This window comes from Perognathus longimembris, chromosome 5, assembly GCF_023159225.1.
Source record: "Perognathus longimembris pacificus isolate PPM17 chromosome 5, ASM2315922v1, whole genome shotgun sequence".
NCBI classification, from domain to species: Eukaryota; Metazoa; Chordata; class Mammalia; order Rodentia; family Heteromyidae; genus Perognathus; species Perognathus longimembris.
Window position 1 is genome coordinate 84,132,902 of NC_063165.1, and position 144,179 is coordinate 84,277,080.

Sequence of the window (144,179 nt, forward strand, 5' to 3'; positions counted from 1 at the left end):
GCTCGCAGCACACCGACAGGAGTCGCCGCTGCCTTCCAGTGGGGCCCGCTGTGTCACAACGGTTCCCATCTTCCGCTATGCATCTGTGACAAATACACCACAGCCGTTTCAACAGAGCGAAAAAGGTATTACAGTTTTTAAGCAATGGCTTAGAACAAAGAAATGCTGGCTCTCCCTCCCCACCTTGCCCCCGTGCTTGAGCAGCGAAATGGGACCTCCTGGGCTTTGGGGACGCTTTCAAAGAAGTTGGAAAGGAAGGGAGAGGAAGACATTGCTTTGATGGCATCGATTTCCACCAAAGCATCCATCCACACACCTTGGTTCATGGTCAAAGGGAAACGATGGGGTCTTGATTCTGTGTCCTTGCCACTTTACACCGAGAGCCCATCAGGAATGCAAGGGACACACATAGAAAGTTACAGGATTAAGGAAACGTCCCTTCACTTCTTCCTACGAGTCAAGGGTTTCTCCGCTCAGAGTCACATTATGTGGACACAGAAACCTCGATTCCACCGAAACAATGTACAGCTCTGTAACTGGAGAAACCAGAAACTAAGAATAGCAAGAAGCAACTTGAAACCCTCTAGGAACCTCTGGAGTCCTCGGAAAGGCTTTCCTCAGACTGGGATGTAACGCTACACCAGCGACAAGGCCTCCGATTCTAGGAATTCTAAGGAGCGCTGGGCATTTAAGGATAAAACACAACTTGTGATAAACCCCGAGTCAAGATTTCAACTCGAAACCTCCCGGGGCCAGGCAGAGAAGCAAGCAAAGGCAAAGAGGAGGGTTTGTCTTGTCCATGTACATAATTACTTTTATTTCCCCAGGGAAGCAAGCATATGTTCTCTTTCTTTCTTTCTTTCCTTCTTTCTTTCTTCTGTTGTGGGGCTTGAACCCTGGGCCTGGGCACTATCCCTGAGCCCTTCTGCTCAAGGCTAGCACTCTACCAGTGAGCCACAGCACCACTTCCAGTTTTCTGGTGGTTAGTTGGAGATAAGAGTCTCATGGACTTTCCTGCCCCTGCCGGCATTGAACTGCCATCCTCAGATCTCAGCCTCCTGAGTAGCTAGGATTGTAGGCGTGAGCCGCCAGTGCCAGGCTATTTTTCTTTTCTTGAAGTGTGCATGGTTGCATGGTGCATGTTTGCATGGTGCATGTTTGCATGGTGTGGCGCATTTAACCCAGGGTGACTGACACACGAACTGTACAGGAGTACCGAGAAGCAAGAGTGCCCGCGATGCCTGGCTGTGCACTGCTGGTGGTGTTGGCACCCTGGGGCTCAGTCTCAGGGCCCAGGCTTCACACCCAGACACTGGGGGGGGCTCCTTTTCGTGTGCCAGGAGGGCCCCCCTTTGCAGAAGCCTCGTGCGGGGTTTCCAGTCTTCCGCTGGCTGACTACAGGGCATCGTGATTTCCAGAGGGTGAAATTCCAGGGGACAACTTGGCTTATCAGAAAACAGGGAGGCCATCTGTCCAGACTGAGCAGGTGCGGTGCCTGGAGAGACATTCCTGCGCAGCCCAGCCTCTCCTCCCTGGTGACTTGTGCCACTGGGGTCTGGACATGATGCGTTCCAGACGCTGGAGCGGAGGAAAGAAAACAACGGGCGTGATTCCCGCAGCTCTGGAGCTCAGGGGCCGTGCGAAAGTCTTCTGAAGAGCAGGAAGGCAATCGCTCAGTTACTGTGTGGAAATGCAAGCTTGTTGCTCTTCCTTTCTCGGTGCGTTAGGTTCTTGTCTTTCCTGCCTCTCGACAAGTCCTTGCTTGGCAGAGGGGGAGGGTGGTTGGGGCCGGGCTGCGCTGGTGAAGGACTCAGCAGTGCAAACTGCCCCGGTGTTTGGCCTGGGAGCTCGGTGGCTGGGCAGGGTTGGCCCTCCACACTCTCCCGCTCTGGATCAAAGGGAGTCTCCAAAGCCAAGGAACTCCGAGGAACGTTCTAGCACCACCAGAAGCTGTTACAGGCCACACCCTCGCTTCCCATGTGGGACTGGCTTTCTGCAAAGCCACCTGTGGGATCAAGAGGGGCGAGGCTGGCCCGAGCCTCTCACCAGCAGGGCACACACTGGAGCCACCAGAGCCGGAGTCGTCCTCGCCGTGTGGGCGCCGGTCCAGGTGGCCAGGCTGGGGCTCCGATCTGTGTCCACGCGACGAACATCAGCCACACGCGCGGCAGGCCCGTGGCTCCCCCGTAGGCCACGAGGCCACGGCGTCTGCTCCCAGTCTCTCTCTCTCGCTCTGCCCCAGCACTTCTTGCTCATCTCAATCAGCCTCCTGAGTAGCTCGGGTTACAGACATGGTAAAAATAATGCCTTAATCATGAGAATTAGAAATTATTAAGAGTTATATTTTAAAGTGACAAGTGATTTCTCTACATCTCCAGTCGGGGGCCAAGATCTGTCATGCACAGCAAGTGTCCGTGCTGGCCAGCTCTGTGTCCGGGTTTGGAGGTGCTGGCAGCGGGGGTAGTGCAGTTTCTGGGTTCGGAGAGCACCCCGCTTCTCACCGTTCACTCACGAACTCGCAGGCTCCTTGCGCCCGGCCGCAATGCGGTAGAGGCCGGCGGCGTGTCCCGAAGCGCACGCGCGGGAAGGCTGACGCCAGAGCGCAGCGGCGCACGCGCGGGAAAGGCCTCACGCCAGAGCGCACCTGCGCACGCGCGGGAAAGGCCTCACGCCAGAGCGCAGCGGCGCACGCGCGGGAAAGGCCTGACGCCAGAGCGCAGCGGCGCACGCGCGGGAAAGGCCTCACGCCAGAGCGCAGCGGCGCACGCGCGGGAAAGGCCTCACGCCAGAGCGCACCTGCGCACGCGCGGGAAAGGCCTCACGCCAGAGCGCACCGGCGCACGCGCGGGAAAGGCCTCACGCCAGAGCGCAGCGGCGCACGCGCGGGAAAGGCCTCACGCCAGAGCGCAGCGGCGCGCGGCGCGGGGCGAGGGCCGGGAGGCACCGGGCGGCACCGGGCGGCTTTCAGGGAAGTCCCGCTCTCTCCGCTGTCCTCTCTCGGGTCGCACGCGGGCCTTGCACACTCGCGTGCAGCTGGCCTCCTCTCTCCCGGGAGGGACCGCCGCCCGGGCCCGAGGGAGGTCGCCGTCCTGCCTTTGGAAAGCCCCGAGCGCACCGGGGCGTCGGGCTGCCGTGGTCCTCACCGCGCCCCCCGGGGGAGTGGGGGGACCGGCCATCGCGCAGGACACCGCAGGCAGGGCGGCGCGGCCGCGCGTGGGTCGTGTGCGGAACCCCACAGCGAGCCCACGAGGCCCGGGCCGGAGGGTGGAGGCGCACGGCGCCCCACGCTCCGCGGGCCCCCATGGGCACCGCCCCCGCTGGAAGTGGGCACGCGGGGACGCCGGGTCTCCTCCCTCGGGGCCCTCCCCACCCCCCCCAAGTGTGCGCATGGGTGTTGCACACACAGCGCTTCCTCTGCAAAGTGTTTCTCCCGTTCACGCCCTCCTTCAGCGTCCCCCCCTCCGCGTTCACAGCACCGCACTCTCTAAGGGAGACGACATGGCCAACCTGGGGGGGGGGAGAGGGAGGGAGGGAGGGGGGAGATCACTGGAGAGTGGGGGGAGGGGAGCGGGTCCGCCATGCTCCCGAAGGCCCCACAGGCCCCTCTCCTACCTCCCTCCGCTTCCGTCCCCTCCCACACTCCCGTGGGCGCGTGGAGCCCTTCTCACTCGAGTGGCTCTGTGTCTGCTTCGCGTGGTGACAGCGGTGGCATGGGCAGGGTCGTGGCGTGGTGACAGCGGTGGCGTGGGCACGGTCGTGGCGTGGACACAGTCGTGGCGTGGGCACGGTCGTGGCATGGGCATGGTCGTGGCGTGACAGCGGTGGCGTGGACACAGTCGTGGCGTTGGCACAGTCTTGACGTGGACACGGTCGTGGCGTGGTGACAGCGGTGGCATGGGCAGGGTCGTGGCATGGTGACAGCGGTGGCGTGGGCACGGTCGTGGCGTGGGCACGGTCGTGGCGTGGTGACAGCGGTGGCGTGGACACGGTCGTGGCGTGGACACAGTCGTGGCGTGGGCACGGTCGTGGCATGGGCATGGTCGTGGCGTGGTGACAGCGGTGGCGTGGACACAGTCGTGGCGTTGGCACAGTCTTGACGTGGACACGGTCGTGGCGTGGTGACAGCGGTGGCGTGGGCACGGTCGTGGCGTGGACACGGTCGTGGCGTGGGCAGGGTCGTGGCGTGGTGACAGCGGTGGCGTGGGCACGGTTGTGGCGTGGGCAGGGTCGTGGCGTGGGAACGGTCGTGGCGTGGACACGGTCGTGGCGTGGACACGGTCGTGGCGTGGGCACGGTCGTGGCGTGGGCAGGGTCGTGGCATGGTGACTGGTGGCATGGACACGGTCGTGGCGTGGGCACGGTCGTGGCGTGGGCACGGTCGTGGCGTGGGCACGGTCGTGGCATGGGCAGGGTCGTGGCATGGTGACTGGTGGCATGGACACGGTCGTGGCGTGGGCACGGTCGCTGCGTGTCATGTGCGCCGCAGAGGGAAAGCCGGACCTGCTGCACCTGTTCAAAGCCACGGGGGACACAGGACCTGGACGGGGCCTCAGGGGGGGGGGAAGTGGTGCTGGGCCAGAGACGGCAAAGCGGGGTGAGCCAGACCACCCCCCCCCCAGCACAGTCCTGAGGGCCCCCCAGTGTGAGTGAGCTCCCGGGGTGCACAGGAGAGAACGGACGCAGCCAGCCACCGCTGCTTTAATCCGGAATAGACGGGCAGGGTCTCCAGATCCGCCCTCCCGCCCATAGGGAACCGGGAGCAGGGCGGTGAATGCGGCCTAGCAGAGGGCAGCCAGGCCCCCGGAGGGGGGTTCGCACCCCACCCCTGCCTCTCCTCCTCACCCACAGTCACAAGCACCAGGATCTACAGCTTCGCGCTGCACCCTGAACGCCCTCGCCATCTCCCTTCCCTTCTGGAACAACGCAGCCCCGGCCTCGTGGGGCTCTGCGCCTTGGCTGCCTTGGTGGAACTTTCCTTCCTGGCTCAACTTTCCCCCTGGCTCCTACATTCAAGCAGGCTCAGAAATCCCCCCCGACAGCCGCCCAGCAATCCCCCCGGCGCTCCGTCTTGCTGGCTTGGTTCTTCCCCTGACTTGGGAGACTTTCTCAGAAGAGAAGACGCAGCCGCTTCCCTCCTGACACTGCCGGCCAGGCCTCTGACGGGGCGGGCAGAGGAGGACGAGCACAGACCTCCCGTGGTGTCTTGGTCCCCTCGCTTACTGGACAGGTTCTATTTAGTATACCAGACACAATTAGTCCCCATTGTCCACAACGAATGCAATCGTACAAGATCTTGATGAACCATACACACTGGACTAAGGGAGCATTAAGGTGGGAACTAGAGCTGATTGTTATGGTAGGTGTATAAAGAACCAGCTGCTAATGCTACAGAGAGCATCTGAGGGCTATTTTCCTCTCTAGAAGACAGAATTACATAGAATAGCTTTCTAGTGTGTTGGAAGGAGTAAAGTTATTTAAAGATGTTAGGTGGTCTTTGTACATCACGCTTATTATTTAGTTCTTTATTTACATTTTTTGTGCTGGTCCTTGGCTTAAATCAAGGCCTGGGTGCTGTCTCTGAGCTTTTTTGCTCAAGGCTAGTGCTCTACCACTCGAGCCACAGCCAAACGTTCAGATTTTTGATGGTTTATTGGAGAGAAGAGTCCACATACTTTCTTGCACAGGCTAGCTTTGAACCACATCTTCAAGTCTCAGCCTTCAGAGTAGCTAGGATTACTGGCATTAGCCACCAGCGGCCGGCTTATATGACCTTATAATAACAATGAAAAACATTTTAACAAAGATTTTAGATCGTAGGGATTGTTAGATGGAATTATTATTGTCATTACTTTAGTTTCTGTAGTGCTGGGGATCAAACCCATAGCCTCATACACACTACGTAGTCTCTTTACTTCTAGGCTAGCATTACTTCATTTCCATTCTCCATATCTTTCTCATTATATTAATAACTTATATTTAATTTCAGTCAAGAAAGTGAGGTTTTGAAACCAAAATAATTGTAGGATTTACATGTACAATAAGAACATTGTTTTTTCTAAATAAAAATGTTGAAGCTAGGAGCTATGTTTGATTTTTATAACAGATGCATATTAGAGATATGCAAAAATATACACAGGTTTGTAGTAATAAAGAAAATATTCAATGAACACAGCAGTGCCCAAGTAGAGTCACTGAAAATCTTCTTTCTCTTCCTCTTCCTTCATCTTCTTCCTATTATATTCAATTATAATATACTCAACATATAATTATACTCAATTATAATTCACTTTTTATCATTCCTTCTAGACAGATTAAAAGTAAAACTTTGCCCTCAATGCTCTCTTTATGGCTAGGTACCTTAGGACTAAAATTCATTTCACTTGTCTTTGTCTATTTGTTGGCTAATTCCATGCTGCCTTTGTTAACATTGCTCTGTAGTTTAATTTGAAATCTAGTATTGTGATACTTCCACCATTGCTTTCTTTCCCCCTCAAGATTACGTTGGCTAATCGAGGTCTTTTATGACTCCATATGAATTAATGAGGGTTGATATCTATGTCTGTGAAGGACATTGAAATTTGCTGACCTTAGGATTCTAGTGACATAGTTTTGCAATAGATATTTATATTGCTTTTGGTAGTATGGTTGTTTTCATATCGATTCTAACAATGCGTGAGAGCTCTTTCCATTTTCAATTTCCTTCTTCTGTGTTTTCATTTTTAAAATTCCTTTATTTCCTTAAGTTTCTTCCCAGGGTGTTTTGGCTTGCTTGCTTATTTGTTTGTTGGGTTTTTAAAAAAATCTATTGTTAAGGAAATTGTTCTCCTGATTTCTTCTGAGCACTATTCACAATGGCCAAGTATGGAAACAGCTTAGATGCCCTAAAACAGATGGCTGGATTGAGAAAACGCGGTGCCGGCACAGCACTGAATATCACTCAGCCATCGTGAATGGAACTGGAGATGCTCACATCAAGGAAGGTCAAGTAGGTTCAGAGGACAAAGGTCAAATGTGTGTGGTGCTAGAACTCAAGGATGCACTGATACATAAGCACACAGAACCAGCTATGTAACATATTGGCGGGGGTGGGATGCCGGTGTGGAGAGAAAGAATGGTAAACAATATGGAAATACAGTGTCCCTGTGAACAATACCAGAATACAGTGCACCCGTGAGCAACACTGAACTACAGTGCACCTGTCCACAGTGCCAGAGTACACCCGCACCTGTGAGCACTGCTGGAATACAGAGCACCAGTGAGTAAAGGTGGCAAAATGAGCTCACCGAGAGCTGTTGAATAATTGGATAAAGGCGACGGCAAGATGAGCGTACATGAGGATTCATTCTGACTAAACTATGGTATGTGCATGTGTGAAATGCCACCCTGAAAACCCCTTGAGCAACTAGTACACACACACGCACACGCACACACGCACACCCAATAGTGTGTGTACACCCAATAGATTTTGTCCAAGGTGTGAGACCTAGCTGAGGCAAGCGGGCAGATGGAGGAGCAGGAGGTAATTGCAGTCCAAACGTTTTGCACACAGGTGTGGAAATGCAGCAGGAAGCTCGCTGAGGCCGGCTCAGGGTGAAGGGCGAGTCTGGACAAATACATACATACACGGTATGTATTTGTGGACATGTGGAAATGAAACTTCAGTATACAACTAGTTGATGAAAATCAGTGTGTAAATAAAATCCAATTTCAACCATGAAACTTCACAATACATTGGTTACCATCATGTTGAGGAGCCTACTGAAAAGATATAACCATAAAAGAAAGACTCTGTGTGTGTGTGTGTGTGTGTGTGTGTGTGTGTGTGTGAATGGCTCAAATCTGGAGAACAAAACATTATTTCTCACTTCCTGACAACCTCCATGCTTAGGTAAGGCATCCAAAATGAAATCCACATTGTGTTCTAGGAGGAAAGTTATTTGTTGTGTGTGCATCTGTCCACTTTCATTATTCTAGCATTGCAAAAGTGCATCTCTTTCTCCTTTGGTTTCTGTAAAGGAAGATTGGAAATCCTGAAGGCATGGCACACAGTGAAAAAGTATCCCGTTACAGCCTCGCTATCTTTTCGTAACAATGGCCGGGTGTGGATAAGAAGTTACTTATAAGCAGGTGTATTGGGGGCCTGAACACACCCAAAATGAAGGAAGTAGGATTTTCCTGGCGTGTATATGGCAATGGCTGTCACCACTCTTCCTGTCACTCACCGCTATTTCTAGCCAGCCTGTCACTCCTTCCCCTGAGCAAGGCTGCAATCAGATCACATTGTTCTAGCTTTAGCCAGTTAAACGCCCTCTGCACTGAACTGGGAAAAGCCATTGCGTGGAGGTTATAGAGGAAAACAGCACACACACATATAATCTCCTAAATACGGTTTTTCTAACCCTTGTCAAGGCAGGGTGGGACATGGCTGTATTTGAAATCAAGGTTACAAAATTCAAGAAGAGGGGGCAGGGGCCAGGAGCAGCAAATGGCCAGCACTGATGATGAAAACCAGCACAGGGACCCCCAAACAGCACAGAGACCCCAAAATAAGCACAGGGACCCCCTGAGATTCTGGGCTTGCCATCCCATCTCCCAAAGCAACCGCAGAGACACCAGCTCCCAAATCTCGTGTGGATTCTGTCAACTCAGCCAAGCTACTCTGAGACGCTCTCCTCAACTTTCTCTTCTTGCCCTTTCTATCTTGACCTCCATTTTCTCCCCATTAAAGTTCCAAACTGTTGGTCATTCTGTGTGCTCAAAATCTTGCTTGCTCTATTGAACAATCCATGGGGCTGATTAAGCTGCTTTGAGAGTGTGTTATGTGGTAGGAAAGCATTATAAAACTCGGGTCTCCTGGAGCTTTTTCCAGGCTAATACACAATAAAGAAATGTATTGTGTGCAAAAGGAAAATTGGATTACAAAGAAAAACCATGCATAAGAAACTTCAGTGGTGAGAGGAGAGTTCTGACTTCACCCTGCACATTTGAGAAAAGCCCCTCTGAGAAGATTCCAGCTGGGCAAGGAACTGGGCAGTTGTTTGGAGGAGATTGGGTTGCTTCTGAGGAAACACTTGGAGCAGGAGAACACCCAGTGTGACTGCAGACAGTGGCAACCAGGAAGGAGAGAGGAAGAGCAGGGGCGACAGGTGATGAGCCAAGGGAAACATGTGGACCTGGGCTGGGCTGACAGGAGGTTTGCAGAACCTGGGCTGGGATGGCAGGAGGGTTTGCAGAGCTTGCCTGAGCTGGCAGGAGGGTTTGCAGAGCCTGGGCTGGGCTGGCAGGAGGGTTTGCAGAGCTTGCCTGAGCTGGCAGGAGGGTTTGCAGAGCCTGGGCTGGGCTGGCAGGAGGGTTTGCAGAGCTTGCCTGAGCTGGCAGGGGGGTTTGCAGAGCCTGGGCTGGGCTGGCAGGAGGGTTTGCAGAGCTTGCCTGAGCTGGCAGGAGGGTTTGCAGAGCCTGGGCTGGGCTGGCAGGAGGGTTTGCAGAGCTTGCCTGAGCTGGCAGGAGAGTTCACGGAGCCTGGCTGCACTGGCATGCGGTTTGCAAAGCCTGGACTGTGCTGGAAGGAGAGTTTGTCAAGCCTGGGCTGAGGTGCCAGGGGATTTGCAGAGCCTGGGCTGAGCTGGAAGGAGGGTTTGCAGAGCCTGGATTCACTGGCAGGAGGGTTTGCAGAGCCTGGATTCACTGGCAGGAGGGTTTGCAGAGCTGGGCTGAGCAGCCAGGGGCTTTGCAGGGCCTGTGCTGCACTGGCAGGAGGGTTCACAGAGCCTGGGCTGGGCTGGCAGGAGGTTTGCAGAACTTGGGCTGTGCTTTCAGGGGGGTTTGCGGAGCATGGGCTGGGCTGGCAGGAGGGTTTGCAGGGTCTGGGCTGTGCTGGCAGGGAGGTTTGCGGAGCATGGGCTGGGCTGGCAGGAGGTTTGCAGGTCCTGGGCTGGGCTGGCAGGAGGGTTTGCATAGCATGGGCTGGGCTGGCAGGAGGTTTGCAGGTCCTGGGCTGGGCTGGCAGGAGGGTTTGCATAGCATGGGCTGGGCTGGCAGGAGGTTTGCAGGTCCTGGGCTGGGCTGGCAGGAGGTTTGCAGAACTTGGGCTGTGCTTTCAGGTGGGTTTGCAGAGCCTGGGCTGGGCTGTCAGGAGGGTTTGCAGAGCCTGGGCTGTGCTGGCAGGGGGTTTTGCTGATCATAGGCTGGGCTGGCAGGAGGTTTGCAGGTCCTGGGCTGGGCTGGCAGGAGGGTTTGCAAAGCCTGGGTTGGGCTGGCAGGGGGGTTTTCAGAGCCTGGGCTGGGCTGCCATGGGGGTTTCCAGAGACATCTCACTTTGTAATAGGGAGAGTGAGAAGAAAAGCCTTTGAGCGTCTTCTTCCCCCAGAGGCTGAAGTCAGCCTTGGTTCCGGCCGTCGCTGTTCACTGAGCGACACAGAGGACAGTCTGAGGAGCGGCAGGTGTGACTCTATATCCTTACCTGGCAGTCCGGGCTGGGCCCATGGCCTTTGTACATCGCTGACATTACAATGTCTTTCTCAATAAGATATTAGTAAAATAATTACATAACTTTATAGGACTGGTATATGGTTTCACATCCTATGACCCATAGCTGACCATCCAGCTATCTATCCAACATAGTTAAGTTACAGGTACGTTTTTTTTAAATCAAAATAAACAGGATTGTTCAATCTTTTCTGTAAAAATCAACTTAAAACTATCAATAAGCATAGTGAAGCCTAAATGTTATTACCAGCTATTTTTTAGCCAATTTCCTGAAACAGTCTTTTTGCTTCATTGATGGCTATGAAAGATATTGTTAAGATTATAACACAAAGACTTGGGTAAATGGAAAAACAAAAATTATGGAAGCAATGTTTTCAAACAAAATGAAGAGAATTCTAAACTCTTCCTCAAGATGTCAAAGAAGTGTCTCTCTGAGGTAGCAATGTTGGCAATGTACTTCTGTTGTGCCTTTACACTGAAAGCATTTGTACATATGTTAAATTGACTCAAGCGGCAATAAGGGAATTAAACTATTCATTGCTCCTAAGAACAAATACACAAGTAATTGAACTCATGAATCAGTTTCTTCAACCGCTTCCCAGAATGAGATTTTACAAAAGAATGAATTTAGGATGGAAACGTAGCCGCATTTACAGTGCTCAGCTCATTCAGCGCGAATCCGCCGCTGTGCGCTGCGAACGTTACCGCTGAAGCTGGGGCATGGAACGGGGCATCGTGGTGATGACAAGAACGCACTGGCCTCCAGGAGATTTGAAGGCAAACCCTTCCTTTCTGCTTAAAAACCCTGTGGTCCCAGCTGAGCTCTGGACCAGGCCTGTAATCCTAGCTTCTTAGGAAGTGGAGAGCAGGGATCCCCTTTGAGGTCAGGCTGGCATTGAAGTCATGAGACTCTATCTGAACCACTGAGGGAGCGAGGGCATGTGTGCCTGCCATTCCAGCCACGGGGAAGGCATGGTGGCAGGGCTCTGTGTCCTGTGCCCTGTGCAGTGACACAAGCAAGGGCAGATCATGCCTGGAATAGTGATGAGTCATAGCAGATGCTCAAGACATATTTACTGAATACATGACTAAGTAACTTAGCCAACGAATGGATGGGTGGATAAATGCATGGATGGCTGGATGGATAGACGGATGGATGGATGGATGGGTGGATGGACTGATGGATGGATGCACGGAGGAGTGGATGGACAGAAAGTTGGATAAACTGATGGATGGGTGGATGGATGGACTGATGTATGGATGGTTGCAAGAATGAATGGATGGACTGATGGATGGATCGGTGGATGTGTGTGTGTGTGGATGGATGGATGGATGGACTGATGGATGGATGAATGGATGGATAGATGAATGGGTTGGTGGATGGATGGGTGGGTGGACGGATGGATGAATGGATGGGTGAGCAGATGAGTGGATGGATGGATGCATGGTTGCATGAATAGAGGGGTGAAAAATCAGTAAGACTAAGACTGTATAATGCCAGGAATGGCAGCACATGCCTCTAGTTCCAGAACTCAGGAGAGTGAGGTATCTTGCAAATATCTTTGTACTTTATGACTTGTCTTTGTACTTAATATCTTTTAAAGCACAAACAATTCTAGTTTTAATGGCGTTCACCCTATTCCTTCATATGGCCTCTGCTACGACTTTGCCTATGAAATGATAGGGAGATGTTCTCCTTTGTTCTGTTGTGGGAGTTTCAGGTTTAGCTTGTGTATTTCAGTTCTGTGACTCGCTCTGAGTACATTTTTATCTGTGAGGTCATTGCAGTTCATTTTGAAAGTTTTGATTAGGAGCTGGGGACATGGACTAGTTTAAGAAGTGCTTGCCTCCTATACATGAAGCCCTGGGTTCAATTCCCCAGCACCACATATACAGAAAATGGCCAGAAGTGGCGCTGTGGCTCAAGTGCTAGCCTTGAGCAAAAAGCCAGGGACAGTGCTCAGGCCCTGAGTCCAAGCCCCAGGACTGGCAAAAAGAAAAAAAGAAAGAAAGAAAGAAAGAAAGTTTCGATTATCCATTGCCATAGTGCCTCCGTTGAAAAGCTCACTATAGTACCAGCAGTCGAAAAGTCTGCCTTTCACACTTACATGGTTTTACTACCTTTCTCAAAGAACCACGAGTGGTTACTCTGGAGCTTTGAATTCTGTCTTCTTCATCTACATCTCTGTTCTTACAAAAGTGCCACCCTGTGTCTATTAAGGCAGCTTCATCACAGAAATTGGGTCCTGAAATTCCTTCCACTTTGTCCTTCCTTTTTCGACATTGCTCTGCCAGTCTAGATTTGCATGTATCTTAGCTATGTATCTCTCTATGACCACAATACATGACAGACCAACCAAAGGGAGGGATTTGGGGGAGCGGTGCATGGTTTCGGAGGTACTTTGTGCCCAGACTATCACACCCCAGCCTGGCCCTCAAAGCTCAGGCCCACCCAGAATGCAAAATGCCTTTGGTCCAGGTCTAGGCAATCCCCATTTTCCAGACGTTTGCAACACCAATGCTAAGCCTGTTCTGAGACTCAAAGTAATTCTTAGCTGTGAGCCTCTGTGAAGTCAGAAAGAAAACCATAGCCTTTCATCATGCAGGGACCAGAGTGGGCACTCCCACCACAGGGGGCGCAGACAGGAGGGACCCCACGAGGCAGGGCCCAGCATGGCAGACAAGAATGGTGCCCTGCAGCTCCATGCCCAGAATCTAAGGAACTTTTTTTTTTTTTTTTGGCCAGTCCTGGGGCTTGGACTTAGGGCTGAGCACTGTCCCTGGCTTCTTTTTGCTCAAGGCTAGCACTCTGCCACTTGAGCCACAGCGCCCCTTCTGGCCATTTTCTGTATATGTGGTGCTGGGGAATTGAACCCAGGGCCTCATGTATACGAGGCAAGCACTCTACCACTAGGCCTCATTCCCAGTCCCTAAGGAACTTCGGAATAGCCCAGAAGCCACCGTCTCTGTTGACACGTTCGTTTCTTAGATCATTTTTCACTAGCAAAATTTAACTGTACAGAAGAGTTCCGTTGTGGTACTGATAGTGTGCACACGCAATGTGCGTTGACCCAGTTCACTACTGCTTCACACTGCGCGTGCATCCTTCTGGCTGAACCATTGCTGTGCTTCTTGCTCGTGACTCTCTGCCACCCTGACTCTTGGCAGCAACCAGAACCCCTGGTGTGCCAGGATCTGGCTGGGTTATGATTGCCTTCGTTAGCGCGACCCCCCTCCACTAGCCTCGCCTAGCGTCGCAACACAGGGAGAACACGAAGGCAAAGTCTTTGCCAGACGGCAACACGGATGGCCTGCGTGCGGCTCCCCGCGGAGTCCTCGCCAGCCTCCCGAGCTCTGCCAGAGTCACCCACGGTGCTGAGCTGGAAGCCCGCGCCCCCAACGGCCCCCCCAAACCCGTGACTAAGACGCAGGGTCAGGCCGACGTCACCACCACCAGCCCGCGTCTCTGCTGCCAATTTCCTGTGAAATGTTTTCATTACTGTGGCAAAATGCCAGCGAGAGCAACTAACAGGACCGAGGGCGCTGGCGGCTGCCCAGGACTCTGCTCAGGACGACACGGAAGCCCACCAGAGTTCTGACCAATAGGAACCCTGTGGCTTAATTTGAGGAAAATGAGCAACTTAGTATCAGCACCTGGCTGTGAGGTCGCCTCCTGTTTTAACTTTAGCTTCTTAGAGAAAGCCTCATCACCAGCAGTGTGCCCTCTCGTGATGCGTGTGAGGACACCCACGGTTAGCGGGAATCAGTGCTGGCTCGTGACAATGATCCTCCTGCGCCATGACCATGACCAGGCGCTCCATCCTTCCCGCCACCAGGGGGAGACACTACACCAACCGGCAAAGATCCATGAGCCTGGAAGAACTGCCCAGGCGGGTGTACACCTGTCTTATCTCCCACGCAAACCCACGGGGCGGGAGAAAGTGGCGCTGGGCTGTTCCGGAATACGGGAGAAGGCGGCCCCGGTGAGCGCGGCCCCAGCAGATCGCCTGCAGCAGACAGTGAGCGGGCACGGATGAAGAATAGCACGGACGATTCACAGTAGCAGCAGAGCATGGAAAAGTGCAATAGAACGGTGCATGCGGTTCACGCGCCTCTCTCTCCGTGGGTAACCGGAGGAGAAGCCATCGCGAGATGCTGCCCGAGGCTGGGGCAGACGCCCCGCGCTTCGCACACACACACGCCGCCGATGCACACTCGCCTCCCGTCTCCCAGCTTCCTTGGTGAACTATTTAATTAACAAAGGACGTGACAGGTGATCGGCCCACCAGGGGCTCAATTACTAGCCGGGCACGGGCGGCTCGCGCCTGTCATCATCCTAGCTACTCAGGAGGCTGAGCTCTGAAGATCGCGGTTCAAAGCCAGCCCAGGCAGAAAAGTCTGTGAGACTCTTATCTACAATTAAGGACAAAAAAAAAAAAATGCCGGAAGAGAAGCTGTGACCCAAGTGGTAGAGCAAAAAAACTTGGGGATAGCACCCAGGCCTTTAGTTCAAGCCCCAATACTGCCATCCATAGCCCTCCCCACAAAAAGAAGGAATGACTCCAGACTATTCTCTCCAAGAAAACTCCTGGAATGGCATTATTACAGGAAGGAGTAACTTCTTGCCAAAACTGAAGTTAAAGGGATTGCGTTGTTATGACAAATACAGGATGAATGACGATGATAATAAAGATACCCATACGTACATCTATGTGTGTGTCCTGTGTGTGTGTGTGTATAACAGACTTCATTTTCAAAAATAAAGAGGATCGTAGGTTAAAATACTTACATTACGATAGTCTATTTAGCTATTTTCTTCAATCTTAAATTCTTCTGGGACATAATTCTCTCTGGCATTATTCTTCATTGAGAGAGAACCTCTCAAGATGTTTGAGTGAAACTTTTGCTTGCTTTATTTGTGTATGCTCCGTCAGGTTTAACTGAGAAATCATGAGAGGCTGGGGTACAAAACAGAGGCATAAATTCAATAGTATTTGTAAAAGAAGATGCAGCCAGTTAGAATAACATGGATAATTCACTGTAGCAGCACAGCATATAAAAATTCCAGGAGTAAGTGCAGTGGAACAGCACATGACTGTCTTCAAAGGCCAAGGGCTCTGCATGAATGTGGGTAGACTCAAGAAGGAAGGTTAGTGCTGCATTGGGTTAATTGCCCTCGGATTTACATAGTCTACACATCTTACTCTCATCAGGATGTTCCCTGGCATGAATCTCCCAAACTAGATCTACAATAGAAATATTTAAAATATGGAAGACATTTCCATTAAGAAACAATAGGGTGAGGCTGCTCTTCCGGGGAGCTGAGGAGTTTAACAATGATCTTCCATGATCACCCCTCCTCCACCACCCCCTTCTCCTCTCGCTCCTCCCCCTCCCCCTCTTCCCCCTCCTTCCCCTCTTCCTCTCCCTCCCTCCTCCCCTTCTCCTCCCCTCCCCCTCTTCCTCCTCCCCCCTCCTCTAGGCCAGCCGCTGCAGGAGTGAGGCTGTTAAGCACCAGCAGCAGAAGTGTCCCCATCGCTGCCTCCAGTGCTCAGACCCTGGGCCCCACCGGCCCCTCAGCTCCCTTGCCCACCACTCAGGGCAGAGCGATCTGGGCCTGAAGAGCCCGTGGCCCTTGCCGGGACCAGAGGTGGCCGCTGGTCTCGCGGCACCAAGGATGCACAGGCCTCGCGAGCGCTTTCCTTGGCTTACCCTGTGTGTAGGGAAGATTTCCGCCAGCTTTTAAAAGTTGAGAGTTCACTAGAAAAAGAAGACGCAAATACACACATAACCCATCCTGCAGCTTCCATGGTGAGAAGGCCTGGCCTCCCTGGGCTCTGAACCCCACAGGGCTCTGTGCCTCCCCTGTGGCTCTGGCTCCACAGGGCTCCACATCTACCCCCCCCCCAGGCTCTGGCCTCCCCCGGGCTCTGGAAGGGGCGCTGCTGGGCCCTCTGTGGTGGTGGGGAGGGGGGCCGCCTTCCAGAAGCCTGGCTGGTCACAAAGGGAGGACAAGCGAGGCATAACCCCTGGCTTGAAGGGAGCTAGATCTCTCTGCCGGTCTGTCTGTCTGTCTGTCTCTCTACCTACCTATCCATCATCTACCTATCTGCCTGGCTGTCACCTATCTTTTCTTCCCAATCGAAACGGTCGGATGTGATTCTAGGTCTGCCGTGGCTGCAATGCCGGAGCTGAGCAATTCTGCATTCAGCTCCAGGTTCTCGTCAACTGAGGAAGAAGGCTCCGGTTCCCGCGTGGACCAGCAACCGGCTCAGCAGGCCAAACAAGCCACGCCGCTGTGCAGTCCTGCCGGTGGCAAGCCCGAGTTCTGGACGCTTCTGCCAGATCAGAACCTGGGCTGGAACACTTGGGCCCGGTGGGAGCTCCGGTCCACCAGGGCTGCAGGGGCAAAGGAAGGACATCACATCACGGCCCATCCGTCCACTTTCAGCCAGGCCCAGGGAAGGGGGGGCCCCGATCCCTGACCTGGGGTGCTAACGCTTAGAGATGCGGAGGCCGAGAGCCCTGAGTGAGTATCCTGAGCCCCTGAAACACAGCCTCTGCCCCGTGAAGCCAGCCAGGGAGCCAGGAGGAGCCTGCTGGTGTCCACGCGCAAGGAGTCCATGCGGAGGGCAGGCCGTCCCTCCCGCTCTCCCTGGGGGTGGTGTTTGGGGCCGGATCCCGGGACCCTGGCAGGGGAGGCAGCTTCCACGCCCTGCGTGATGGCAGCAGCCCCCACTCCAGGGTTTGCTCCCAGTGATTCTGCCGGAGTCCCTGGAGAATCCCACTAAGGACAATCAACACTAGATACCACGCCTCCCCGTGGCTATCCCGAGCGGGGGTTCCAATCCCCCCTGTGGAGGGGACACCTGCGCCCCCCGAGCCCCGCTTCAGCCGTGCCGGGCCCCGCAGCGCCCCTCTGCCCGGAGCAGCCTCAGATGGCTCGCAGGGGGCGGGCTCAACACGCCCGCTTCTCCTCCGTTCTTCAGCCCCCTCCCTCACTCCCACGCCCCCCGAAGGGCCTCAGGACGTGTCCCCCCCCCCGGGGCCACCCCCGCCGACCCACAGCGTCGCACGCTTCTCCTCGGGACGCGACGGACACGGCGGCGGCGGTCGGGTGTTTGAGGCCGGACGTCTCAACGTCGCTCAGGCTGGAACAGAACGCACGGTCCTCCTGGGTCAGCCTCCCAAGAGCCAGGGTTAGCCGAGGCGTTTGCCACCACACCCAGATACGCACACGCACACACACACACACACACACACACACACTCCCGGGACAGAAACTAACACTGTGAGAAAGCAACACCTGAGGAAAGCCGTCCCACGCCGTCAGGACCCACTCTCCCTCGGGAATGTCCAAGCTAAGCTCGTTCTGCACCGACTGAGAACAAGCCGGGAGCCACAGGATTAAGGAGCAGCTAAATCAATCAACCAAGCGCTCACCAATAAGCCGCCACCGTCCCACGCCCGCTTCCCCTGGGTGCTGACACTGGGGCCGAGGCAGTGGCCAGCATGCAGATGCCGCGTTTTTAATGTAAACATCGGTGCAGGTGGGTAAGGGTGACCTAATGAAGCGACGAAGGCCTTTACGCCCAGCTCAGGTTCTGGCTGGGGCTGAAGGAGGGGGCAGCCTCCCCGTCCAGGTCGGTTTGAGGAGCTCTGTGTAGAGGGGGGGGTTGGTCCTCTGGACACAGCGGTTTGTCTGTCCTGGACACGCTGCCTCCCATCTCGCTTTCCTCCGCCGCCGGGCCGGCGTCCTGGTACACAATGATGGTGAACTCCATGAAGAAGGTGTGGGAGAGACAGCCCGGGCAGAGGCCAGGCCCGTATCCGAGCAGGGTGCTGTCAGAGGAACTTGGTCAATGACCTTTCTGTGACAGTGATCACTCACTATGCAGTTGGATACTTTCTATAATCTAGCCCTGTACTGGCTGGTGAGGGACCTGCTAACCACCTGTGCCTACTTCAACGAACTACAATTGGATAAAACCCAAAGTCCAGTTTCTTAGTGTTAAGTGGTGTGTCAGCGGCTCACGGGCCAGGGAGGCTGGGGTGGGGTGGGGGGGCTGACATAGGGAGGCCAGAGACAGGGCCCATTTCTAACCGCTCAGAAAATGGTATTCGGTGGTGTCCGTGTAGAGAATGGAAAGAGCGCACCTTCCGTGTCCATTTTATACAAGATTTTATTCCCATGGCACTTTGCATTTTGAGTGTCCCTTCTGCAAGTCCCTATTGCCTTTCAATCATTTTAAACTAAGAAGTGACCCGTGCGCTCTTGTGTTCAGTGGCAACACGAGGTGAGGGGAGTTAACACTCAGTAACGTCGCGTGCTACCACAGAACTTGATTCTCATTTAACCGAGGGGTCCGCAGAGCGTGCATCCCGCCACCTGGGAACCGGGTTGCCGGCAACTCGTGCGGCCGTGTCGCGATGTGGGAGACAGGTGAAGGGCTCTGGGGACTGGACACCAGGCAAATGCTGCCTTCCAGTGCTTCCTCTGCTGGGTGACGTGGGAAGCCCTCCCCAGCACCGCTCCTCTCCTGTGTGGAGGGGTCACAGCCCTGTCCCCCCCCTCTCCCCAGAGGACAGCACACAGCTTTGTGTTCCCAGCCGCTTGCCTGGGAGCCGTCGGGCGGGGATTGCCGTCCCGCACACGCTGGGCCAGCCAGCCACACGGACCCGGGGCTCCAGGAGGGGCGGCGGCAGCGAGACCCGGGGCTCCAGGAGGGGCGGTGGCAGCGAGACCCGGGCTTCGTTCTTCACAACACAAAGCCAGAGGCGTGGGGGTGGCTTGGGAATGAAGGAAACGGAGAACCGGAATGGTGGGAACGCCGCAAAGGAAGTTGCTGAGCCCCGGTGAGCTGAAGATGCGGAGCCCAGCTCCTCCCCACGGAGGGAAGGGCCGGCCGCACCTTCGCCAGGCAGTACACCATGCTCGGTGCACCTGCCACCTGCCGTTTACCAAAAGGCCACAAAACAGACCCACTGAGGCGCACGCAGGCCAAGCCCTGCTGGTCCAGAGGGATGAGAGCGCAGTCTTCGCTGAGGTCCCAGCCTGGCCCAGGCCTCGCCCCCGGCCATCGCCTCCACTCCAAGCCCATCCTCCCGCTGGCTGTGCACCAGCTGCGGCCAGCTCGCGTGTCCGCGGGCACACTAGGTGCACTAGCTCTCCTCGGAGAAGTGGGTCCCTGTGCCTCACGCTGCCCAGCAACTGTGTGCACTGGGGAGACACGGCCGGCGCGCTGTGACAGTCACCCCCGAACGTGGCTGCCACAGCCACGGAGCACGGACAGCAAACGCGAAAGAACCGGGCCACGCGCCACGCGTCTCGCGGCCACGTCTTCTCCTCCCCCTTCCAATGGGAGGCCGGTGGAAGGCGGGGAGGAGGCGGGGCGGGGGTGGGGGGGGCTGGAAGGAAAGCTCCCCCCCCACTCACGGATCATGCCCTTTTCGCGTGGCCCCCTCCCAGTCCATCCCACGCACGGCACGGACGCCCCACGAAGGGCAGCGCGGCCGGGCCCGGCACAGCACCTGCTTAGTCTCGGTCACACGCGGGAGGCTCACTATGCACCACTGCGTGCTTGCCATCGAGGGGTGCTCTGGCCCCGGACGAGGACTCCCCGCACCCCCGGGTCACTAGAGAACCCCAGCGATGGCGACCAGCAGCCCCCGGGCCCAGCCCGTCCACCATGAGCCTTCCAAGCAAACCCGACGAGAACACCACGAGCCTCTGCGGCTGCGCCGTGAAGCCGGGCTCCCCGTTGCATAATCTGAACGCCCGGCCTGGGGGGCAGCGGGTGAAGGATACATTGTCTAGCAGCAGCCAGAGGCCGCGCGGATCTGCCCCGCAGCTGCACCGCCACGCGGGCAGAGCAGCTGTAATTGGGCTCGCTGCGGGTTCCACCCGTCCAGTCCGCTCATAGCAACCTCTTTTTTTGACAGGCCAGGAAAGACGCAGGGGGCGAGTGTCTCTTCAGTAGCTGTCTGTCTCAATACTAAAACAAACAAACACCGCCACTAGAGAAAGGACTGCAGGCGGAATCTACAGGCCATTTGAATGCCGGGTGAAATGGAGCCAAGTCCCTTCCTTCATTACCTACCAGACATCCACAACTCCTCACTCCAGCAGGGGACCAGGGCACGGGTGTCAGCCATAGCCACCATCCTTAGAAAGCCAGGGTTACTGCGCTATAAAAACCATGCAAACAGTATCCACTGTCGTAAGCACATCCCAGTGATTTGTGTCAAGGCCTCCATCCCATTGGTTTACTTTACCTGTCTCTGTGGTAATACCCAAATGCCTCAATGACTTTAAATTCGTTAATATTTGTCCTTTAATCTGTTGGAGCAAGCTCTCTGGTTTGAAAGTGGCTTGAATATGCTGGACCCTTTGCTCCCTAGCTGAAATTTCAAAATCAGCTTTGGAAAACCTTTCAGCTACGAAAAACCTTACGTAATAGATTTTTGGTCTAGAAAGCCCTCACTTATTCCTAGAATAGCTGCTTAAGATGACTGGACGCTACGAGATGGAAATACTTACAGGAGTGAGTAGTGACTGAACACTGAAGAGGGGATCTGATAATGCATTTCTGTCGGCTGGTATTTATCCTTACCAAATGTTCTGCTTTACCATAAAGGAAAACCAATGTGTGCACATACCTTTCCAAGAAAGTTGGTGGTGAAGCAAAAGAATGAGAAGAAAATACAGCTTAAAAATAAAGCTTGGTGATGGAAGCGTTATATCTTAGTTGCCTTGCTCCGGAGCAAAGAAAATTTGGAAGTATTTACAGATTGGAGAATAAAAACAATCAATAAGGATCAGCGTAAAGATAGATGAAGAAGATGACCAAGACAAAAAGAACCCTGTGAATACACGGTGGAATAAAACCATAGTTTCCTGTCTCCTTGTCTGTCGTCTGTCTGTCTGTCTGTCTCTCAGGCACACCCGGGCACGCTCTTTCCTCAATGTGTGTATCACCCTCCAATCATGTTCATGTTCAAAAATCTAACGACAAAAATCTCTGATTTCTGGAGGAAGATGATGTTGCTGAGGATTTTTATCTATTCATGTCTGTGTGTATGTATATCTACGTATCTTTATATCTATATGAGACCCGGACAGCTGACACGAGGACTGAAGGAAAGCCTCCTCAGTGGGCAGAATGTGCGGCTGTCAGACTTCATTTGCGTCTAACAAAAACAAAGGTCAGGCAATCACAAATCCCGAGCTCGTGGCTTGGGCCATGCAGACTTGGCGATCTCTCGTTCCCTGGGTCCAGCATACTCCTGCACGCCGAATAGAGGAAGGGCCTGCTGGGACATCCACAGCAGACCGGCCCACACATTCACCCCTCCACTCAACAACGAGGGCAATGCGCCCAGCTCCTGCCCCACCGTAGTTCAGAGCCAGGCGAGCGACGTGACAAGGCAACTCGGCGTATTTTCAGAGCAGGTCTCTGGCACAGGGGACCGAGGTTGGGGGAGATGATACCGCTTGCCTTACAGGCTCACCGTCTCCTGGCGGGGGGCGGGGGGGGGGGGGCGGGCAAGCCAGAGTCGTAACAGTTGGCTCTGAAGAACATGTTTCCCTTTGATGACATTTTCTTACTTTAATTGCAAACGGTGCTATACCTTCAGAAACAATTCAAACTACTGCGTCTCCCAACACTCCAGGGTTGGGAGAAGTTAGCACATCATGACATTTGCTGCATATATTTTTGTAGAAGAGAAACTGTATATTTTACATTCAAGGATAACTCAAACTTCATTCTTTCCTCTTCTTTGAGAGTTTGGGTTTGTATATTTTATATGCACAGTAGTAATGGTGTCTTTTGTGTTGGAATTTACACAAATGGTACATCACCAAGCTGTAAACTTCCTTTTTGGTTTCATATAGTTATCAAACATCTTTATGATATGTTTTATTATGCTTTTTCTCTAACCAATAAATCATGTTACCATTCATTTTAAATTTCCAAATGTCTCTGGGTTTGTTATTGATTTTTAATTTTGTTACTATTTACTTCTAACTTTTGAGTCGGTCTTGGTGGCTGTTGGGTGTGTCTGTTTTGCAAAAGAGTTCATGTGTTTGAGGATAATATTTTCTCAAATTCTTCCCTAACTCCTCCATGCATGGTAACTGTCAAGCTAACACAAATGCTATGGCCCAAATCCGCTATACTGAAACTAAATTTTCAAGCAGCTAATTTTTTCATTTATGTCAAGTAGAGTTGTAAATCTCCATGAGTTCATGTCATTTTTAGACGTTCTTGCTCCGTGCGTGTTACATATATGTTGCTAGGATTTTATAACATCAAAATTCTAGTATTTTCCTTGTACCGTGACACTCTCTTACCCAGAGGAGTGGATTTAGCTCACATCTATGTTGCTTGATGACTATGTCTCTGTAACACTGTTTCTACTACGCCACTTATAAATAAGGTCTTCTTGCTGAATTTTACAGTTTCAAGCAAAATGAAAAGTCCTCTTCTGCTGTATGGTTCTGTCCTGTTTTTGCTTATTGTGGCACTTAATAGTAGATAGCATATTATTGTATGTATTAATAGTACTCTTTTTTGTTTACATGTCAGGTAGAATCTTGTGGTCTTATCTAGGGCTGGCCTTGGACTATGAAATGTGAGGCTCTGAGACTAGGGCAGTGGGAAATACAGAAGACAGAAAGACCATGAGAGATGGAGGCCGAGTTAGCCAGAGGCCCGCTGGGACGAGGAAGCAAGATCTTGCCTCATAAATACAACAGCAAAATAAACCAAATTTATTTCTCAGTCACAGTTCATGGGTAATCTTTCTCCTTATTGTGATGGTCACGTTGTGTATGTTATACAAACGCTACAACATTTAATTACATTACAATTTGTCTCATTGCATGTTATGTATAATAAAATACATTAGATTATATTAATCCAATTAATCTAATGCGCCTACTAAACTTCACCACTGCCCACAACCCCATGAGCAGTGGCGTGTGTAGTCGGCTGCCTTGAAGACGGATTATAGAACTGGAGAAAGAAGGGCTGACATACACCCCGTAGGGCTGGGGGTGGGCTGCTCTACTGAGCAGACCCTGAACGGCTCTGCCCTGCACCGCCAGGCCGCGTCTGCCTGTCATTGGTATCCGCGTCTGCCTGTCGTTGGTATCGCATCTGCCTGTCGTTGGTATCCGCGTCTGCCTGTCCTTAGTATCGCGTCTGCCTGTTGTTGGTATCTGTGTCTGCCTGTCGTTGGTATCCGCGTCTGCCTGTCCTTAGTATTGCGTCTGCCTGTCATTGGTATCCGCGTCTGCCTGTCCTTAGTATTGCGTCTGCCTGTTGTTGGTATCCACGTCTGCCTGTTGTTGGTATCTGTGTCTGCCTGTCCTTAGTATCACATCTGCCTGTTGTTGGTTTCCGCGTCTGCCTGTCATTGGTATCCACGTCTGCCTGTCTTTAGTATCGCGTCTGCCTGTCGTTGGTATCCGCGTCTGCCTGTCGTTGGTATCCGCGTCTGCCTGTCGTTGGTATGTGCAATCTTCCCACGGCACCTGCTCGCCTAACTTCAGCACCGTCATAACATGTCTGCAATCAGACTGTCACGGCTGGTTTTAGTTCTACCTTGTCCAAGAGAAAACGGCAACCCATGAACTATTTAAATGCATGAATAAAAGTGATGGCAAAGACACTACCAAATATTTGCTTTTTCTTTCCAGCAAAGCCAAGTGTGCTTCTCTTTTTTAATAGGTTTTTGCGATGTAGCTGGAAAGTGGAGCTAACATCACGAAAAGCCACGTTGCTGTGTGCCATGGTTTGACAGAAACAGTGCTGTGGAAATGGTTACAGTCAGAAAGGCCACCGCTGGAGACGGTCCTGGCCGCTATCACTGTAGCCGTGGCATTAGTGGCAGGATCAATCCGCTTGCATGCTGGCCGTAACCGGGTTGAGTCACTCTGTCCTTGCACACACCTGGCACCTTTCGAGACCATGCCCACACACTGTAGCAGACAGAGGCTCACAGTCTCCTACAATGTGCTTTTCTTCCATTAGGTGGCACTAGTTGTCTCTCTGGGACTTAGTTAAGACTTCTTTATTGTCAAAGTGAAGTACAGAGAGGTTACAGTTTCATATGTAAGGCAGTGAGTCCATTTCTTATCCAACTTGTTACCTCCTCCCTCATTTTCCTCCACCTCCTGCCTCCCCATTTCCCTCTCGCCCCCCACCCCCACCACCTTGAATTGTACTGTTGGCTTACATCAATTGGTTTTATAAGTATTGCTATTGTAATGATTTGTCTTTTTATCCTTTGTCTCTCGATTTTGGTATTCCCTTTCCCTTCCCTAGTTCCAATACATGTATATACAGTACCCAGGGTACTAAGGTCAGTTACAGTGATAGCAGGGGTAAAACCACAGGAAGGGAATAGGAGAGGGGAATAAAAGGTACTGTTTCCCATGGCATGTTGAAAATAACTACAACAATGATACACCACTCGTTTCCATAACTTGGAGTTCATTTCGCTTAGCATCATCTTCTGTGTTCATAAGGGCACAGACATTGGGCTGTTGTGATCTTCTGCTAGGACTATCCTAGATATGTACTAATTATTCCCTATGAGGGAAACCATAGAGTCCATGTTTCTTTGGATCCAGCTCACTTCACTTAGTATGATTTTTCCCAAGAGCATCTGCATGGCAAAGGACATAGCTTGCAAGATAAATAGAAAGCCCACAGATTGGGAGAAGATCTTTACCAGACATACAATGGACAAAGGCCTCATATCTAAAATATATGTAGAACTCAAAAAATTAAATTCCTCCAAAACAAATTCTCAAAGAACCAATGTCCCCCTCAACAAATGGGCTAAAGACGTAAAAAGAGACTGCTCTGAAGAGGAAATGAGAAAGGCCAAGAGACATATGAAAAAGTACCCTACATCACTGGCCATAAAAGAAATGCAAATCAAAACTACACTGAGATTCCACTTCACCCTAGTAAGAATGTCCATTGTCAGGAAAACTAACACTAACAAATGTTGGAGGGGATGTGGCCAAAAGGGAACCCTACTTCACTGTTGGTGGGAAGGGAAACTGGTTCAGCCACTCTGGCAAGCGGTATGGAGATTCCTCAGAAGGCTGAACATACAGCTCCCCTATGACCCAGCAGCCCCACTTTGGGGCATCTACCCAAAAGATTACAAGCAAGACCACACCAAAGCCACCAGCACAACCATGTTCATCGCAGCACAATTTGTCATTGCTAAAATATGGAACCAACCCTAGAATTTTGATGTTATCAAGAAAATGTGGTACATATACACAATGGAATTCGATGTCTCTATTAGAAAGAATGACACTGCCCCATTCGTAAGGAAATAGAAGGACTTGAGACTTCTTTTTGCATTGTAGGAAGGAAGGTAATGCAGTTCACTTCAGAACGACTCCTGTTTCCCTGACAGCCCACAACAAGAGAGACGCAAATAGTTTAACCACTGCTTTCAGATCCCTCAAACACTGTACAATATCAGGGTCCTCCTTCACTTAATGCAAACTGGGAACATTTAAATAAAACTTGAGTGCACACAAATGTTAACTTTCCGGCTGGGAAAGCTCTTTGGAGCTCAGCCTTCCAGGTTTCCTGCTCTCCTGGCCTCTCTGGTGCTGGGCTCCTTGTTCATGTACATCTTGGTTTCTGCCTTCGTTGGTCATTGCCCAGGACCTCGTGGTCACCCACAGAACACAGTGCTCTGGCATCCGGGGGGCCTCCTCCAGCCGAGAGTAAACACTGCACACACTGCCCAAGTTTAGGACTCAAGGTTGCCGCTCTGTGGGGGTTAACGCTGGTGGTGAGAGAACTCCAAGGGCCCTGGTTGTGTTCCATGCAAGGGGACGGCTGCCGGAGCTGATCCACGTGATGACCTATCTCCATAGCGCAGGCTGCTCTTTATCTGAAGTGAGCATTTCTGTCCCAGCCTCCTGTACACGCTTGAGCTTTGATTCTGGGAGGCAGAGGTCACGTCTGTCCTGTCCACCCTCATGCTCTGAAGTCGCATGCGGGGCTGGGCTGCATGGGGGGGGGCCAGCGTGGGCTGGCTGGGGGCCCCATTTCAAGGACAGGAACCACACTGTGTACTTCATTGGAGATTCCAGCTGCAGGTCAAGATCCATGCCAGCCCCACCTTCAAGATCTCCAGTGAATGCCCCCCCCCAGGGGCCACCCTGGGGCTGAGACCTGCGGAGCCTTGCTCCTCAACATGGCGACTGTCACGGGACGGGCAGCCATCCACGGTGGAGACTGTGGTGGGATTTACAGCTTGGCAACGGAGGGAGACGCTGCTACCTGTGTCCTCACTTCTGCTTGTGTTTGGAGCTGGCAGGAGATTGGGTGGCTGGTCCTTACTTCCCCCGCCCCCCCCCCACTGCAGTGCTTGTTTCTGTCCCTCTGCTCCTGTCTCAGACAGTGGCTCGGAGCTCCCGTCCACCCAAAGCCCCTGGCCAGCGCTGCCCTCTCCCGTGTGGCCCACCGTGGGTCCGCCTGTCCCCCAAGTTGCTCCCTTGAATCTCCCCGGCTCCAACACGTCTCCTTCACTCGAGGCTCTGGGTCCTTAGGAACTTGGAGAGCCAGCGATCGGCTAAGGCTCATTGTTCAACCACGCCAATGGAGTCTGTGATGGAAGAGGACTCCTCCCTCTCTCTCTCTCTCTCTCTCCCCCCCCCCAGAGTATTGCCAGCTATGTATTCAATTTAACACGTTTTAAGGTAGATAATCCATGCATATGGCTCCAAAGAAGGAGCATTGGTCTGTACGGGTTAGATAGGAGAAGGAGTGTTGTCCGCTCCTGTGGCCAGACTGCTCTTTCTTCAACACGAACGTTTTTCAGATTCTGCCGATCTTTCCAAGGTAATTCATATTCAAGAACATGCAGATGTAGATTTTTCACTTGTTCTTATTTTGCTCAAATAGGTATGATATATATCCACTTTTACTAAGTAATTCTTGGCAATGTTTTTTTTTTTAAAAAAAAAACTTTGTAGTCTAGCACTGTAAAAAAAAAACCCTCACAATTTATTTAACTGTTCCCCTTTGTGAATTTTCAGTTGATCCTAACCATTGGCTGTTATTCAAAATTGTTACAGAGAATACTGCTGGTGTTGTAGGGGTTAGCATATGGACAGATACATTTTTTAATATATCTTTGGGCTGTATTTCAAAATGTAGAATTATTGGGCCAAAGACCAAATTCATTTACAATTTCATAAATATTGCTGAATTCCCCTCTGCGGGATCTCTCCTCATTTATTCCTGTCCCAAAGCAAGCACGGTGGCGGCCAGCCTCCTTCCGGAAGGCATGGTTGCTGAACCTCTTCTCCAGTGGGCCTCCCTCCTCCGTCTACCTCCAGAAGCCGAGCTGGAGATTTCCTCACCACTGTCAGACCAGAAAGACAAAACCCGAGGTGAAAACAAACTCAGTGCTGGTAGATTTGGCTCAGGGCAAATGCTGCCGACGGTCATTCATTCCCCTCAAACGACTCCGGCTGGTTCACTGGAACCAGGGATGTGCTATTTCTCTTCTGCTTCATTTTGTGTCTTTCTACCTAAGGTAGGTTGCCATCTTTTATTGCTGTTTTGTTTTGCTTTCTCCCCCTGAAGAGTGGACAGTCCACATGGCTGTTCTGTTCAGACCTCTAAGCTCTGAGATAATCATCCCTCCTTTTCTGATGCGGACTTAGAGCTTCGTAATGAAGCCAAATACTGTTTCTGAACGATAGTTTCCATTATTTACCATCTACCGCGGTTAACTTGCACAAGTGTTCCCCCGGAAAAGACAACTCCAGTCTGTGCATCAGACACAGCTTGTGATGTTTGTAAACTCATTCTTCCTGGGCATTAACTTTAAGCTAACTTGAAAGTTGTGTTTGTGCCTTTCCTTTAGCAAAAGGTAGGTGACCTGTGAGTTAACGCTATTGTTTCCTGCACAGGGTAACTACATTAGCTCAGCGGTGAGACAGTGGGACCCTGCTTGGCTGTTTCCCATGACTGAGGTACTATACTCGAAGTCTCAATTTACAAGGACAAGGAGCCTGAAGGATTATGCAGCAGAATGGCTGCTCTCACTTTCCGTAGCTTCCTTACAAAAAGATTCAGCGGGAATTCCTTGCTTCTCCATATAGGTCCACAATTTTTTTTAAAACCTATGATGTAGATACCGAATCTCAGATCGGAGTTCCTGTGGACGCATCGCTGTTTTCCGGCTCCTCCCGTGGGTTCCAGGCAGCGCTCCAGGACAGCCTTCATGCCGTGCCAGCTCTCGGGAGGAAGGAATGAAGTCAGGTGGGGCCGGGGCCTCGGCTGTGTTTCCTGGGAGGGGAGGCAATCCGTTCTGAGCCAGACTTCACAGGGAGAAACTGCCTTGCAGAATAACCACGCTTGCCCCTGAACTTAGCTTATGATCTGCTTTGCTGAAATTCTAAGGGGCTTCTGTTGTTTTGTTGGTTTTTTTTTTTTTGCCATCTTACAGTTCTGGCTATATTTTGTTTTGTTGTTGTTGTTGTTGTTTTTAATGGTAGGATAGAAGTGGAAGACCCTTTGTTTTTATTTGATTTGTGTTTTCTAAGCCCACAGGAATGAGTTCCTGGCGGCTATTTGCACCGGGCCACCAGCCCACTCGGTCCTGGCGTCCCAGTACCCCTGTAACCCACGCTGCAGGTTACAGAGTCATCCAGAACACGGGCAAAGCCCAGAGGCGGGCGGCAGATATGTCCAGCTCACAGTCCTCCACAACCTAGCAGGACGTGACTTCAGAGCTCACCTCGGCGGGCCTCCTCCCGACGGCTTCTTCAGGGCACGGCCGCTAATGGCAATCAAATCTGAGGCATTCTTTAGGAAGTTTCCCCTGTGCACCATTCGCTACTGACCTGCGAGAATTCCAAAGCAGCAAAGAAACAGCAGTGAATACCCAAGGATTTACTTCACAGGTTTTGCCGTGTTCGTTGATAAAAATGCGTTTGAGAAACGCCAGGTTTCCACAAGTTCTTTTTAAAAGTAGCGGAACAGTTTTCTAGTTCCTACCAGGCACCAGGGAAAGCCTGGCAGGTGGGCGGGGGGCCGGGCGGGGGCTCTAGAGAGAGCCACGGGCAGAAGGCCAGCTCCACTCTCACCCCCAGGCTCGGTGCTAAGCACTGGACGGTCGTTTACTCCGACTCCGCACTACTTTCCACTCCTGTCTCACCAGGAGATCACAGGAGATCCATCGGAAACCTGGAACCGCGTTGGGTCTCCGTGCACGGCTAAGAAACACGTGGTGGAGCCAGAGACACAGAAACGCCTCCTCCGTGAGGCCCCCCTCCCCCTCCCCTGTCACCCCGCACCGCGCCCAGTCCTGCCCCAGCTCGGTCATCCGGCCTCATGCCACCTGGCCCGGGGCCCTGAGCTCTAACCCAGGGCCTCCTTCCTTGCCAAGGACCCGAGCTAGCAGCGCAGCGCGGTTCCGTGACTAAGAAGAGGCAGCGAGGGACGAGCAGGGGCTTCGAGAGTGGTACTCGGCCTTCTGTGACAGACACGGGGCTGAGAAGAGAGGCAGGAAAGGCACTGGACGGGGGGGGGGGGGGGCGGGGCACACGTGCAGGTAGTGAGCGTGATCACTCTCTGTGCCAAGTGTGTAAGCACAGGGCCGCTGGGCTCCCCGCTGGAGACCGCTAGGCTGCTTTCTGTGCTTCCGCGGATAGGCCGCTGAAAATCAGTTCAGTGTAGTTTTGTTCTATCAACAAGGGGAAGAAATGGAAGATGAAATTCTCAGGGAACCCACAAAAGCCAGCACAGGTGAGGGGAGCAGTTCGGGGCCACGGGAAGCAGGCCATTTGCACACCAAGGCGATGGTCAGCAACCAATTCCGGAGTGCGTGTTCCGCGGGACGTGTTGTGCCTAGTCGTACTTTCCTTCCCACATTTCCAAGAAGCTTCCACTCTACAGTAGCGTGTAATATATGATGAAGGTTAAGAAGAACGTACGCAACTCAAACGCGTGAAGAATTTAAAAGGGAGAACATTCTTCGTGCTTTAGAAAGTCAGCTGGTTTATAAGAATTGAAGCAAGCATAAACGGGGCCCATCGAAAGGTCCTTTATTTGTGTTTGAAAACGGGTAGCGAACTGCTCAGGAAGTTGGGGGAAGAACGGTGTAATCTCCATCCGAGAAATGTCAGCTTCTTGAAATGATAAAAAGCAGCATGTTCAGAAAGGGAGCATTTAATTGGCAGGCAAGAATCTGAACAAAAGCTTTGCGAGGTTGAGGCTGGTGCCTTTGTGAAGTTCTGAATTTATAAAAGTAATGAGCTTATTGTGTTGTTCAGAGGTGTTTTTGCAATGGGCATGTTGCTTCTTTCTTTTCTTTTCTGTTTTGTTTTTTTAAGTGTAATTATTGTTAAGATTTCCTTTAGGTGGAATGATCAATATTTGGTTTGATGTAAAATTAAACTGTAAAACAGAATTCAAAGCAAATGTACATCGTATTCTTTAAAAGACTAATTCCACCCTGGAGAAATCTACATTAGGTAAAAAAAAAAATTATAATGGATGTCATAGTTATCTAAAAATTCAGGAAAGAATAGACGGAAACAATGATTTCAAATAGGATGTGGCTTGCTGGAACGCTCTTCTTAGTATTCTTGGCTGGTTGTGCTAAACAATATAAATAGTATAAAATGTAGTTGTGGTGTTTCCATTCCGTGTTTTAACTTTCGGCGTTGGGTCTGATCATTTAGCTTTGCGGGGTGGTGGGGTTAGGGTTTGGCTCCGTGACTAACAGCTTCTGAGGCAGAGATTGGATTGTTGGGGCTCTCTAGGGTTATTAAGGATTATTCTCTCAAGAACACCTCTAGGCTGTGAAGAAAAGGAATTACAGGGACAGAGAGAGAGAGAGAGAGAGAGGCGGAGCGGGATTCACATGTGAAAGAGTTCTCCAACTGAGGTGGGGGGGTCCTGACCTCCCCCAGTGCCGCCTCCCCCTCCCCCTCTCCCCCCCCCCCCCCCCCCGCTCACACTGGACACGAATACACCCTGGAGAGGGACTCCCTGGGTAGCATCCTCCAAAGGGCACCCTTGCGACCTTTTAATTCGCGTCCACATTTGAGTAGACAGCCCATCCCAACGTGCTCACAGTCTGCCCTTGTGACGACTTTCATAAACGAGGCCAAAGGCAGGTTTCTCTCGGAGCATGCGTTAGGCATACTTGATTAGAACTATGGCAGTGGACAGAAATCATCTCCTGGAAGTGGCTTACGGAACGATGCCACCACATTCCCGATAAGCAGTGTGGACTTCAGACAGGCTCATGAATCACTAGAAGACGGGCTCATCCGTGGGATGTGACTCTAACTTCACGGTAAATTGTACTTGATTGAACATAGCAGCCAATGAGGAGAAAAAGAACTAATGATCGGCAGGTAGGAAAAAAAAACCAAAGATTAAAATCTTAAACCTCTTGGCTTCATTAATTCCTAGAAATTGGGCAGCTGAAAGCGCTCGTATTTCTCAGGCCAGCCTGAAGCAGTCCTTTCTGAGAAAATGAGAAGGTGTTCGCTCTCCCTTTCCTGCTAACAGAGGCTGGGGGCTCTGGCACTCCAAGCCTGTCCTTCTGCAGCGAGGTGACAAAGTCTGGGCCACAAGATGCACGTTCAAGTTTCCTGGAAACGTTCTGGGGGAAGGCGTTTACCGGGCACTGGGAGAGCTCCTCTGGCTTCTCCTCCACTCCTGCCTGGAACTCGGAAAAGCTTCTGCGCATGCGGAGGAGGCGCCTTAGCCGGCTGGTCTTCGAAGCGGCCGGTGGTTTCAGATGCCCTCATCTCAACCGCAGGGAAGAAAAGAAGGATGCCCTAGCGCGAACACTTCTCCATTTCCTGCGACTCGAGCCGGGGAAACGCCGAAGACCCGGATTCTGTCCCTCCCAGCTCTTGTCGTCAATGGTTTACGAGCGATAGCCCCTTATCATACATATAATCTAGATGACTATAAGTGAATAATATGTATATTCGTGACACCCATTGCATGTCTGCTTTCATTTACTTGCTTTCATATTTGCTTCAACAGCTAAAGACCTTTTCTACATTCCAGATTATAATTTGCGCGTGACTAATGTTGGCCCTGCCTGCATCTGTGTTCTGTGCCTGTTAAGTTCTTGCTAATTTTTTTAATAAGACGCGTGACCAAGAATACAGTCATAGAAACAACAACAAAAAATAAGTTGTGGCATTGATTTCCCAATGCCCCAATGTCAAAACAATTGGCTTTTAATATAAAAGCTAAGCTCCCTAAATTGACAATTAAAACTTCACTCTAGTTTGAACTGCCAGCGTGGGCAAGTGTTTTATTTATAGTGTAATGGAATTTTATAAGTGTACTTGGGAATACTTTGGTGAAATGAAAATGCTAAATTATTTGACTGCCTTTGACGCTGTCAGTTTCATTACTCACCCTAAAAGAGAGCTTTTCATCCTGGCCACTGGCAGCTCATGCCTGGAATCCCAGATACTCAGGAACTTAGATCTGAGGATCATGGGTTTGAAGACAGCTCAAGCAGACACATGCAAGACAAGACTTCCTTCCGGTTAAACAGCAAAAAGCTGGAAGCGGAGCTGTGGCTCAAGTTCAAGCTCCAATATGGGTACACATACACAAAAGAAAACGAAAGGAGGGGAGGGCGAGGGAGGGGAGGGCAGGGAAAGGAGTTTCTGAATTAGTTACCTCTCTCTTGTCCTCGTCCTTAGCTCTGAAGGACAGCAGTTGCCATCAGCTCCAGGCAGGGTGCCTCATTTCCCCCTGACTTCTGGTTGCAAAGAAGAGGGAGAAGTATTTTTGTTTGATTGTTTTCTTTGCTGCTTCATGGCATAAGGTAGTATTTTTTTTTTTCTTTTTGCCAGTCCTGGGGACTGGACTCAGGGCCTGAGCACTGTCTTTGGCTTCTTCCCGCTCAAGGCTAGCACTCTGCCACTTGAGCCACAGCACCCCTTCTGGCCATTTTCTGTATATGTGGTGCTGGGGAATCGAACCCAGGGCCTCATGTATATGAGGCAGGCACTCTTGCCACTAGACTATATCCCCAGCCCCATAAGGTAGTATTTTTAATCCGTAAATATGAAACTGAAAATAGAACAAGCATGCTACAAAAGGATGCTAGATTTAATAAGATAAATCATACATTTTCCATATAAAATAAAAGTGACTATCAGAGCTAATATTCATAACTTGTTAATTCATTTGTGACAGGACTCCTCCCTAACACCTGACGCTCCGTGCACATCTTCCTTACTTTGCTGACCTCGTCAGTCAGCAGAGAAAATATGGCTCAGTAGCTGTCTTTTAAATTGGGCTGAGAAAAATTACTCTGGGCCACAATAGGCAACTGCTGTTTCTCTCTCTCTCTCTCTCTCTCTCTCTCTCTCTCTCTCTCTCTCTCTCTCTCTCTCTCTCTCTCGCTCGCTCTCTCTCTCTCTCTGGCAAAAGTGCGACTTGCTACCAAAATCCTGAGTCGGAATTGGAAATTGCAGTTGAGGGATATCTGAAATACGAAGAAAGGAGAAAACTGACAGAAAATCAAGGGAAGAAAAATGAGGCTTTCTAGAAGATGAGAGAACACTGCAAGATTCACCTGGAGACGAATGTGCCTATTGACCGTTTGGACATCGAAACTGAAAATAGGATGTCCAAAACCACAGAGAAAATGGATAAAAGTCACTCCGCTCCCTGACACGCAGCATCGCTTCTGGGACCAGCGGGCAGGAGCGCCGAGCTCCGCCCCCCGCCCTGGAAGAATGGCAGCTCTCTCCTGGCTGGGCGCCTGTGGGTCACGCCTGTCCTCAAGCTGCTCAAGAGCATCGAAGCGCCAAGCCAGCGGGGCAGGAAAGTCCAGGAGACTCTGACCACCAAAATATTACCAAAAAACCAGCTGGAGCTGGGGCTCAAGTAGGAGAATTCTTGCCTTGAGCCAAAAGCAGCTCAGGGACAGTGCGTAGTTCCAGAGTTCAAGCTCAGGACTGGAAAAAAAGAAAGACGTGGGCCTGGATCCTCAGAAAATAGATAATAGACAGATGATTGATAGGTGATAGAACACAGGAGATACAGATAGATGATGGATAAGAGATAATAATTGATAGGTGCAGATAGATAGATAGATAGATAGATAGATAGATAGATAGATGACAGATAGATAGATAGATAGATAGATAGATAGATAGATAGATAGACAGATAGATGATAAGATGATGGATTCAATGGTCTCGCATGACCTGGAGGGCAAGCAGCTTGCAAACCACAGAAGCAGCAGGGGGTCCGTCGGAGTCCAGGCGCGGCTGGACCAGGGAGGCCAGCAGGAACCCCTGGGTCTGGGGGACAAGGCCAGGTGGGTGCCGGTGGAGAGGCCTGGGGTTTGAGGCTGGGCAGGAGGGTCCAGTGTCCGGGGAGAGACGAGTGGGCTGTGCTCCGCCTTTTGTGTTCTGCCCGGGTCCAGCTGGGCGCCCACGGTGGGGACGGCGCTGTGTCCTCCGAGACCCCGCAGACGCCCCTGCAGTTGCTCCTCCTCCCCTCGGGGGGGGGGGGGCGCCTCGGTCCCCAGCCCCGCGCTCGTCCACGGAGAGTCCTCGGAGTCACAGCGCCTCTGTCCTGCTACAAAAGAGAGTCGAGAAGATTCCACACTGGACGGGACTAAGTGAGAGCCCCGGGCGGGCAGCACTCTGCCCGGGGCTGCTCCCCGGCCGGTTCCCGGTGGAGACTCGCGGTTAGTGTGTCTCCGGATGGGCTCGTGCCCCCCAAATCTCCGCGCCTTGACTGTGTCCATGGTGTAAGTTCCTGCAGTAGGCTTGCCTGACGGATGGAAGGAGAGGAGGCGGCCTCGCAAATGGCTAAGGAGATTGGGCCGTGACTCCCTGAGAAGGGCCCCGGGCCGGCCCACCGGGCTCTGCCTTCCCGGGCTCCCCCAGCGCTGCCTGTCCTGCACCCCATCCGGTGGCTGCAGATGCGAGCTGGCGTCTGTGTGGACGCGCCACGCGCCCCGCCCCCCAGCCCCGCGGCTGCCACGCGTGACACGGCTGCAAACGCACGGGCAGCCAGCTGGCTCTAGAGCTTGCGCACTCGGCGATGGCTGATGTGTCTCCCGGGGGGGGGGGGGGGACAGTGAAACTCTCGAAGTGAAGGACAAGCCCGAGGCAGGTGCCACTTGCGGAAACCTATCAGCCTAGCTGTGCAGGAGGCTGAGATCTGGGGGTCGCAGTTCAAAGCCAGCCACGGCAGGCAAGTCCCTGAGACCCCTCCTCTCCACTGAATCCCAGCACAAGCTGAACGCGGGACGGTGGCTCAAAGCAGTACAGCTCTAGTCTGGAGCCAGGGACAGCACCCAAGCCCAGAGTTCAAGCCCCAGGACTGGCAAAAAGAAAAGAAAAGAAAAAAGAGGAATAGTGAACATTTTTCCTTGTGGACCCGGAGGAAGAATCAGCGCAGGTGGTAACGTGGAGGTTAAGAAAGGCTCCACGGGCAGAAGAGAAGGCGGAAACCATGTCTGCTCATAAAGAAACATCCCGGCCACGACGAGCTTGACAAGACACTTCTCCACACCCGACACGGGTCAAAGCTGGCTCTGCTCCGCTGGGCTCCCAGGCCAGGCTGCGTCCGGGAAGGATGCTTCCACCTCTACATCAACCCAACACTGACCCCTGCTGGGCAGACTCGCTGCGCACACTCCCTACACCCATTCCCCCCCCACACAATGCACAGATGCACACACAGACACACAACACACAACACCCCAACACACACACAGACACAGTCGGGTATACCAACGCCCCCCTCCCCACAAAACTCTAGACACAGAATGACAAGAAACTACCTAAAATTGATCTCAGACCTTCAAAGAGAGAAAACGTGAAGCTAAGCAATCGTGGGCATTTGTTTGAGTATCTGGAGATACACAAGCCATCGATTTATGCATTTGAATAGTCGAGTCTTTTGCAGCATGACCCACACAGGTGCATTTGATATTTTCAAAGGGAAATATAATGCAGACATCTGCATATGAGTGATTCAATAAAATTTTGCCTCATGGTTCATAAATAATACAGTGCTCTCCAGAATGTACAAAAGTTCAAGTCATTTGAGCTTTAATTTTCATGGCAATATGAAAGTGCTTTTTTTTTTTAACAAATGATTTGGTGCTATAGTTTCCATTATTTGACCTTTTTGTTTGTTTGCCAGGCCCAGGATTTGAACTCTGGGCCTGAGCACTGATGCTTGGATTTTTGTGATCAAGGCTAACGTTTTACCACTTGAGCCACTGATCCACTTCAGGCTTTTTCATAGTTTTGTTGGAAATAAAAATTTCATAAGCTGGGCACCAGTGGCTCAGGCCTGTAATCCTAGCTACTCAGGAGACTGAGATCTGAGGATTGCGGTTCAAAGCCAGCCTGGACAGGAAAGTCTATGAGACTCTTACCTACAATTAACTACCAGAAAACCAGAAATGGCACTGCAGCTCGAAGTGTTGGAGTGCTAGCCTTGAGGAAAAGAATTCAAGGATAACTACCAGGCTTTGAGTTCAAGCCCCACAACCAATTAAAAAAATAAAAAGGATTAACACAGACTTTCTGGTTCCAGCTAGCTTCAAACCATGATCCTCAGATTTCAGCCCCCTTAGCAGTTAGGATTACAGGTGTGAGTCACTGGTATCTGGCTATTTGGCCCATTTTCTAAGTTTCTTTTATGTTATCTGAGTGGTAATATTAATTAGGTTTTTCGAGAACTGTCAAAATGATGAATATTCTCAATTTGTTCTTAAGCAAAATTTTAGAATAACTGGATGAATAATATTTTCTACACTTACTTTTCACTTCCTAAAAGCTTTCAGTCAATAAAAACATCCCAAGACTGAAGGACATTAACGCAAGTCAGAGGACTTAAAAAGGCCCACAGAATGTCAAGAGTGAAGTTAAAGAGGGGGATGATAACTGAAGGTCTGAAGACGACACAGGGACAGAAGGCAGAGCGACAAACTCCCCAGGACCCTTGCAGACACCGTGATGCTTACAGAACATCGCCTGCAAACTGAAAGATGGAGCAAATGACAAAGCTTGGCATTTGTATTCCACAACCAGGCTTTGCTGTACTGTCTGTGTCTGTGACAGTGTGACATGAATGAACAGCTCATAAATGCTACAGAAGGAAGAACCAGAAAGGACGAAGGGCGGAAGAGAAGGAAGAAAATAAAGTATAAGAAGAGTTCAGGGCATTTTTGTACAACGGCTCTGGAGCCGAAGTCTCATTGGTCATAGAACACGGGGATGACTCGCGGGCAATGGGAACACTGCTTGGGGGGATGGGTTTGCTTCACAGTCCCTACTTCAAATGATATCAAAGGAAGTAATTTCTCTCTGTACCGTTGCACAAGACTTCTTTGCAGGGTGTGTGTGTGTGTGTGTGTGTTTGTGTGTGTGTGTGTAAGGCCTAAAGTAGTGAGGAAAGCTTGGCGTCTAGAGGGAAGGAAGGAACCCAAACTAACGAGAAAAAGATGCATGCCATAGAAAGCACTCGGGCTGCGGGTGCGTACTCTGCCCAGGTCATCAGCTCCCGCTGTAGATCTTCTGCTCTGTTTCCAGTAAGGGCTTGTGATTCTGCTATGCTCTGTGGTTGATGCTAAATTAACACAGGCTTGAGATTCACTTCCTGGGGAAAGAACCCAGTACATAAACACAAAACAGCTCCGAAGAGAGTGGGGCAAGGTCCTCGTTCACGTGGCAGTCAACTCGCAAGTTCAGACCTGGAAGTACTGGCAAGAATTTGGAAAGACTGGAAAGGTAGGTATCTTCTCTGTTGGCTAGATTCTTTACAGGACATTGTTCATAAAGGGTTAAACACGCGCCAAAACATTCCTCCTTATCTACTGCTCATCCCAGACAATGAATTAACCACCTTTTTAATGAGAATTTTAATTCAAGTAATTCCCGATGACTCTTGGTGGGTGGGGTTGGGCGTGGGGTGTGAGGAAACACAGCTTCATTTCTCCACGCGGTTTCAGAAGGAATGGAAGGCGCATCTCCATTCTCCCCAGCCGCACTGACCTTCTGCCCGGGGTCCTCACTCACGTAAACCAGCAAGCAGTGCCCATGAGCGCAAACCTGCGAGCCAGAGAAGGGACACGGCGAGAAGAGCACCGGCTTCGGGGCGAGTTCACACGGCCAAACGGGCAACGCAAAGTGGGTTCTGCAGAGACTCAAACTGTATCCTGAGGACACTGGGGGACAAGAGGCCTTTGTCACTATCAAGAAGGCCTTGTCACCATCGAGAGAGCCTTGTCACCACATGGAGGGCCTTGTCACCAAACAGAGGGCCTTGTCATCATATGGAGGGCTGAGTCACTATAGAGAGATCCTTGTCACCATAGAGAGAGCCTTGTCACTACAGAGTGGACAGGGTGGCTATCAGAAGAGGCAGTGTCCATCAGAAGGGACAGGGTGTCCATCAGAAAGGAAAGGGTGTCCATCAGAAAAGACGGTGTCCATCAGAAAAGACAGTGTCCGTCAGAAGAGACAGGCGTCACAAGGGACAGGGTGTCTGTCCGTCAGAAGGGACAGGGTGGCACAGGGCCACACTGAATTCATTTCCGTGCTTTTCTGACAGAGAGAGCAAAGCAAGTGCTTCGATACTTGCATCCCTGAATTTCACGTCTTGTGCCCATTGCACGACGCCTGCACAAAGAATGTTTAATATTCACGATGTTTGTGTCCTAGGATTTCAAGTTTCCAAGTTCTAGAACCGTATTAACCGTTGCTGGTCCCCTGAGCCTGGACCAGCCACACAGTATCTGGGCTCTCTACACGGCCGACGTGGCTGCCTCAAGACTCTTGTTTAGTCAGTGTATTACCAACAGGAAAATAACGAAGCCACAACTAGCTGTGGGGCAAAGCTATCGCGGAAACGAGTCAGGCTGCCCGCTCACTGACCTTCCAGGCCTTTCCGCAGCCGGGGCGTGCCCAGTGCGGAGTGGTTCTGGGAAGCCTGACTTACACCAGCAGCTGCTGCGTGCCGGGCTCCTCTGGGCCTTGCAGGAGGGACTGGCGAGCGGTGAAGTCCAGAGGGAGCACCTCACCCATGGTCCTCCAGGGGCCTGCCGCCACCGTCAATACAAGTTCACTCCGATATTGAGCCAGGGTGTGACTTTTGTGTTTTAAATAGAAGACACCCAAAATACGATCGCTGATTGCTGATCTCAGAAAGGTTGTGCCTCTCTGCTTTAGTTTGCTGCAGCACAGCCATCCTATTTGGGTGAGTGGTACCTAAAATAGTTAACATCTGTTCATAACGGAGACAACCACAAAATTCAACCAGTCACGGAAATGTAGCCATTCTAAATTCCACCAATTAATAATGCATATCCATGCAGCATCGAGATGTAAAATAAAGCAGGACATGATAAATTATACAGGTCTCTATGCATTCGGGCACAGCGAGACCAGAGGAGAGTGCTCTTCGGAGAGGGGCACAGAGGAGCAAGGCCTGTGTGCACCCGATCACACGAAATAATATTTACTGGAATGAACTCCAGGAAACAGAAATACGAGGTTTTAAAACTTGTCTTCATGTTTTCTTTTTGTTCTGTTTGTTCATCTATCTGTCTTTGGGAGGGGAATGGGAGGCCCAGAAATGGAAGGACACGGGGTGAACAAATGCAGTGGTAGTCACTGGACGCTATGTTGAAAATGAACTATACAACGTACATTATGGGATGGGGGGGGAGGGAAACTGGGACAGCAAGGGAAGGGTGACATTGTCCCCAAAGAAATGTACTCATTTCCTGATTCATAGAACTGTAATCCTTATCACCTTTGCATTAACAATAAAAAAGCAAAAACCAAAACCCAGACCCATTTTCTAAAATGAGTTTTAGAGGGGGGAAAAAAATCAGCTTTCAAAGGAGACTTCGCAGCCTTTGGCCAGGTATCGAATGCTAACGCCATGGTACGGTTCTAAATGATCCAACACAGGAATTTCTTCATATTGGACCTTTGGAATTCACTGGTCATTTGTCAAGGGCTACATCCGTGGGTTCCTGAAATGAAGAGTCCATACAGAAACCAGTCTTTCTGATGTTAAAAGCTCCAATGTACTGTTAATACAGTCTCCCTCCCACGCCTCAGGAGCTACGTCCTGGCTTAGCGTAGCTCGCGCATCATTTCTGATCTTTCTGAATCGAGAGTCCCCACCTGTAGGTTCTAAATGGATCTATTTTCCAGCACGAGTTGGGACGAGAAAGGCAAGTCGCATTCCTCTGAATAGAGACACAGTGGTCTAGAATTGGTAACAGAATGTTTTTCCCCTTGCATCACTTGAATTGCAAGCACAGTGTCAGAAGAGGGTAAGTTTTTTCAGGACAATGATGTGGGAGAAGGAAGGCAAGACAGACACGTCAAGGCGTTCACACTGATTTGGGAGTGCATGAGGCGTGCGAAACAACTATTCAATCCCAGACACACAAATACTTAAGAAAGAGAAGTTTTATTAGGGCAATTTCACTTTATTTTTCCATACAGCAAAGTCAACTACTGCAGTAATAATAAAATAAGCATAAAGCAAATTGCAGCCCAAGACAAAATACATAATTTTAAGCAACTACAAGCAGAAAGTAAGTTGTGATTACATAATATAAAACCAAGCATGTTTCTCCTTTCAGCAGAGGGGGGGCGGCACAGCAGACCTAGGCCGGCCAGTGGCACCCCGCCACCGAGCGCAGGAAGCCCGACACCGGCTCCTTGAACCCGCGTCCGGCGTCCGGACAACCGGGGGAACTCAACTGTGTTGGATTTTTGTTTTCACCTGCTGAAAGAACGGGATCCTACAGCAATTAAAAACAACCACATAACAACTATAGATACAGTGTGCTGTTTGGTTTGCCTGCTTATGGTTCTAATTTTTTTTTGAAAGTCAATACTTGTTTTGAACATTTCTCTTTGTGTGAACAATACTACACCAGTGAAACTGGCAGAAACTGATTTGAATATTATACGACCATAGTATAGTTCTTTCCCTCACTTTTGTCGTCGTTGTTGAAGTTTTAAACATGCAGTAGTTTTGAACAATGTAAGGACTATTTGATCCATGATTTGATCTCAGTGTTCAAAGCGCCTGCCGTTTGCGGTAATGACCTTCCAGGCAGGTTTGGCCCAAAGGAGCTTTTGACAGTCATGAGATCTTAGGAGGATGGCGCCATCTTTCCGGCTGAAAAAATCCTGGCAAACTACAAGCTGTCCACAAAAAAAGCAAAGCGACATGTTTGAAGGGGTAGAGTGCTAACTCTGTGCCTCTTTCGCAAGCAATTTTGCTCAGTCTGTCATTTTATTAGCCTTAACAAAACTCCTTGTAATTATAGACGTTTTTATTCAAAATAAGATCTTACTATTATACAGGTTTCTCTCTTTTGACTATATACAGAAGTGCAAAAAGTCAACCTTCTCTCTAGACTCTCCGACATGCCGAAGTGCAGCATAATTTACCCTCAAGAGTTTGCACACACGCTCTATTTCTCATTACGTAAACTTTGAGTATTTGGATTATCAACAGAAAGTCCCTTGTTCTATTTATTGATTATGCAGCTTATTTATAACAAGGCCTGATATTCAGGGATTTCAAAAATATGAAACAATATTTTAACATTTGAAATGGATACAGTAGAAAATAAATTTTCTTCTAATATCTAGGCTCTAGATCTTCTTATAATAACTAATTACAAACAAAATAAATCATCAAAATATTACTCAATTGTCTGCCAGGATTGCTGCAGCAGCAACAACTTAATGTCTTACTTAGCAATGATTATATATTTATAAGATATCCATATAAAAGATCTTTGTTCTTTTAATGAAAACTAGACAAGAACTAACAATGACTGACATTCTTATACTGTAATATTAAATCAGTAAAATATAAATCATTTAGTTAATAATATGAATGTTCATAGGACACTACATGTAATTCAAAACTAAGTATGTTATGAAGAAAACCTACTTTTTTTGTATTTTGAAAAATTCATCAGTAAAAGCTAATAAAACAATAGTCTATAAACTGAAATGGTATTCCATTGTTAATAGAAAAGAAAATCTAATAAATGTAGGAAATGAAAAACTACCTTTTAACAAGAAATAATAAGCAACATTCTGTAATGAACTAAACTACACTAACATATGAAGTCACCGTAACTCTCTCAACATGACTGAAATTACATTGGTATGGGTTCCAACCCGTAATGTCATAATCTAAGGCTTTAATAGATGCACAGTGCAATCAGTAAAATCAACACACCAGTCTTATATTAGAAAGCATTTCTCTCAAGCATAAAAACTTGCAGTAAACCTGGAAGTATGGAAGGTTCTACAACCAAACCCTCTCTTCTCCCACTCCTCACAAGAGTTACCAGTGACCTGGCCCCGTGCCAGTGCCCCTCCGAGCTGCTGGGCAGAGCAAAAATATCCTCTACAAGCTTCCACATCCAACCCACTAAAAAAGGAATTCCTTTGGACAATCCATTCTTAAAAACTGAATGCACATCTATTTTTTTTAATTTTGTAAAAGGCTTTCTAAGGCTATATGCAGTTAATCTGAACAAATCAAAACAAAAAAAATCACATATAAAATTCACCCATGTACTTATTAACCCACCCAGTTACTAGGTTAATTAAACATTTCTCATTTTCATATTTTGGTTTATCATGCATCTGATGACAGTGCTGTTCTTGTCTTTCTTTAGAGTCACTATTTTAAATGTGACTGTGAGGAAGCACGTGAGCAAACATAAAACCATTTTTGCAAAGCGTTTAGAGTCTTTCTGACTTGACAGAGGCTATAAATATAGAAGCAAAATAATTTCATCATTTTTTGTTACTGTGTCTCAGAAATGGCATATCCCTTTTGAATAACATGTTATATAGTATAGTATGCATAAATATTACACTAGAGTGCATTAAAGTAATTATATATTTTATATATTTATATATCTTATATATATCTTCAGTATGTGAGTTTATTTGTATTGAGAGTTTGTGTTGTGCTGTCTATTGTTACTGTAAAGTTAGTTTCGCCATTTCTGAGACAGCTTTGGTTTCAAAAAGAAAAAGTATGGTGCCCTTTGATTGATGAGAACTAGCAAGAAAGCAACAAAATGTGGCTCTGGAAATAATAACACTGAAGAAATAATACTCTAGCTCGATGTACAGTCTATGGCACTTCATGGAAATCCTTGACAACATGGTACTTAAAGCCAGGTGTGCTTTACAACAGACACAGTCGTGGTTTCGCTTGGCACATTCATCTGTCAGCTCCCTCCCACGATCCAGTACAGTAAAAATATTACTCTTAAACAAAAAGGACTGTGCATGCACTCTCTCATCTATAATGGCAATTTTAAATACAAGGTGCACCTTTGTTATTTGTAAACCTTGAAAGAAATAAACTTATTTTTTTTTTAAATTATACCTTGGTCTACAGACGTACCAATACATAATAATAGAGTCATGGTTACACCATAGTCTGTCTTTTCAAAATGGTATGGATACATAGGAAACTAAATAGGTATGCACATCTGTATGCATAACTCTGTGCTAGAAAAGAATGAATGTTGTTCTTTAGGACAGGAGTATCACCTCAGCACAAATATCGATTCAATGTACAGAGTGTACAGCGACAGTGTGCAGTGGCGCCGCGTGGTCTCTTCTTCCGGTTAACATGCACTAGTGATGTCGTGGGCTGAGGGTTTTGATGTTGCTCGAGGGTATATACAGTATGGCTAATGACCCCATCCGCTCTTCTAACCAAGCACACTGCCCTTCCTCTTCAGTGTGATCTGCAAGGGGAAAAAAGAAGCCAGGGTCCATGTTACAGCGGGCTGGCCTTCGTGGGCTGACAGACCCCCTCCACACCCCTGGTTCCGGCAGCGTCCACATGTACGTGAACACACTTAGCCTTGGGAAAACACAGAAACCAAGCCGGAGTGTGCCACACTCAATAGCATTGGAGAATGCTCTGAAGTTTCCCATTAATCAGCCAGACGTGTAAAATACAGTTGCAGCATCAAGGATATAATGCACCGTGGGGCACTTCTTGTTTAAACACCATCATTATGACATAACAAAATAGAAATGCAGCTTACGTCTGTAAATTTTAATCGCTTTGGAGGATGATTTGGTCTGCAGGCCTGTAAGTCTACTGGGATAAGTTCTGGTAAAAGTTCTGTAGTGTTTGGCTCACCTGGTGTGTGCTTAAAATAAAATGACGCCCTAAGTGATTAGTTTTAAATAATTCAAAGTCTGCAGGTTTTTCTTCCCTCTGAAGGCAAGAAAAATTAAATGATGACTTACGGCTGAGTGCCACTGGCTCACGCCTGTGTGTGCGTGTGAACTAAGGAATAATTCCCAATGAATTAAGTTTTAATTCAATATATCTGAGAGTTAAGACTTTTCAATTTTCACATCAAACCTATTCCCATCTCGGAATCTACATATTCAAATTGTGCTTTAGGAGACAACTTTTGAGAAGGAAAGAAATCGCCATTTGCCGACTTTAAAAACAGCTTCTATGTGGCAACTTTACCTGAAAATAGGCATTTTAAAGACAGCAGCACATTGTATAAGCCCGAGTACACACAAATCCTATGTTAGCTATTTCCTGATGTGTGGACGGTCTCTTGGTATTATTTTATTCAACCAGGGTTATTAGGAAGGAAAACAAAGTAGCTTTGTGCCTACAAAGCAAACATGGTGGACTGACTGGCAGAGCTGGCAACTTAGCTTTGAACATTCCCAAAGAAGCCCCGTTTTCAACACTTTGGAAGCTTTTCAAAACAATCGAAACGGCTTTGAGATAAGCCATGAAATGGATTACACGCGACTTCAGTAACTTAGCTTGCGCTGTGATCACCGCAAAGCTTGGGCAGCGCGGAGCGGGCCTCGGAGCTCCCGAGTGCTCTGCCTGCCCTCGTCTCCAGCGGCCCCGCCTCGGGTACACTGCCAGGGCCTCTGAACCTCACCGAGGCCCCCTTACCGGGAGCTGTCCCCTTGTGGAAAGCCGGGACTCACTCCTGGGGCCCTTCTTCTCAGAGCGCCCTTCTGGCCCAAATGCTTCCACTTCGACTGGGAAGAGCTGCTCTTCCACCTTTCTTCCATGAGAAGCAAACGTCACCTTCTCGTACTTTAACCGACGCTATTCTGAGATGAGCGACATCTTCATCTCATCGACGCGCGAACGGACGATGCAGCAGCACAAATTCATTTGCTAATGAGTTAATGTCCAGATAAACGAAGGAAGGAAGCGACCGACACTGGCCAATTGTCTAATTACCACGTTTGGTCGGAAATGCTGCTGCTGCTTCTAACTATAAAAATTGTGCTTCTGTGATGAATTTGTGCATACTGACTAAAACAAATCCTCGAAGAATGAGAAAAAGGCAACTTGGCCAGCAGCCAGACAACGCTTCCCAGGGATAAATGATGACATCTTAATTATAATTCCACATGGAAATTCCTTATAAGCCATCCAACCACGAACTCTTTATAAACACTTTCTCTCAAGTTCACGTACACCGCACAATGGCTACCTTTAAACAAAACCCACCGAGATCACGAATGGCGTAATGGACTTACTGTTGAATGCTGATAGCTCACATCTGGGTGACGTACTTGTGGCTAGTCAGATGTTCGGCAGATATTATGGGTATCTAGCAAATAGAAAATGATTTAATGAGTGACCCATACAAGTAACCCAACTACCAAGAGATGAGACCATCTTCATAGTAAACGTTTATAGAAAAACACGAGTCAGCTCTTGCTGACAATGCTACCCAACCATTGCAACCGCAAGTTAATGTAAAGTCCAGAACAGCAACTCATTTCTTTTCATCTTTGTGTTAAGTATTATTCTATAGTTGTTACCAGTTTGCAGGAAGACAGGAAAAACTACCACAAATTCATGCAGAGCAGTAATTGAAAAAAGCCCTTTTTGTTGGCCTACACACACGTGCGCGCACACTCACCCTGTGGTGTCAGTACTTAAAAAAAAAAATGATACACAAATCAGAGGAGGAAATGTTTTGCCTATTTTTGTGCAACCAGATTGCGAACACTTTCATCTGGGTTAGAGTGTCCAAATTCTTCTCTTCCTCCCCCTACCACCGGACTGAAGATACCACACAAAAGAGTGATTCAAAAACAAAGTTGTAATTCACAAGAATTGGGTGGGGGAATAGGGTTATTTCAGAATTTACTGAATCCTGACTGCATAGCTATTGTGTTTCGGTGAGCACAAAATTAGAGAAGTTGAGGGGAAGACGGTGAGAAGCCCATCTCAGTTCTCTGAGGTCCAATGGGTTGGGCCCCCCGCCCCGGGAGCCCAAAACACCAGCAGGGTCACCAGCATTCGTTGCCTGGCTGCGGGACTCTAAGAAAAGCTAGGCCTTCCTCTATGTTGACCTTTCTGCTGCACAAGGTCACTCGCTGCATTTGAGCACGTTTGATGGGAGGGCAGATCACACACAGGACTGATTTTTGTCACGGTTGCAATTGAGAGGTCCCAGCCTGACCGCTCTGATCTGCAGTCGGGAGCGAACGGTAGTCTGTCCCGCCTCAGTTGCGTGTCTCGGCTGACGGGTGTACGCGATTTCACAGCACTGGCAAAGGGCACAGAAGTGTGCTGCAAGCAGAACAAAGCCCCTCGTACCATGTTTCCTGCTGCAGGAAGGATGCTGCACCCCAGAGTGTAGAAGCCTCCAGGATGGGGGGCTGTCGGAGCATACCGGGGACCTTCAACACCAGCCGATGCAGAGGAAGGGCCCGCTCTCGTTTCTGCATGCATGCAGGCTGCACTTTGTGGTGTCAGCTACTCCCAGCATTGCTAATGTACTGTAGGCATATGCATATGGATGTATATGTAGATATAATATATGTGTGTATATATATATATCCACCTCCTTTTCATCTGTTTGGCTTGTAAAATAGTATGAAGACCCAAGACTATGCATGAAATGGTCACAGCGCAATGCAGAAAGTGTCCCTGCAACCCAGGTGCCCAAGGACATACTAAAATTGGCTTGGCTAGAGTTGTGCTTACACCAGCAATTCGATTGTCCTACGTGGCACACGCACGCGGCAGCTCCCGGTCAGCGGCTGCACTACAGTGGGTCTCTTGGAATTTCTGCCGGAGATGGTAACATACCACCGCGCCACAAATGCACCGGCAAGCGCTCTCGTAAAGGAGTCTGACACGTTACTGCCAGTCCAAGGCTGTTTTCACAAGCTCTGAAAAACCAATGACTGTTTGCCAAGAAACTTTGAGAGCTTGTCTGGAACTTTTCTTTTTTTTTTTTTTTTGGCCAGTCCTGGGCCTTGGACTCAGGGCCTGAGCACTGTCCCTGGCTTCTTTTTGCTCAAGGCTAGCTCTCTACCACTTGAGCCACAGCGCCACTTCTGGCCGTTTTCTACATATGTGGTGCTGGGGAATCGAACCCAGGGCTTCATGTATACGAGGCGAGCACTCTTGCCACTAGGCCATATCCCCAGCCCCGTCTGGAACTTTTATGATAAACTCATCTTGACAATGCTCTTGGCCGTCGTCAGTGGCTATGCTAACAGCCTGACGTTCACCGACGGCACGCGATACCCCAAAGAAATGAGGGCGGTGCTCCTCCTCGCAGATCCAGCGACTTTCTACCTGTCTGCCTTTCTGTGGGCTGGCTCAGCACTGCTACTTCCGAGGTCCACTGGCTCCATTCAGCCTTAGTCAGTGGGTCAGCGGAGGCCTGGCTTAGCTCATCTCGAGTCCCTGAGGAACTTGGCTTTCATGATGAACATTTCTGTACCGATGAGCCCGAACTAACTCTGCATTAAGATGACTCGACTTCAACCAGTATTTCCGAGAATATATTTTAAAACAAGATCAGAAAATGCTGGTGGATTTCTCTTTTCGCAACTGAGCAATTTTAAATGATCATTTTATTTCAAATAATTAACTTTTGTGTATCACCAAGTTTAAGTCTCTCAAGTAGGAGCCTTCGGCTTCAAAGTATCCTGCATGATTGATTGTCACCCTATAAACTTGAGTGGAAAATGAAATGACTCTCTATTGACTATACTTAGGTATCCTTGTTATGCTTCATGTATGTGCAACATTTATGCAGGACAATATAGAAATGAGGGCACTTGGAAATTAATCTTGAAGACGCAGATCTGCTTACTGAACTATCGCTTTACCTCAGACTCTGTTTACGAGAGTGGCCATTTGTGGCGTTTAAATATTTCCGTTTTCCTTAAGAATTTAGGCGAGAACTAAGGCACGGATATCCCAGACGTGTGTGTGTGTGTGTGTGTGTGTGTGTGTGTGTGTGTGTGTGTTGGCTTGTTTTTTAGTCTCCAATTGCTCCTGATTGGTCAAGATGCCTGCCCCCGTGGCGGAGGACGAGTGGGAATTGCTTGTGTAAATGTCGTTTTAGTAGCTTCAGCAGCGAGGCTGCGACGCCCCGGGAGCCCGTGGAAATGGCATGGAAGCGTCCGGCCGCTGGCCACGGAAGGGATGTGTAGGCCAACAAGAGGCGCGTCTCCGAAACCCCATGCTACGGAAGCACCCCGGGAGCCCTCAGGACCTCCAGGGGGAGGGCCGCGCGTGGGGGCGAGCCCGCCGAGCCCGGACAGGGTGGGTTTTAAGAAACAAAGCCGTAAATGAGCAAACCTGGTTGGCCGTGGCTGAGGCAGCGAAGGGCACACTTGTGGCAGATGTGGTGGCCGCGGACACAGTGGCTGGCGTAGCGCCGTGCACCATGGGAACTTTCGGAGGGAAAATCATATAAGCACACAGACAGAAGAGTGTGGCGACACGGACACCGGGCGGCGCGGGGCCGCGGGCACCGCGGCGGGCACGCACGCGACAGGACGCCACCAGCGAGCGGCATGCAATCGCAGCGCAAAGCGGGAGGAGGCATTCCAGGCCGGGGGGGGGGGGGGGGCGTGGCGGAGAGGGGCGGGAGGAAGGGGGGAAAGAAGAGGGAGGGGGGAGAAAAGCTTGTTACCATCAAATCAAGAAAAATCGACACACACAGGCTTAATTCGCTAAGTTAAAAACAAGAATTTTCTAGAGCGCTCGTAGTCAGACATTCGAAATCTAATCGAAATACAGGTTTCTACTTCATATAGACAGTTATCTGTTTGATTAGAAGGTATTTTTTTTACAGGTTACTATTACAAAAGTAAACAATTATTACTCTTATGAGACAGATTGCTTTTTTGTTTTTTAACACAGTAGAGCTCATAGTCCAATCAAAATCCACCAGCGGTGACTAAAGGAGACTATCGTGTGTATGGGAAACACGTGAATTGGCGTCAATTAAATAGGAAATGGCATTTAATTGACAGGTGTTAGTAAAGGGGAAATGGACTTGCCCAATAGGTCACGGTGGAAACTAACTGAGCAGTGGATTTTGAGGGGCTGTGAGCACACCATCAGTTTAAGAAAAATTCAGAAACAGCTGCACCTACCAACATTTGTAGCGGGTGTCATGCACAGTATTGAGCCTGCTCATCATGCATTGCAACAGGAAGGCGGATTGGAAAAGGGGAGAGAATTAAAACATCCCATCACACGTGTAATTAGGAAATTCATTTGAACAAAGAAGAAAAATTGTTATTATGGAAACAGTGGCTTGTAAACTGTCAGCACAATGAAATAATACAACAGCACAGTGACCAATTAGAGCTAGTCTCAAGTGAAGAACAAGAAGCCAGTTCAACTGTGTGCTGGTACCCTTGGTTTCCCCCGATTGCTACCTATAAATAAAACTATTCTGAAGAAGACTGAAACCTGCTCAATGCTTCCTGAAGGAATACTGCCATTTGTTTTAGTGGACTGTGGTTCCTAGCCACCTGGCCACTTGGCTACCTCTGACTGTGACACATGATACATTACTATTTTCTCTGGGTTGAAACATGTTAAATGAGGAGAGATATTTAATACAATAGTAAATAATTTAACGCACAACGTAATAACATCCCAACATTCTCTTCAATTCCCTTAGCTTTATATCTCTGTTTACTGCAGCAGACACACAGACAAGAAAGGCCCTGTGATGATTGATACAGGAATTTTACGTGGAAGAAAATAAAGGGATAAATTATGCATGAAAAGAAAGGGAGCTTCTCCTTGTTTTGGAATTCACATGCAGGAAGAGCTTTGTGAAGGGGATATGATTTAAGTTAGACTGCTTCCCTTGGTAAGTGGCAAAACAGGCACGTTTGGGCTGCTGGGGAGCTCCTCAAGACATACTGGAGTGGTGAATGTTCTACAATATTTCACACGCAAGAACTTGCTAAGGAAGTTTCGATGAAGAGCCCTGAGTGGGAGCCAACAAAGATTCGCGCTTCCCATGAGAAGCGCTTCCCCATGAGATTATCTTCAGCTCGTAGGTGTCAGGGTCCCAACTGACTTTGCGTTTCTGTCTGCACCTCTAAACCTTGCCACGTCCTGTTTAAGCACTAACAGCATCCGGGACGAACGCTGGTTAGGAAAGCACCTGCCCAGGCAGCCTGGTCAGAGACGGCTGTCAGTGAGAAACACAGCAGGAGCTGAACCTAGGGGCGGATGGGGAGCCCATCTCCCGGGCTGAGGACTAGGCTACGGGGCACTGCCCAGGCCCGCGGGCACCCCCATCACCTGAGGACCTTACTGAGGCCCCACGCCAGCCTCGGGGAGACAACAGCAGAAACAAGGCAGTAACGACAACAACAAGGAAGTTAACTGGAGACACAGAGCAAGCGCAACTGAGCACTGGGTCCAGATCTTTGAGAAACCACGACCTTCTAAGGGTAGGGCGGGAGGTCTGGGAATGGACGAGAGGAATGTCAGGTTTCAGGATATTAGAGCCAATTTAAATACTGCACAGGTGATAGATTTTAAACTTATCATTAACTGTTGGCCTTACATTTGCCATATTTTACCTCATGCATAATTAAGCCTGGAAATGAGCTAACCCTATGTGCTCTCTCTAAACCATACCCCCCTTAGGATTTGAATTTCTCTAATCGTCATTATACCCAATGCACACAGTTCTGAGGGATTCGCAACAAATGAACACAACAAAGCAGCAATGGAAACAGTCGCCAGGTGCAAAAACTCACAAACATAAAGACAAAATGCTGTAGGACCCATTTGCCAAAAGCAAACCCAAGTACTTCAATTCAGTTCAGTTACCGTGAATGGTACACAAAGAGCCAATTAATTTCTCCCTCCATTTTCAGAAAGAGGTAAAAATGAGCGTACTTGTGAATTTACATAGAAGAATGAATGGCTGTATTTCTGAGGAATGTAAGTTTTAATGATGACTTTTTAATATTAAATTTTTAATTGGTCTCTGCGGAAATGCGTGAAAAGAACCAATGTACAAATGGAAGGTATGCACAGCTGAAATTTCATGAGGGGGAAGGAAAGAAGAAGGAGAGAAGGAGAGGGAGAAGGAGAAAGGGGGAGGGGGAGGGGGAGAGAGAAGGAGAGGGAGAGGGAGAGAGAGAGAGAGAGAGAGAGAGAGGGAGACAGGGTTTGCAGTTTCAATTCCCACATGATAATTCAGGCCTACTTAGGTTTAACCTATGGAACACAACATGGGTACAAGGTGTTTTGTTTTCCCTTTTGGTGGTGGTACTGGGTCTTGAACTCAGGTAACTCCTGCCTCTTCAGCTTGCTTGCATGGGTGGTACTCTACCGCTTGAGCCATGATGCCTCTAGCCCTGCTTTTTTGCTAGTTATTTTGCAGATAAAAAGTCTCGGCACCTTTTCTGCCCAGGCTGGCTCCACATCTTGACCCTCTGGATCTCAGCCTCCTGAATAGCTAGGATTACTGGTGTGAGTCTCTGGCCCGGGGATGATTTAACATCTCCTAAAGATAATCTACCCTCTCACAAGCTCACAACCCACTGAAGGATCGAAACTCATGTTCAAAGCAGCTCCTGTGTTTCCACCGGGTATAATTTTACTCGTGCGTGATATTAATTCATGAATATTTATGTGACCGGTGACAAAATGAAACCTTTATGGTTTTCTATCATTTCTAAAAATCCTCAGCCTATCTTCCCTGAGCCTCTGGCCCTGGGCACAGAATATGGGGGGCTCGTTACCCTAAGCCAGAGGAGAAGCTCGGCAACCGTGACCCTGCGGGAGGGGGCAGAGATACAGGAGGGTGGGCCACGTGGGGCGCTGTGGCCTGCAGCTGTGGGGAGCAGGCAGGGAAGCCTGGAGGGAGGGGGGCCCTGAGGGAGGGTGACCCTGAGGGAGGGTGACCCTGAGGGAGGGCCCTGAGGGAGGGTGTGGCGGGCAGGAGTGTGGCCGGGGGAGCACACTCGTGGAGGTGTGACGGTGACCCCCCCCCCCCCCCCGCAGGGGTGGCCGGCAGTGTCCGGCGTGGGAGGTGGCCATGTGTCCCGGCTCGGGGTGGGTCTGAGGGCACAGGCTGGCCAGCCAGGCCGCTCAGGCCCGTGTGGGAGCCCGGGGGACACGGCCACAGCCCCGAGGGCTCCCCCCGTGCTCTGAAGCGCCTGGGACACCTGGCTCCATGTGTGGGGGGGGCGTGGACGTCACGGGGTGCACTGCAGGGCCTGCAGCGTGGAGTGGAGGCAGAGGGGTCCCGCCGCGGGGGGGGGGGGGGTAGGGGGTGGGGAGGGCAGGCAGTGCACGGGCCGTGCGCGGGGAGACCCCCGGGGAGGGGGGGAGAGGTCACCTAGGGGACACCCTGCGCTCCAGGCCGCGTGGCACGACGGGAGAATCACGTGATACCCACACGCGCTTCCCAGCCTTTCCGGTGCACCTGACCTCTGACCTCTGGCTACTGGGGCGGGGTCCGCGCTCCACAGGGGGCCAAGGGTTGCGCCCCGCCCCTCACCTGCCCGCCCCTCCCTCACCGCCCACTTACTAGCCCCGCCCCACCCATAGGCCCCACCCCCTACCGCGCCACCCCGCCCCTTCCTGGCCTGATCCCCTGCCCCCACTCCGCCCCGCCCCTTACCAGACCCGCCCCCCACCTGCCCCACCCCTCACCTCACTGGCCCCGCCCCTCATGGCCCCGCCCCACCCCTCTTGGCCCCTCCCCTGCCCCGCCCCTATCTTCCCCTCTCGGCCCCTCACTGGTCCCGCCCCGGCCCCGCCCCTCACCGCCCCGCCCCTCGCCTGCCCCCCACCGGCCCTGCCCCAGCCCCGCCCCAGCCCCGCCCCGGCCCCGCCCCCCTCGGCCCCGCCCCGGCCCCGCCCCTCACCTGGCGGGAGGAAGGCGGTATGCTGTTGCAACTGCATGTTGGCCAGGGCCTGTTGGTACTGGAAGATACCCGAGTTAAAGACTGCGGTGGCACCGTTGGTTTTCTCGAGAGCGGGTCTCTTTGGTAGCGGGGGGAGGACGGCCTGAGGGATGCCCTGTTCGGTGAACGAGGATAAAAACAAATGCCAGTAAAAAGAGAAAGAGAGAAAAGACACCAGTCAGTCGAGGGCACCGTGGTGAGCAAGCGAGCGCAAGCCAGCAGCAGAGCACTTAACTACCCGGGGGGCACAGTCCAATCCACAAAAAAAACCATAAAGAAAAAATAAAACAACAAAGCAAGATAAAAGCTCCGAGGAAGCATTATTCTGTCCACAACAAAACCCCCGCTAGTCAAGGCACAGGTGACGGGTGTGACGTAGGTCCCATAATGCTTCGGGCTTCCTGGGCGAAGCCACCGGCCCCAGGGAGGAGGCGGAGCCCTACCAGCTCCAGGAGGGCGACCAGGGCAAGCGGTGTGTTAGTGGTTAATCCTACAGTGGGTGGGGAGGCTGACAGGTCCATCGAGCCCTGCCCTGCCCTGCCCTGCCCTGCCCTGCCCTGCCCTGCCCTGCCCGCGCCCCGCATGCACCGTTCTGCAGCATGCACGCTTGCGTCCTGAGCTACGGCTATTCGAGGGTCAACCCTTCTGTCTCCAAGGGCATGCTGGCCGAACAGCTCCATAGACACGCGGTCAAAGATACGCCCTGGTGTCTGCCAAGGAGTTCTTTATCGACATCCTTAAACATTCCGCAGCGCTCTTAAGACTGAACGCGGGCTGCTGTGTTCCGGGGAGCCTTTCTCCACTGCAACACCATCGCCCTGGCTACGCACCCTCCTTCCACACTCGGGAGACCACACTCCGTCTTTCATTGTACTTTATGACTTTATAACAGGAGAAGGATTATATATACATATCTTAATTGGTAAAAACAAAACAAAACAAAACAAAAAAACTTGTATCTACAATAAAGCTACATGCCAAGCTAAAAGGTGAAAGGTCATAGTACCAGGTCAAAGGTTGCCTCGAGGGGTCGCTTCAGTGATTTGACAGCCGACTGAGTCTTAATTAGCAGGCAGCGAGCACATGATGGCAATGGCCAGTGGGGTTCAAGCGCATTAACATAAACAGCAAGCAGAGGTGCATCATGGGGGCAGCAGTGCATTTTGGGTAGGTGAGAAAAAAACAAATAAAAAAACAAATCATCGGAATGCCATATACAACGGGTAACAAGACTAAGCATGCACAATAAAGGCACTATCGAGATGTTATTGGGAGGTAACTCCTCCTTGTCGTTAATTACAAACGAGATACCTAACAGGGAAAAAGGAAAAGTGAAGAGGAAAGCAGAGGGAGTCTGCCTTCTGTATTTTGCTCAAGTATCCGAAAACAAACACAGGAAAGACCTCTCTCGGAATCATTGCACTGCCTGTCCAACTCCTGGGGGTGATGTTTTCCGTGACCGTTGTCAAGGTTAAGCTATGTGTTCTTGGAAAAGAGGGGACAGTGTTACAACGGCTAAGCACAGAAGGATGGGCTTCTTAGACTCAGCTACGAGGTCCCAGAACGATCGGCCCTACAAGTGTAGCACGGCGGGCATTGCGCTCCGTCCTGGGGGCTGTGGTCTTCCCTGCGTCCCACGCCCTGGCAGGGGAAAGCCTCCGTGGCCTTACAAGTCCGTGGCGCTACGGCGCTCGCAGAGACCGTCTAGAGCGCACGCAGGCGCGCCGCCCGGCCCCTGCACTGACTCTGAGCGTGTTGTTGAAGCAGTTCAAGGACACCGTTCCAGAGAGTGTTATTGTCAGAGGAAGGTAGGAGTGAGAGAAGAGCCCTGGTGTGTAAATGGACACGCTCCAGGGCAGACAGAGAAGCAGCCTAGGAGGGCAGTGGGGCTGAACCAGAGAGGAGGAGACAGGGTCTTTACCAAGCAGACATTTCAGAAGCCCTGGTCCAGAATAAGACAGAGAGTAAGGGTTAGGTCAAGAGTGGGAGCGACTGAACCGTCCTCGACACCCACGACCGGGAACGGTCACTTCTTTATGTTGGTCTGGGATACCTGAACAAACCTATCTTCGGCAAAAACGAGAACAGAACAGGTTAATCAACGGGCAGGCCCGGCGGCCGCGGGGGTCCCCCGTCCGCGGAGGGAGGGAGGCCGGGGTGCCGAGGCCACTCACCATGGCGGCGGCCGTGGCCGCGGCCTGGGCGGCGGCGGCCTGGTTGACCTGGTACTGGGCGGCCTTGATCTTGGCTTGCAGGTGTGCGGGCGGGTGGAAGTATTTGCACTTCTCTCGGGAGCACCGGCCCTTGATGTAGTCCATGCACACCGTCACCGTGTTGTCGTTCGTGTCGATCATGGTGCTGTCCGCGGGGTGTGCAAACCGGCAGTCATTCTCGCCCCGGTTGCAGTTGCCGCGCTGGTACTCCCGGCACACCTGGGGTGGGGGTGGGGGGGGAGGGGAGGGGGGAGGGCTCGGTCAGCGACAGGAGGGGGACCTGAGGGCTGAAACTGCTTTTTCCTTCCCCCCATTTTTACTGGTACCAGCGAGTGGCACCGGACCTCCATTGTGCCGTGACCCTAGAAGCTCACGACGTGCCCGGGGCAGACGCCCCTCCATCACCCTTCCTGATCCCTCCTCCCACCGTCGGCTGTGAGTGAATGAGGCAAAACGAAAACCCCACAAAAACAAATTGCGAGCCATTCAAATCTTCAGCGCGGCCAGCTCAGTATGCAAACTTTAACTCTGTTGCCTTGAGGAAGAAAATACATTTGTAGATGTGTGATCCATGGTAAGTCTACAATTACTTCTTCGAAAACGACATTAGTATACTAAGTATAAAAGAAAAACAAAAAAGGTAACTGTACAGGGAAGGAAGATAGCGGACACTATGTTATCAGAGGAACAAAGCCAGTGTTTCCAGAAATGAGATGGAGACACATCAAGGAGCACAACAGAAAAGATTTCACAGACACCACACCGTGTAGAGTGTTAATCGCATGGAAACATCAGACAAGTGGAATGAATGCAAGAATTTTTTTTTTTTTTTGCCAGACCTGGGGCTTGAACTCAGGGCCTTGGTGCTGTGCCTGAGCTTACTGCCACTTCTTGCTTTTTCTGAGTAGTTTACTGAGTTATTTCTCTGGGGAAGTGTAGAAAATCAAACTCAACAGCTTTGTACTCTGATGTTTTTACGAGTTGTTTTGATCACCAGAGAGTCGCTTGGTGGTTACTTATCGCAGAGGGGAAGAATGATTAGCCTGTGATTTTTCTGCTTTCTCTGTCTGCTGATTTTGCCATGACAATGGCAGGGGGAGGGGACAATGCTTATTTCCCCTTCATCTGTACTCCTGAATGAGAAGTCACTGCAAACCCCATCTGGGACAGTCTCCCCTGGGCACCACAAGAGGGCAATCTAAACACGGAATGACCACAAAACACAAACATAAACAAAAACCTCCTTTGAAAACACATACTTCAAGGAAACAGTTTCTAGTGTTTCAGATGCCTCTTTCAGAAACTTGCTCAGTGCAGACACTGAGCTCTTAAGCAAGAAACTGCAGCTTAAAAAGGGAAAGTTCCCTGAGAACTGTGTAAGTAAAAGGATGGTGTCAGAGTCTGTCCCCCGTACCATGCTTCAAGGCGGCTCCTAGAAGAAGTACAGAGTGTACACCAGTCTGTGGGAAGAGCGGTGTGGATGCTTCAAGTTAAGGAGATCTGGAGCTGCGTGAGACTCCTTAAAAATAATAATGAAGAGAAACTCTAAAGTTAATCCTTGCTGACGTTCTCTGGGGTCAAGGACACCTGCCCTCCTTCCTCTGGAATACAGTGAGACAGAGTGGCTGGAAATGTTGAAGCACTGTTGGTGACCACAGACTGGAGAGCGTCCCTTCAAAAATTCGGAAGTCTCAAAGCCAACTGCTCTTTTTGACTTTTACCTTCGTATTCCTTTTTTCCTGTTTAAGTTTCTCCTGATGTTAAGAACTGGGAGAGAAGAAATATACCGGCATGGCCACACCCCTATTATTTTAGCCTTGAGAAAAATAAAGACACAGAAAATCTCTTGGGAAGAGTTGTTCGGGGGGAGCTGGGAGCCAGAAGATCAGGAGAAGCCCAGTAAGTAGGAGAGAGGCACAGATGAACGGATCCTGCCCCGAGTGAACGGACTTGGAGGAATCTCTACAGCGCACCCTCCCGCATGGCAACCCAGCAGGGGCGTCTGGCCTTTGACTGGCGAATGCAGGTCTGGCTTGCTCATGTTCATTCTGGGAATGTCAAGAAAATTTTAGTCTATGCGGATCCCAAATCTACAATAATCTTTCAGATGTAGTTTTAGGCTAGCAAATTATAACTGATAAAAACTGCTACTAATTTAAACTCGTAATGTAAATCGGGATGAGAAACTGTAAGACCTACCCTGCAAATAATCTAGGACAGAAGATAAATTCCTGTCTAACACCCTAGGAACACTGCCGTTCTTTTCCTTCTTACTCAGTCTTCTGCCTGAACACATTTTCTATAATTACTACTTGGCAACGCTTTGGGCCAACAATGGATCTACGTGGCAACAGTGCCATACATTGCTATGCAGCAGGTTTGATGGTGACATCAGATTTCATCACCAAGTTTGTAATACTGTACATCTTTCAGAGGCTACACCTACCATCCCTATATTATAAACAATACTCAGGACGATAGGCACTTTCTAAGGGTAACTGTAGGAACAGCAGTAGCGGTTAAAGAAATTATGGAATTTTTCCTATAGCATGACAAGTGTTTTTCCAACCTAAATTAAAATGATGAGAGAGTTGGGAGTCATGCAAGCATAATAAGGTCCCGAGTTCAAACCATCACAAGAGAAGGAGGAAAGAGGAAGAAGAGGGAGATGAAGAGAAATAGAAGAAGGAAGATCAGAGACAAACACAAAATGTGACTGGGCGTCTCATGCCTATAATCCTAGCTACCCAGGAGACTGAGATCTAAGGGTCACAGTTCAAAGACCGCTCAGGCAGGAAAGTCTGTGCAACTGTTCTCGCCAATTAGCCACAAGAAAAGTAGAAGTGGCGCTGTGGCTCAAGTGGTAAAGCACCAGCCTTGCTCTAAAGAGCTCAGGGACAGCACCCAGGCCCAGAGTTCAAGCCCCATGATCAACACACACACACACACACACACTGTGGCTTAGTGAGCTAGGTGCCAGTAGCTGACGTTTGTAATCGTAGCTATTCAGGAGGCCGGGATCTGAGGACCACGGTTCAGAGCCAGCCCTTTCGGCAAAGTCCGTGAGATTCTGACCTCCAATAACCACCAAGAAGCCACAAGTGGAGCCACAGATGGCTTAAGTAGCAGAGCTCTTTAAGTCACACTCTTTAGTGTGGCTCAGTGAATAAGAGGAGATCTGTCTTATGAACCAGGTAAATTTACATGTGTCACTATGCAAAAACGGACAAGAAGTTGTTCTCAAAGCAAACATCAACACTTGAGTGACAAGTTTTGATGAAAACATGTAAACTCTAAATGTCCAGAGAACATATCGGTGGCATAACTCTAAACTTCAAATGGTCAACGGGAACACGAAGCAAGAAAAACTTTGCCAAGAAATGCGAGTCAACAAGTACGTCTTTTCTTGTTGACCAAGAGTGGTTCAGGTGGGGCTGGGGATATGGCCTAGTGGCAAGCGTGCTCGCCTCGTGTACATGAGGCCCTGGGTTCGATTCCCCAGCACCACCTATAGAGAAAACGGCCAGAAGTGGCGCTGTGGCTCAAGTGGTAGAGTGCTAGCCTTGAGCAAAAAGAAGCCAGGGACAGTGCTCAGGCCCTGAGTCCAAGCCCCAGGACTGGCCAAAAAAAAAAAAAAAAGAAAAAAAAAAGAGTGGCTCGGGGGATAGAGGCAGTCTGGGGTCTGAAACTGCACTGAACGCCATGCAATGTGCCACGAAGCTCCAAGACACAGACACTTCCACCACGCGGCTCTAGAGGAAGCAGAGTCTGGGCAGGAGGCGAACAGAGACCTGCTTCCCAGAGTCCAGTACTTTATCTCCTTTAATAACTATCAGACACACAGTTAAAATCCATCAGAACAGTAACAGAGCTCACAGACAGCAGTGAACCCTGCATACTCACGTCCTGAAAACCTAGAGAGAGCCCTGCCTGGCTGCCTGGCTTCGGCAGTGTCCTCTCCTCCTTGTATCTGGGAGACTAAGTCAACTACAGTGTTCAAAAGCAGGAACGGAGCCGATCGGATCAGGCAACAGAGGAACCCAGTCTGTTTTAATACTTTGCCCATTTAAAACTAATGATCAACTGTATCAGGCATTTATCGAATGTATTCACATTGCCTCTAACAATCCCCCTACCGGACTCTGGTCTTGTGAAAGCCTCACCGCGGCTGTGCCGGCTCCGAGATGAGAGCTTGGGCGGGCACCAGTCCGCGGTTTGCAGCGGGAAGGCCCAACATAAAAACGTGCTCCCAGGGACGGTGACCCATGGCTCCCCGTGTGTGCATATGTCTGCCTCATGCCATCAGCAGGGCAGGGGCCTTCCCAGGATTGCTTCCTTCAACAACCGGTTGACTGCCTCACCTCATTCATTCGCAAGTCACTGGACAGCAGTCACGGACCTAGCTCTGCTCTCCTGGGAACTCTTCCTGTGACACACAATGGGCAGCAGCAGGAAAGCTGTGAAGGAGACCTTGGCTTCCACCGGGAGGGGGGCAGAGGTCAGTCCCTCTCCAGGGGCAGGAGGACCCTGCACGCCCAGGGCTGCGGTGAGTGGAATCTCAGTAAGTGGACACTGGTAGAGCTGTGCACATTTATTCTGACTGTGGCAAGAGCAGGCAGGAAGAAAAGCGAGGCTTCCTTCCAGTCAAACGCCACAAAATGTAAGTGATGACAAGACTAAGTCTCCATTCTCTCACGGGTTTTTGAGTACCATGACCTATTAATACCTATTATTAATAATGAATTCAGTAAGGTTCATCCCAGACAGTCATTGTGTGCTTCATAATGACCAACCAACAACTGCATGTAAAGAAGCCAGAGTCAGAACCCAGAACTTGCATTGCAAGGGTCAGAGGGAGCAGAAATGCTCCGAAGACGAAGCATGAAATCATTTACAACACTGCAAGTTCCAGCAAGAGCAAGTTCCTTCGCATCCATTTCCCTACACTCAATTCCCTGGGAAAGAAAGTGATGACAGGATCTCATTTTTCACGACTGTGTCACACATGTGCCTGGTAAGTGGCTAGAAACATGCTGAAATCCAAGGCCTTCCTTCATGCGTACAATGAAAGTCACTGAGAAAGATACCGGTGCTTATAACCTCCGTTCCTGCTAAACTCACAAATTATCTGGGTCAATTATATGGACACAAGAGTTTGCTTTGCTGATTTCTCAGTAGTTGAACCCTGCATGGTTTCTCAAGTTCTATCAGAGAAAGAGGAAAAGGGGGTTTAGTGCAGGGTGGGCACCTTTGTTTCCATCTCCATCTCCATCTACAACTGCACATGCCATTAATTCTCCACCGTGCTGAAACCCTGGAAACCACTCCCAAAGCAGGCCTGAGAGTTTCCATTCCTTCCTCCTGCAGCAGCAGCCAGGGGCGTACCTCCGCCTCCCTCGGCGGCGGGGCTCACTCGCCAAGCCGCCTGCTCTGAACGGGCTTTCCCCAGCGCCCACTTCACACAGCTACCTGGCCGGCTCAACGGCACTACCGAGCGGGCTCAAGAGAAAACGTGCCAAGGCCAACGACAGCATGCTTCACGTGAAGGAACTCGCGTTTGCCCTGTCCTTAGGAGAAGGGCTCAATCGACTCGGCTATTACTCTGGATCGCGGGCAGCAAATGCGTAGGAAGTACTCGCTCCAGGCGGGGTGCATCTTTCCAGCTGGGAGGTAACTGCCATCGTGGGCACCAGTGTAAAGGACCGGCAGCCAGAGGTCACAATTGTACACATGGAGGTGACAGCCGTGCACACGTACATACGCACAGTCGCTCTGGCTTCGTGAAGCCCTTCTGGCTGCAGAGACGCTGCAAAGGCTGAGAGAATGCGACCTGCGGCGCAGCCCGGGGGAGGCAGGACCCGGGGAGACAGCGCCCACCGCTCACCTCTAGTCTGTCGGTGCGCATCAGCTTCTGTGCGGCGGCCGCTGCTGCCGCAGGCACCGGACGCCAGGGTTCCCCGTCACCAGCATGGGCGCTGTGGGCAGGATCTCAGCAGGAACCAGGCTTGGGGACACGGGCCCCAGGTAGGGGTTAAAGGCCGCAGATGCATTGGTTGCTAAGCTCGGTGCAACTGAAAACATTGGCTGGAAAGTACAACACAGAGTGCGAGGTCACAGCGGGGCCAAGGTCAGCAATGATCAATATTATAATAGATAAAATATCGATTAGACCCTCTAGAGTGATGCATAGAAGCCTATATACTTGGGATTTCCTTTCTAAACAATAGATCAACCATCCAGGGCAGAAACCAGTCTCCACCTTTGTCCTATCCAATCTAAGATCTTGTCGAGGAGAGTTTCCATAACTGCTGAGCTGGATATAATAGTGAGCGTGCTAGCAGGCTGCAGGCGCCCCGTTACCTAAATACAGGGGGCTCCCACACTTAGCCGTGTTTGTTTATTGTTAACAGCGTGAACCGGTGATTCGTCTCCTTGGCACGTGACCAGCGCTGATGAGGGAGTCTGCTCTGTGGTCACTTGCTGTCTTGAGACTGTGAGTGTCACAAAGCCTGTCACACCCATGTGCGAGACACTCGAGGGTCGGTTGGTCCACGAGGGACAAAAGGTGTGGCAAGTCTGCACAGAACATCCCCAAAGAAACGCTACCGAAATGTTTCAGGAAATACATAGTACTGCAAGACAGAATTCCTGTCAGAAATGCTCTGAAGGATACGTGCCGTCCCAATCTGTTGGCAGAGATGTGTGCGTGTGCGTGTGCGTGTGTGTTATAAAACATGTTTGCTATCGAGTAAAATGACTGAACCTGAAATCTACATTAACAATTGGTTTGCACAGTGCAACAGAACACAAAGAGAATTACAACCCTTCAACCTGTAATGTTCTAACCACAATATGTGTCCCTTAAAATTAAAAGCAATAAGACGCCTAGTAACAAAATGGATCTGGTTAGGTTACACGTTAGCAACCTACTCTATTTGGTGGTAAGAAGTGGATTCGCAGAACATCTTTGTGGGGAAAGGGGCAACTCGGCACGACGGGAAAGCCGCAGCACGGCCCACCACCTCGGAACCAGGCCTTGCGCCGTGTCAGAGCCACACCGCACACACACACACACGCACGCACGCACACACACACACACACACACACACACACACACGAGAGGAGGGGGGAGGGGGAGGAATCACCCAGCCCAAGGTAGCCATCCCAGACGCTGGCCTCCTGCTCCAAATATTAACAGCCAATCACCTATCCAAAACTGGACCGGGGCGGCCTCTGCCCCCAGAGGCCGCTCAGTTCTTCTCTGCCCTCCACTGATGCCTTGGTGGTACAGGACGAGGCCTGACCTGTATCGATGAATGTATGCTTATTCCAGAAAACTCGGGCAAGCGAGCTCTGCCCCTCGCTGCCAGACAGTGTACGAAGCTCCAGCCCTCTAAATGGGAGATAAAAGAATTACCGAGACACTCAGCCAAACGACTCGAAGATCGTGGGGGATGGAAGGGGCTGGGGTCATCCCTCTACACTGCTGGTGTGCACCCACGTAGCACACTCGGGATGCTTCCTTCAGAAAGCTGCGATGTTTACGTCACTTGTACACAATCCATTAAAATTACTTAGGATCAAATTCACAAATTTATTCAGAAGGAAGAAAGGCATTCTTGCTTTAATAAAGCATGACAAATGGGCCAATAAAATACAGCTTTGTTACATTCCATCAAATAAACACACTAAAAATGTACAGATGCCTATAATGGAGCTGTTCCACATTATAAGGAAAATAATCCTTAATACATCATCTTCCCTCTGAACTGCTTTCTATAGACGTGTTATGTAAATTGGCTTTCGGACGTATTTTAGCACAGAGGGTCTGAATCCGAAGCACTCGAGGGCACGTTCCCCAAGCACAAGGCACAGAGGCTTTTAGAAACTGAAAGCATCAACCGCTTGGCCCGCATTAGCTGACGTGGCTCCCCATCACGCACCGCCATTTGCTGAAGGTGCAGTCTGTAGCGCCAGCTCTCCACGTCGAAACTCGAGCCCAGAAAGGCTGCAAGGTAAAGAACTAAGGACAACGCTCACTGCTTTTCAACCTCGGCACACTTTCCGCAGCCCTTCTGCGGCATTGCTTCCTCTAAGAACTCCCTGAGGAGGAGGTCGGGGCTGAGGGTCAGAGGGCACGGCGTGAGAGTCAGATCGTGAGTCCGTGAACGGCCACACCTCACCTGGGCCTGCTTTCCATTCCCTTCCGTGGCTCCCAGTGCCGCAGTCTCAAAGACGGTCGGCTAGACAGTGCCATACCCAAGCAGCCCCCACGGGGCCGTGTATAACGCCACGTGCCACCCGCTACAAGCTTGTGGTCACGATTCACAGGTATCTGTGCCGCACCCCGACAGGTCCTCCGCCGAAGGCCTCTGCCAACGCACAGCCTCAGCAAGAGAAAAACAAACTGCAAGTTTACTAATTCTGATGCTCTTTGTGAGGTTGTTTGTTTTAAGGGAGCCATTCTGCCTCCATTAAGGTAATCAGGCTTCATTATAAATGAAAATGTTATTCCATTTCACATCATGACCCTAGTTAACTACATAAACATGGTTATGACTAGTGATTCCCATGTGTTGTTTGCAAGTGTTGTGCTCCATGCTGGCCCTGTGGTGTTGGGGATCGTTCTCCTCTAATATAAATTTGTAGGGATTGTTTTTCTCTTCTTCCATTTTTTTTTGGGGGGGGGGGGGTGGGTGGGTGGGAGGTGGTCAGTAGGGAAAGGATCCATTTTTGTCTCTGCTCAATATCCAGAGCACAGAACAATGTGAGCTCAGCACAAGGAAACTTCACTGAAGGAATGCTTGGCAGATGGGAGGGTGGATGGAGGGATGGACAGATGGATGCATGGATGGAAAGACAGATGGGTGGATGGGAAGGTGCTTGGATGGACAGATGGGTACATGGATGGATTACAGGATGCAGGGAGATTCTTAGACCCATTTTTTAGATAAAAAGCTCACCAAGAGCGTGTGAAGACAGTACCCAGAGGACTGGGCAGATGGCCTGCCATTTACACACAGATCTAAGTGTCTAGCCTCATATGGTTCTGAGATCAGCGGCTCTCACTGAAAGGGCCAGATACACATGCGAATCACCAGCACACTTTGAAGGGGTGAGTGTCCTGACTACTCCCACCTGAGAGCCACCGAGAACGGTCCCTGCCACCGGAGAGGTGGCGGTGCTCCGCTGAGAGCACCTGGGTGTCACAGATCTCACGCACTAGCTGCCCGGAAACATGTTCACTTTTCTAAGGAGATGTGCCCCTCACGGTCCTCTCCATGTGAAGATGACGTTTCCTTCACACGCAAGGAGACAGAGTTCTGCCTCCACAACAGGAAGCTTCCTCCTCCTCAAGTCTCCCCAGCCTGCGGCCACCACCAACTACAAAGGGGCTCCTCCCATGCTGGCTTCCCTGGAAGCTCCCACTGACACATCTACCCTGGAGGCTCTGTGCTCAGCAACCACCCCTCCTTGCCCGCTGTACTGAAGATTCCAGAGGACAGGCTATAGCCTTGGGCAATACACACACACACACACACACACACAGACACAGATATATACACAGACATTTGCACAGAAACAGACACACATGGATACACACACAGATGCATACATATACACACACATAGATGCATACATACAGACACACATACAGAGACACACACGGGCACATATATACACACACAGACATACACACATACATACATAGACACACAAAGGAACACAGACACACAGACATACAAACAGACAGACACACAATGCAGACATGCTATTATATGTACGTATAAATCAGCTGGTCTACAAACAAGCTCTCTACAATTAAATTCATGTATTGTGGATTTGGATGAATGGATGGGTGGATAGATAGGTGGCTGTATGGATGGGTGGGTGGATGGGGATGGGTGGCTGGCTGGATGGGTGGGTGGCTGGGTGGGTGGATGGGGGGTGGGGGTGGCTGGATGGGTGGCTGGGGGGGTGGGGGGTAGTGGATGGTGGCTGGCTGGGTGGGTGGCTGGTGGGTGGGTGGGGGTGGGGGGTAGTGGATGGGTGGCTGGATGGGTGGGTGGGTGGATGGATAGATGCATGCACGGATGTACGAATGGACGGATGGGTGGACGGGATGGATGGATAGAGAGCAACTCAACACGATAAGGAAGCATTTTACCAGACACTCTGGAGGAAGTGCCGGTGCCCGCCACGAGGTGGAGACACGGGAAAGCAAGCACCGTAGGTGTAGCAGAAGTCCAGGCGTTCTTGCAGCGCGTGCAGCAGGACTGCAGTCAAGCCGGTCAGAGCAGTGAGGCCACTCGGAGCCTCAAAGACTCTACGCCGTGCCTTTCCCACTCGCAAAACGCAGAGGTGTCACAGGAGGGACGGGCCTCACCACAGCCAGATGTCCGTCCCCAGGGAACAGTGCTGATAGATAACTAGGCTCAGCACTGCGACCCCTTCTGCATCCCAATGAGGGGCAGCAAGGTCAGATCCATTTTTACAACCTTGCTTACACAGAGCCTTCCGAGGGCGATGTGGAGTGCCTGGGACTGCACAGAATTTTCTGGTACCTTCCGGTTTGGGGACGTGGCATGTGATGTAGGGCTGTCTAGATTATGGGCAGGTTGCTCTTCTGAGTGTGCACGACAAAGTAGTACTGATACTAATAGTAATGGCATTAAGGATGCAGCACTGGTTTGCTTTTTAAACTTAGATGATTACAGCTTTCCTTTTTTAATGTGGCGATACTGGAGTCCAACCTTAGCCTCACAAGCGCTTGCCAGGAAGGTGCTCTACCACTCAAGTCACCCCCCACCTAGTGCTTCTATTATCTTCCAACATCATTATAATCAAAAGAGAAAAACAAATTGGTTAGCATTTTCATTAGAAGTGACAGTAGAACTAATGCCAACAACTCTACAAATAAACTCGATTATTTACTTCCAATCAATCTTTTCTCATCTTACAGTATCATGACACTACAGGATCTTGCATGGGGTGTGTTTACAGCTTTCCTCCACATGCTGAAGAAAGTTAGAGGCTTCTATGAGTCACCCACAAACCTGGAGCTGCTGGGTGGCCTGTCCCCAATAAGTGGTCCAAACAGAAACGCTGGAACCAGGTAAGGCTGGGTTCAAATCTCAGCCCTGAGACTCCCTAGCTGGGAGACCTGACAAGTTACTTAAGTCTCTGACTTTTGGCTTTAACTCGAGACATGACCTACTTTGGAGGATAGTTGTAAGACTGTAAGACACAGAAAATGCTGAGGTGAGACCAGCAAATGCCCTTAAAATTGTATTTGTCTCAAATGTGATTCCTCCTTTTCATCCTTGGCTTGGTGCAGCTCATGACACGCTAACAAAACCTATGACCGCAGGAACGCTGTCCTATAAATCCCCGCTTTCGCCAAGTTTTCCCGACGTCACGCTCTGAGTCATAAACGTAGAGCCCCCCCCCCCCCCCCCCCCGCATGAGAGCCTCGTAATGTGGCAGGCGAGGAGAAGCCAGGCCCGAGGGCCTGCGGCTGGGAAGTGCCAGCTGGTATGCGTCCACACCACGCCGCGTTCCGGGGCGCAGCCGCTCTCCAGGACTGGGTGCGGTCTCGGTGACCAGCTTGTGTCTGGCCCCAGAGTATGGTTTCTTTGTTCTTCTACCCTTGCTTCGGTCTTCTATGAGCAAAGCTATGAAACTCTGCCAAGACATTCTTTCCTCCACTTGGCTTTTTATTCATCAGACGATTGGTGCTCACCGTGCTGGATGCCTTCTAATCTGCTTAGATTTCTGCCTCGGCACCCCTCCCGTGCCTGCCACAGGACCGAGGAGGAGGAGGGGGAGGGGGAGGGAGGAGGGGGTAAGGAGGAGGAGGGGGAGGGGGAGGGGGAGGAGGGGGAGGAGGAGGGGGAGGAGGGGGAGGAGGAGGGGGGGAGGAGGAGGAGGGGGAGGAGGAGAAGGGGAGGAGGGGGTAGGAGGAGGAGGAGGAGGAGGGGGAGGAGGAGGGGGGGAGGAGGAGGAGGGGGAGGAGGAGAAGGGGAGGAGGGGTAGGAGGAGGAGGAGGAGGAGGGGGGAAGGGGGGAAGGGGGGGAGGAGGAGGAGGAGGAGGAGGGGGAGACGGAGGGGGAGACGGAGGAGGAGGAGGAGGAGGGGGAGACGGAGGGGGAGACGGAGGAGGAGGAGGAGGAGGAGGAGGAGGAGGGGGAGGAGGAGGGGGAGGAGGAGGAGGAGGAGGGGGAAGGGGGAGGGGGAGGAGGAGGAGGAGGAGGGGAGGTGGAGGAGGAGGAGGAGGGGGAGGAGGAGGAGGAGGGGGAGGGGAGGAGGAGGGGGGAGGGGGAGGGGAGGGGGAGGGGGAGGAGGAGGAGGAGGAGGAGGAGGAGGAGGAGGAGGAGGAGGAGGAGGAGAGGAGAAGACTCAGCCTAAGGGAGCTAAGGTGATGCCAGCTACTCGATTAAAGAGGCCTTGTTGCTCTGTCCTCCTGCTGCGGCTCTGCTCGGCCACTGCTTGGGTTGGGGTCGGGGTCTTGTCTTCAAGCCCCCATGTGCACGAGCGACCAGTGCCCGTGCCATGCGCGCGGCCTGGCTGTTTCCAGCTATGAACTTTGGTGTGCGGTGGCACACCACCGTCTTGGCCAACAGCAGATCCCAGCATCCTGCGTAGCTCTGAGTCCTGGTGTGATCACCCTCCCCACACACAGCCGAGCCAGGGTCAGAATCTCACCTGGGGTTTCCAAGGCAACTTTCCTGCATAAAGCCTTCTCTACAGGTATGTAAAAATCCCAAATACTTTAAAATCAAAATAGCAAAAGGGTTTCTACGTATCTTACCAAAAAAACATTTGAATAAATTAAAATTGAATACCTTGAATAAATTAAAATTTGACACAGTCATCTCAGGACCCTGTAGTCACCTATCTGAGGAAATGGGAACCACGCCCCCATGTACTGAAAGCTGACATGTCACTCTTCCGTCTACCCGAGGGCTTTTCTAATAAAAGCATTGGGAAGCAGAGCTATTACCCTGGTGGCTCTCGGTGACTGTGCACACAAGACACCCCTGGTCTCTGCTGTGTGTGTGATAACGCGGGCAGCTCAGCCCACGGCCAGACTGAGGGTGAGGTCTGAGAACAGTCCAGGATGACCACGCAACAGGTGCTCCAGGCTTGGGTCAGGGCCCGGGCAGGGTGGTCCTCTGCAGGCCTGGCAACAAACCTGTCTGCAGACCTCAGAGGTGGAACCAAGCTTCTCCCGCCCAGGGGAGATCGATGGGCTCATGTGCTGGCTGACCTCTGACACTGGAGGTGAGTGTCAAGGGCAGGAGACCTCGGTTGTCTGTAACAATGACTACAACTAAAGACTTTTGAACCAAATGGAAGTTCATGCTATTCCAACAGGACAGGTAAAATGAGTCGATGTCATAAAAAATACACTTAACTGCGTGTTTAACTGAGCCTCCAACAATGAAATAAAAAAGATGATCTTAAAACAGACAAAGAAGCCACGATACTAAGTCTCTCCCACCTCAACTGTATAGAACTGATAAGAGGTATCACTGCCAAGGGAACATGAAGGTCCCCACCTCAAAACACATTCCCTCCCCTCCCTTTTTTTTTGAATGACTGTTGCATTAAGTTCTAAGAGAGAATAATAACCGCAACGAGTTCAGGTGCTAAAAATGTGTAAGGAAAAAAGGCGACAATGAGCGTATCAGAACAATATGGGTCTCCACATTCCTCTGCTTGTGTAATATTGCATAAGTTAGTGACAAGTCAGTAACACAATTACTCTAATCTTTGCAAGTTTATCAGCCAGTTTATCAGTTATCTAAATTTAAGTAGATAACTACAATATCACAATTAACCTAAAAAAACTGTCTCTGAACACATGCACACCAAAATTCGGAGAGTTAAACGGTTGTATATATTCATATGAGGCAAGCATTCTACCGCTAGGTCACATTCCCAGCTCCAGTTGTATGTATTCATAAATAAGCATTACCCCACACACTTGTACGCAAACATTCAAGATCCATGACTACTCATAGCTTACCAAATGTATCCTTTTAAAAAGAAAAAGTGCTTATAGTTTCTGCCCTCCTATTTGCTTGCCTTCTGATGAGACTTCTAGGCCCATTTTGAGGATCCTGTGAAGCAGCCTGGCATTTGCGACTTTAAAATGAATCTCAACCTAAGCTTTAAAAGAATCATTAAGCCTCCTTTTCAAGGAAGACAACTAAAAGGATTCTTTTCAAGGAGGAGGAAATAGAGACCTGTTCTCAAAAATCAAAGTACATGTGCCCATTAAAAAAAAAAAAATCAATATTGACTTTAAAGGTAGCTTGAGAGGCATATGACTCGACTAATGACTTCCAGGACTATTTTAAGTAAACCACGTTAACATCTACAAAGCCTTACGATTTATTCTGGAGAAAGTTTTAGAGAACAATGCAACGAATCCAGTAGCAATGGTTTTGCTAGAAGCTGAGCGACTTCAAGGGTAAAGATGGCTGCGGGTCTGACTGTCTCTCGCCCTACACCATACTGGGCTACAGATGCTTCCCCGGTTTCCTTAGCACCAGCACGGGCTCGCTCGTCTCCGAGGGCAGTGGCGAAGGGTGTGCTTACCACTGGCTGCAGCGGGGCTCCCGGCATCATGGCATTGGCCAGATGCATCTGCTGGGCCAACATGGCCATGTTCTTCTGCTGGATCAAGTTATTGCGCCCGTTGATCTCCAGCTGCGTTTTCAAGTGTGGGGGCGGATGAAGATATTTGCAGTTCTCTCTGGCGCAACGACCCTGGAGAGACAAAAGTAGCACGTGTCATCGTAACGAGAACGAGATCAGCCCACTGCAAAGCAAAAATAATGATGAAGGCAGGCCATCCGAGTAAACCTATGCTAGGTTTGTCACGCTGCATTCCTCATAACCATTTTTTAACGCACATTCACAGTGATACAGCCAACCCAATGCACCCAGATTGATAAAGGATTAAGACATTTGCAAAAGTGTAAAGTCCCCGAGAAATTTATTTTAATAATTTGAGCATTAACTAGAATTCTAGATTCAAATTAAAGACCAAAAACCAGCAAACCTCTACAAACTTCCAAGGCAAAAAACTAAAACCAAGAATGTGAAATGAAGAATATCAAGTTCTGACATTATCTTCCCAGTAAACTTCAAGGAATACAAAAGAATCTGAATCCTTAAAAAGTGGGTTTGGAGAAATCAATGCACTTGTTATCTTCAGTAAAACAAAATTAAAATTACTTTGAACCTCTCTCTATAAACTCCTACATTAGGATATTTATGGCCAAATAGAAAATGCTCATATGTTCTCATTGTATATTGATTGTAACTACTAAGAAATACTGTTGAAAATGCAAGTTCTACCTTTCAAAGATAAATGTAATTCCCACTTCCCAACAACAATAAAAAAAATCAGAAATGACTACTATATTCACTTTCCAAATAGTTGATAATCCAATCTTTGAAGAAAGAAAATAAGCTACTATAAATTATAGCATAAATACTATAAATGCAGATAAGCCTGCTTTAGGGGAGGCTTCTTCCTATCAACATTATTTGTTAAAGTCTGGAGGAGGCACCACTAAAGATACTGTCAAAGTGTACTGACTGTAATGGTCTCATCAGAGACACTGACAGTTTCTTTGACCAATAAATCTATCGGAAACTACTTGTAAGGATAGAATGTTAACTTTAAGTCAGCAGCCTCATTCTCAAGCTTTCTTTGTTTTTTTCCCCCTATGGAAAAATCAATATAGCTTAACTTGATTTATGGTTGCAAACTGACTATGAAAACTGATATTTATGTGTGTGATAAAATGTTGCACTCCTGATTCGAATGCTCTGCTGCGACTCTTTCGGGGGCCTCTCTGTACGCTGGGGCAATATAGGATGCTGTCTGTTATTTTAACAAGACGGACTTGACATCAGGGCAGCAAGACGCACAGGCCCACACAGGCAAGGCGGTGCAGATCTGGACACCTGAGGTAGAAGGCCCGTGCTAGAACTCAGGGTTTCATGCTTATGATGGACATTTTTGCTTAGTGCTTGCACTCTAGCACCTCAGACACAGCTCCACTTCCAGCATTTTGCTGGTTAACGGGGGATATGATCCGATTTGGGTGCCTGGGCTGGCTTCAAACCCGGATCCTCCTATCTCTGCCTCCTGAGTAGCTAGGATCATAGCCATGAGCCTACAGGCATGCAGCCCATCACCACCATTTAAATTGCAGGTCAAACAAAATAAAAGCCAAACATGAGCAAAAGGTAATGCTTGTGATGGCTATTAGTTGTAGCTATTAATAGGCCCACAAATCAACCAACCTCTACGTATATATGGCTTATCACCCGTAAAATGGCCATGTTTTGATATATGCTGAGCTCACAGACACATTGTTATTAGCTTACGCGCCTCAGCTCAAATAATCAGAAACGATTTCAAATCACAAGAAAAAGTGTAAAGCACAGCTTGGCCAAATAAATAAGCTCACAGATGACAGTCTATTGTGGTCAGGGCTATCTAGACAAAGCCCCTGGAGAAAACCTGCCACCATTTCAGCACAAACAACCTGGCTGAGAGTGGGTCTGTTTCTCAATACCCCCACTTCATACTTTTCACCAGTGCTGGATTTACCTAAGCAGAGATAAGTGGAGTGGGTGGACACAGGGAACTCACGCTGCCCATTTCTACCCCGTCCAAAACCAGTTACAGAAACAGCCAGGGCCTGAGCCAGGCCTTGCCCCTGACCACAAATGCCATTCCGCCACCTTCCTGACACAGAACTCCCCATCCCAGCCCCCGAGTGCTGACTGGACCGACACGGAGAAAAGAAACTGCGTCGACGGGTGTCTGTGCATCCTGACATTTTCAGTGCAAGCGCAGGCCTTTGGCTTTCCCTCTGCATTTGCCATATCATCTCGGAGAGAAGTGCCAGGAATCGCCAGCCAGCGTCCAGCCCATCTCTCCTTCTATTGGACACTTACTTTTAAAGAGCTGCATTTCTGAAACGTTAGCTGTGGATGTCTGGTGAGAAAGGGCTTATTACCACCTGCTTCTCCCACCGTCTGCAACCACTGCTCTGGAGGTGGAGGGATCTGGCTTAGCATTTCAGGTAAGCGACATAGCAGGAAGCACTACAGAACACAGTTGTGCAAAGCCGCAGGATTTCACGTTGACACGCAGAGGGGGAAAAAAAAATAGGCTAATCTTTCCAAGTGATAACAGACTTTGTTTCCTAGAAAGCTCCGAAACTTGTTCGACGCTGACTGCACTGCTGAGTGACTGTGGTTTCACAGATAAAAAGGTCAAGAGTAAGTTGGGATACACATGGCCAACGCAGGGGCAAACTGAACGGCATTGTTTCTTTTGAGAGTTGACGTCAAGACGGCTCTGTGGCCGGCGACATCCGTCTGTTCCCCACACCACATCTCAGCAGACATTTGCGGAGTGGACCAATACTTATCTCCTCAGAGACGCTTCAAGATGGATCCCCACCCTACCTCTGCTCTAGTGACAAAAACTGACGAAGGAAACAGAACGACAACTAAACTTAATACCACACCACGATTCTAAGTTACAACGACCTAATCGGAAATTAAAAGTCACAGTGAAGCTCGCCACAGGAAGAGACGAAAACGCAACAGGAAGCCCGAGGGTGCGTGACAGAGGGAAGGAGGCGGCGGCTGAAGGAGCGGCACGGTGACACAGAGTGACCTCAGGGCTTCTCCGAAGTCACTCTCATTCTGCCACACCCCCCAGGCCGAGTACCACCCACCACCAGACAGAGTGCCGCCCACCACCACCTCAGGGCTCTGAGAGCAGCGAAAGCTGACGCTCACAGAGCATCCTTCCCACAGACATCCTTTAGAAATCACCTACCACCGTGCTCCCTAAGGCGTGCTCAAGAACACACGGAACGGGACTAACGAAAAGCATGCCAGAGACACCAACGCGACGCGAGCAACGTTGGAGAGCAAAGGAGAATTCAAGACTTCTAGTCTAGGCCACACTCATTGTTTTACCTTTCTGCTATGCTTTCCGGAAGGGTGTTGAAACCAGAGCCCAGAGCTTACGAGCCCGTTGCTTTACCACTGGCCCCACGCCCCTAGAGATCCTCTACTATGATCCGTACCTGCGTCTCTTAAGACTTTCAGCTCTGGACTGCAATCCTCCCCGCTAGGCCTCGCTCGGGGCGGGACCACAGGCAGGAGCAGCCTGTGTGTTAAGATGGAGTATTGTGCTTTCACTCGGGGTGCCTCTAACGGTGATCTTCCAGATCTCCCCACCCTGACTGGCTGCAATTACAGGTGCGAGCTGCTCTACCAGCACTTCATTTGCTTCATTCAGTTTTGTGTGTGTGATCGTTACCTTTAAGTAGCTGTACAAAGAGGCTTCAAGTCATCCTATCTGTTCCATTTGTTTTCCATTATTTTCCTATGCCTTCAAAGTAAAAGCTAGCTGTCAGCCTCCGGCAGTCTCCTAGCTCCACATGAACGCAAGGGCAGGGACTGAAGACGCTGTTGTGAAGCTACAAATGCCGTGACTAAAAGAAGGAAAGAAACGTGTTTACACGAATCTTCACCTTCGATAAAGCCTATGCTCAAACAGTTGTATACGTGTGCGTGTGTGTTTGGTATATTTATATATTAGGTGCATAGTAAGATATAACTTAGAATCAAACAGAATAAACCGAGATGACAATTTAGAGAATGGAAAAGCTATTTCCTTGCTCTTTTTAGTACTTACTGAAATATCTGTTAATGATTAAAAACAAAAGGATGCCTAGAGGACTGAGTAAAGAAACATAATTCAAAAAAAAATCAAAATTGTAGCTACAAGTCGGCACAAATGATTTTACATTTCTAATTTACTTCTTTCAGTGAACACAAAGAATGTTGTGATTCGTGAAGTCAGAATCCAAAGAGACAGGGGCTGGGGATATGGCCTAGTGGCAAGAGCGCTTGCCTCGCATACATGAGGCTCTGGGTTTGATTCCTCAGCACCATATAATACAGAAAATGGCCAGAAGTGGCACTGTGGATCAAGTGGCAGAGTGCTAGCCTTGAGCAAAAGGAAGCCAGGGACAGTGCTCAGGCCCTGAGTTCACGGCCTAGGACTGGCCAAAAAAAAGAAAAGAATCCAAAGAGACAGATTGTTTTCCTGCCAGATGGTAAGTGTGGGGCAGGATTAAAATCACCGAGGAACCTTCCATAGAGGAGCTCATGAGGGAATAAACGCTGCCCGGGCGCCAGCTCCCGAGTCCTCAACCCTTCGCTATCCCCGAATTCCCAGGTAGGCTGCTCACATCACCGCCATTTGTTTCCGTTGTTAACCCAAACTTCCACTGAGCTAGATGAGATAAGCAAACATTTTAAAAACACTTTCTGCAGAATTCATTGCTCACATCCTCGCCACATCTCTAGAGGGTTATTTAATAACTTCCTAGTAAAAAAATTCTTACCAGTTTTTCCCAGCTGATACAAATTTTGCCAAAATAAAAGCCAACAGCAACAAGGGCTGTTAAGGCATGTGGTTCTCGCTCCCCAAATGTGTTATGGCTTTACCAAGTGTTTAAATATTGATTCGAGTGCTATTCTGTATTATAGTGCCGTGTAATACTAACACACACATATATATAACATTTCTTCCTTTCTGGTTATCTTTAAGTAGTTGTCATTCAGCCAAAGAAGTTGATGAATACAATGTGTCTTAATCAATGTCACCCTTTTTGTAAGTTACAGTATCTAGTGGTAGGAAATATGACACTCACTGCAAGAAAATATTGCACTTTCCTCTCGCACAGAATTCCAACTCACACATTCTCATCACCCACTTGCTTTCCTCCAGTTGACACAAGTTCAATTAACTCTGGGTATCCGTCTATTGGCTTTCTGTGAGTGTTACGGAAAATAAATGCATGCATTTAGCACACAGTATATGTCATCGCTCTTTGATGTGTATTTCCTGTCAACCCGCTCATTCCCATACAGGACTGCTGGCTTATGGCAGCACACACCCCGAAACAAGTTCAGAATAAGAGGGTGAAGACGGCCAAGCACAGCCCATGTGCCCGGCACGCACACAGGACCTCTCCCCCTCTCCCCATCTCTCCAAAGGTGGCATCTGGGGCCACGTGAATATTATAGGAGCATTCCGACACACCCGGCTCTCTAACTGCCAGGTGCTCCTGCCATTCCCACTGCCTTGCACACAGGAGCGAGCGTCTAAAATAATCCCTCATTGAGAGCCAACCCCTGCTTCACAGCTACGGAAAATCGGCAGGAATTGAACTCACTGGCTAAAGCTGCCGTGACAAAATGGCAGACTGGCTAACTTAATAAAAACTAATTTTTCCCATCATTTTGGAGGCTAATCACCTTTGGAGGCCACTACTGTGCCATCTTCTTCATGCACAAAGGTGCAAATAGGTAATTCTAGTACTCTGGAGACTGAGACAATAGGATCTTGTATTTGGGGCCAGCTTGGGCATCAAAGCAAGTTCCAGGTCAGTGGGGTTACATAGTAAATCACTGATTTATTTTATTAATAGTATACAATGTCACACAATGAATATGTAACATATGCTTCTGTATATGCTACAGATCAGGCAGGAAAGTCCATGAGACCCTTATCTCTAATTAACCACCAGAAAACGGGATGTGGAGCTGTGGCTCAAAGTGGTAGAGCACCAGCCTTGAGCACAAGAGCTCAGGAACATGCCCAGGCCCTGAGTTCAAGCCTCTTGACCAACAACAATACTATACATTCACTATATTTAAATCATATTGAATTACTGTATGGAAAATATATTTAAATATATTAACCATAAATTTCCATTTGCTCTTATTCCCAATTGAGGTAATTGAGGTAAGTAAATGATATTTTTCACTATATAATTTTCTGTTTTTAATACCACAGTGCTCTTATATTTATTTCATAGATCTGTCGTCTAAAAAGGAAGAGGCTATTCTTTTTTTTTTTTTTTTTTTTTGGCCAGTCCTGGGCCTTGGACTCAGGGCCTAAGCACTGTCCCTGGCTTCTTCCCGCTCAAGGCTAGCACTCTGCCACTTGAGCCACAGCGCCGCTTCTGGCCGTTTTCTGTATATGTGGTGCTGGGGAATCGAACCTAGGGCCTCGTGTATCCGAGGCAGGCACTCTTGCCACTAGGCTATATCCCCAGCCCCTATTCTTGAAAGCACGTACACAACTTCTGATTTTAATTTTTTTTTTGGTCTCTCAGGTGACAATATCAACAAATGCTTAGTACCAGAAGTGAAGAAAGGAATTAATTCTCCTCTCATTTTGCTAGGCAAGTAATCCTCAGTACTCTAAACCTACTGTCACATAAATATAGTAATCCTAGTCAGCAGTTAAACTTTTACTTATAGATGTGAATTGTGTCTCTTCATCCAATCAACATAACATAAATGCATGGAGCTCAATTCGACCTCAGAATTGAGTAAGAGAAAAAAAGAAGCAGAAATGTATTAGTGTGTTTTCATTGAATTGGTCCAACATCTTACAGTTAGTGTGCCACAGATAGGACATTTCCAAATGAAATACAATCTAAGACAAATTTAGACTTTTTCCCTTCCCTGGGTCCATAACAAGTTCCTGTTGCTACACATAAACATATTTATCTGCTCCTACATGTGCTCTACCGTGGCTTGCTTAATTATTGAGACGTCAGGTAAAAGAATCGCACAGACATACAGCAGCATGAGTTTCAATGTGCGCTTTATCACGGCCGGAAAGAACGCGTAGCCGGCCGTGGGGCTACAAAAGGAATTCCTTCCTGCCCATGGGGCTGATCTGCCCTAAACAGAGCCTGTCAGCCAGACTTCACTAGCTATTTAAAGAGCCATTGCCAGAACCCAATGGCTGTTCTGGGCACTATTTTGTAGAACATTCCTCCGCTTTCATGATAAAGATTCTTGGACTTGAAAACCAATACTGACATTTACAATTTCCCAAAATATCTTCCCTCCTGACGCAGCCTCGGGCCCGCTAACTCCGGCCCTGGGACACCATGACTTTTCTCCCGGCGAACTTCGGGGCTGCGATTGCGCAATCTCCATGAATCATCTCGGACGTGGTGTCCCTGAAACCCTACACCTCGTCTCCCAGGCCTTGCGTAAGGCCTGAGCGTTGGGGGTGGGGGGGGGAAAGGGGGGCGGAAAGTCACACACCCTCCGTGACGGACACGCCGCCGCCGCCTCCCGAGACAGCTCGTGTGTCTGTGAGGTCACACGAACAGCTGTGGGTCACACCAACCACCAACACGGCGTTCGCGGTGGGGGAACCGCAGAGGCCCTGGAAAGATCTGCTGCGCAGCACCGCGTGCGGTGGAATTCTTTCACTGTCTCCTTAAAACCAAACTCTCCTCCATTCCCCAGAACCCTAAAAAAAAAAAACAGGGAACACACTGCGGGAAGATGACCTCAGAGTTCAAGCTACGCGGGCGTGGCTGCCATCCACTGGCCGTCCCAGTTCACCCCCTCTAGGCCCAGAGACGGTTCTGGTGGACCCCTGAGCCAAGCCAAGACCTCTGACCTTGGGGGGCTCCGTGGCATTTGCCAGGTGCCCGTGCTGTTGGCTGCCTCTTTATAGCATCAGAAAACTGAAAATGCCGCATCACTATGTTTCTATTATTTTTCCAACTGCTTCATTTTTTTTTTCCTTCAGCACAACAACTGTTTGTAGCTGACACTGTTCCCAAGTTCTGTGAGTTCCAAATCAGACACTCCTCAATCCTGGCTAACAATTAAAAGCCCTGACATTATTGACACAATAAGATGAATGGATCTATTTGTAATGTGCGCTTTTTAGTAGAGAAAGAAAAATGAACGTTTGATAACAGGTACTCAAGTCACTCTGCCATTATTCATTCAGTGGATCACAGCATGACTATAATGTATTTCTAGGGCTTTCCTGAGGATAAAAAGGAGATACACGTCCTAAGTCAAACACATAAACTTTCCTTTAATTCTCTCTTTCAAGACATTTTTAGGCAGTTCCTAAACAAGACTTGCGCCAGGCTCCAATCCAGCTACAAAACAAAAACTCTCCATCTTAAGATCTCCCTTCCTGAAAAGTATTAATTAAGAGACAAATGATCTATTTTATAATAAAAGAAATGCTACAATTTACATAAGGCTCCCAGGTGTCAGGTGCTGCCTGCAAGGATGTTAATTCTCTCAGCATCACAATCCGTTTGTATTTTTCTGTCACATTTTACTAAAATACGGTGTAAACAAACTGCCTGAGACACATCATGGGAGCCAAGCAGTTTACCAGCAGAGCCAGAGCTCGTAACCACTGAAACGGAGCGGCGGTCCTCTACTGACCTTCACAGAGTGGTCGACTACTGACCATCTTTCCAGAGCGATGGTCACGTGAGCATCTTTACCAAGTGACAGTCATCTGACCATCTGAAAGCACAACGGCTCCCAAATCATGGGCCGTTTACCCTGGAAACACCAATGACTGCCAGACCAGGTCACAACCGTGCCAAGGATTTAACTCCTCTTGTTCGTCCTTTGGGATTCGCTAACAGAAGGCGTGCCAGCACCTCGGTCCTCAGGGCCGCTCAGCGTTACAGTGTCACACAAATGAGAGCAGCCGACAAGGGGTGACCCACTGAGAAGTGTGTTGCTCTGGACCACCGGCTGCTTCACACTCAGACATAACGTGCTCGAGGGCCCTCAGCCCCATCTCCACATCCCCAGGACCACCGGCTAAGACCCTGCTCAGCCACCAGCTCCCTCTCGGACCAGGTGCGGGGCGGAGAAAGCCAATCGCCCAGAAGCCTGACGCGTCTCTGTTGGATGCCAACTGCGGCGGCGGCAGCAAGGGAGAAAAAAAAAAATCCCTTCAAGCAAAAGAGCAGCGTCACAGCCCTGGTCACCAGAGCCCCCCCCCCCCCGCACCCCCTGCACCCCAGGGGCTTCCCCTGCACAGAACGCAGCCCCCCCCCCCAACACAGAGAACGAGCACTCTTCCTGCGTCACCCAGAGGTGACTGTGGCGAATGTGTCGGGAGAGCCATGCGACTTGAGAAAGGCCACGGAGACGGGGTCCAGGCCCTTGAACTGTCCCGGGGTTCCATGGCCGTGAGGGGACGAGTCCAGCTAGCAAGCAGAGGTCAGCAACTCCATCCAGCTCTGGGACTTTGCTCAACACCTCCCTGGGTCGGCCCTGAGGCGGGGGGACTGAGCTCACCGAGCACGCCAAGGCTCAGCCACCCCCGCGGGCGAGGTTCTACCCCGCAACCTGTGTCTGCCATGGGTTCTCCAGTGATGAGTTCAGATGAAAGCCGGGCTGTGTTGGGCCCCACCGGAGTGTCAACCGTGGCAACAGGGTTTTTAACGAGCCAAACGCGAGCGGGAGGGACGAGCACCGGCGGCTGTCACCTGCTGTGTTTTCCCTCGGTTTCACGTCCACGATACCGAGGCTGCGGCCCGGATCTGCGGCCCCTGCAGCACAGGCCCGGAGTCCGCCTGAGCACCAGTGCCGCTCTCCATACAGCCGGGCCTCCATCCCATGCCCCGTCCCCCTTAGCCCTTCCTACCTGCCCCCCTCCCTCCGTCTACCTTCTGGGTACCTGCCCCCGGCCCGTGACGGCTCCAGGGGGGCCTCGAACCTCAGCCTTCACGGGCCCGTCGCTTAGGCCGGGCTAAGGAAGCACATCTAACGCTCGGCAGCCTTGACACCCTGGGTCGGTGCCGTTCGTGGCAAGGCACCCTCGGCCCATGACACTACACCATGTGGCCTCAGGCTGGCTTGCCCGGTGCCCATAGGTACGTTGGCTCCCCCCATTGCTCTCAGCATTAAGAAACCGGGCCCCCATGACGTAAGCGGGAGAGGGAATGAAAACATAAATTACTTTCAGAGGTAAAACGTGATGCATGCATCAGAGTCGGCACACAGAAGTGTGGGTTACCAATAGTCATCTAACGTAAATGACACGACTGCCGCTCTATCACCCAGTGACGATCACAATACTGTGTCAACAACGCCGCTTTTAGGTTCAATTATAAACTGCCAGAGATGAAGTTAAAATCTTCCATAACGACTGAAAATATTTATGAACACAAACTGGCACATTACATCGTTTCAAAAAAAAAAAAAGAAAGAAGAAATGTCAGCACGATTACTATAATTTGTTTTAGAAGACCACGTACTTGGGTGAAACCTCTTCGTCTCTTGTTTAAAGATAATTACAATGGGAATCGATTCACAGTATGCACCGCACTTCTGACAATCCATCAGGTAATTGCTACGAATCTCCTATTTCCAGTGAGAAAACTGAGGATTCAGGAGGTTCCGCATTCGGCACGAAATGCCAGGATGACTGCACCCTGCACAGTCTGGAGGTGCACGCCGGGGCCAGGCCACCATGCGCCCCCAAAATGGACAAAGGCAACATACTTGCGGGCGGAAGAAAACTAACTTATTAACAGCAGATAAAAACATGTTTCCCTGCAATACAGATAGAAAAATGTAACTTCACGCATCCGTATCCCCTCTTGAGAAATCAACAGAAGTTAGATTATTGTTTTTGGAATGTTATTTGAGCATAGACTTGACTCCACAGAATTACCAGAGCAACGTGAACATCTTAGAAATATGGCGTACAAACACACACATGCAAGCACATGTATGCACATGCGTACACACGCCCAATCTCTGTGCTGGCCACACTAGACTGAACTACACTCGATGCCTTGCACAGTGCACGTCTTCCTTCCCGCAGACCTGGCTACTGTGGTCTCCCCACCACCCTTCCCTGCCTGGCTAACTGCAGAAGGAACCATCTCTGCGAAGGTACCCGCAGAGGTTCACAGCTTTGGCAATTGCTTTCTCAGCTGGTTCTGGCAGGTGACCTGTGCACCTGCCCCGAGGTATCAGCCTCAGTTGCTGCTGAGGTCCCCCAAACCAAGAACACCCTGGAACAGGATCCCGCTGGTGTCAATTTGAGTAACTGAGTAAAGGAATCTCATCAGGAAAGTGGACATGACAGCATCCATGCTACAGGTTTCCTGATTTCACCCAAACCAAAAGCGTGTGCCAAAAAAATGTGACTAATTGTTTTTTCCTTGTCCTAATATTTATTACAACACCCCACTGCACATTATCTCTAATTAGGAAAAAACCGTAAACAGTAATCATCAAAGCTCGTTTTTCCATCCTGGTCTGTAGGACCTGATACAGACCATTTTAATTTGTGATTTCTGAATGGGGCATTTCAGCTCCATTTCTAAACAACTCACTCTGGAGAATCAGAAAATCAAACTCAAAAGTCATTTTTTTTTTCTAAATTAGAGGAACCAACATAAAATAAGCAGTAGGTGTTTCTATGGTTGAAACAACTTCAGTGAATCATAATCCTATGACAAAGCTCTCAGTGAATCAAGCCAGGCTATGTCTCTGACTGCAACTATTTTCAGCTGTTTCTGAAATAAGGTTTGTCTTCTGTCTTATAGTTAGCACTTACCTATGAGTAACAACGAGTTGACATTTCATTTGTAAAGTAGTTGTTTCTAATATACAATGAAATTCTTTCTGTACCATAGTTGTTTGTTTATTCTTTTCAGGAACTCAGGTCAGAAAAAGATCATGTCGTGAAATGATCTGTTAATATCTGGACTACAAAAGCGAAGCTCAAACAAAGAGTCGTTAATTTACACCAGGATTTTGCTAACTTAAACTACTTTCTCAGGAGAGATACACTGAAGGTCACTTGGGAAAAATGGCAAAAATACTGAAACCCATAGTAAGAAGGGATTTATCATATGTTAGTACATAGGGTTGTTTTAGGGGAAGACAATATTAGTTTACCATGAAATGACCGAGCAAATCTTCAAGTAGACTCAGGTACAAGTTTATAAATCCTCAATCACTGTATTATTTCTGATTAAAACAAAACTTCAATCACTTGAGACATTCTACATCCTAGAATGGAAATTTCTTCAGATTTTTAATCTTTGAGGTTATTTTTTTACACTGAGATAGAAACTTTGAGATTAAACCATGTATTTCACTGGATGGCTCCTCTCATTAAATGGAGTTAACTTCCCTACCACCTTACTCTACTCTCTTTTTTACGCCCACCTGCTTCTTACGGGAAAATTTGCCTGTGTGTTGTCTTACAATAATAATAAGTCTTCCACTTATAAGTATGATGTGCCTGTCTTTTCCTGTGTGTGTGTGTGTGTGTGTGTGTGTGTGTGTGTGTGTGCATCCTCTATTTTAAAACCCCTTTAGTTCACGGAGATCATTTCTTATACCTCACCGTTTTATAAATTATTTAGCTCACCCAAATGATACTAAATAAATGACATTAAAGTAAGTGTCACAGACTTTTCTTTGAAAATTTTAATCTTTTTCTGTCTTATCTGATGCCCTACTAAAAAGAAAAAAAGGAGGAAGGGGAAGAGGAAGGGAGGGAGTAAAAGAGGGAGGAAGGGAGAAAGGGAGGGAGGGAGGGAGGGAGGGAGGGAGGGAGGGAGGGAAGGAGGGAGGGAGGGAGGAAGAGAAAGGAAGGGAGACAGGAAGGAGGGAAGGAAGGAGGAAGGAGGGAGGGATAGGAATAGGTGGGAAGCACATCATTATTTCTATGCTCAGACCTGAAGGAAAAAATTGCAGAGAACAGACAGGACGAGGGCAAAGCACTTTTCGCAAGCATTTCCTGTCAAGCAAGGGCCTAACTTGTATTACCACGAGCCAGCCAGAAAAGAAAACTCCAAGAGGCTAAATGACTTTTCCCAAGATCAAAGGCAGTATACAGAGCTCGGTTCTCACGTTTGGGTGTGATCCTTCCTCTGTGGTTTGATCTGTACCCCAGCCTACACCTCTTGGGAGCCGGGAGACCCTCAGAGGACGCCGGGCAGAGAGGAGCATGGGGCGTGGGGTCACAGTGGCCATGCCGAACCCTCGGCCTGCACAGAAGCCTTTGCCCGCGGGGGGGGCGGGGGGGCCAGGCAGGAGCTGAGCTCCCGGGAGCTGGGTGTCAGGGTCAGGATCCAAAGGACCCTCTGGACAGCAGCACCTGTGCCGGAGGCAGGGCAGGCGGAGGAGGGCTACACACCCATCACGCAAATTCAGGAGGAAGCGATCTGCTTACTCTGTACCGAGAAATCCAGGACCGCACGGCGGTCTGCACTAGTGAAGTGGGTAAGCACCGAACCGGTGCACCACGCCCTGCCCGAAACTCCTCCACCAGAACCGCAGGGCACCAAAATGGTCTAAGCAGGTGCCGTTTTGTGGCTGCGTATTCATCCATGTGCTTTCTGGTGGACAGGCTTCTTACCGGGAGCTAAGGCCGTAGTAAGGGGGGAGCTTCGCTTTTCCCAGCTGGGCCAGCCCCAGCGTCGAAGAAAGGAATACAGTGCCACATTCCACCACTCTCCAAAGCCTGGGACACAAGCAGTGACCCTCCCACTTTTCACACGAGACTTCTGAGAAACCAAATGATGTGTACAAAGTCACAGAGCAACTGAAGTGACCATGGCATTGGCCTGTTCCACAGGCATCATGTAAACAGACCTGGCCAGCTAGGTTCACAACCCGGAGAGGATCATGCTGGAACTCAAGTAAGCAGGTGGTGGCGTTTCAGAATGCAACAATTTCGCCAAGTGCCAGTGGCTCACGCCTATAATCCTAGCCACTCAGCAAGCTGAGATCTGAGGTTCCCAGTTCAAAGCAAATCTGGGCAGAAAAGTCCCCATGAAACTCTTAGATCCAAGTAACCACTCAAAAACCAGAAGTGGTGCTGTGGCTCAAGTGGTAGAGTGCTAGCCTTGAGCACAAGAGCTCAGGAACAGCACCTAGGCCCTGAGTTCAAACAAACAAACAAAGAATGCAGTAATTAGGAAATGATCCATACAAGACTCATTTCATTGTTGAAAAATACCCTCAGACAGGGCGGGGATGGATATAGCTCAGTGGGTCTGGTCTGATCCTCCGTATTGGGACAAGCAGAAAAGAAAAACAAAGACTGAACAACAGCAACCTTAAGCCGTGGAGTCCACTAACTGCTTATTACATTTTTGCACAGTATAGACACAAGCATCCAGCCTGCCCTGTGCAGAGACTCAGTTTTGCTCCAACGTATTGCTTCCGCCTTTACCAAGATAGCTACAGTTGTGTGGCTTTAATTTTCTATAAAATCATGAAGGAATTTTATCTGATGTTTTTAAACTGGCAGGTACATTTTGGAAAACCTTGTAGGATGAATTGAATGTCAGTGACAAAAATAAATTCAGACTAACACCATTGCTCTCAAGAACTGCTAGAAAAGCTCTATAAATTAGACACTATTCTTTAGTAGGCTTCTTAGGAGAAAACGTTGACAACCAGTTCATATTTCCTATTACAAGCGAGAACATCTTGGAGAACTCTTCTATAGCTAACTATTCCACTAATATTCGAAACACAGTGCCAACCACTTATCGTGCATATGAAAGAGGAAGAAATGTCCACAACCTGTTATCGCCAGTCCATTCATTCATAAACACATTACTGGGTGTCTGTCAGCACACCGTGATAGCATATCGTTACACTGGATAGAAAGGAAATACAAACAGCCCTTCCAACCCATAAAGAGCCAGGTGCCGGAGACATGCGTGGCATCTCAAGGCGCTGGGAACAACACTGTCAGAGCCTCAGCAGGGAAGGCGCCGGAAGCCCTAGCACATCCCCTCCACCTGAGCAGAGCCTCTCCACGGCCTTCTCCTAGCCAGGGGGTTCTAGAGACGGCCAGGCCAGCGAGCCCGTGCTGCCTGCCATGCCACGGGCCAGCTCAGGACGCGGACGGCTAAGTGCTCACTAGAAGCACTGGGACCCTCAAGGTCAGTCCCCAGATCTAAATGCCCTGAGGCACCAGGGATGGAAGCCCGGGCAGGGTTGTGTGGCCTTCCCCACGGGCAGGAGGCCAGCCTGGGTTCTAGGTGCTCAGAGCCAGGCTGAAAACCAGGATGCGGACAGGAGACTGGAGGGCATTGGGACAGAGGCCAGGAGACTGAGGAGCCGGGGGCCTCTGGAGCACGCGTGGGCCCCTTTCCCAGTGCAGGACAGGAGCGGGCCCTGCTCCAGAAGCTCGCGTCCAGGCGGCAACTGAACCTGCCTCACACAGCAAAGCCTGGCAGGCTGTCCCGCTCCCACACCGTTCCTGCTCAAAAACAACACAGGGGCTTCGCTCTTTTCCGTCCAGGTGGACTCTCAGAAGACAGGCTTCCCCCTCGTGTTCCTGCACAGCTAGCTGCAGAAGTTTCCAGTCACATGCAGCACACACAAACACGCCAGGGAGCCGCCTCTGTAAGGCGTGTTCCTTCTCAAGTTCACACGCACGTGAGGGCAGGTGCAGAGCATGGAAATAAGCCGGGGAGCCGCCTCCTTTACGGATGCTCCTTTCCAGGTTCACCCTTCCCACCCAGTGAAGTAAACTGCCTAATTCTGCCACACAGAACAGAAATAGAAAGGGGTGACAAGAAAGGTGCAAGCAGACATTTCTTACTCAAAAACTAACGAGTAAGTAACACTTAGCATGTTTTGTGCTTCTTTTCTCAGCTTAACCACGGCCGATAATCTGGGTAGTTGTTCAACGATGCAGAAGTAGGAAAACCAGGCGGACCTTCAAAAGCATTCCGTTCATATTCCGAGGGCTGAGGGCGCACACGGAATGTAAACACGGGCACAAGGATCATTTTGTTGAACTCTACCCCGTCAGCCAAACCCCGGAGGGGCCATGTACCAATTTGGGGGTCAGAATTTTTGTCTCACACAGAGGATCTGAAACTTTTAGCAATAAAAGCACTATATAGCGATAAAAAGTGGAATACGCATCAACAGGATTGTAATTTTTCCCAAGCAGTAGAGTCTGTTTTATAAAGAAAGGTACTAAAGTAAGGCTCCATCTTTCCAGGTGTCCGTGGCCAGGCCCCCATCCATCCCTGCAGCGCTGGTCGGTGTTTTTCCCAGTATTTGCCACTTATAAATCTCACTGCCTCTACACAACGAAAGCAAAAATCACAGGACTGAATGGTTCTCACCATTTGTAGCTCATGCTCGCGAGCAGAGACGTCAAGTGTTTACAATTCACCGAGATGAGCGAGGGAAAGAGAGGATCGGTGTTTTAATGACCCCATTTCCTAAAATCTCATCCTTTCTTGCCAGAATAGCAGTGGAATGCGTCCATTAGAATTCTCAAGATGTGCCCGGGAGGTGGAGACGGCACAGGGGCAGCCGCCTCGGGCGCCTCCCCACGGCTTCCAAGGTGGGCGTCAGCACTTCTCCGGGCAGACGGGCTTTCCCGGGCCTCACAGATCCTCACAGAGGCTCGCTTCCTCCCGCGGGCGCTGCGGCCCTGGCATCGGCACACCAAAGCAAAGCACCGCCCAGGCCGGCAGGGGCCACGGCCCCCGGGGTTTGGGCTTTGCCACACACAAATCCGTGGCACCATGGAGGTTGTGCGGACCACGTGTCCAGACGAAATGACAAGGTCGGGGTGGGGGGGTGGGGGGAAGGGTGCGCGCGCACACGCCAGGAACTGGAAGAAGAAATGGAAACACAGAAGGCCGGGGAATTACAGGTGAGCTGTCAAGACTATGAGCAAAAGCTTAACCAGTTGCAGAGTTCCCACTGCCATGAAAACTTCCTTTTCAAACCTGGGACTATCACTCTTGGTAAGGATTTATTTGCGAGTATCTTATACTAGATATTTTAGGTATAGATAATTTTTATATCATTTTACTTTCTAATATTTTTCCCACTGCAAAGTTCCTGAAAACTGACCGATGAGGCAAGCTTCCCAGTGAGGCTCCTACAAGTACAAGCACAGCAGATGCCCGCAGCTCACGCCTGTAATCCCAGCTGCTCAGGATGCCGAGGTTTGAGGATTGTGCTCTGAAGCCGGTGCGGGTAGGAAAGCTCATGAGACTTTAATTTCCAACGAATCAGCCAACGAGCCCAAAAGTGAGCTGTGGCTCAAGTGGCAGAGTGCTAGCCATAGCCAGGAGCAAAACCACTCAGCAACAGCACTCAGGCCTTGAGTTCAAGCCCCAGGATTAACACAGCAAAAATAAAGAGAAGGAAAGGAGACGTATACATGCAGGGTCAAAGCCAGATACTGCCTCTTCCTCCTTATAACAGCCCCAGGTACAGTGTCCTCACCAAAACAGACACAACTATGCTCCTCTCTGACCAGGTGACACGGGTGGGGGCTGGAAGAACAGCTGTGCGAGGTCCTTTCTGGCACCAGCGCCTCCCAGCGTCCACCTTGTGGATCCCCGACGAGCGTGCCAGGCTCCCGCGCCGCGAGCAGGCCCTCCACACGCCTGGCAGGGCTGCTCTGGGGAGGCCGGGCATTTGCCACGGAGCCCTGGCTCCTGCTCTGCAGGTCTCTAGACCTGGGCGGCCTGGCCCTGCCCCAGTACAGGAATGGCACTACCGGACCACGCTGCCCATCTCCTCCCGAAGCCTGGCCTCAGCCCGCACGACACAAGCCTGCACATTGCAGTGTATGCGCACGGTGCCTACATCCGCCTGTGTGTCTGTGGACATGCCAATCATACACACACACACACACACACACACACGCGTCTGTGTATCTGCAGAGAGGGAGAGAAAAGCCAATGAATCATCTCTAAAAGCAAGCTCGGAGAATAACCCTCACTCCAGTGTGAGCATGGCAGGGATGAAAAGTAAGTCAATTCGTCTCTGAGCCAGAAAAGGACTGTTACTATCCTGGGTGATTATCACCTGCTTGCCTCTGTTTGCCACTGAATCTTGACTAAATGAACTCAAGACTTTCGAATGCACAACTATACAGTTCCATTTACTCCCTTCAAGTGTTAATGGTTAGAAGCCAAATTAAGTTTAAGATCTTTTAAGTCTTCCCTAGAAATTGTCTCGTGCTTGGCGAACCCTGGATATAGCATTTGCACTCCATACCAACTGCAGTACTGCCTGCTCAGGTGCAGGGCAGGGCCATAAAAACAACAAAGGTAACACACACACACACACACACACACACACACACACACACACACACGGAATAGCTCAAAAAACTAGAGCTTTTATATAAAGCTCACTGAGATAATTATGAAAGATACAACACCTGATCCTTTGCTGTAAAACAGTCCTTCCTGCATTATGTAATGCTAAAATCACCTCCGAAATTCATACCCCTCTCTCTCTCTCTCTCTCTCTCTCTCTCTCTCTCTCTCTCTCTCTCTGGTATGATAGGTTATTGAAGTCATACTGAATCTCAAAAGGATTCAAAACCCAGGAGGCACTGGGCGCCGTGTCTGTTTACTTCATCTATTTTTGTCACCCTGCAGTCGCTGACTCCAGCTCACCAAATACCTGCTGGAACATTCGGCAGCACTCTGTGTCCACAGATTAGATTTAGGAGAGTACAGCATACTACACTTGTTTCTAATAAATCAGTTTATTCTAGACAATCTGAGTCAAAGCCGTAAGCTAAACACTACAGAAATGACTATTTGAAAATAATTAAAATAAGGCTCACGAGGGTTTTTACATTTTTTTTTCTCAAAAGGGTTTTTACTTTTTTCCCCAAACTTTTTCTTTTCAGGTGAAGAAGGCTTTGCTTGCTTCACTTGTGGAAAATAAGCTAAGCCTGCATTATCAGTTGGCAAGATACACAATCTTGCTAGAAGCCCAGCACACAAATATATCATACCTAGATTATTTAATTTGTAAGTCCTGGCCTTGAACATCCTCCATGACACAGAATGATACCAAATCAAACTTCAAGGGTATGAAGCACTTCTAACAATTCAGTGTACCCAGGAAACATAGGCCTGAAAGTTCTCGCAGAATGTGCTTTGCCAATTAGAAGTTGTTGCCATAGCAACAGGCCTTAATGTATTCCACGAAAAATAGGGACAGCTTATGCTCTCAGCCATCAACATCTGAACATAAAATGTGGAAAACACGACAATTGCATGGAAAGATGGAGCTTCCTCCAGGAGCATCAAACAAACCCGCTTGTCCACAGAAAAGCCAGAGCTCCTTGCCTCAACCACAAATGTACAGCAGCCTCTATTCTGGAATTTTCCATGCATATTTTGCCTCCTATGTCACTGGAGCCTACAGTCGAAGTTTCTTTCCTAGAACTGAGAGCAATTTTTTTTTCTAAAGTACTCTACTAGATTTATATTTCCTACAAGTCTCCAAACACTGTGTTCTTTGAAATACAACTTATAAAATACCTTTTCAACTGCCCAATGGGGAAGGAGGAGGGAGATGATAACAAAGGATCCTTTGACGTTCCAAACATTTGAACGCCACGTGTTCCGCAGCATCTCCAGCGCGCCGCTGCCAGCTCCTGGCTGCCGGACACAGAGTTCCCACAGGGCAGGGCGGGAGGGAGGTGAGTGGCTGGGTCCCGTCTACGGCTGTTGTTCTAACAGCCCCATGAGAACGCGGGGCGGAGGCCGCTAGTCTCTGGGTGGTGACCCACAAGATAAATATTCGTGTTTTGTACACTCTTATCACACGGTTCCCAGACCGTACCCATTTCAGCTTGCGTGACAAAGCGAGTGGCACGTCGGAACTCTTTCCTGAAAGGACTGGCGTGCTGTGCTGCCCCGGTCATGGGCGGAGAGGACTCAAGGACAGCCCGCGTCTTCAGCGACACCTGAGGATGAGCCATGCCTTTCGTGGGACCCGAGGACAGGATTCAAGGACGTTTCTTTGTAAACTGCCAAATTTACAATTAAAATAATAAAAGTCCTATGAACTATTTATTCCTCCTCCAGTTGAGGGTAGCATTGCCAATCATCTGGAAAAGGAACTGTAGACTTCAACATCACCCATACTGTCTACCACTAATTACCCAGAAACAGGTGACTGATAGAAATGATGTCCCTGATTTTAACTATGTATGTGTTACATGAATGAAAGTAGCTGTTGGAATACAGGCCACACAGCCCCACTTTCTCTCTCCTTGGAGGCTCTGTCCCACTTGCAAAAGCTTATTTCAGGTCTACATTTTGAAAAGCAGCAAGAAAATGTCACTTGATTACCGAAAGGACACACACAGGTTATGTGTCAACTTCTCCTTTGCCTTATCACAGATAATGGATTGGACGGTCGGGCTAACTCAGCATGGTTGAGTGTAGAGACTGACTCGGTGTCCTTACACAGAGAGGAACCCAAGGCACATGACACAAGTAAGTCCCTTAGTCGCCAATTAAGGCTGCATTCTTCAAAATCATCACTGTTGCTGGTGTTGTTATTTTCCTCCAAGATGGCAGCAACACAGACTTTCAAGTCAAAGGTCCTAGCAGGTCCTTAGACCTGGCTGTGCTCCGGAACACATCCTGCTCTCGCCTTCCATCAACACAAGGCAGAGGACTGTAGTGAAGACAGGTAGAGATGCCCCGTGTGTGTGTGTCGGGGGGTGGGGGGGTCCATGTCAAGCCCCATGCTGGGGAGGAGGGAAGTCCATGGCATACTCTATGCTGTGGGGGGAGGGGAGACCACGATGCTAGGGCAAGCTCATTGCTGGGGCGGCTCCAGGCTGCCCCGGGACACAAGCGGCCTCTGTGGGCCTCCTCACAATGGACCTTCAGAGAGGCCCCTCCAAGTGGGTAATGTATTCCCTGCTCATCACACAATAGCGCTCTATGGCATCATCTTCAGATCTCTATTGTGTGAAGTGTAAAAATAGCTGCAAGCTGTGGAAGGTCGTGAAGTAAACACCCCGGAGCCGTGAGCTCACTGCTCGCCCAGTGCCCAGGAGATGACAGGAATCCAGGCCTGATGACCCTGGACCCCAACGGCCCGGGTCCTCGGTATCCTGCAAGCGATGCAAGGCCCAAACTCCACTCACTGCAGGGGCTGGAAGGACTAGAAAGCAGGGCTTGCACGACCGCGCTGCATCAGCCTTTCACGGAGGAGAATCTCTAGGGAACACAAATGCCAGCGAACACCAGACCTGGCACTCCCTCGTGACAGCCCTTGTTCTACGGGGCCCCCGAGCCCAGAACCGCTCACGAGTGGCGTTTACCTTCTAGCTGTGTGGTTGCCAGGAGGCCAGGCTTGTGCTGGTGGCTGTCAGGGAGAAAGTGTTGCCTTGGCCTTAACGAATCACAGCGCGGCACCGGCGTGGCCCGTCAGTGCACGGGGCACGCTGGGCGGAGCGGTCGGTGTACGTTCCGGGCAGCCTGGGTCCCAGTCACGTGGGTGGAAGGGAATACCCTTTCACCGTTAGTGTGCAGACCTGGTTATCATCAGCACCATGCTTACTAAACAAGGCTGATTATACCTTCGCGGGGTCACTGGGAAGTCTGCTATGCCTGCCTGGGGACACCGAGTTTGTTTCCAAACCAATCGACAAAGACACCAAACCCTAACATGTCCCTCAAGTCCTAAAGGAGGATCCCTGAGCTGAAGCCAATTGGGGGGTGTCACGTGAACACGAGGATGATTCTGTGACCCCAGAGAGCTACGCCTCTGAGACCTGCACCCACCGGTCCTCTGGGTCGGGGGAACAAAATGGCCCATGGCCCCTGGAAACCACATCAGCTTTTCTGCTTTCCGAGCTGAGAAACAAACAGGAGGAGCCGTCTCTGCTGAGACGGCAACGCAAACCTCTCAGACAAGGAGATGTGGAGACGACCAAACGCAAATGGGAAGAACAATGGCTTCCGCACTCGGACCCATTTTCACAGAAATGCCACTCCATAGAATTAAGTGCGCCACTACGGGCTAGAGTAGACCACCATCAAAGGGAGGTTTCCTAGATAACAATACAAGATACCTTTACCCACTCATTCTCTGCACTGTCATACTCCAGTAAGCAGCTCATCAAAATACACTCATTTATGTGTTATACTAAACCAAGTGTTTTGAGGGAGTACTGCAGTTCAAACCTAGGAACCTGCCTGCTAGGCAAGTACTCTACCACTCAAGTCCAGCCTCCAGCCCCTTATGTTTTAGCTGTTTTGCAGATACGTTCTCTGATTGCAGATGGCAATCCCTCATCTATGCCTCCTCAAAGTTCAGGTTAATGAGTGCATTACCACACTTGCCTTGTCCATTAAGACCGGGTCTTAACTTTTTGCTTAGCGAACCTCTCGAATCTCTGCCTCCTGAGTAGCCAGAATTTGGGTGGAGTCGCCAGAAACTAGTAGAGCATTTAAAATACTGGTGGTAGATATGGTGGCTCAAGTTCAAGATGACTTAATAAGACATAATAAGAATGTACACTCATGAGTGAAATGTGCATACACACTTACTCTTCTGGTAAGTACGCAGACACGCGGTTCAAAGGACCCCGGGCCTCTTCTGCGCCTGCCTGAAGTCTCCACAGGAAGAACGTCCACAGAAGCCCATGAGCCCCTGCTCCTTCAGTGCCCCAGACCTCCCCCCAGGCCCGCACACCTCTCCCTCCGTGTGGACGTGCACGCATTTAACCAGGCCTTCTGACCACAACTCTGCATGTGGGTCAAGTCCGGCTGTCCAGTAAATGAACATAGCAAATTGTGCGATGGTGCAGAGCTAAGTGCCAAAGGATTCAGACAGTTTACCTCACACTTCCTAAATCCTGTGATATAAGAACTTGCTGTTGAAAACAATGCAAAATTAAAATACAAAAACATCCTAACAGTTGACCAGTAAATTATGCGTGATGGCTAGCTATGATTATGGCTAGCTAGTAAATTATATTGAGTGCTGTGGCACTGTACGATGACTATGGACAGTAGTAACAGCACAATGTACATTTTACTATGCCAGGAGAAGGATGATTTGGAAAGTTTTCATGATAGAGAAATGATAAGTGTTTGAGGGGTCAGGTGTTTAATGTTATAAGTATCATACAATGGATATATGTATCAAAGCATCACATGGTACCACGTAAATAACCTACAATTGGTTAAAAAAAAATCCTAACAGAGCTGTCATGCAAATAGTTTGAGCACTCCCCGTCTGCCTGTGTGATATATCAAAAAAAAAAAAACCAACCGTAACATATGGAAGGAAGGAAAAGGGGAAGCGTGATGCTTACAAAAATGCATAAAGGCACATTCAAACGCGTGAGTGTGCATTAACAGAATTGTGAAAAAAACAAACCCAGCAAAGGAAAATGTGTAAACCCCATACCAAAATACATTATGCAAAAATGCATTAATTCTTGTGTGAAGGGCTTAATACAATGCACCGAGGTGTATGTAACCTCGCATTTCAAGCTTCTAATACTCTGTATATAGTTAGTCAGGGCTTTAGCGAGAAAGAAAATAGGCAAGCTCCAAGCCTCATTACGAGGTTGTGCCTAACAATCAATCAATAACGGGAACTGTTTCCCAACCCTGCTCATGGTTCTTTGGTGCTTATTTACAGCAATTATCCGGTGGAAATGTCATTTAGAAAATCATTGTTCCAATAAATTTATGAAAGACAATTCTGAGAAATCTGAAAAGCTTCCAGGAAAGGAACAACTCCTTGCCAAAAATGCAAACTACAAGAGAAACAATAGTTTGAAAAGAAAACTAAGAGTGGGTTTAATATTCAAACCTCTAAGAAAAGCTGCTCTTACATGCACAGGTGGTTTTGATTGCAAGGGAAGATGTGGTAAAATAATTACCCTGCATCAATGCTTAAGGGTTGGTAGAAATTTCTCAGAAACAGCCACATTAAGAATTTACAGGGGCTGGGGATATGGCCTAGTGGCAAGAGTGCTTGCCTTGTATACATGAAGCCCTGGGTTCAATTCCCCAGCACCACATATATAGAAAAAATGGCCAGAAGTGGCGCTGTGGCTCAAGCGGCAGAGTGCTAGCCTTGAGCAAAAAGAAGCCAGGGACAGTGCTCAGGCCCAGAGTCCAAGAATGGCCAAAAAAAAAAAAAAAAAAAAAAAAGAATTTACACAGTTACACACAGAGAAAATGCTTCATTGTGGAAGACAGTGTTGATGTACTCTAACTCTGAACAGAAAAACCCAGGGTTGTCAGAGATGTTTGTCCTGACCCTATCTAGCAAGTTTTATACTTCACTGCCCTTGTTAAGTTATTCAGTACATGTTACACATGCAGAAAGCATTTTATGAACCCAACAAAATTGATAATATTCAACCCACTACAAAGATACATGTCTAAATGTTGCATGTGACTTTATAGTATTGGAGTTGTAAACTGTCTTGGAAAGTTACCTAGAGGAAATTACATGAGCGGCTTAAGACTAGTGGTATAAGACTAGCAAATGTAAACAAAGTCACCATGGAAACATTAAAACAGGGCTGCTCTACAGTGCACCAATTCGTGGTAGTAAAATGTGACTTATCTATCATTAATATACACACCACATTTGATTTAGACAGGTAAGACACAGACAGAATATTCCTGATACAATGTGTCCATCGTTTGACAGCTGTGCATTTTATCCAATAACAGACCAAGGAGTGGGACCGACCTAATCATGGACAGAAGTCAGATCAGTGTGGAATCCATTGCTCATTGCACTCAACGAGTGCATGTCAAAGGCTCAGAACTATGAACGCGGCTTCCAAATGTGTATATTCCAAAGAATCCATGTTTTGATTCCATCAGTCATTTGTCTTGGGCTAAGTAATAACCACTGAGATCTAGTGTCATAGAATGCAGTGTTAGGCAACATTCTAAATATAGATTAGCTCATTTAAGACTTTGTAATTCTCTTTAGTGGGGGGTATTATCCTCACATAACAAATGCTGACATGGAAACACAAACAGAGTGAGTGACTTTCCCGAGGCCCGTGGCTCAAGGGAGGTGTGGGGTTTGGCTCCGCCGGGTTCTGCACCCACTCTGCAATCCTCGCCTCCCCACACTGCCCAGACTCTACAGGTTCAGGACTGGAGAGATGGCACAAAAAGCCCAGTGCAAACTCGGTGCCCCACGGAGGCCCCAAACAAGCCCAGTGCCATGGGGAAGGCGTGGTACCAGAGTCCGGTTTTGTTAAAAACATGAGAACACCACCTCATCACCGACTCCTTTGATGACACGGGCTTGAGGGTGGGTCTGGGGGCGGGTGGGGGGGCAGCGGAGGGGGAGCCTGAGGAGCCTACTCTGGATCGCGCTATGAGTCTAGGTGAGAGAAGGAGGGAAGATGAAGGCATGAGGGAAATGAGAGAGGAAGGGAAACAAACAGAAGAGGAGGACCCGACAGCAGCTCCCCAAGAGCAACCAACCCCCAGCCACCCCCCACCAGAGGTGCCTTGGGGTACGGGGACCCCCTTCGCCTCCCTCAGATTTCCTGGAGTTTCTTCGGCTCTCCTCATTATGGCTTGTCATATACCACTGCCTTCATAGCCATCTGACCAGCGGACAGTTTCCAGCCACTATCTGTCAGCGAGTCGCCTCCACCCTCAGCTTCTTGCTGTGCTTCCAAACCGGCTTCACCTTTCCGATACGGACTCCAAATAACAGCTGCATTGTCAAGGAATGGTTTTGCCACTCAAAGGAAACCACTACAAATGCACGCCTGTCTAACGACAGCAGACAGAAGATTAAAACAAGAGAGATAAGCCAAGAACAATTCATTGTATACTTATTGACATTTATTCCCAAGACAACATGGGAAAAATGTGTTCTAAGACATCTGAATCGAGTACTGGTGTATACCTGAAAAATTTAACAACATAGTCTTTCTCAAACCAAAAAAAAGCCCTTACATTTTAGAGTTGTTGTTAATATTAAAATGGTCTGAAATGGAAACTTCTCTTGTGAAATGTAATTTCTTAATATCCTTCACACTACTGATTTATGAATATTGAGGATGTTCTACAGTTGGAATAATACATGGAGATTGATTCATCAGATAGCATGAGTTTGAGCAGAAATGTGTCATACTATTAAAATATAGAGACATTTTTGCAAGAAACAAAAGGTTGTTATCTAAAGTTAGGTTTTCCGAAGCTTAAGGGAAACAAGTAGCTAACACTGCATCTCAAATATTTCTTCTTATTTTAGGTCATACAATATTATCAGCCAGTTAGAAAATCTCTCTCTTAGGGTTAGGAAAGTAGAGGGAAGTCTAAGCAGTAGATCACTAGTCTTATAATTATTTTATGAGCTCATTCATTGCAGAAGATACAAATACCTGTATGCATAATTCAAGAGTAATCAGTGGTGTTTGTCCTGACTAACTGATCATCTGCAAACTGCACTGCATGTAGGATTTCAATGGTGTTCATCTTCAATTGTCCACGTCCATGTGAGAGGAGTTATAAACTGGTTGCCAAAAGGGAACCTTCTGTGATTAATGCTGTAGGTGAGGAAGGGGGGAAATCCCTTTTGGCAAGCGCAATTTTCTTTACGAGAGAATTCTCAAAGGAAGCTTAATTACCTCAACTCCTTAGAATGTCTACTTAGAAACTGTCTTCTTGGCTTTCTAAGTGAAAGACAAGAACAAACCAGGACTAGGAACCAACCTCATGGAGACAACTTTCCTTTGTCCAAGGGAAAAAGCAACACTCATCTCCCAAGTGCTCTCCTGCAGCCCTGCAGGCTCTGGGCAGAAGCTGGGAGTGGAACTTGGCATCTGCCTCGCTAGCACCTCAAACACACCTAAGGCCTCCTCCACGCGCCACCGTTCCTCCACGCTCAGGCCCGCACCGAGCGCTTCCTTCTTCACCCGGTGTCCTCCGTGTCCTGTTTCTCCCGCCCCTTGCCTCCGGCCGCACGCGAGCCTGGCGTGGTCACGGCGCAGCCGGGCACCTAGGCCAGCACGATGGCCTGAGCCACGGCGGTGCCCACGCCGATTCCGGGCACAGCCCGGGTGTCACGCGCCCCCGCGGAGTGGCGGGGCGCTGGTGGGTGCCGAGCTTGCGGCAGAGCTGAGACCTCTCTCTGGCTTGCCAGGCGAGTTCTCTTCTGATTTATAGATACTTCTGAGCATCAACGGTTCTGTCACATCATTTTTAAGAGGTGTGTGCTGAGAAGTCTTCCTGTGTACATGTGTAACGTTTACAAAAGAAATCACATGTCATTCCAAGTTTGCTTTAAGATACTGCCACCTTCTTCCACCCAAGACAAAATGGAATGTGCGGAAAGAAGAAGAAAGGTTAGCGAATATGTTTTGAAATTTTCCAATGCTGGACTACGGTACACTGCAGTTTTTACAAGTGTCATTTAAAGTTTTACTTAAAACTGCAGCAGGGCAAGTTCTGCATTAAATCATCTGTGCCTCTCAAGAGAGCGAGTCCCATCACCGTAAAATACCAAATACAGCCTCCCTCTCAGGCATAACCACTGACATCTTCCGCTCTAATTATTTCAGCGACTATAAAGTACAGTCATCTACTCCATGTGAGAATTTCTGTTTTTGCTATTTACACCATCAATGTCTAACGTTCCGTAAGCAGTCCGTCCCTCCACTCGATTACAAGCAAATACGTGAGACACTGGAGGAACATTGCCTCTGCCCATTCTCCACCCCTGACCAGACCCAACTAAGCCATTAGCTCGGATGTGCCAATTTTCTTAATGGATAAACAACAAGGCAGGCTGCAGATGGCATTCAAGGCGGGCAAGCCCAGCTTCCTGAGTGGCTGCTCCCTGCTGATGCCCTCTGCCTGTGTCTTTAAGTTGTATTTAAATTGTCTTCTGGCTCCTGACGCAACCCCCAGCCCCAGTCAGCAACTCCGCAGACTGCTGCATTTCCAAAACATGAAGAATTGAAAGAGTCAGTCACCCATTCATCCAGCATGGGCCTCTTAGAGCAAGTGAGGCAATATTGCCTAATTAAGTTAAAACCTCCATGGCATGTATGTACATTCAAATGGAAACACATCTGCCAAGTTAATCAATGCTAAGGATATTTAAGGGTATTATTACTTTATGGTCTGAGGAGCTCAGCAAGATGATTTGGAAAAATAAGAAGAAAACCGGACTGGAATGGAATAAAATTAAGCACTATTAAAATCAACATAAAAAAAATCACATGTGATCAGATAGGCACTATCTCTTCAAAGTGAAGTCTTGAAATCAGAGCTATGTTGTCTCTAGCACCAGAACAAGGTATTGCTGGTGGGGATGAGATCCAGAAAGCTGTGACTCCCTATCTCAAGTGAATGGTGGACCGACATCACCAGCCAGGTTCGTGGCAGCTTCTCCACACCGTGATTGCGAGCTGCTCTGCCCCTCGTGTGGCCATTCCACTTTTCCAGTAGTGGATCAAGAATCCTAGAGTTCACGTGGATGTCTATGGCAGCGTGAGACACCATCTCGCTCTGCCTGTAAAGAAGCCTCCTGTGAGTCACAGTCCTGCCACACTCCTGTGGTCCCGACACACTCCTAGAGTCCTGACACACCCCTGGCAGTCCTGACACACCCCTACAGTGTTGATGCACTTCTACCTGTCTGAACAGACATCCGATGCTTTGTGATCTTGAGGGCCTCCTCCGTTATCTCTGTGCCCAAATTTATAGTATATGTGTAATTGATGAGTCAAAGGAAATGTGAGAAAGATACAAGATTTTTGGACAGTAAATAATAGCAATGGCATCATTCATGAGTAAGCTGTTAACCTTGTGGTGAATAGTTTATTATGCAATTGCCTTTCATTCAATCAAGCGAGAAAATGGATCATAAGATAACAAAAATATCAGATAATAGTTTAGGGCCATAGAGACATTTTTACATTCAAATTCATCTTTTGATAGCAGAACTTTAAAAAATAATTCGTTGAAAACTATCTCAACCTACGTAGTACAGATATTAAGCTTGCTGAAGGTATGACCTGCAGCTATTCAAATCTACCTAATGCTTTCTAAATAAAGGCACCTGAAGCCATTCTTAAGTGGGCAGTGACAGGTGGCTGGCATGACCTGCGGAGTTTCCCAGAGGAGAGATCACGTATAAAAGGCGGAGCTCAATTCCACAGAGTCCTGGCACAGTGGTGACCACAGCCCCCACATGGCCTGGCCTGGCCTGGATCCTAACATAAAACTCCAACATTTAAAAGACCTCAATGTAAGACCAGATGCAGTGAAAGTATTACCGGAAGGGGCAGGGGAAATACTAGGGCCCCTTGGCACAGTTTGAAAGTTCCTAAGAAAGAGCCAGAATCACAACAAATCAAAGAAAGACTGGACAAATGGGAATGCACCAAACTGAAGAGTTTCTGCATGGCAAAAGACACAGCTAGCCAAAGAAACAGAAAGCCCAGAGAAGGGGAGAAGATCACTACCCTCTATGCCTCAAATCTAAACTTCACTCAAGAGCTCAAAAAATTAAACCCCCCAAAAGCAAATCCTCAAAGAAACAACCCAATTAATGGGCTAAAGACTTAAGAGATTTTTCAGAAGAAGTAAGAATGGCCAATAGACACTTGAAGAAATGCTCACCATCTCTGGCCAGAAAAGAAATGCAAATCAAAACAACATTGAGATTCCACTTCACCCCAGATAGAATGGCCATTATCAAGAAATCTAGTAACAACAGGTGCTGGTGGGGATGTGACCAAAAGGGAACCCTACTACACTGTTGGTGGGAGTGTAAACTTGTTCAATCACTCTGGAAAGCAGTATGGAAATTCCTCAAAAAGGCTAAACATAGACTTCACTATGACCCAGCAATTCCATTCCTAGGCATTTACCCAAATGACCCTAAGCCAGCCCGCACTAAAACCATCAGCCCAACCATGATCATTGCAACACTGTTTATCATAGTTAAGATAAAGAATCGACCCAGAGGGCCTCTCAGTGGTCGAATGGATCAAGAAAATGTAGTATATATACACTATGGAATTCTATGCCTCTTTCAGAAAGAATGACACTGCCCCATTCATAAAGAAATGGAAAGACTTGGAAAAATATATTAAGTGAAGTAAGTCAGACCCAAAGAAATCATAGGTTGCAAGGTTTCTCTCATTTGAAATAATTAGAATGTGCCTATAAATCTACAAGCCCAAAGGATAGAAGACAAAAAAAAATAACATTTGGAAATGATAAATTAAACAGGACTCTTAACATTCATGCACAGTAAGACCAAAGAAGGTTATTCTTAGGAGATGATCACAAGGGCTCAAAGCTATGTGCACATGATCCTATAAAATGACACATATCAAAATGAACTTCAAGAAATGGAAACAAGAGGTTCTTTATTGGGCTGTTTGTAGTTCTCTTGTTATTTGTTTATTTTCTGTGTTTTTTCCCCCTTTTGTCACTGTTTTTTTTATTTGTGTACCTTTTGTGTTGTATGCTAGATTATCTGACTGACTGGGGAAGGGGAAAGGGAAGCACAGAAACAGTGGAACAAAGGTGAACTAATTCAGCAGTGATACTCCCTAGACACTGTGCTGGAAACAAACTACAACTTGGGGAAAAGGGGACTCAGAAGGGAAAAAATACTGGGAGAAAATGAGGAAAGGGGTGACACGGTTCAAAAAGAAATGTACTCAATATGTGACTTATATAACTGAAACCCCTTTGGTAATCACCTTTACAATAAGATTATTTTTAAAAACCCCAAAACTCCAAAGCTGTTACCCCAGCAGGAGGGAGAACAAGTTGAGAACAACCCCAATTCCTTTTCACTATCTTAAACCATTCGCTCTCTGTTCTTTCGCAACTTCCTGCTGTCTGTGATCTCCGTAGGTTACGGGTTTGCGATAGTGCTAGTTTCAAATATTTTATTACAAGTTAAACTGTGTTAGCAAAATTGAGCTAGAAAGTATTCTGAAGTTAAAAATGAGTTCCCAATAAGTTTTACGGGTGTGTAGATATTTATCTCCAAATCCTTCAACGAGAGGGCTAGAGCCTTGATTACTTTTTATAGTCACAGACTGTGTTCTACAGCTCTAAGGACTTCATGAAGCAACCAGGATGGAAGGTAGGTTTCAACCTCCATGGATTCTGAAGGAGGTGGATTTCTGGGGGTCAGAGGCATGTCCCCCACCCCCCCCCACCCCCGCCCCATGCCATACACAAGCTCCATGTGTAAGAGCCGGCAGTGTTTCACTAACAATTACAAAGGGCACATTGTCTCTTTGCAAGCCATCGTGGCTCGCTGAGGTAACAAAACACAGAGGAATTGTGAGTTACACCCCAGCCACACCGCACACGGATCGCCCTCATTTTAAGGGATGTCAAATACAAAAGACCTAGGCACTCCTAAACAAAGGTTGGATTTAGACAACCAAATAGATCTATTAGTAGAGTCTCTTATTTCCTACTCTAAGTGCTCAAATTCAGACAATGGATGGACCATACTCAAGAATCATGCATGAAAACAGGGAATCTTGAATGTGAACATAGGAGGGGGAAGAAAGAAGCAAACCAACAAACTCTCCTGCCCGTTATAAGGTTAAGAAAGATGGAATATGGCTGCTCTATCTCACAAGTTACATTATTACATTCCTTGGCCTGTGTGATGAATCAATCTCACTTTTCATTTGGTCCAGAAACAGTATGAAAAGTAATGAAGTATGAAGAAGCTCTAATGAAGACTATAATCAAACAATGGCAAATACTGAAATGTTCACCATCAGACTCTGGGCAAGGCCCGCCTGGTGTGCCTGAAGTGTACAAAGCACAGCTGTGAGTGTCACACAGAAGTTCCGTCTTTCATTCCAGTGCCACCCACCCAGATGATCTCTGCTTAGGCACACAGAGCTTCCTTTCTTCTCTCTAAAGGTGGGGATGCAAGGCCCGTGTCAGTGGAAGGCCTCAGACTGAGGAGCCTGCAGCAGAAGCCCTGTCAGCTCCAGAACCCTGCCCAACACCAGCCCTTGCTCACTCACTACTCACTGGAAGAATGACGGACCGACAGGATCCACCCACCACACATGTGCATAGAAGAGCCCAGGTCCTTTCGTTAATTTGTGCCATTCACAGGTGCCATCAATAAAATAATGCCAAAGGAGGAGAAACTCACTCAGCTGGGAAAAGGTTAGAACTTGGTCTATGACAAAAATTAATTCCAACTATTTCATTTATTAATTGACCATCTTGATTCTCCTCTCCTCAGAAGAAAGCTGGGAGTCAGAGCTGGGAAAATGATGTATTTCAATCCCGTTTCGTAATTGTTGTACATGGTTATTGCTAAACCCTTACCACAATGACCCCTTAACTTAGTGTCGCATAGGCCAATCTGTGAACTTTGAGTCGACAAAATTTCAGAATAAACTTTAGGCTCTTGGTGTGCTCAAGATCTCTGTAAAGTCTCATGGTTGCTAGTTTCAGATGCTCTTAATGAGCTCTGAAAATGAAAACATTAGAAAATACCAAAATGTATAAACGTAATTCTAAAGCAAATGTACAATTCTAGTATTGTAAACCACAATTGGAAAGGATTATCATTCAACCATAGCCTTATGGATTTAATCTTTTGTATGCTATTACTACACATAGAGATCTTATAGAACATCTCTACTGGCAGGCATCTCTGAGATCCAGCCTCCTGCCTCTCTCTCTACCTTGATTTTAAAACCATGAAGACATCACACACATATTGTACTTAGACCATCCCATGGGTAGTTTAGACTTGGTCGTTCTATGTGATATTCTGCAACTTTGAGCACTCAGGAATATACCAAATACTCTATCAACATCTATATGTAATATAGAGAATGACACATTGATATATTCTATGAATGTGTATTTTATACTTGCATAGTATATTCATATTGGCACAAGATTTAGAAATGAATAAATAACGAACGTAATTAACTCATGGAAGGGTAACTTGACTACAGTTTCTCAACTCTTGTATGCTTACCACCACTCTCTTAGCTAGGGGTAGTTCCACCCATGGGCACACTTGTAGACATGACTGAGAGATGGGGAGAGAAACTACTGGAATGTATTAATAAAGGGAGGGGAATTGACCACACATTCCACAATGTCCTAGAACAATTATTCACCAAATACTAAAATATTAATAGTGCCACAGCTGAGGAATGTCAGACTACAGGGGAACATAGCAACCATGTCCTTCACAGAGCAAACTCATGTTTGTTCTGTGGCCATGACCTTGGGTGTAATCTGTGCTGTCTTTAAGAGTGCTAAATGAACCTACTTTGTTACCTCACCTTGTTAGCTACTGACTCTATGTTCTGTAACTTTAAACATCTGCGAATGCAATCCTTGGCAATGCTACCTCTGACAATCCCCAGGCTCTGGGGCCGGTGGCTGGACTACAGAGCCAGGACAGAGAGAAGCGTGCTTTGTCAGGCTTGCTGCAATCTGCAAGTCAATCAAGCCAAAATGACCCGATGAACAAGTACATTACACCAACTATGCAATCTCTAGAATCAATGTCATGTTATCATTGAATAATTCCTGGTTTATTCAGCAGAAAGACTTTTGCAGCAAAAAAAAAAAAAAAGATTTAAATGACACCCAGTACTTGCCCAGCTACCAAGCCTAACTACAGCAACTACTCCTAAGTCTAACTACAGCATCTCCTGTCCAGTCCCTCTCCACTCTGCCCGCCCTCCTCCTTCCCAGCCCTATTGGCTGAAGAAGCTTCTAACTCCTTCCTTTGGTATATAAACCTATGTACATGCATGTGTACCATGTCAATGTCCTGGGAAGAAAAGGAAGAAAAATTGGCAGGATTCAAGCATTTGTTTATTGATCCAATATTCAACAATTACTTAAATCTACCCTTGAATCACTTTTAATACTTGAGACAGTTCTCACTAAAGAGAGATTTAATTTCTTGACATTAAAAACATCAAGACCAATCCTTTCCTTGATCTTTTGCAGAGTAAGATTATTGAAACACAAATCTTGTATCTATCACAACTGCACGTGACTCGTTCACTGATACTCAACATCTAAAGACCCCTGGATCTATGAAGTTTCGAAACTGAGCTCACCAAGGCCCCCTTGGCTGGGCCTAATAAGCCCCCTCTTCTGAATGTGGAGCTCAGCCCCTCAGCATGGAACTGGTTCCCATGAACCCCAACTGCTACTGATCCCCGTAATGTTCTCTGGCCTTTCATGTTTCTTGACTTAAGATAATCTGATGTCCAAGTTTCAAGCGTGTTTGCTCTCTGTCAACCTAGCTTGCTTCTTCGGATTGTCCTGCAAAGCCTCCTGGAGCTCACCAGGAGCAGGGGGAAGACACCTGCTTCCCAACATCCTGGGCTCACCTATCGACATACGCAGCTCTGGAAGAGGCTGCCGTCTCCCACGGGACTCTGGAAAGGAGCATTTCCATGCATCTGTAGACACAGAGCCTGACCCTAGCTCGGACTCCTGTGGTGACCGGCAAGGGGCCCGGGGAGAGAAAGGAAGGAGGGGCAGGGCTAGAGGAGAAGAGACTGACCTGAATTGCTTCGGCCAGAGGGTCAGCTTCACACTGAAGTCCCTCAGTGAAAAAAATACCATTTCTTTCATACTGGAGACAACTCATGGAGAGCCAGGACTTTCAGACATCACTAACCTCACGCACCACTTTGGCTTTAGCTGGTACAAAGGGCCTGCCTTTGCTTCCAGCAAGGGTGAGGGGTGCGGGGGGGGGGGGGGGGTGGAGCTGATGATACAGTAGATATCAACGTCCTGGTCAGCACACAAGGGTAAAGGGTCTGAAACGGACAGTGTCTGCAGGACACACAGCTGAACTGATGGCCTGCAAGGCAGGTTTATCTGACATGAGAAGAGCACAGGAGTCTACTAAGACCTGGGAAGCAGCTCTCTGAGCAGCCTGGACAGGGACGGGGCAGGCAGGGAGGGGAGGATGGGGCGCAGCAATCCTGAGCAGCCTGGAAGGACAGGGACAGGCTGGGTGGGGTAGGATGTTCTGTCCGTTACACTTCCAGTTTTATAACTTGAGACTTGTCTGACTGCAAATGATACAAATGTAGGCACAAGGCAGGGATGATTTACTTCACGTCTGCACTCTTCCTCTGGCTTTTCACTCATGATTAGTCAGTGAGCAATTGTCTGTTGGAACAGGAGGACTGAGAGAAGCTAGGCCCACATGGAGTACTCAGGAACTGGTACCACCGAGATACCAGGCGGCCTGCTCAGAGCCCCTGCCTTCCGAGAGTGCGGGGGGGGGGGGGGGGGCTGTGTGTGTGGACTGTGCACCCAATACCACTGCATCCACCCATCCGGAGGGCTACCAACCAGCCAGGCCTCTCAGGATGAGTAAGAACTTTAAAAAAAATACTATCATAAATAAATCTACCATGAGAAATGGGAGTTGTTTTTTTTTTATTATTTACTTCAGAAATTTTTGGAGCAAATAAGTTTGTACGTGTCTTATAAATCAAATGATTTGAAACCTGCACTGCAATTTGTCTTGGCCAAGTGACTTAGGTCGAAATATATATAGTTTCTGCTAACATCAGCAGGGGAGGAAGCAAAAATCCCTTCTTGCTTATACAGAGCTGAGGTCAAATGACAAGAACAGGTGTTTGAGAGCTTAAAATTGTGTTCTTGTGGGGTTAGAAGGTCTTAAATCTCCAGGGGGAATAATTAGTCATTGTTCCTAAGTCATAGATCTAGCTTCACAGTGAGTCAGGTTGTGTCCTTTCAAGGGAAATTAATCAAATGTATTTTTCAGTGTACTTGTCAGCAGCTGGTATCGTTCTCTAAAGCTTATCACTTAAAAAAGTCAGAAGTCAGAAGGTGAATGGCTTACTACCTACCACGGCTCATCTCAAAAAGTCATTCACAAGTACACAAGACACAATCAGGAAGAAGCAAAGTAGGGTTTAGTTGTTATGAATAAAAGAAAAGCAACAAAATCCTATCACTTAGCTCTCTCAGTTCATACCATCTTAAAGGACAAAGACCAATTTAAGAAGCCAACACTGAACCTGGATACTCAAAATACATACATGTTTTTCAAGCACCTTTTGCCCTCTTTCCTATTATTTATCCCAATGACTCATTTAAATGCAAAAAGGTAAAATAACTTTTTTTTTCATCTTTAATTGTTTATTTTCTCATTTCTTTCTAGTTTTCCAGTAGGGTAGTGAATTTTATGAACTAACACTACCTTTACCCATGAAAGAACTTATTTTATGAGCAGATGTTAGCCTTTAGTAAAATATATCAGTAATCAAAGATGTTTATAAATCGTGAAGACCTTCTTAGAAGAATTCCATCAATCTTACTCACGATTCTTTTTTAAGCCACTAACGGGTCTTGAACTCTTGGCCCTTTGCTCTCTTGGTCAGCTTTCTAGCTCAACGCTGGTGCTCTACCATCTGAGCCATCCCTCCAGGGGTGAGCTACAGGCACCCAGCTCATGCTTGACCCTGCATAAGTCAGGGTTTAAATGACTATGATGACCAATAATTGTGAAATTTAAAAAAGAGAGCACATGAACACATTGTCATTAGTCCTAAGTTAACAAACAGCCGGTGAGGCTCATGTGGGTTGTCCAAAGTCTCCTCAATGAACCGTGATCCCACCATCCTTGCCCACCTTTCTGTGTCGAATTCGACAGCTCGATACCTAACGTGACTCCTTTTTCTCGCACAGTTTCCCTAGAGCTGCCCAAACTTGCTCATTCAGAACTCCCGCATCCCAGTGACTCAGCTTGGACCCTGGTTCTCAGTCTGGAGCCCCTGTCTCCCCGTTCTCCAGCTTTTAGAGGGCCACCCCCATCCCCTCAACCACACAGCTAGATCCCTACTCTCACTCCACCTTGTCCAGCTCAGCCAGCGCCGTTCATCACTTCCTCCCAGCAACTTCTCCTTTACCTGTGTGGATGATCTGCATCTTCCAGCCGCTTAGGACGTGTTCTCCGTCACTTTCTTTGATTTTTTCCTTCTGACTGATGATAGAGGACAGTGAGGTCTGTGTGGTGATCTGGTCTCCACCTGTACATTCAATCCTCAGGCGTTTGCATCCCTGTAAACCACCCCTGCAAGCTCACGTGGGCGCCTCTGACGGCCTCTCTAAACTGGGCCACCCCAACCAAGGCAGCGGCATCGTTTCTCCTTTAAGAAAACATTCCTCGTCTCGGCAAAGATCTCTAATTCTCCAAACTGTGACCGTCAAGGTCATTTTCCACTAACTTTCTTCCTACACTGAGAAATGAGAGCTGAAACGGAAACACAGTGAGAAACACACTTTCTACGTGCTATTCTCTTTCAAAGCATCATCTCGGGTTTCTTTAGATACCTGAGCATGCTGTCTGAAGTTATTGTTCAAGATGAACTACCATACCCAGTAAGGAGGAAGTATTTTTCTCTTATTAGAATAACTAACAATTAATCAGAGGTGACCACCCACCCTGAGTCCAGTTCTGTCCTCTCAATTCTGTAGAAAGAGGAGACACTTTCTACAGCAAATGGGAAGAGGAAAACACTGCAGCCAGAGTTCTGATAAGTTATTCATTCAGAACATCACAATTTCCATGCTTTTCTATTTTCTAACATGTCAAAAATTTAATGTGACAGTCAGCTATTCACTAATCAACAGAAATGAGTTTCTCTTGTTCTGCTCCCAAAAGCCACTAGCACAAGCATCTTCTCTTCAACTGTGTTTGCATATCTTATCCAACCATGAAACCAGACAGTGTAGATATGGCACCAAAGACCACCTCTGTGCACCAGTACTAAGATAAGCAAATGCAACCACTGGGAACCGTTACAGAGGAACACCTGAAGAACCCTATTCCCAGAATTTCAAGAGTCTGCAGAGCAGTTTTCAGATCCATCCTCCTGAGAGTCCGGGATGCAGCCTGGGAATCAGGCCCAGAGGGGCACAAAGCCCCGGCTCCAGACAGCGCGGCCTTGCCTGACACTTCTCTCCAAATCCCCACCCCAGGTTCTCTCTGTAGCCACTCTCTTCCGGTGACACCCCAACACTCTCTACAAGCCCTCCTCCCCGCTGGGGAGGAACCTCCTTCTTTCCACACCTTCTCCCAGGCATTTACATCCTGGATCCTGCTGTCTGATGCTGATGGACAAATGTTGAAAAATACAAAGCGCTCAGTGTAATTTTAGTAACAGTAATCATCACAGCCAATGAGAAGGGGCACGGGAAACACGCCAGCTTCTCCACTGCTGTCATTTTCTGCACCAACTTCTATTTATGTTACTCAGGGTGTCATCACGCGCACCAGTATTTGCTTTTGTAATATTGCCACCTGTCTTGTGCTTGTAATGTGGTTCTTCTCACCTCCTTAGTCCCATAAACACTGGGTAAATTGCTATCTATCTATCTTTTTCTAATTGAAAAATTCTGACCCTACCTTAAAACTGTCTATTACTACATGAGAAAATTCAAGAATTGTGTGCAGGTTCTTTTAATGGACTCTTTGTAATAAAGAAGTGCATGCTGCCTGTTAAATTTGTGCATGTGCTGACCACTCATTCACTGTCACTCATATACTCATTTATCCCATAAATATACCCTGCTTATCCAGCTCTCTGAGGAAATACCTTTGTTGGTACAGCACAATCTATATTCTCTAGTGCAGTTTAAAAGCAACGTTTTCTCCAAGGAACAGGCGGCTTGGAATCCAGCACCTTCCCTACAGGAGTCACCCTCTCACTTGGCAAATACAGGTCCAATTCTTCCGGACTGAATTTTAAATCTTGCCTTGCTTTGTGGCAGGGATGACTTAGCATCAAAGAAAGCAAGGCTTGGGGCTCTTCTCTCCTCCATCTTCCACTATTCTCAACAGGCCGAGAGGTCATTATACGGCCTGGGCTTCCATTGCCAATCTTAAGGTTTGTGAAAAACACACACGACTATGGGCTTCACCATGAAGGGGAAACATTCAGGAAAAAGGACTGACTGTTCACACTATCCGCTCACATTTTACGCTCCACACCCAGGGCCTCCTCCGCCTTCGCGCGTCACGTGTAGCACTCACGGTTGTCAGACAACCAGACCAAATCTGCCAACTACACTGAAGTCCCCGAGTCACAAAGAACCTGACTCTAAAAGGCCCTGTGATTCAGCTTCAGGCAGGAAACAGCCTATCAAAACCAAGGGCATGAATACTCGATTCCTTCGAAATGATAAATTACTCATTTTCAAAGGTTCCCTGAAATCATTTTTTTTTTTAAAGAAAGAAGCTTCAGTTGACACTTTTAAGTAATCAGTTCTTTTGGATACTTTTCAACCCATGAGAATACTTTCTGAAGTCACTGTTGGGTTCGAGGATGAACCTGAATCAAACTTTCTTCTGAGCGAAGACCATCGGCACTCTTCTGTTACACAAGCTGATGGAAATGTGTGTTTGCAAACATGTCAGCGTAACTCCAACATCATCATTATGTAAAAGCTTGATCTCACAACATAAATTATGTATTTTCTTAATGTGATTGTAAAGAGACTTGGGTGTGAAGAATGGCAGTCGGTTGGTATTCCCGGAATACGTGATTCCCCGGTTTGCCAAGCCTTTGCTCTTTGGGTACTCTATGGGGACAGGCTCTGGGCCTCCTTTCCGGGTGACTTTCACTAACAGTGACTTCACAACAGCCCAGGCAAGCTTCAAAAACATAACTGTGGAACCATCTTTTCTACCTGAAAATAGTAATATAAATTTTAAAAAAAAATGTGAGCACCTTGCATCTAGTCAGGCTTATTCAGAAAAAAAAACCATAGCAATTGTTATTGATGGTATTAATAACATCGGTGCATACAAAGTAAGGTCTTCTCGTGAAAATGATGGGGTCAGGTGGGGAAAATCAAGAGGGAAATAAACCTGAATGCTTGTTAAAAGTTACATACCTGGCTTATTGATGTGAAAAGCCTGACTATTTCAGGACTATAAGGAATGAGGGTTTCAACAGGAATCCTAGGGACACACTGAGTAATGTCACTTGGATCCAGAACTGCAATGAGGGTGGTCCCTAGGTTCCCAGGGGGCACAGCTGCCGGCACGCACACCCAAGGACATGTGGTCCTCCTATCTGGTCCCTATCCCAGTTCCTGCTCCACAAGATTTCGTGGTTCTGGGTCTCAGGAACCACAGGGCTTTAGCCTTGGCATTTGATTTCTGGGCTGTAAAAGCTCCTACTGACTTTCAGCATTGCCCTTCTCTGGGGCCATTGCTCCTGACAGGCCTCCGTCAGCACGACAGACTGTCACCACTCCTATAGGCAGAAATCAAAGAGAATGGCAAAACCAGCAATACTCACTGACTATGCCCAGACATGGATCAAAGTGTTCTAAGTTGATTAATCTATTCAAATCTTCAAAAAAAAAAGTCTATGGTTCATGTCAGACCCACTAGAGAAATTAAAAACTTGAGCTCAGAAAGATCAAGCAGATTACCCAGGGAAATCAGACCCGTAAAAAGCAGTAGAGCAGGGCCTTGAACCTGCGCTCATTTCCTTGAACAGGTGCTACACAGAGCTTACGTTCTTAACCACAAAGCTCAACTAGAACACATGCAACCCTACTTATAAACAGTGCCCGCATCGGTTCCCTCAAATTATATCTAAGGTCTTCTAAAGTCTTATGCTCGTAAGTACACAGAACAGCTTAAAAAATAAACAACTGTCTGAAGTGTTCCTAAATATCTGTCGACTTGCTCTGGATGGCATTTTTTTATTTGTCATCTTACTTTAAAGATTCATATATCAGATGTCAGTCTCCACACAAAGAACAAGAGCAGTGATGGTCATAAAGTAGACCTCACCTGCTATTGTTTCTCCCCGAAACCCTAGCCCTGGGACAGAATTCTCCTGTAGGAAAGATCCCAGTGGGTTAATCTGCACCAGCGCCTCTAGAGTAAATCAGGTTGAAGATGAGGAGGAGAACTCTGGAAATCAAGATATCCACGTTATTCCACGTGCCTAAGACCTGTGATGAACGTAACTCTTTTTTTGTTAATAATACCCCCCAAATTACTAGGCAGCTATGCCAAGTGGCCAAAATAAATTGTAGTCATTCGCTTATGTGAAGGAAAGAATTCTCAAGGTAAGTGAAATAAAACCACAGTTCCTTGTCTGACCAGACAGAACTCAGGTAACACAGGGCCAACAAAGGAAAAATGTAAAGAACATTACCGTTAACACCATGCAATTCCTGCTCTAGGATTCTTCCTTTACAGCAAGAGTAAAGGGTGGGGGGTGGAGAGGGCCAACACAAAGCGTGACAGAAAATCACACAAGCCCAGCTGCCAATCTACACAACAAGGTACACGGCTGACCAACTTCCGGTCCTCTCCTCACATCCAAGCCTCTGTTTACCTTCCCGTGAGCGCGTGCGTCTCTCACAGCAAAGTTTCAACATATGCGACACATTAGCACGCCCTAGAAAGTTCCACCACTGTCTTCATCTTATAGAAGCCCTACTGCCACATATGGTCCTTTTCAAATGAGAAGCACACACATGTTCGTGGGAACATTTGGCTTGATTTTGATTCCCATCTGAAGTTTTCCAAACAACCTCCTCCCAGGTGCCAGCACGCACGGCTGGGCCCCGCGAGGCAGGGCGCTAATGTGTCTGGCTTAGACACCCCGCGCGTGCCAAGCGGAGGAGGCAAGCCACGCCCGCAGAGCCACCGGCGGCCCCCCGCCAGCCCCGCACGCCCCCTCCACTGGGTGCGGGGACCCCCCCCCCAACGTTCAGAGACCAGGGGAAGGGCACAAGCCCGAGCGGCAGGTGCCCAGTCCGGCCAGGCTACTCCCGCCCCACCAACGCACACTGGCGAAGCGAGCACCACTCCCTTGCTTCCTTCTGGTGTGGTTTCTGTTCCTGAGACAGACTTTGACTGAAATATGCTTCTACCTTCTTACTTGGGGGAATAAACATCAGAATAGTAGTAAAATTTTACAGTTAAAAAAAAAATCAAACCTCAAGTCTTAAACCAACTATTCCCACAAACATTTCCGCGTTTACACTTTGACTTTCTCTATCATCCGGGTCATTCTCTGAAAACTTTATGCTCCTATATCACCACTTACACCCTGACAACACTGCAAACTTAAAACACTATTTGGATAACATCTTTATAAGGATATACATGAATGATATATTTACAAATACGTTTGTCTTCAAGTCTCTGACACCGAATGTGAGCTTCTCGTGCCCGGTGTGTTTTCCACTGTGTGAAAATAAATGAATGCATGTAAATGGATGCCTATAGCTTTCCATTAAAAAAAAAAAGTTGTCATCTGCCCATGAACAATCTGTAATACTTGGTTCCTACATTCATTAACAGGCAAGAGAGTGCCAGGGATCCTTTGTCTGCTGAACTTTGGCCCTGGTTCCCGATGCTTCAGTGGCAGGAGCCTCCCATGAGCCTGTCTGTACCATGCACGGGACATGTATCTTATTCAACCGCCAAGCAGGCAGACACACTGGTGTCCACCATTTCCCAGGCGCTGTACTGAGACAGGAAATACACACCCCAAGACCCCAGGCTTCCAGGGGCCCAGAACCTACGCAAGGACACAAACACCCCAAACACCCGTGCAAGAAACACTTCACTGAACTAGCACAGCTGACGTCCGGCACCTACAGCGTCCAGTATTCCTTGCAAACCTTCAGCCCCGGGCAGGCGACGGTCCCCTCAGACCGCAACCTCAGCTGCCGTATGGGTTCTCTTCTGAGGACAATTTACGAACAACTGGCAACGCCAACACCTGCTTTGCCAGCATTTCCAGCCACCTTCCCGTGCCGCTCGCTTCAGCAGCCGAGGCAGAGGTTTCTTCTAAGGACGCGACCATCCCAGTCCAGACCAGGGTCAGCTCTGGCCTCAGACACCTTGTCTCTCTTCATCCAGTATCCCTCCTGACATTTCCCCCGTCCAAAGCTACGGCGTTAAGTCGCTCTGATGGAGGAAGCGCGCAGGTTTGGGGGACAAAGGACCATCTAACACTAGGACTCCACCCCTCTCGAAACCCTTCCCTTCTCACCAACCATGTCTGTTGATTTTGCAAACTGAGTGTGTGTTTGAGGGATCCTTTAGATTTCTACCAACTCTTCGCCAAGTCGAGCCATTAGTGGGCTCCTTTCCTTAGTCATGCTTGCATTGCATCATCGACTGCTCATGAGCTGCCTGTCAGAACCTCCTTATCTAATTTAACAGCTTAATGTGCAGCTCAAGAATCACAAAGGGAGTAAGTTGTCTAAAACCATACAGCAGGAAGTGAGGGAGCTGGCGTTCCAATTTCCACTTTGAAATTGTCCCCTAAGCCACTAAAACGACACTTAAACTTCTGTTCTGCACCATGAAGCCCTAACGTGCTAATAAAATGTACAGTTAGCTGACAGGAAGGATTACAGTCCAGAAAAAGAACGAGTTCTGCTTTGTAGTTGCTGCTGTTTATGGAAAGGACAGAAAGGAAAAAGAGAGAGAAGAGAGAAGACAGAGTTGCTCTAGTATGATTTAGCTTCCCAGTCAGCCTAGCGTCTGAATTTGGGCTCAATCACTGGCTGGGTGACCTTGAGGAAATTACATAATAATGGCAACAATTTATTGGCTATTTTCTATATGCGAGACAGTCTGTTAAGTGGTTGGCACACACTGTCTCATTAAATTAAATCTTCACAAACCTCCTGACAAGGAGCTAACATGATTACATTATTCATATTTTAGAAGGTAGAGTACGAAGTAGACTTCCCAAAGTCAAATAGCTTGGGGGGAGGGAGGGGGGGGGGGGGCCTGAGGTTGAAGCAAGGCAAAGCCACCCAGTGACCAACTTAGGAGGCCACAGCAGGACAGGCCCCAGGACAGATTCCCCAGCAATGCTTACTGGGGTTGAATCCACAAATCTTAGTGGGAAAATGGAGCAGGATATCCACTCCTCTTGGCCTTAGTGGTCCTCGTCTGTCATGGTGAAATAATAACTCTAATTTCCTCAAGCTATGATATAAAGAATAAATAAGACGATGCCTGTAAGGGGGCTGGAAGTGCAAGCAATCAATAAACTACTAAAAATAGCTAAGGAGATCGTCTTAATTTTGTATAACTCATTCAGCAACCTTCGGCTCCACATAAAAATAAATGCCAAACAGAAATGTTTGTTTTCAAACAAGAGAGCTCCTCTAAACTATAAAAATGTCAGTATGCGGCCTCATTTCTGCATCTGTCCTCTCTTCGAGTTGCTCACATGGAGCACAGATTTGGTCTTTTCTTTCTGAGCTACGTGAATACGTCTAGCGGAGCCGGGGGAATCGGATGTCGGTTGTGAATGTTGTTAACGTTCTGTTCACAGCCTACTTGTGTAGACATGGTAGAGAGACGATCATTGGGGATGGAGGGTGAGTGTCATTAGTTGAATGACACAGAAATTGTCATGGATGGTAATGGCTGTGTCTGGCGCCATATTTTGAGGGCCGACAGTTGTGAGATTCACAGTGAGGACTTCATACCCTTTATGGAATGGGAATACATATCTCTACTCCAAAAGTCCTCACACATATTTGCAAATGGAACTCAATTTTTTTTCATTTTATTTTATCTTTTATTTTTTTTCTATTTATTGTCAAAGGTCACAGTTTCATATGTTAGGCCTTGGGCACATTTTTTGTACTGTTTGTTACCTCCTCCCTCATTCCCCCCCTCAATTTTTTTTTTTAAAAAAACAGAGAAACCAGAGTTTGCCATCTTATATTAGGTTGATGTCTCCTCTCCAAGGAATGTAAGCGTTCTGACACAGACAGGTGACAAAATGCACCAAGGCAAACAAGAACAAGACAGGGTCATAGCTTAAAGGTTAAAAAAAAAAGTTACATTAAAAATATTGTCAGCTCATAAATGTGAAAAATAAAAGCATTAAAATTGTACTTTTTTGTTTTTAGATATGAAAACAATTACCCATTTTAACACTCCGAAAGACTTCAAAACATTCCATTTTGGGCTGGGAGTATGGCCTAGTGGCAAGAGCGCTTGCCTCCTACACATGAAGCTCTCGGTTCGATTCCCCAGCACCACATATACAGAAAACAGCCAGAAGCGGCGCTGTGGCTCAGGTGGCAGAGTGCTAGCCTTGAGCGGGAAGAAGCCAGGGACAGTGCTCAGGCCCTGAGTCCAAGGCCCAGGACTGGCCAAAAAAAAAAAAAAATTCCATTTTGGTTTTGGGTTTGTTTTTGAGGGAGGTCTACAGTGAATAAAACGTAGATATCTCCAAGTGTAGATACTTGCTATGTGCCTCTGTTTTATCAAATAAGCTTTGTATAGTCTCGTGTGCTCTCCCCGCCCCCCCCCCCCCACAGGGCTCCAGGAGAGCAGTGTGGACGCAGGCCTGGACTGACACAGCGGAGGCCATTGAAGGGCAGTGGCCCACTCACGTCTGGACACGGACTTGGCGTTGGCCATCTAGCACTGGCTGCTTTGGGGGGTGGGATCCCCCAGCTGGCTGTCGAAGGCAGGTGGTGGCAGGACCCTGGCTTCTGGGCTCCATGGCTTAGCGAGCTGATGAGCTGCCACAGGTCTAAGGGACAGCTGGATTGCAGCACAGCTATATATATATATATATATCTGGAGCCTCGGTGGGCAAATGTACGCCTGTGAGGTTGCTGATGGTCTCTGGACTTGCAGCAGACATCCATTGTCAGTGTGGCTGGGTCTCACCTCACACTCACGAAGAATAAAAAAAAAATCGACTTTCTAATATCGTCAATGTATTAAGAAAGATATGACATCCTCACAGATTCTGCCCTTGAAGTGAAGAAACAAAGCAGGGACTGGTGGCTCACACCTGTAATCCTAGCTACTCAGGAGACTGAGATCTGAAGACTGATGTTCAAAACCAGTGTAGGCAGGAAGGCCTATCAGACCCTTAAACACCAAAAAGCAGGAAGTCGAGCTATGGCTCAGATAGTAGAAAAAGCTCAGAAATAGGGCCTGAGCCCTGAGTTCAAGTCCCAAAACTGGCATCAAAACAACAAAAAGCAAAAAGATAGACAGAAGGTAGGTAGGTAGGTAGGTAGATGATGGGTGGATGATAGAAAAAAAATACGTCCTATCGAATACAGATCTTTTTTATTTAGCACAGCTATCAATAAAATCATTTTCTATATAACGAGTTACAATGCATTTTGGAGTATGGAAATTCAAAGGTCCGATGTGACATTAGGCTAAGAGACTTGACTGCAGCTATCAGGAATCAATAAAGAGACTACGTGTATAATGCAAACAAAGAACCAAGGAAAACTGGAGTTGAGAGTGGGGCCGAGGGCCTCCTCCTACTGGAAAAGGTGCTGTGACAGCGCTCCGCGAGCCAGTGTCGGTGGCAGGAGCTGGGAGGGCGGTCACGAGCTCTATGCTAGTGGTCCGGGCACAGCCGGAGCCGGCTGGTGACTGCCCTGGACGCTCACCCTGCTCCTCACGTACAAAACCTGTGCTGCATCCCAGCGCAGACCCTTCCACGGGGCCTTTACACCTGCACAGAGAACCATTTCCCCACAAGGAGAGCAGGGGCCACTGTCTCTTACAGAGCCATAAAAGAAGAGGTGACTATGTGATCAGAATGCCAAGCAGTACTTCTCACAATACCAAGGTTTGAGCTGTTCTCTCAGTGTCTTTTGAATTAGTTATGTATTTAGGAATAGGAATTAGAAGAATCTGAGGATACAACCTGGCTAAAAGGGCCTGGCTAAAAAAACCTATTTTATTTTTAACCATTATTATTCATCTCAACGAGAATGCTCGTACAAGATACTCAACAGAGATCATGACAGGAAAACCACAGGTATCTACCTCACAGATTCCAACTCAAAGAACGGAATAAAAATGCTCAGGGAAAAAAAAATCTCTTTAATGCTGAGCTGCCTGTAAACAGAAATATCAACACGCAAAACTCCTCGAAGAATGTTTCCAACAAGGCAGTCCCTCCTCCATCCAGGACTTCCATTTTGGCTCTAGTCTCAGTCACAGGACTTCCTCAAGGACAATGCACTAAAACCCGTTGACATTGAAACCGGGGCGGGAAGTCCAGGGCCCAACGCCGTGGGGGCGGCTTCCTGGAGAAGTGAGACGCTTGCTTACCTTCTGCATCTTCTGGAGAGTTTTCCTGGTGCTTTGCACAATCCCGAGGTCTATGCCAACACCGATCTCTTCCGCCCAGGGTCTCCAGGACTCAGTTTCCCATACCCGCAGCTACCACTGATGGGCCTTCGGGCTTGGACAGCAAAGGCTCGGGCTTTTGACAGCAGGACCACTGAGCCGCAGCCAAAGCTCGGGAAGCTCAACAACGGAAGCAAGTGTGCAGGGCACCCCAATGCCTGGCCGGGCTCAATCGCGAGGGCAGGGAGCGAGAGCTCTTCCACTCTGCCTGCGTGGCCGAGAGGCAGCCGTCCCCAACCAAGGTTCTGTCCAGGGCAGGGCCGAGGAAATGGAGGCATGACCACACAGCACACGGACCCTGGGGCCGGGGAAGGGCGAGCGCAGAGCGGAGGCAGCGCTGGGCCAAAAGAACCACCCAAACCCCCGCCAGACACGAAGCAGCAAGAGAGAGATGCGACACAACGCATGGGGGGGGCAGGCCATTCACACGCCCCCAGAGGAAGCCGAGAACTCGGGCGGGCAAGGGGCTGCCGATCTCGTTCTAGAAAGAAAAGGAAGGAGCACAGATTACAGCATGCCCACGGTGGTGGCGAACATCGCAAAGTGACATTAGCTTACAAAGTGCTGTCATTGAGACCTTTACATTCCAGTCCCAAGTACACAGAAAATCCCAGAACGCTGAAAGGCAACCATGCCTGCAGGAGAAAAATGGAAAGGCCGAGTGAGGAACACCGGAGTGATTCTCCCCACAGAAAGACCACTGAAGGTGTTCTTGAAAGTACAATGCACAATTTAGCAAACACCCCACTGTCCAGCCGGGACGGGGTGAGGGCAACTGCAGGACCGTCCGGGAGGAGAAGCTGAAGGTAGCATCAAGTGTGCAGGACACATGAGGATGAGAAGAGCAAGAGGCTGAAGAGGGCACGGGCCAGGAGGAGGACGGGAGGCAGGATTCCCCCGGCTGGGATGGCCTGGATGAAGAGCACCCAGTCTCCTGGTCAGCACTGCCCAGGGAGGTGCTGGCATGACCCGCGCCCAGCCCCTCCCCCCACAGCCCGGATCTTCCTTCCCCAGGAGTACAAAGTGGAGGCGGCTGCACACGGACCTGAGCCAGTGCTGCTCTGGTTAGACTAGGAGCCACAGATGCAGACTGGACTCCAGAGACCCAGGATGGACTTCATAGATCTGGACTGGACTCCAGAGACCCAGGATGGACTTCATAGATCTGGACTGGACTCCAGAGACCCAGGATGGACTTCATAGATCTGGACTGGACTCCAGAGACCCAGGATGGACTTCATAGATCTGGACTGGACTCCAGAGACCCAGGATGGACTTCAGGGACCAAAACTGGACTTCAGAGACCCAGATTGGACTTCAGAGATCCAGGACGGAGCACGCAAAGAATGGCCAGGGCCATCCCAGACCACTGCCCAACAGCTCACACTTGTCTAAAAGCAGCTCTCTGTTTTGCATGTTATTCTTTTATTTCAGTCCTGAGGTTTGAACTCAGGGCCTGGGCGCTGTTTCTGAGCTTTTTACTCAAGGCTAGTGCTCTGCCACTTGAGCCACAGCCCCATTGCCAGCATCCTGGTGGTTCGTTGGAGATACAAGTCTCATGGAGCTGCCTGCCTGGGCTGGCTTCAGACTTTGAACCTCCGATCTCAGCCTCCTGAGTACCTAGGATTTCAAGCACAAGCCACTGGCACCCAGCTGTGTGTGATTCCTGACTTATTTTATTCAAATCCAAGGCAACTAAATTAATAACCTACTTCACTTAGTGTTAGACATCAAACAAATAGTGGTGTCAAAGGTTTGTTTTTTTAATTTGCATTTCTTTTCTCACAAAAGAGGCTACATGTTGCCAAAAATGTATATTGTTAACCACATATGAAATTAACACAGCTCTTTCTTGTGGAAATTTCACTTACGTCTGATAAGTCACTGAAGATTAGACATAGTTTTTGGCTTGAACATGGAAAGACTGGCTAAGCCCGAAGACAGAAACACTACAGAAATTGACAGCTTTTTTAATGTTTTTCAATGTAATAATTTGACTAAAGAAAAACAAATCATTATTGGTATTCACCAAAATAACCCAACGATATATAAATAAATGTGGTGATGAGATAGCATTGCTTATTCTTTTTATCATACACCCTCTTGTTCGCTTATTTATAAAGTAAGCCATACGGTCAATCCGTTAGTGGAAATGGAAAAGGAGATGACTAGCATTTTTCAATTTTAAAACGTTAATCCAGTATCTAATATAAGATCACACTACCTAAACCAGGGTCTCCCTAGCGGGTTAAGCGTCAGGAAGGGAAACCCCCTTGAGGAAGGAGCTCCTAACTACATCCTCAGTACCCCCAGTGTTCAATACACAGTCACGGGTGGGCGGGGCCCACACTCAGACCTAGAACTGACTGCCAGGTCCTGAGCCTCACACTGCAAGCTCCAGGTGGGAAAGGGGGAAGGCATGATGGGGTGTCAGCTGATCACAGAATAACCACCCCAGGAAACATAGGCCATGCCTCCACGGACACTAAAAACTCCCATTTCTCCCAAGCTTTTAATGAACGACGCACGTAAGCTGTTAACTGGGACATGTTAGCGTGTGCTATGAATCAGGAAGGTACATACTGTTTATGTGCGTGTATACACACACACACATTTACATATCGGGCTCGTCAGGAAAGCACTTTGACAGTGCTCATTTGAAGCGCTAGTACACAGATACGTTAGCAAGACTATGCGACTCTATCACGCAAATACTGTGCTCACTGCTTGCACAACTGTCTGCAGTGAAAACAGTATTCCCAGGCAAGAGTTGTGCATAGCACATAACTTAAACTCTCTTCGATTTACTAAGGTGATACAAAGTTCATTTAGAAATGGAGAAACACTTCCCTTATGCCAGGAAGCCATTATTTTTAAATCACTGCGCGTCAACTAAAACAGAAACAGGGATTACGTAGGGACTGGGAAAGTGCACGCGACGTTGCCATTCCAGAGTCAGTGACACCAGAAGCGAGCGTGTCCGTGTCCGTGGTGAAACGCTCGCAGACAGGGTGTGTCCCTGAATCCCCGAGAAGCGGCCTGGCCGCTCTCCTGTGGGTGTCCTCTCCCTGCCCCAGCCGCGCCTCCACTAGCAGCCTGAGCCCTCGCCCTTGCCCGCAGGCCTCCAGCTTCCCCGAGCCTCCCCCAGCCCGCTCAAGAGCTGTCAGCTCAGCCACACAGGGGCTCAAGTGGGAGGGTCCCAGTCCAGGGCCAGCTCAGGCATAAATTCAAGGCCTGCTTCAAGAAAAGTCTCTAAGGCAAAAAGGGCTGAGGGGACATCGTTCAGGGGGTAGCAAACCCGCCTAGCACACGCAAGGGCCAGGCTTCGAAGTCCAGTACTGTCACACACACAGACACCTATTGTAAAGAACCCTAGTCTCACTCTTACATTTTCCCTTCACTCTCTCCACTCCCAATAAGCAGGGGCACTACCCTGAAAGTTCCTGCTAATGAAGACACAGTGCTGTCCTGTAAAATGTGGGGTGCAGTGCAATTCTGGTCACTTTGTTCAGACAGTTCTATCTGCCTTTCGGGCACAGAACCACTGTTTTCAAATGCTCCTATTTTCCTAGTCTTTTTACAGCAGTCCAGAGAGATGGGGAAGTATCAGCACTTCAGATCCTTACAGAATGGACAATGGCTTCCTTGCTCCCATATTTTATTGCCATGTTGATAGTACTGATCAGTTCCTTCTCTTGTCACTGTTACTCAAATTAAGTAGTAACTGAAGTAGAGCAGGACAACAGAGCTAAGCATGCAACGACACAATGTCCACTTACCTCTCCAGAACCACGATCACCCCTGGAGGGCTTTTATTTTGTCTCCCCCGCCCCCCACCACTCTCTAGTCCTGGGGTTTGAAGGCAGAGCCTTCACACTTGCTAGGTAGGCTTGCTTGGCTGGTGCTCATCACTGAAACCATGCCTTCAGCACCTGCTTTTTGCTGGCTGTTTTAGAGATGGGATCTTGCAGACTTTTGTGGACCTCGGTCATCTGAGTAATGAGGACTCCAGGTACAAATCACTGGTGCCAAACCAGTGAGTTTCAACTGTGAATTTCTCAACAAAGGACAAAGTTTCTAACAAAAGAAAATGCCTATTTCCCTAACCAGTTACTTATTAGGGAACTTCTGGTGGCACTAGGGTTTGAACGCAGGGCCCCAAGCTTGCTAGGCAGGTGCGAGGGCGCGGCTTGGCCTTTCTGCCTCGTTGATTGTGAAGAGGGCCCTGTGTTCACGCCCGTGGGCTGCCCTCAAGCTCAGCCATCCCGGTTACGACGCTTTCACAGAGCCCTGGAGATCGGACACTAGTCCCGACTCTTGTGGAAATGAGGAAACTGAGGCTGCCTCGGGTCAGGTTTCAGTCACAGGAGCCCAAGCTAAGCGTCCAGAGTTAGCGCTGTATAACCTGTCTCAGTAAAACCACAACATTAATTCCGGCTTTCATCTATTTGGGTAATGACAGTCTATATACTGCAATTGTTTATGTGTGGGAAGAGGAGTGATAGGTAACCTAGGTCAAGTACCGACTGTGCCTCCTCAGGTAGGTATTCTAACTTGTTTAAGATTTACCACAGTCCCATGAAGAAGAGGCTCTCTCTTCTGATAGAAAATACCTGATGCGTCTGTGGCAGAGTGCTAGGCAGACTGTGAAAGTGCATACAAGAAACAGAAATCAGGGAAATCTGGGCCTGGGTGTTGGAAGTACAGGGGCTCAGGCCCAAGGCTTGTCTGGTGATCCCCCCCACTCCCCCCCACTCCACTTGCTGGCGGAGGCGGGCCCAGCCCAGGGGGAGAAGGTCATTAGTGGCCAGAGCCCCGGCGGGAGGAAGACCCGGCACGCACAGCTTCTTTGCAATAACTTGGGCTCTATGAAGACGTACATACTCTTGCTCCCTCGGTGCTGACTTTCTTCAGGAGAAAAACAAAGCGAAAGCGAATGTCCTGAGGGGTTTGCAGGTGGTCGTATGTCAGGGTGAAGTCGGCTCTCGTGCGTTTCCCGTGAGGATCCCCAGAGAGCTAGCCACAGACGCGTCGGGAAGCGCGCGTTGTATTAAGGGAGTGACGTGTCCTCAGGGGCCGAAGCCCGGCCAGAGGGGACACGGCGTGGGCCTGGGAAAGGGGCCCGCGGGCCACGAGTCACCCACCCGAGCTATGTGCTTTACGTCGCGTTCACAGTGAAAGGCGATCCCAGGAGGCAGGGCCAGGCGTGCCCGGCTTGCTAGACAACTCCCTTCCTTGTGCACTGCCACACCCACGGGAACTTGGTTTACTCCCGGGCTGTGAACAGACTGAACTACGTCTCAGTCTCCAATCTTGACAGTGAATTTGCACAAAAACCGTTCTAACGCGATAAATAAGAATTGCATCCTGTCATCTTTTATGTATGTGAAAAAAAGAAAGAAAGTTTTTAACTCCATCGGCTTCCTTACAAGGTCTAGCCTAACAATTCTCTCTTCTCTGGGGGCCAAGACTTCCCGGTACAGGCGGGCCACGTGGAAATTGTTGAGTCAGCCTCCTGCATACACCACGGGCTGTGACTCTGGCATCAAGTGATGGGCTGGGAGACTCAAGATCCTTTTCCCCGTCACCCAGAGACATCTAGACACAGACGGACACAGACGGACAGATTCCAGCCTCTCAGCTCAGCCACGGCAGTGACCTACGGGTTATTCAGCTCACAACAGAGCAATCAGTAAAAATTAAACACGCGTATTCTCTCCATTGCACATCTTAGAATATCAGTAAGAATCCTATTTGCAGGTAAGGTATTCATGGGTGGGATGTTCCTCTGCACACAGCTTTATCTGAAAAGGAACGTGTGTACAAGCAAGCCTCAGGACACACTTGGCCAAGCACACTTGGCTGTGGTAATGGGCTTCCCTGGCAGGTAACAAGCCCACCTGCCCCCCCTTAACCTGCACTGGGCATCTGTCTGTGGACCAAAGTGACCAAAAGTGAAAATGTCTAACTGCATCACAACGTCTTCACTCATTCTGTCCTCACAATTTTAAGCTTTAAGCACGTCTGGCTAAAGAAAATGCCCAAGTGACTTACTGGTTCCAATGGAGGAAAGGGAAGGCCTTCCAGTGTTTGACATCCATTTTTCTCCTGCAGTTTGGGAAATAAACATTTCCTATTCCATTCTGCCTGGCCGGGCAAGGACAGGGTGAGTAGCAGGGAGGAGGGAGCAAGGTCTTTTATAAGCAGCCTTTGGTGTTTGCATTGTGTAGCTATTTTGTGGGGGGGGTTAGAATTTACCTCTGTCAATTTTGTGCCCACGGGCTGTGAAGGTGTTGTGATTTATACTGAACTCCGAGGGAAGGCCACTACAGAGTACATTTCCACGGACTCATGACCAGGATGCCTTAAAGGTACATAAAACCAGAAACCTCGGGCCTCTAAATTACATGGATTTGGCATTTTAATTTCAATATGCAGGAGTTATTTTCCTGCCTTTTAATAAAAACCATGCTATTTTTCCTAATGAAGCAGGTTTTTGTCCGGGAGTTACACTTAAATAATCTTACGAGTTACCTACTTTGTTTAGAATGCATTTTATTTAATATTACTTACTGGGGAGGAGGAGTGACCAAGGGAAGAATTCTATGCTGCCCACCACGCAACCACTCCTGCTCCTCAGGAGTTCAGAGACAAACTTTTCTTCCAGCCTGGCTTCCACAGTTGGGAGGTGACAAGACAATTCTCACCTCCTGGTGGGTGTGCATGTGTGTGTGCACCTGTGCAAATGCTCACATATCCAGGCCAGGTATCTGGTGTGTGCATGCACATGCGGGTATGTGTATGTGTGCAAACACACATCTACAACAACACCCATCACATAGTCTGGGGCAGGTTTAAGATTCTCCCTTCTGGGAGTGGAGAACACCCAGTGTGGTCACACAGAGTCAGTTTTCTGAGTGTGCCACACACGCTGAGGGGAAGGGAGAGGCCTTGAGTATCACAGCTCATGACGATGACCCCTGCTCCTCAAGCCACAGGTCCAGACGGTCAATGTCTACAGCCAGCCCAGGCAGAAAAGTCTTAGACTTCACCTACAAAAAAACAGCCAGCACAAAGCCGGACTGGACGCAGGTGTGGCTCAAATGGCAACACGCCAGCCGATCGGGAGGTCCTGAAGTCCAAGCCCAGTGGGGTCAAAAAACAAAACAAGATAAATGGGACATCGATGCGCAGCTACACACCACACACCTACATGAGCACCCAGATGCCACAACTCGCATACATACAAAAGCATGCACGCACGCGGGCACGGTGTTACACGCGCTGCGTAGCACGGCCACGTACACACGTGTACACAGAGGCACCTATTCACACAAAACACACACACAGCACACACGGGACACACTTCACACCTAAGGACTGCCAAGTCCTTGTAAGTGACACGCGGACTCGGAATCGGCATCTGTTTTTCTTCTCTCTCCTCCCGGTGTGGCAGTGCTGGGGTTGAGTCTGGAGCGAGCCCCGGGCTTGCTGGGCAGCGGCCCCGCCGCTCATTCCCGCAGCTCTCGTCGCTGTCATTACGTTTAGGACTGGCCTCCCGTTCTCGCCCTGGGCTGGCCACTGACCGCGGTCCTTCAAGCCCCTACCTCCCCGGTGCAATTCCACCGCACCCTGGCAACCACCGATTCCCACTTCTTTCTAGTACTAGTTCTAAAAATGTACAGAAATGCGTCTTAAAATACTGCTTCTGCCTGTTTCGTTGTCAGATAAATAAATGTACTAGACGGGTACAAATGATCATTTCCAAGACAACGCCTTGGAAATAAAGAACAGAGGTTCTGCTCGTCTCGAAAGAATTTATTTCCTTTGCTCGGATTTGTCATCTCAGTTCAGCCCCAAATCAGCCTCCCGGTCAACCGAACGCCGCTCTCGTGCTTCAGGCTTTCTTAATTCCTAGGAGAAAATTCTCTCCTCTGTTCTGTTTAGAAATACCAACTCACGGTCTGATTGTTAGATGCTACCCGCCCCCTTTCCCTCCCCCGCCCCCCCCCACCCGCCCTCTGCGGCATTCCCAGACCCATGCCAGTGTTCTGCGGGTCCCCGCCCCTCCTTGGCTTTTCCTCCCAGCCCGATGGCCTTCCTGCCTGTCTCTGCGGGGGCCGCTTCCCCCTGGCGATTCTTCTCTGGGTGTACAAATGTTCACTTTTCACCTGTTCCTTTTAGAACTTTACTACCATCTCCTTGTCCTCGCCCTCCATTTTCAGTAGACTGAAAGAGCCAATATTTACGTAAGCAAACTTTGCTGTCGACTTTTGTGCAAGTCAGATGAAGCCATTTCATCACGTCAGAACGCAAGTGTCCTTTCAACAGAGAAGTAGAAACCCATTTGTTGATCATGGAAGTTCACTCCCGTTTCATTCTGACTTACAAAGGGCTTGGCTTTTTCTCTCCTTCTGAATTTCCTGATAAGGCATTCGAGCAAAGCAAACAGAATACCACTCCTTTTAAAGATCTTTCTTCCCAGTATTTCTCCGTAACGTCATAAAACAGGGTAGCTTAGGTTTAAAAGCTCGATGTAAAGCTTTCTAACTGCTAATTTTCGGTCATGAAACACACTTTACTTGATGCCAAAGTCTAATCTTCAATATGTGTGGGAACTATATTATAATATCTGAACAGATACATATCTGATTTGTTTAGGTTCTCCTGAGAACAGCTAGAAGGCTTTCAGAACAGTAACTATCGTTGAAATGCATTCTAAAAGCCACAGCACAGACTCACTCGCCTGGCAAAACATCCGGGAAGTCCCGAGCCAGGCTTCCAGTGCGCCCTCTGGTCTCACAAGCACAGCATCCCCTGGAGAGGAGGGGGGTCTCAGCACCCCAGCTTCCGATGACAAGGAGCTAGCAGAAACTGCACATCGCCTTTTCTTTTTTTTATTGGTGATGTCAATTGGTGACATCCACTGATGTACACAACACTTCTTGGTCATCATCTCCTCTGCCTCTCTTCCCGCCCACCCCCCCCTCCACACCTGTCCGGTTCCCCCCACCTCTGACCCTCCCCACTCTCCTTCAGAACCACCTCGTCCTCATCACGGCTCCTGGTTCCATTTTCACAGCACGTGCGCTGAAAATATTTTGACTACATTCACTCTCCCTTCACTCCCACTGATCCGCCCCCCCACTCACGACTACAGAAACTGCACATGCTTAACACCCAGAAGCATCTTTAAAGGTCCTCACACACACACACACACACACACACACACACACTCTGTAGAAATAATGCCATCCCTAACATTCCCTCCTTGCTTCCAGAAAGCCCAGGTTTGAAAGTCTTTTATGTGAAAAGGGCACAAGATCTTATCATTTTATTCTAGGCTTGGGGGAATTCCCATTATTCTCCTCTTATTCCTACATCTGCAAAATGCATCAGTGAATGAAAATTTCCCCTCCTGTCGCACACAAAGCCATCTACATTTCTCCGGGTCAACAGGCGCAAGTTAACTTCCATCTCTGTCACAATCTTAGGCCACCGGGCCAGCTCAGAGGGCTTCTACTTCAAACACACAGCGCACGACAGCAGTTTTTAAAAGGAAGCAAAGCCGGACTCACACACATGCTCATCTTTCAGAAACATCCCATCGCACAACTGTGTCCTCTGTGCAAGGGGCAGGGCCCGGTGCTCCCCGACACGACTTCCAGGAACCAAAATACAACCTGCACCAGGACACTCTGAATATAGGTTTATTTCGTTCGTACACATTAATAGCTCAAATTGGAATCAAAAAGCATGCATTTCTCTACTTTCCTGATTAAGAAATGCGTTAATTACTGAAGAGTACTAAAGGAAAAGCTTCCTGGAGAAGCATTCTCAGCAAGTGTCAGTGTAGTAACCTCAGAGAAAACTCCATTCTAGCTTTAATTTCCAATATAAAGAAAATAAAGAGTAAGGGGGAAAAAACGAACTACATGAGCCTCACAAAAGCAATCAGCTGTACTTAGAAATTCAGAAAAATAATCTGAAAATTTTAAATAAATAAAGCCACATAAGAGAACAGAAGCCCCAGCTGTTGGGAGCGCGTCTTCAGATGCAAGCCATCGAACGGCACAAGCCGACTGTGCTAAGCCGCACACCCTAGGGGCACATCGGGAATGCAGACGGTGCAGCCTTTCTCCACCGACGTGCAACGGAGGGGATGAAGTCACAGAACACAACCAAGGACCCCCAAAAGGGAGTTAGCCTTAAACCCTGTATCCACCTGTTAGAGAAACTACTGAAGAGTTTACATACAATTACAGACAGGCATTTGTTTTGACATATTTCAGTGTGGGGGGGGTAATGAAAAAAGATAAGTTAAAACATTACATGTGTATGTATGTGTTTATGTATATACAGATGAGAGAGATGTGCTGGTCAAATGTTTCCTATAATTTGGGATATGTATAAAAATATTTAAAACAGAAGAGGGGGGAGAGACAGAAAGAGAAAGAGAATGTGAGTATGTGTGGTAAAGTAATGGAGCTTTACTTTTTATTTCTATTTCTACCCTAAAGTAACAAAACCTGGTTTATTAACTAGACTGTGCTCTGTACAATATTTTCTGGCTGCCCTAAGTGAATACATTTATATCTGTGAGCACAAGTATTCATGGGTGCAATAGGAAAACAACTTACATTTTTGAAAAGGAATTGTAAGCCTTAAGTGATCTGAAACAGTGGCGGCCATTACTGCACCTCTTGCCCTCCTTTGTACCACGGTCTTGCCAATCCGCCACTGCTCAGTGAAGGATCGAGGAGCAAGATCATTCCCACTGACCGCATGGCACACACTGCACAGGGAGTGTTTCTTTCTTCTTTTTTGGTTGGTCATGGGCCTTGAACTCAGGGCCTGGACGCTGTTCCTGAGCCTGTTTGTGCCCAAAGAGAGCACTTTACCACTTGAGCCACAACTCCACTTCCAGTTTTTTTGGCAACTAATTGGAGATAAAGAGTATCACGCCCGTTCCTTCCCAGGCTGGCTCTGAACCTCGATCCTCAGATCTCAGCCTCCTGAGTAGCTAGGAGGACAGGTGTGAGCCACCCAGCTTCAGTGAAGTGCGAGAGTACCACGGCGGTAAACATGGGTGCTCAAGCCAGAGATGGTGGGAGGGACGTGTTAGGATTCGTGCTTCAAGGACAACTTGCGTTGTTATTCACTGAGTAAACTACCAAGAGGCAGGACAGTCGAGGGAGCAGAGCAAGGGTAAAGGGAAACTCCCGAGAGGAGGTAATGTGGAAGTAGATGTAAACACGGAGAAGATTTACGAAACTCATGGAGGGAGAAGGAGTCCCAGCTGAAAGTAACGGAAGACCTCCACGGGACACAAAGGGTGTCAACGTGCGTCCTACCACGCAAACTGCAGGCTGCCGGGACTCCCCCCACTGGACTGGGCGGCCCTTACACCAACCAGCGATACACACAGAATGAGATGTCCGCACGGTAGGAGTCCAAGCCCCAGGTCCCAGCAACCTCAGAGCCACCAAGCCCAAGCACTGGCGTGCCGGCAGGGGACTAAGCAGGACGAGGAGCACTCCACTTCCAAGTATTCCCAACAGTGTGGAAAGGACGTGAACCCAGGGCACGGTGCTGGCGAGGCACGAGGCTCTGCGAGACGAGCCCTGGGTGGCGGGCGGCATCTGCCAGTGTCCCCAGAGCGGGCGAGCCAAACCCACGGGCAGCATCCAGCGCCTGACAAGCCACAGGCTGAAGCCGGAGAGCCGGTCCTGCACAGGGACCCCACCAGGCCAGGGCGCAGAGGTAAATCAAGAGAAGGCGCAACCACTCTGGGTGGCGTGCAGAACCCCGTCTGAAATGAGCAGGCTCCTGAGGAGAATCGTGTGCTTTGAGGACGCAATGAGGACGGAGAGGTCATTAAAGAGAGACTCTTCCCGGGAAGCTGCATTCCTGATGGATCAGCCGACGTGTAAGGAAGCCCTGCAGGGGATTCAGGACCGGCCCTTGGTCAGCACTGCTCTGCCACAGGGGCCTCCCCGGGGGGCAGCGCCAAGGGGCTGCTTCTGAACCAGAGACACGGACAAGAAACACTGCTGTGAGAAACGACCAGAGCTGGGCCAGCCGCAGACATTGCAAGCAAGCAGGAGGAGGATGGGGGCACATGCTGGCTTTAAACCACTTGTCGTATACAAGATACCAAATGCTGACCCGAACAAGGGACAAAGCTAATGACAAAACTAGACTTTCTCCCCATCTCTGCGCATACGTGTGCACACAGGCACGTGGCCATACACATGTATATGTATGGTCACAGTATCCTTTTCTTAATTACCAGTATCTGGTGAACATCCATACCAAGGTAGGAAAGTAACAGAAAGATCAAGTGGTTCACATCACATATTTACACTGCCAGCTCAGGTTGTCCATGTGACAACCGTATTCAATAAATGCGTACAGTTAAATTTTGTACGTCCAGATAAAAGGGAGTTGACAGTTACAAACACATTGATCCCACTACGTTATGAAGTTCTCTTATCGTCTACCAACAGTATCCAATGGATAAGTAGATGCAGATAACTGTCAGGTGAAATGGAATACGCATCCTCCACTGGAGATGAAAGCGCAGGATCCAAGGGAAGTCACAGAGATGACAAGGTGAACAGGGAAATCACTCAACGCTGCTGGGAGGCAAGGGAACCAGCCTGGCCGGGGGCTGGGGAGCAGGAGCTGGCGGGGGGTGAGGCGGGCTGCGGCAGACAGGGCCTGGGCACTGAGGGACATGGGTCTGGCTCCACAGAACCCACAGATCAAATGGAGCCCCGGTTCCGAGGGACCCAAACCACACAGCCCTCCACACCCAGCCACCCCCCTCCCTCCATCTGCCCACGGCCTCTCGGCCCTCTCTCCATCCACAAGGTGTCCTCTTCTCCACAGAGGGCCACCAAGTCCCTTACTGGGCCAACTTAACTATTGATCTCTACTCCTCTTGTTAATAAAGAGCAGGAAAACATCACTTTTTCAGTTCACTGCCCTGGGAAAGACAACTCGTAGAATTAGTGCCTAAGAGGGGGAGAAAAAAGCAAACCAACTGACAACATTGATGTCTCGTTAGTAAACTAATTCAACCAACTTTACCATATGACTACAGTGACTTTTTTTTTCTGCTACCCCAGTTACCACACTCAGGAGAGAATAAAGTCATATTTTTCTTTGCGACATCACAACTAGGTAAAAGTGAAAACAGATTCCATTTAAATAATTTTACAGTCCTAAATAGGCTGTCTTTTACATTTGACACAGCCTTTCAAGAAAGTGACTGAAGCTGTTTTTAATGATGTGTATGGCTAATTTACAAGTATAATGAGTATAGTAAGTTTTATCATGGGGATGGGAGCTGGTTTGGGATGACAACTTTTTGGTGGTATTCTATATTTCTTCCATTTTAAATTCAACTCAAACCCAGTGATATTCAATGGAAACTTATTGTGCAGTCCTCTAATGCACAGCAATTGTTTACAGCTGACTGTGGTACAAATTCTGCTTTTAAAAAGTTTCTAGGGCCCTTGTGTGTGTGTGTCTTCACTTAGTTGCATAACAAAGCCTTAGAGACAGGTGCGAACAGTAAATCCTCTTTTACAATCCAGAACTCATTGTTGAGTATGAGATTTGGGTACATGTAAGAAGGGATATGCGAAAAAGAAGTTTCTAGAAAGGAGCCAGAGGGAGAACTCTAACAGCAATCATGTGTAACGGGAGTGTGGAGGGTCTGGGGACTGTCGCCTACCGCTGCACTTTTAGGTAGTAAAATACTAACAATGGGATTTCCATGGTTTCTGATTTTTTCACTACTATGGTAATATCACTAGGCTTTCCTAAAGCCAAAATGAAGCATTTCTTGATTAGTGATTAAGAGCTTCTCTTAGGAAAAATCAAAATGTCCAGATTTTAAGAAGAACAACTAAATCCTTAGGATAAAACAAATATAACTTTCTCCCCCAACAACTTGAAAGGTTGATCCGATTATGCTTTGAATAATATGGAATTAATGTGTCACTATGTGAAATACAAATAGGAATCCAGACAGGACACAAAGGTAGTTACTGACACAAAACCTCTTAAATTCTGAGAAAGAAGGGAACACAAGGCTCAATCTGCTCTCTTAAGCATTTTAGTCACAGCAGAGGATCACAAGAGCCTAACAGCTATGCCCCTATGAACACAGAAGATGATGCTAAGTGAAATGAACTCCATGTTATGGAAACGAGTGTTCTATCACTGTTGTAATTACTTTCCACATGCCATGTGAAACCGTAGCTTCTATTGTTGATGATCCTCTTGTATCCCCTTCCTGTGGTTGTCCCCGCACTATCACTGTATCTCATCTGAATACTGTATATACTGGTATTAGAACTAGGGAAGGGAAAGGGAATATCAAAATCGAGAGACACAGGATAAAAAGACAAACGACTCCAAAAGCAATACTTGCAAAACCATTTGGTGTAAACCAACTGAACAACTCACGGGGGGAGAGGGAAGAGGAGAGGGGGAGAGGGGAATGAGGGAGGAGGTAACAAACAGTACAAGAAATGTACCCAAGGCCTAACGTATGAAACTGTAACCTCTCTGTACATCACTTTGACAATAAATAAGTATTTATAAAAAAGATTAGAAAATTAGACTAGTTCCCCTAATTACTTTAAAAATAAAGACTGTGGTGCTGAGGTCCTGACTATGCTCCAATCTGAGCACAGGGGAAGGGACAGCCACTTTCTGTCCTGAATGCAGGTGGACAGGCTGCTGTCCCAAGCCAGGGGAGGGAAAGACCCACAAAGGCCAGAGTGGGAAAAGCTATGCTCAGGGTTATCTGCTCTGAAACACACAGTGTTGGCAGAAACACAGGACAAACAGAAATAAAGTCGTGGGACAACATATTCTCCCAGGTGACTTTTACAAAGATGTCTGAACAAATCTAGTGTCTGCTGACACCTTCCTGTGCTGCCGTGGCCAGCGTGGGCTACAGCCGCATGCGCAGTAACTGACTCTAACCCCTAACAGGCCTCAAGTGCCACACTGGTAATCAATCCTCTGGACCAGCCTTCTGTGGAATGGGCCACCAGCCTCTGCTCAGCCAGGCCCTTAATTGCAAAACCACACACACACACACACACACACACACACACACACACACACACACACTGGAACATTTTCCATCTCTAGAACTTTCAACTGTTCACAAGCACAGCTACGAGAGTGTTAGAAGGAAACAACAAGCAAGTTAACAACTGGCAAGGTCTATCCATTTGTAATTTGAGATACAATTTGTATTCTTTTATCTACTTCAGGTTAAAGATTTGTTTGCAACTCTGTCAAGTAGTGACACTTAGAAGGTAAAACTCTGAGATTTTTTTTTCTAAAATTAGGGTATGGAGAAATATCAACTCAACACAACTACATAAATTTCTCTATAAGCACGTATCTCTTTGTGACGGTTATTCTGCATTAAAAACAATAATAATTATAGTTGTCATCTGATTTTCAGAGTGCTCCTTGCCTACTGACAAGACTGACCAAAGCTTTTTCTCAAAGTTTTCAAATCAAGAGAGAAAATAAAGAAAGAAAACACTGAGAATGCTGAGCACTGTGTCCCTTATACGACCTTCAAAAGACTACCTTGCTGTGCGGGAAAGCCGAACATTTTCCCCACAAAGCACTCTCACTTTAGTAATTGTGTGCCACGCCACCACACAATCGAGCTTGTCCCTCCTGAACGCAGGGAACTGCCGGCCTTCCCATCAGGCCCTCCGACCCCAGCCCCACGCACCGCACCGCTGGTGCAAGGTAACGCACAGGCAGGCCTCCCGCGCAGCGTGAACGGTCCATCACGCATCAGAGCCACTGACCTGGCCGAGACGGCTTCCCAGAAGTGAGGGAGGCCGGAGTCCTAGAAGTTGCCGTTTCCCTGAGCTGCTGGCTGCCCGGCAGACACCCCAGGGCACGCGCAGAGCGTCTCCAATGAGGAATCTGAAGCACCTGCAACCTGCCTCGCGTATGGACGGGAATCACGCTCAGCCCCGTCAGCACGGGACGCCGGTGGCACGGAAGCACCAGAGGTGAGGATGGAAAGCCCCGTTCTGAGGGGCCTCGTGCGGAGGGAAACACGCACAACCCGGCCCCAGAGCACAGCCTCGCGTGATGTGCTCGATGACACACCAAGGGGAGTGTGGAGAAGGCCGCGTCGTTTCAGAACTTCGGGACCAGGAGGGGCTAGAAGGTGGGAACCCAGAAAACTGAACTCTTCTGCCAAAACCACAGGTTGAGGACGGATGTCAGAGGATAGCCCAGGAAAGCCTTGTGTGACCATCGGCTGGCCACACAGAACTTAAAATGACAGGCCTCACATACATCTAATATATGCCACATACTTAAAATAATTTTAAATCATGTTCCTCGCATGTTAAAAAAAAAAACTCTGATGATCAGCTTGTGGAATATCTATATGCATTCTTTTGGTATTTTTAATAGACTTTGTTGTGAAAGAACAAAACACAGAAGCCGGGCACGGTGGCTCTCACCTGCGATCCCAGCTACAGAAGATACCCACTTGTCCTAAGAACAGGCTCAGTGATCTCAGGATCTTTGTGAAGATGATCGAGGCACACCCTCCCACACCTGGACTGATTTCCTAATCTGTGAAATGAACACCCCAGTAAACACAAGTCAGTCTAAGGTCTCTTCCAATTCAACTCCAGCATTCCATGGGTTCGACGTGAGAAGGAGCCAAGGACACATAATCACCCCTAAATACAAATAAAACCCTTGAACATCACATGGAAAGTATTTCGAAATGCATAGAATTAACGTATCTGAAATGCACGCCAAAAACTAGCCTGGATTTCTTTACAGAACTCAATCCAGCACCTGAGATGTCACACCACACTTTTATAAAGTTGTAATTGCTTGAATGCTTGGCTCCTGGTATTTGTTTCCACAACAGCTAACTGAGCAAACTTATAGGCAGAAACAAAACTGAACCTCAGGTTTCTTTCAGGCTTTTTCAGAAATACTAGAGGAACGTCTAATGAACTTCATGGAAAAATATGGTAAGTTATATAGAATTTCTAAATGCTAAGTGATATTGAAAACTATAATCATCAAGGAACTTAACGAGCCAGGTTATTTTGAGAGCTCTCTGCACTCTGTGGGTGCCTTCAGTGTCTTCCTTTTGTCATCTGTATTGATTTTGTTTCTGTTCTTCAATTAGACATAATAGTTGGTCATGGCTTAGAAACAAGACTTACATCTTGTTCCCTCAAAGATCTATGCAGCAAAAATGAACCCAGGGGCTTGAATCCATGAAACTCATGCTAAGCATTATCTATGCCTGGGAACAGGCATAGATACTAGACAATGTTGTTACTAGACAATGCATTGTTTTCAAACCACCCAGAAAAGAATCTGTAAACCACAAACAAATGATTTTCCAGCCATCAAGACCTATTTTAACTCAAATGCAGTACCGAGCCACACAGTGGAATAAATCTGAGGTAATTTTATAAAATGAGTATGCATTTTTATTTATACTTCTGGAAGACAAAAAAAAAGAAAAAGAAAGCAACAACACCATTCACAAATTAAAACTTCCAACATTCTACCATGATGGCTGAACTTCAACTAGCAATGCAATGACACAATTTCTTATTGAGTTTCAAAGGCACTCGTTAAATGACTGGAAGATTCTTGAACAGAATCCTTTTAAGGAATTTTGGCATGAAATAAGCACATTCTACTGATCAAATCACTTGCTGAGTACATGTAATGAGATTTCCTTTTTTGCTCTTCTAATGACAACCTGTTTTTTGTTTTTCTCTAGAACAGTTACCGAGAGAAATATTTTTCAGCTAGTCATAAAAATGACTTCCACAGAAGCCTTGCCTCTGTGCCACTAAACAGTCTGGGAAATGTCTTGCTTGACTCATTCATGCTGTCTAAATATACTCCCGGTGAAAGCTGGCCATCAGTTTTCTCGGTTCTTAGATCAACACACAATCTATGCGTGAAGTTCCAGGGGAGGCGCTCCTGGCCTGTCAGTACTGTCTCAGTAGTTGGCATTTTACAAACCACACATAGACAGTCTGTTCACCTGTGTACCCTACCCGGGATATTAGAAGACCTTGGTGCATTCGAATCCATTGCCACTGACAGGCAAAAGACCAAAAGAACAACATAATGGCCTTGAGCTGTAGTTGACTACCATTCTTTTTAGTACTTACAAGGCTAAAATTCATATTAGGCTATTTGGAGATAATAAAATGAAGTAAATAAGAATATGAAATTTCTTACCAAAAAAGTTATGGATCCTTACCAGACAGTCACTGCATCTCCATATTTGTTGAAAAAATTATCTTTTACAAGTTACTTCATCACTTTATAAACCTGACCACCTCACCAATAGAAAGAAAAGACAAAAGATCTGCATGATATGGAGAACTGCTGATCACAATCAATCCACATTGCATCCCTTCCTTTTTTTCTTTTAAAAGAAAACAGAAGTCGTGGATAATTGGCCTTTAAATTTTCTGAATGAAAAACTTAACAGAGACAGGTGCCGGGGCTTAGCTCCATAACTAGCTACCAAGAAGCTGAGACCTCAAGGACAGAAGTTCAAAGCCAGGCTGGGAAGTGCAGTCCATGTGATTCCAGCTCCAATTAGCCAGCAAAAAGTTGGACTGGAGGCATATACACAAGTGGTGGAGCACTAGCATAGCAAGCGAGCTAAGCCACAGTGAGGTCCGAGTTCAAACTTCAGCACCACTAAAAAATAAAAAAAACTAAAGCGTAAGGTAGACAGCAGTGCAATGAAGTTATCTACAACCTATCTGCAAGTGAGATGCAAGTAATTTGCTTTGTAAATCATGCTTCTTATTTTCTACTTTCTGAATTTATTCAAAGCACTAAGCAAGAACCATCAGCTCCCTAGTGAACTAGAGGTGCCAGTGTCCAGATGATTGTATCCTGAAGGGATACAGACACCGTTTATGTAGACCAAGTCAGAGCATGAATGCTAGGCCCCAAACTTCTCAACTCCACTGGAGCAATGGTTGCCAGTTATTAGGGGAGCAAATGGATTCTCCATTGTTTTTTTTTGTTGTTGTTGTTTTGTGGTTGTTGTTTTGTGCCTTGTGCAGGACAGAGCCTGCAATACTCTTTGGGACACAGAGGTTAGTTAAGCCATGAAAACTGTGCAGATGGAGGGCCACGAGACTAGGGCAAGGCTGGCGTCACATACATTCAGAAACAAGACGGCCCAGCTGCCATCACCCCTCACTATCTTCTGGGCCGAGCTTATCTACATTTCCGCTATTTCAATTCAGAATGGACTATCTTCTGAGCCAGAAATCTGATGGCACAATCTCAGTAGGCATCCCCAAAAAGTTATAATTGTTTATGGTCCCTCGTTCTTCAAAATCCATTCTCTTCCCAAGCGAATGGGAGGGAGCAAAGGTCACGGTTCTAATGGCCCTGGGAAGGTGAACTGGAGAGTGGCATCCCTCCCCTCCTCCTGGAGGAAGCTCATGCTGAAAAGCCAGGGAACCTGCCGCCCTGCTCAACGAGGAAGGACTGACCAAGAACGCCTTCAGCAATGTTAAAAGCGATTTCCACTGTGAGAACGGCAGTATTTTTCCTGATCTCTTTCTATAAGAAGTGGGAGGGGGAAGAGAGCAAGTACAGGCAAGGGCTTCGATGGCTCCCACAAAGATCTGTCTGCTAGGAAATGCTCCTTCACTTTGGTCTGGAGCTGCTGTGGCAAATAAGAACTTTTCCATGGATTACAGCCAATTGAATCGATAAAACAAAAGGCAACTTTCATGAGCAGATATCATTCTCAAGGCCAATTTTTTTTTCATTAGCGGCAAAAGGTCTAAAGTTGGGAACACCAAATTATCGTTGTCAAAGAAAGAAAAAACATTCAATTTCGTTATTTCCATGAAAAAGCTTAAACTATGAAAAACAAAATAAGAAGTTAGAGGAAAAACTCATTTGACTTCTTCCTGAGTCATCTAGCTTCGTTTTCTTACTGAGTCATCTAGCTTCATTTTCTCTCTCTGCAATCCTCTCAGGATATGAGCAACAACACAGCACACACACGCACCTCATCTGTTATTCCTACTTATAAATCCAGTAACATGTAAAACACAAGCCTCTAACAGTGCTGCCTCCTTTGACTTTTAGAAGAACTGGGAAGCTTGTCAGTTTCATGCATCTGCTAACTAAATACACACAAGTGCTCAGTGCCAGGAAGGCCTTGCTGCACCATTTTTGGTGACTTCCAAAAACCTGACAATAAATCATACGTTCCCCGCTCTCCGAGGCGCTCCTGTAGTTTTCCCTAACTGCTCTTCAGCATGTTACAACCCTAAATGAGCCAACTTAACTCAGCAGTCTGCAAAGATCACCTTCAAGCACATATGTGATTCTCTTTCCATATCAAGTAACACTGTTAACTCATCTCTGCCCACTAACTCAGTGTTCAGCAGGACAGATGGGGCACAAGTCGATAATCATAACTGGCTCACAAATCACACAGCTGGAGCAGTGCTCTCACACACAACAGAGCTGCCCACGGGAAAGAATGAAGCTGTATTATTTCTAAAGAACGAATATAAGCAGATCTTGTTTTCTTTTTTTACCTCTTCCAACTTCTGGAGGGGAAAAAAAGTATAAATTCACTTTCTTTTAACAAATTCAAAATCCTAAACTTAGGAGTTGTGCAGACGTCTCTAAAAATCTTAAGGCAAAAGAAGTCATTCCTTGTCTTTTAGTATTGTTAGGTAGTTGAACAAAGGGGCTGAGTTCAACATACCAATTTACGAGCACAAACACATCTTGATCAACACACCCAAAAAAAGAGCCTTCCAATGGGCTGGATGGGATCAACTCTGAGTGAAAGGGAAGAGAGAAGCTGGGGCAAAGAGCACATCCTAGGGTCAGATGTCTGTGCTGGGTCCTTAGGAGAGTTTGTGGTAGATTTTCACCAGTAAGTTTGTCTCAGCAAAACAGAACAGAAGGACAATAAAATCAACCAGCAATGGGCTTTCAGGGTCAACCTTCTGCTGTGTTTATTACCAAATAAGTATTCAGTTATTTTCTAAAAAAAAAAAAAAAAATAGGTGAAGGCTGGAAATATGGCCTAGTGGTAAAGTGCTTGCCATATATATATATATATATATATATATACATACATATATACATATATACATATATACATACACACACACACACACACACACACACACACGAAGCCCTGGGTTCAATTCCTCAGCACCACATACATAGAAAAAAGCTGGAATTGGCGCTGTGGCTCAAGTAGTAGAGGGCTAGCCGTGAGCAAAAAGAAGCCAGGGACAGCGCTCAGGCCCTGGGTTCAAGCCCCCCGGACTGGCAAAAAAAAATTTTTTTTAAATTAGGTGAGTCTTTAGAAAGACATTAACAAGTAATACAACATTTGAAATGTCAACTGTGAATTATTTACTGTAGAAGGCATAAACCTAGAGAGTCATACTACTTTTAATCAAAGTGAGATTTAAAGCAGGTAGTTACAACAACTCCCACGAATGTCTAGCTTCCTCTCTTAAGTGGGTTTTAGGCATGTGCTATAATGCAAAGACTGCATTATTTTATGAATACTACCTTCATTAGCTTGAGGAAACTCACATGCTAAGAGTTTGTGGGGTATTTCCTGTTGATAACAAACAGCTAAGGAAATGAGCCAATATCTAATTGTGAACGTTATATTCACACATGGTCCAGAAAGGCATTAACTTTCCAATCAAATAACACAGATATCTACCTACAATCCAATGACAAATATTTATTCTCACCTGAGACAGAGGTCATCCTGGGAAAAATGAAAGCTGGACATCAGCTGTCAGAAGGAACAATGCTAATGCTGACCATTGATAGGGTATTTGCCCTGAGTAAGACAGTGGTGAGTGGTACAGGTAACAACTCCCCAAATCCTCACACAGCTTCAAACAGACCCAGCAGAAGACAAGGAAACCAGCCTGGAGGGGACAGTGGCTGGCACAGAGCCACTAGGAAACTCTTCAGCAACCACTGTGGGGGAGCTGAGTCTGCGATGCCATTCTCTCTCACAGATGGATGCATGTTCCTGTGCTGTCATCCTCAAGGTCCTACTTTGATCAAAATTTCAAAAGCTGCAGAGGGGACTCAATCTAAGTCACCGGTGGTAGTCTCATTATTCTTGACACAGTATTTACTTGCTATAAAAACAGTCTCACTATAAATTTTATTTCAAAGAAATGAGAGCAAGTCTGGGTGCTCCAAACCTCAAAAGGGTAGATCCGAAGCTCAGGGAACTCATGAAGAAAAGACCCAAAGCAGTGAAACCCAATGGCCAGGAACACCACTCACGTGGCACTGTGATCAAGTTGAGTCTGAGACAAAAATAGTTTGACTTACATACTAAATTTGGATCTAACTGACTGAGGATCACAGTTCAAAGCCAACCCGGACAGGAAAGTCTGAGACTCACTCTCTCTTCTGTGTGTGTGTGTGTGTGTGTGTGTGTGAAGATATATATGGAGATATGCGTACATGTGTGTGCTTATACATATACACGTGTGTACATACGTGTGTGTATATATATATATACATATGGCTATCTAACATAATGACTACACTCAAGAGAACAGCTGAAAGGCAGTGAGCCTCTGATTATTTCACGACTCCTTATCAGGGCTGAAGATTTGTAATTTTGCACTATGCTACTATTCCCTCAAATTAACACCCTGCAAGAATAATAATTATACATTTCCCATAGAGCAATTCACATCATATATGGGACTAATATTTGAGCTATATCTCTTTTGAACCCAGCATCACAATTTGAACTAGTACTTTCTAAATATCCTATCAGCCCAGGAATTGGTTTCACATTTTCAAACCCATATATTTGAGAACAAACATACTCGTGTCATGAACAATACTGTTTACCGTTACATAGTCATTTTATTCAAATTCCATATGGTCTGAAAGTCTTCAAAATTTTAAATGTTATAGGCTATTTTAAAGTGTCTATTAAGATTAAAGTATATGTCGAAAATCTCTATACTTACTGGATCTGCCCATTTTACCATTATTGGTACACTAAGTAAATATTACAGACACAAAGAGAAAACATGACTTGCTAAAATTTTATTCCTAGCTGATTTTTGACATGTAACTGGAAACGACAAATATTCGGGTGTTGCCCTAGAAGGGAAGAAAGCGTCCGTGGCGTGGGTGGGAAGTGACTAAGGTCAAGGATCCCACGCACATTTGGACAGCCTACAGCATAACTGGCAGAGACATGGGGGTTGAAGCACAAATTCTGACTTCCAGTCCGATCATGAATGCCCAGTAAAACTCACAAAACAGGAGTATCCGCTTAATACAAACCTGTCTCACCGTTATTCCATGCATTGGTAAGCACCAACGAACCTACTTCGTCAAAGTAGCACAACGAGGCTAGAGAGCTACTGCTGGTCACGAGAAGCCACTGGGGCTAGCCCCTTTTCGCTCCAGGCCCCTGGCCCAAGCCTGGAATGCTGGGACGCGCACCCCCACCCAGCCCCTCCCTCTCATTTCCTACAGTAGAGTTCATTAGCTATGAATTTTCCATTTTAAAATGACCTTGACTTGGGCTCCACAGTTGACACTGTCAGATCCCTAGATTAGAATTTAACGTAAGTGTAACATTTTAGGGCTGAAGGCATGGCTCAAATGGGGGAGCACCTACTTAATAAGCATGGGTTTAAACCTCAGCAATGCAAAGGGAAAAATATTATTAGAATTATTAAGGGATGATTTTATTTTCTTTCTTTCTGTATTTTTTTTTTTAAAATTGCCAGTCCTGGGGTTTGAACTCAAGGCCTGGGAGCTGTCCCTGAGCCTCTTTGTGTTCAAAAGTAGAGCTCTACCATTTAAGCCACAATGCCCCTTCCAGCTTTTTCTGAGTAGTTCATTGGTGATAAAGAGTCTCACAGAGGGGCTGGGGATGTGGCCTAGTGGCAAGAGTGCTCGCCTCATATACATGAGGCCCTGGGTTCAATTCCCCAGCACCACATACATAGAAAATGGCCAGAAGTGGCGCTGTGGCTCAAGTGGCAGAGTGCTAGCCTTGAGCAAAAAAAAGAAGCCAGGGACAGTGCTCAGACCCTGAGTCCAAGCCCCAGTACTGGCAAAAAAAAAAAAAGAGTCTCACAGAGACTTTCCTGTTCGGGCTGGCTTTGAACCCCAATCCTCAAACCTCAGCCTCCTCCGTAGCCAGGATTAAAGGTATGAGCCACCAGCACCCAGAAAGGATGTTTTTCTTAATTAAGAAAATGTATGAATGAACAAGTTTTAAGATGCCTAGTTGCCTCAAATTCAGGCAATTGTAAAGACTCACAGAGACTCATTATTAAATGGATTTTTATATGTACAAGATCACGTTATCATTCTTCACCTATTGCTAGCTTACATAAGTTAAAGAGCATAAATGTAGAACACAGAAGCTCAGAAGACTGTGTTGGACCTCAGGTCAGCTTCTCACTGACTAACACTGAACAGCGAATTCAATTTTCAGAGTCCACCGCTTCCTATTATCAGTAGATGGTCATCAAATCAGTCAAATTAGCTATTCCTTTTTTTAAATGAGAAGAGTAGATATTTATTTCTCCCAGATTCAAAGACAGCAACTACAAACCCAAGATCAACCAACTTCCATACCCTATTAGGACACCCAAACATCTAACATCTAACTTTCTTGTCTCCACAACTCGGAATGGCTGACACAGGGGTCAGTAGCTTGTAGCTGAGCTCCTCAACATGGACCTGACTTACTGGGAATAAGAAAGATTTTCAGCAGAACTAGTTTTCTGCTCGAAAGAACTAGTTTCCCAAGCAATGTTCTTTTTGAAATCTTGAGCTGAGTTGCTCTCTCCTGTATTGTTTTGTCTTCTTTCATTTTCTCTTTCCTTCTCTTCTCTGTCTCCCTTTTCCTTCTTTCCCTTCACCCATCCCTCCTCTCTCCTGCCTTCCTCCTCCCTCCTTCCTTCTTCTTTCCCACCCCCTCTCTCTCACTTTATTCTTTTCCCTCCTTCCTTCTTTGGTTTCCTTTCCTCCCTCTGCCCTCTCAGCCTCTCCCTTCCTACTCCTCCTGCTTTCTTTCTCTTTCCCTTTCTTCTTCCTTTCCTTCCTTCCAGCTCAGGCTTGTTTTCTGAAATGACCCGCTTTGTCTTAGTGAGAGGGCCGGAATGCGGAGAGACACCGCCATCGGCAGAGGGGAGGCCTTTGCTTTAGGGTGAAATCTTCTCCCTAACCTGCCTGTTTTTCCACAACAATCTCTGTTGTTGTTTTTTTCTTTTCAGTGAAGACTTCTGAGACTGCTCAGAGAAGGTATAGGCGTTACCCGAGAACCAATGTGACTGGGGTTTACCTGGGACACGGACGAGCACCGGCCTGGGGCTGCCTGGGAGGCCGCCAGCTCCTCGCAAGCTCCCCAGCTCCCCTCTGGGATGGACTGAAGTTCCCGCCACATTTCATAACACGCCTCCCAGATACGTCAAATATCTACTCCTGTTTGTGGCCATCTGTGTTCCAGTGGAACACTCTAAAACTGACGTCTTCTACTACAGACCGTATTTTATGATTCTATGGTCATCTGAATTGCTATTGCATTTACAGAAGTTAGCTAACAACCATGGTCCACCCACTCCCGGGAGCGTGGCACCGCGAGGCTCACCCACACCCGCTAGCGCAGGGGTTACCCATCGCGCGCTGGCCTGTAACGGAAATCCACACAACGAAGGAGAAGAAACGTGGACCGCTTTCCTGCAATTGAGATGTAGGAATAGCACATGCTTTGGGTTGCAATTTCTTTAAATTCTAATTAAAACTTTTCGTGGAAAATGTGTATGTTCCTCGCGAAAATCTCTTCTCTAGCATCACTTACCCTTAGGGGAGAATACAGATGCCAAGAGTCACCCAGAAAGATATTAAGGACAGACAAAAGTGCGTTCTATCCTGTCTTTCCCTCGCCTTCCTTACCCGAGGCTGCGGCCCGGCACCACGTAGTAAGCTTCTCTGGTTCCAGTCTGAAAGTGCTGGGGGGCTGATTAAGTAGTCAGCCCCCACCTGAAAACACTTGCAAACGTAGCACACTGCTGGTTAATGTTGAAAATGCCTTCAGTCCCTTAAAG

General features: G+C 48.3%; 1 protein-coding gene and 1 non-coding gene across 2 annotated transcripts; one reads left to right on the forward strand and one right to left on the reverse strand.

Annotated features, from left to right (window-relative positions):
* Positions 1–40,981: 40,981 nt before the first annotated feature.
* Positions 40,982–119,041, reverse strand: Mbnl1 (muscleblind like splicing regulator 1). The gene is given in 11 exon segments (XM_048347235.1): positions 40,982–44,337; positions 46,133–46,206; positions 49,209–49,303; positions 50,012–50,047; positions 53,771–53,924; positions 54,816–54,869; positions 55,984–56,241; positions 61,907–61,968; positions 61,971–62,106; positions 70,630–70,800; positions 117,901–119,041. Coding segments are annotated over 10 exon segments (1,032 nt in total). The 5' UTR covers positions 117,910–119,041; the 3' UTR covers positions 40,982–44,337; positions 46,133–46,149.
* A 12,455-nt stretch (positions 119,042–131,496) lies between these two features.
* On the forward strand, positions 131,497–131,629 carry LOC125352102. The gene has a single exon (XR_007211107.1). It is a non-coding gene; the product is annotated as a small nucleolar RNA SNORA40 (small nucleolar RNA).
* Positions 131,630–144,179: the final 12,550 nt, after the last annotated feature.